The sequence below is a fragment of the Amblyraja radiata genome, chromosome 9 (assembly GCF_010909765.2).
Source record: "Amblyraja radiata isolate CabotCenter1 chromosome 9, sAmbRad1.1.pri, whole genome shotgun sequence".
In the NCBI taxonomy this organism is placed as follows: Eukaryota; Metazoa; Chordata; class Chondrichthyes; order Rajiformes; family Rajidae; genus Amblyraja; species Amblyraja radiata.
Window position 1 is genome coordinate 41,171,757 of NC_045964.1, and position 144,179 is coordinate 41,315,935.

Below are 144,179 nucleotides of genomic sequence, written 5' to 3' on the forward strand. Positions count from 1 at the left end.
TTTCCATTGTATCTTTGGTATGTGTGGCAATAATAAACCAATACCAATGACAATATAATGGGAAGGCAGACTCAATGGAATCTTGGTTTTGTGCCTCTTTCTTTTAGCAATCAAAGATTCACCTGAGCTTATTATCCATTAAAATGACTGTCAGTGGCCCTCCATCCTTGACATCCATGAGTCATGTCAAGAGACGTTTCTGGAAGGCCATGAGCAAAATATAGACAGCCTGGTTAATGATAACTATGCCTGGTCAGTGATAATTCCACCCAGTGACCAGTGTTAACTCCACCTTGTCAGTGACAACCCCACCCAGACAGTAATAACTCCACCCAGTGACAAGTGATAATTCCAGTGATAACTCTGCTAGGTTGTTCGTCATGCAGACTCTCAACAACCGCCAGTGAAAACAGTCAAGATCACAGCTAGCAACATGCTACTTAGAATCCTTCAACCATGGGACTGAAAACTTTGCTGACACCATATGAGCCAGGAGACAAACCTTTGTGAAGAACAGAAAACCCTGGACTCTGGGAGCTCAGCGAAGAAGCCTGGGAACAGCCCAATATCGACCGGGTCGTGTTTGGGACTCAGACAGATAGTTAGCACCAAAGTAAAGTGTTGTGTGGTTAAGTGTGTTTGTGAGAGTGTAAATAAATGTACATTAGCACTATAACCCGACTGTGTCCTTCCATTTGCTTTCAACACCTGGGTAAAATATACTTGAAGGGTCAGTATCTTGTGTAATTCCTTGTGTCGACACTTGAAAATCTAAGTCAAATTTTAATCGCAGTCAAAATGTTCAGAAAGCGCAGAATCAACAGACACAAAACAAGCAAAACATCTTCAATTATCCAGAATCTTCATCTGCCTATTTGGTCAAATCAATGATGCATGAACTCTAAATTTTTAACAGTCTTTACTCCATTGGCCAGAGCCCTCGCTAATTGAACAGTTGCTCAGTTTAGTTGTTTTGTCCCTGCTTCCTGCATGTCTGTCAATGAATGATTCCTTTGAACGTACCCATGGCTGCACATCATTGATTCAGAATTTAATGTGTGGTCTTTAGTCCTTTAGTAGCAGGTGTCCTTACCTGACAGACCATGCCTGTTATTATGCATTGTTTTTGCAATTTAATATGGTTTCCACATAAATACCAACCACCGTGCAAATGTCCCATTTTCTAGGTATTTACTGTAATAAAATGTTGTATGTTGTTTGGCATGTTTAAAAATTTGCTTTCATTGAACTGGGACGGAATAGTTTAATTTAAATCTACAACAATGGTGCCTTCATGATAATGACAGTTGTAGCCGGCAGCCTGAAGCCGCGGTCTGCAGAGTTCCAGCTGGTGCGGCGTCTACAGCCCGGGATCCCTCGTGGGGGACCAGGGGGGGGAAGAAGAAGCCACCACTGCCGGCCCGCGGCCAACTTCTACCGCGGGCCCGGCGTGGACTTAACATCACCCCTGGAGGGGAGCTTCGACCGCCGGCCCTGCAGTCTACGGTGCTTCTGGCTGCGGCAGAGACTTTACATCTCGACCGCCGGCCTGCGGCCTACACCAACTTAAAGCCGCGGTCTCCGGTGAGGAAGAGCCGATCCTGGACTGACTCTGGACTTTGGTCCTGTCCACGGGGGGGAAATGGAGGAGGACTGGCCAAATGTTGTGCCTTCCACCACAGTGATGAATGCTGTGGTGGATGTTTGTGTTACATTTTTATTGTGGTTGTGTGTTCTTTATTATTGTATCGCTGCTGACAACCCAAATTCCACCGACCCTGGTTGTGTGGCAAATAAATTCTATTCTATTCTATTCTATGCTAGGTTTAGGCTTAGGTATATCATTACCATGTTTGCTGAGGTACTGAGGTGAAGTGAACAACTTTGTTCTGCATGCTCTCCAATCATTTCAGGTATACTAAACATAAATACAAACAAATAAAACTCAAATACAACAGGTAGAGCCAAGGAGAAGATATAGAGTGCAGCATATAATTCTCGACATTGTAAAACAACATTTCCGTGATTCAATTCCAACATCTACAATAGGGTAGTGGTGAATAAGACAGTATCCTAGATTATGAAAAAATCGTTCATAAGCCTGGTAACAGATGGAAGAAACTGTTCCTGAGTCTGGTGGCGCAGACTATCAAGCTTCTATATCTTCTGTCGAATGGGGGCAAGGAGAAGAAGCAATGATCAGATGGGACAAATCTTTGAATTTACTTCGGTGTCACGTGAGTGACTACGTGAAGAGCCCGCTCAGCACGCATGCGCGGCATTGCGTTCAGCAGTGCAACAGCGGCCGCATCGGGAGTCAGGCGCTCCTGCTACAGATTGAAAGACGGACCGTCAGGTAAGTACCCTGAGGTCAGGTTTCTTTCACAGGAGAGCCTTCTGCTTTGTTTTACAGGCAGAGAACAAAGGCTCTTGAACAAACCTGTCCCCCGCTCGACTCCAACGGAGGAGCGTTCCATCTGGGGGGGGCAGCAACAGGCGGTAGGACCAATTACCGGGCGCTCCGCCATCCCCGACACCGTGCTGAGACCAGTCCCGCTAGCGCCTTAGCAGCGGACTGGTTGTATAGCCACCAGGAAGAGCATCCGGCTGGTGGTTTCCGACTTGTCGGACAGGGACGTCTCTCCACCCGCACGGGGGAGAGACAGCCGCCTGAGCCGCATAGAGCGGCTCCTGGAGCAGGTGCTCCAGCGAGACGTGCTCCGTGAGGGGCGCTCTCGCAGGGGGAGTTCAGGCACTCCCTCCACAGTGCCTTGCGCACTGGCCATCGCTTCCTCCTCACCCGAGGGCAGCTTTGGCGACCAGGACTGGGCTGGTCAGGAAGAGGGGATGCTGGCTGAAGAAGTCGGGAGTATGCAAGGGGTGCAGGACCAGGAAGAGCTGCTGGTGTGGTGGACCGCTACGTGGCAGCCCCTTGTGCAGGAAGGCCATTAGAGCCTAACCTAGCGGCCAGCATTAACCACCTCTCCAACAGGCCCATACAGGAGCAGGTGGTTAATGAGGCCTTAGAATTGTACACAGCTCCAAAAAATTGTGAGTCCCTCAAAGTGCCGGCTGTCAACAGCCAAATCTGGGGGCACGTCGGGACAAATATTCGGAACCAGGAGCTGAAACTGCAGCAGATCCTCAGGCTCCTGACGTCAGCCATCACATCATTTACTCGTTCTGTGGACAATACGGAGATGACCACAAACCAACTCTCGCGCTGTTGTGCAACATGCAGTTCGAGATAAATTAACCTCCGTAAAGAAATTATAAGACCTGCCCTAAATCCAAAATTCGCGGGGTTGTGCAAAACCCCAGCCACTGAGCCAGACACACTGCTCTTTGGCAAAGACCTCACGAAAAAAGTAAAGGATATGGAAGAGGCCTCTAAAAAACTTTCGGTCTCATGAGGGCAGGCCCCAGGACGAGCAAACCCAAAATAACAATACCCAAGCGGCAGCACCCCATCACGTCCACCAGTCGACGTCTACCCTATGGGACTGGTGAAAGCTCGGGGTCCGCATTTCACCACCTGAAGTCTTTTTTAGACCAAGGCCCAGAGCGAACCCCATGGAAAATGCGCCACCCCCAAACATCACCGCCACGTCAGAAAACACGCAAGACTCGCTGGTCTGGGAAGAGACAGAAGAAACACCCATAACCATGGAGGTAGGTGGGTCTGGTTCCTACCAGCATTTAGAAAGTAGGGGCGCAATACTAACAGGGGGAGATTACACCTGTTTAAGGAAATGATACTTCATGATAAGCATTGACCTCAAAGATGCTTACTATTCAGTACCCATTCACAAGGATCATTGCAGATACCTGAAATTTACCTGGATGGGGCAGCAATAGCAGTTTAAAGCATTACCCGGTGTGTTAACATCAGCCCCAAGATTATTCACCAAGATACTAAAACCAGCCCTGGCAATATTAATAAGACAAAAACATATGGTCATGGCATATCTTGATGATATCTTAATAGTAGGCAAGACCATGGAATTGGCATATCAGCTGTGTCAGCTACCAAACAGTTGTTCGAAACCTTGGGATTTGTCTTACATGCAGATAAATCTAAGTTGAAGCCATCCACAACCATGGACTACTTGGGCTTCACAATTAACTCAGCCCACATGTCTGTGACTTTGCCAAAAGACAAAACAACTGAATTGGCACAATCATGCAACAATTTAATGGTCAACGAGCGACCAACTATTCGACAAGTAGCAAGAGGAATTGGGGAAATGGTAGCAGCATTTCCGGCTACACAATTTGGACCTTTGCACTATCAAAACTTACAAAAAGCAAAGGTACAAGCACTAAAACGACATGCAGGTCATTATGACCGGATCATGAAATTACCCACTGAAGCAATATCGGAACTACAGTGGTGGGCAGAAAATGTTTGGCATAGTTTCAGCCCTATCATCATCATTAACCCTACTTTAGTTATCCAAACAGATACCAGTGCTAAAGGCTGGGGAGCGACTAACTCCATATCCAGCACAGGTGGTAGACAGACTAACCTAGAGTCATCATTACTACTTACACTGGGCATTAACTATCTAGAGATGTTGGGTGCCTTTTATGGTTTAAAAGCATATATATCCAATATGCATCACTTGCATGTACGGTTACAAATAGACAATACTACGGTGGTGGCCTACATTAACCATATGGGCGGCATAAAATCGATATCATGCAACAAATTGGTCAACACAATTGGCAATGGTGTGTCGAAAGACATATTTGGCTATCAGCAACTTACCTGCCAGGTAAGCTAAATACAGTGGCAGACACCAGGTCTCGCAAATTTAATGACAACACCGAATGGATGTTAAACCCCAAAGTGTTTGCAAAGATCATTAAACAAAATGGCACGCCAGATATCGACTTATTTGCATTAAGGCTAAATCACCAGGTACCTATGTATGTCGCTTGGGAACCAGACCCTGAGGCAGCAGCGGTAGATGCGTTCGCGCTGGATTGGGGAAATTTCTTCTTCTATGCATTTCCTCCCTTCTGCCTCATCAGCCGTGTACTACGCACAATACAAATGGACTCTGCTTCAGGTATTTTGATAGTACCCGACTGGCCTACACAGCCATGGTTCCCATTACTCCACGACATCCCTCCGAACATCCACAAGAAAACAGTACTTGTCCAGCATCAAAAAGTGGGAGAAGTACTGCTTGGATACAGGGACCACCTACTCAACCGCTACAGTTACCAACGTACTGGAATTCCTGGCGAACCTTCACCACGATGAAGGACTCAGCTACAGTGCCATCAACACAGCTAGAAGTGCCCTGTCTGTCTATTTAAAACAAGCTCCAGGACAACATGCCATGGGGTCCCACTCGCTGGTGGTCAAACTAATGAAGGGTATTTACAACTCTAACCCCCCTAGACCAAGGTACACCCATATATGGGATGTCAGTGTGGTCCTGACTTACCTCAGGGGATGGCGATCAGCCAGATCCCTCAACCTGGAACAATCTACGCTCAAAACACTCATGATGATGGCACTTGTATCTGCACAGAGGGTCCAGTCACTACACCTATTGCGACTGGACAACATGATCACAGCTCCAGACCAGATCTCTTTCATTATCCAGGGACTGATCAAACAGAGCAGACCAGGAACACCTAATCCAGTCGTGGAATTCCGGGCTTACCCGCCAGAACCACGGTTATGTGCCATGACCCACCTACTGTCCTACATAGACACAACCAAAAATATTCGAGGGAGTGAAAAAGCCTTATGGGTCAGTCATAAAAAACCTTATGGTCGGGTGACGAGCCAAACCATTTTGAGATGGCTCAAGCAGGTGCTAAAAGCTGCTGGGATAAACATTAACATGTACAAATCTCACTCCACCAGGGCAGCATCCACGTCGACGGCCAAAAGAATGGACGTGCCTATAGACCACATCCTGGCTACAGCAGGATGGTCGGGGGAAAGAACGTTCAGAACTTTTTATAATAAGCCGTTGGCAAAACCTGCTTTATTTGCAGAAACATTTTTACAGACTGCAAATATTTAATTTAAGCCCAGGGGAGCAATTTAATTTCTTTGTTCAAAAGGGAACTGCAGATGCTGGAATATCGAAGGTACACAAAATTGCTGGAGGAACTCAGCGGGTGCAGCAGCATCTATGGAGCGAAGGAAATAGGCGACGTTTCGGGCCGAAACCCTTCTTCAGTATTGTTAAAAAATACCATTGTGTTTTTCTACAAACAGATTCATTGGTTGATTACGATAACACACTTCCTCCCTCAAGGATTTCGGCAGTGAGTGAAGTAATAAGTGTTACACGGTTTGAAATCACAGAGCTTTAAAATCTTCACGTAGTCACTCACGTGACTCTGAAGTAAAATAGTAAGATTAAACGAGAACTTACCAGTTTGAAGTTTGATCTGTATTTTATGAGGAGTTACGATGAGGGATTACGTGCCCTCCGCTCCCACCCTCAATAATATGGGTCAAACTGATACCTGATGTCTCCTTTTCTTTACTATGTTTATTTCAATAACTGTGTCTATCTGTGATTCCACACCGCTGCTTTGAAGTATGCCGCGCATGCGTGCTGAGCGGGCTCTTCACGTAATCCCTCATCGTAACTCCTCATAAAATACCGATCAAACTTCAAACTGGTAAGTTCTTGTTTAATCTTACTATTATTTTGGCTGCTTTTCCATGACAGAGTGATGAGTAGATGAACTCAATGGCTAGAAGTCTGGTTTGTGTGCCAGACCTAGCTGCATTTACAACTCTTAACAATTTCCTGTGGGTGTAGGCAAATTGAAAATGAATGTTCTAACTTGCAACATTATTAAATCATACGATATTCATTTTTAAAAGTCTGAAGTATGATTTAGTGAATATCTAAATACCATATGGTGATCAAAATCCAAGGTAAAAATCTTGCATTTTATCTTCATAACTTCTATTGAGGTTATGCAGATAGCACTGGAGTGATACTGCAGTGGCACTGATGTGATAAGGCTTTGCCCACAAGCAAAGTGAAACATTTTATAGCCTATATCTCTTCTTCCTCAATGTTATCAAGACGGAAGAGCTAGTTATTGACTTCCTGAAGCATGGTGGATTACAGGCCCCAATTAGCATCAATGGTGCTGAAGTGGAAATGGCTGAGAGCTCCAAGTTCCTTTGCATTATTATTACCACATTGGAACAACCACATTGATGTGACGGCTAAGACAGCACATCAATGCATCTACTTCCCGAGGAGACAGGAAATTCGGCATGTCTCCTGTAAAGGGCCTGTCCCACTTGCATGCGACTGCATGCATTTGGCGCGTCCAAACGGAAGCGGAGTTCATGCGAAGTTTGCGCTAAGTACGCGCTAAGTATGCGCGTGAAGTCATTTGCGACAAGCTGACCAATCAGCTGGGCAGGAGATGGGCCAACTGAATTTGGGCATCACACGGCGTCGGGCGGTGATGTCATCACGCAACGCCACGCCGGGCGGTGACGTCATTGCGCAACGCCACGCGCTAGGCATACGCTGTCTAGATGCTGTGTAGGACCGCAATGCTCCTGCGTGCCGACAGGCCGTTGGCGCGCAAAGATTTCGGACACTGTCAGTTTTTCGGAACCCCGCGCGATGTCGGGACCAGCCCCACACAACTCCACGCATCTAAGTGGGACCAGCCCCGCGGGGCCATAAGGTGCCCGTACGCCTCAAGCGACCACGTTTGATCGCGCCAAACACATGCAATCGCATGCAAGTGGGACAGGCCCTTTACTCTTACAAACTTCTACAGATACACCAGAGAAAGCTTCCTGTCAGGTTACATCACAGCTTGGCTTGGGAACAGCTCCACCCAAGACCGCAAGAAACTGCAGAGAGTTGTAGATGTAGCCCAGCCCATCATGCAGACCAGACTCCCCATCATCAAATCTATCTACACTTCATGCTGCCTCGGAAAAGCAGCCAACAAAATCAAAGACTCGTCCCACCCCGGTCATTCCTTTCTCTGTTCCTGTCTGGCAGAAGCTTAAAAGTGTGTACCATCAGACTCAGGGACAGCTACTTAACCTCTGTCAGCAGGCTTCTGAATGGCCTGATTCACTTCTACCCCATTGCGGACATTAGCATTTGCCAATGGGACTGATGCGCCACGATGCTGAAAACTATATCCTGCATAGGAAATTCGGGCATGTTGCCCTCTGTACATTCCCCTTTGCTATTGTAATTGAGTTTGACTTGATTTAATTTATTATAGTATATCTGACCTGTTTGGATTGCATGCAAAACAAAGCTTTTCACTGTAGCTCGGTACAAATAACAATAATAAACCTAAACCTAAACACAGGTTTGTCCATACACAGCTGAAAGTACTGTGATTGCACAAGCAGTTGAAAGTGCTTTTAGCGATTATCAAAAGAAAAAGTTATAATTTTATGCATATTCATTCAAAGTATGCCCATTTCTTTTTGTCTAACTAAAGCATCAGGATATTATTCAAATTACTGTTATTTGTTATTTACTGTAAAAGCAAGTCATTTGATTCAAGGTCTTCCAGTTATAAACAACCTCATAAAGTTTTAGGTTCCCAAATACAAAATTAATTTAAATCTAATTATCTATTGTGCACTATGCAAGTCATTTGTCTTTCTGCTTTCAATTTAATTGGGAAATAAGGTACTAAAATGTCCTCAATCTTTTCACTGGGAAGAATGATATATTAATTCAATATGCTCGTTCAGATTCTCTGTAATAACATCAGTTTAATTCTAGATTTGGCAGGCTTCTCTACAGTTTAAATTCTCCTCCTGATGATTTATCAAATCCCCCAGGGTATGTTGCGTTCTTTGACTTCCTGGTTGATTACCATTGTATTATCCATCTTACCTTACATAGAAACATAGCAAATAGGTGCAGCAGTAGGCCATTTGGCCCTTCGAGACAGCACCATCATTCAATATGATCATGGCTGATCATCCAAAATCAGTACACCATTCCTGCTTTCTCCCCATATCCCTTGATTCCTGCTGTAAAACACCCCTCCCAGAAGACTAAGGACATCTTTTAACGAGTTGTGAACAGTGTACATTGATGATTTCACCAAGCATGATGCTGATTTGGAGAGGACAAAAGTCCAAATTAACAGTGGTAATGACAGTTGAAGAATGAAAGGTCTCCATTTTGTACATCAGCTCATTATTCACAATAGAGAGTTTTAGAAATATCACCCATGTTGTGAAAATCAACTGTTCTTCAAAACAATTGGACAGAGATTATATTTGTTATATTTACAAATCCATTGAGGTGAAAAATACGGTTTAAATGTCTTAGTGAGATATAGCTTTAGGGGTGATAGGCACATCCCAATAATATCCACAGAGCCATTTTACCTTTCCTTCCATACAGATGCACCATAGAAAGTATATCTCCAGAGATGCTGCATGTCCCGCTGAGGTATTCCAGTATTTTGTGTCTACCTTTGATTTAAACCAGCATCTGCAGTTCCTTCCTACGTAGAAAGTATACTGTTGGGTTGCCTCATTGTTTGTTTTGGGAGCAGCTCTGCACAAGACCACAGGAATTCGCAAAGTTGCAGATGTAGCCCTGTCCATCATATAATCCAGACTCCCCACTATTAACTCCATCTGTACTCACGTTGCCTCGGAAAAGCAACCAACATAATCAAAGACTTGTTCCACCCCAGTCAATCCTTCTTCTCACCATTCCCTTCAGACAGACAATACAGAAGCTTGAAAGTGTGCACCACCAGACTAATGAAAAGCTTCTTCTCCTCCATTATCAGGCTTCTGAATGGTCCTTCCAGAGGCTAGGCTAGGGTACAGTCTGATTCATTTCTACCCCATTGTGGACATTGGTCTATATCTATGGAGCAGATGCGCCACAATGTTGAGAACTGTATTCTGCATTTTGTATCTTCCCCTTTGGTCTATCTATTATATTTAAGTTTGACGATTGATTTCATGTATAACATTTGATCTGTTTGGATAGCATGCAAAAAAGGCTTTTCGCTATGCTTCGGTATTTTACATAACAAACCTAAACCTAAACCTAAACATGATCAGGCCTAAGGTGCAGCTGCTTCCTGGGGCAAAAGTTATGCTTCATAAGTGCAAGGTTTTTCATCATATTCAGATTTCAAGATGACATATCATTGCTATTATCACAGCTCAGTCATTTGTGTTTAAGGTAACATAATGAGGCTATAAATTCGGATTATGGACTTGCGTTTCCAATTTATACCTCTCCAATTTATACCTTGTAACTTTAGTCAAAATCTTTCCTAGACCACCTCTAATGGCTTTACGTCTTCCTATAGTGAGGCAACCAGAACTGAATGCAAGATGGAACTATGGTGACCTTATGCTGTGTTCTTCAGCCTGTGCCTCTTCAATTGTATCCATTGAAAAAGCTAATTGCAGTCCAGGCAGACAGAGGCATGAATGGACTCTGCTAATCGTAACAATAATCAGTCATTACCTTTGAATTTTCAGATAATTGTTTACAAACAAATATGTGAGATGTTATTTATGGTAATAAGCACCAATGTAACCTGATTATCTCAAATATCTTTTTTTTGTTATTTTTACAAATCCATTGATTCATTAAACAAAAGCATTTTTAATGAAAGGATTATTAACCAAATAGAAAGCACTCCGATCATTTTCAATTGCTTGCAAAACAGATGGTACAAATGAAATAATTAATCATCATCATTATATTACATTATATTATTTAAATCTAAAGGGGATTTAAGAAAAAACATTGTGTTGCCCTTTTCACTAAATTAAATATCTTCATCCAGAATTCATGCTCATGTCCTTAAATGATTAATTCTTTTTTTTTAATAATATTTTTATTAGAAGTAGACATATTATAAAGTATAGTTGCATATTATAGTAAAAAAACTTTTCATATACATCAGTCATACATTATTAAAATTTTCAATTGTTGATTACTTCTACTTCTAGTGTTTTTTTTATATAGAAAAAGAGAGAAAGAGAGAGAAAGGTTACAAATATCAAAAAAAACAAAAAAGGTGGAATGGATTACTTATAATACGTCATTGGAGATAGGTTCGTAGATTATAAAGTATGACTTTTCATCTAATCCTGAGTTCAAGTTTCATTTGGGTTTTCGTGCTGGGTCAATCTATCCCGTCAGATAATTAATGAATGGAGCCCATATTTTATCAAAAAGTTCTTGTTTGTCCATTAAGACGTCTAATTCTTTCTAGATATAGGGTCACCGACATTTCCACAAGCCACATTTTAATTGTGGGGGTCGTAGGGCCTTTCCAAAATTTTAATATTAATTTTTTTCCGGTTATTATACTGTAGTCGAGGAAATTTCTTTGGCTTGTTGTGAGTGTTAAACTTTGCTCTGATATTCCAAGTATTATTAATTTTGAGTTTGGATCCAGTTTTGTATTAATAACTTCTGAAATTATTTCAAAAATATCAGTCCAGAAATGTTTAATTTTTATACAATTTGCAAACGTATGTGTTAAATTAGCATCTAGATATAGACATTTATCACAAATAGGAGAGATTTGTGGGAAGATTCTATTTAGTTTTATCTTAGAGTAGTGTAATCTATATAATGGGGCTTTCTCACGGGGCAACTTGACGCATGATGTAACCAGAGTGAAGTGGTCGTGGTCTAGCACGATATCACACGATATAACGGGGGGTAGATAAAGAGTTCCCACGGGTACTCGGCATTTCTGTTATTTGTGCGAGTGACTTGTCCGTCTCCCGAGCTTTCCCGTTAAATCTTGAATGAACATTGTGAATCCCCATTCATAAAAGAGAAGGTAATTGCGCGGGAGGGTTAATAATTGACAATCTGCTGCTGCCTGCCCGCTGAGTTAAAAAGTTCCCACGGTCACGATATACAGTGCATCGTGAGTCTTGCGTGGGAACTTTTTAACTCAGCGGGCAGGCAGCAGCAGATTGTTGCTCCCTTCAGTTTCACCCCACCTACACCCCTCTGCTTCCCGGCCATGTGTGTGACCCCTTCCCTCCCCTCTTCAGCTCCCCGCCCATTGCACCGACGCGGGGGCTTTGCACTGTCTTCACGTTGGCGATGCCAGCAGATCAGTGCCAGTCACCGGAGACGTCAGGACCAACGGGACACCGACCCCCAGGCCCACTGCAAGCACTGAGATCCCAGAGACCCACAGCCAGCAGCAGCGCAGCCCCGTTCCAACTCCAGAGGAACACACTCCCCGTAGGGACAGAAGCTGATGGTGTGCAAGGTACGTCTTGTTCTTGGGGATGCGGATGAGGGGGCGCAGCTCGGGCTGTGACGTCTCCGGCCACCCCCCTGTACAGGAGCTGAGACTGGGAACTGTGGGGTTGTTTGCAGTTGCAGAGGGAGGGGGCAAGGGCGGTACAGTTCACAGTCTCAGCTCCAGTCCAGGGGGGTGGCCGGAGACGTTAGGACCAATGGGACACCAACTGCAAACACGGAGATCCCAGAGACTCACAGCCAGCAGCAACTCTAGCCCAGCCCCGCTCCAACTCCAGAGGAACCCGGGTTGCGGATGAGGGGGCGCGGATTCCTCTGGAGTTGGAGGGACAGGGAGACACAGCGGCTTTTGAGAATGGTGGGCAATCACTTCCAAAGTTCTGCCCACACAGTCAGTACACCTCTCCTACACTTGTCTCCCGCACTAAGATCATCTCGCAGAAAATGATCCCAGCCTAATAGCATGTTCATTCCAGATTACTCACCTTCTGTCCCCTCTGTCCAGCTTCCGGGTTCACCGTTCGCAGGAGTTCCTACGGTAAACGCAAGAGTTAATACGGATATCGCACTGGCCATTACGTGCATATAATGTTGCAATCTTCAACCACAAGTGTACAAGTCACTCTTGGAGAAATTCAAACTTGCTTGAATTTTCTCCCGAGTCACCAAGTTACACGAGTACTTGCCGTTAGCGCCACGGTGGTCCACGGTGGTCCACGAATGCCGTACGGTTATCGCACGGGGTTCCCACGATGTTCAACTCTGGTTAACTCTTGCATCAAGTCGCCCCGTGAGAAAGCTGCTTAAGACTTTAAATTGTATTAAAGCATGTCTGGCATTTAACGAACATTGATGTATAAGTTGTAAACTTTCGTCCCACAAATCTTTCGTTATAGGATGACCTAATTCATTTTACCATGTGTGTCTATATGGTTCCGTCGGTGGTACCTCGTTGTTTAGGAGGGTGTTATAAATATAAGCTATTAATTTTTCAGTGTTAGGATGCTTGTTCAAACATTCATCAAGGATTTCTGGTTCCCTAGTCCTGTAGACTTGTGTGTTTGATTTAACATAATCTCTAATTTGTAGATATCTGAAGAAATTATTTGAGTGCAGTCCATGATTCTGTTGTAACTCCTGAAATGAAAGAAAAGTGCCTTTCCCATAAAGATGTCCAATCTTTTTAATTCCATAATTTTTCCATTGTGTGAAACCCTTATCCAAAAAGGATGGTTTGAATAAGGGATTATTTACAATGGGAAGGCATAGTGGTATATTATTCAATTTTAAAACTTTTTTTAATTGTTTCCAAATTCGTATTCCACTATGTGTTATGGGGTTCTCCTTATAGGTTTTTTTGTGCAGCTTTGTGGTAGCAAATATGATCGGTCCAATTTCAAAAGGTAAACAGTCTTCCTTTTCCATCCTTAACCAATCTGGTTGTTGATCCAGTTCTTCCAGACAGAAATTCATGTTTTTAATATGGACTGCCCAAAAATAAAACAAGAAATTTGGCAAAGCCAAACCTCCATTTATCTTTGACTTACATAAATGTTTTTTACTTATTCTATGATTCTTATAATCCCAGATAAAACTTGTAACAATGGAGTCGACTTTTTGGAAAAAAGTTTTTGGGATATATATCGGGATTAATTGAAATAGGTACAGTAGTTGCGGTAAGAAGATCATTATTATAGCATTAATTCTACCAAGCATTGAAATGGGAGGTGTTTTCCAGTATTGAATATTCTTGTGTAGTTTATTCAGTAAGGGTGGAAAATTTAGTTTAAATAAATAATAATAATAATGGATGGGATTTATATAGCGCCTTTCTAATACTCAAGGCGCTTAGAGGTAAAGAGCTATATGTCTTAGTTACATAGATTAATTCTATGGAATAGTTTTAATTTGTTGTGTTAAATGCACCAAAACGCACAGTAAGTGAATATTTATATCGATTTTAAAATAAAAATCCTCATTCCATCCTTCCTTATTTCGATGTGGATACAAATGATGGACATTTTAGTTCAATCCCTAAAATGCCTTTAATTGTTCTTGATGCGTGATCAATAAATAATCTCTTGGCATTGCATTTTCCAGGTCCACTATTTTCCTATTTTCAAGACACCATAAGGAGATATAATATCCCGTTCATAAGTTCTTTCTTGACAGAATGTCTTTCACCTATGCTCAGGAGCTGATTAAATATCATTATTCACAATGACCTCTGTCAGAAAGACAGACCATATATAACACAAGGAATCTCATATATTATAGCAATCTAAGTCCTTTTGGGGCTTCATTTTAAATGATAAAATTTCTTCAATGTTCAAAGTTATGCCGAATTAAATTTCCCTCGACAATAAATCCTGCAAAGTTCTATTAATTGAAATAATGAATGGTACCATCACTCCAACAATAGGGAAAGTGCACCAGTAATTCATTGGATGTGAGCTGACTCAAAATATCCAAATTCCAGTTTACTCAGACTATTGATCAAATCTGCTCTCTGGGAATTTCAGAAACATCAGTTGCTTTAATTCACAACGTAGCCAATCAAAAAATCAGCATCTTGTTATATTTTTTGAACGACTTCTAAACTTACAAGACAGAAGTCCTACTATTCCATATGGAACAGCTGGAGGACATCATACCGGTGACATTTTTAAACAAACTAAGCACTTTCTACTTTAATCATTGTTCATTTTAGTCATTTGGCGCATGTTTTATCAGAGATCATATGTCTGTATCATAAATGAAGCTAATACCAATGGTTAGGCTGGGACGATGTAACTTTGTCTTGAATTATTCTCTCTGTAATATCTTATAATCTATGGGGCGTCATTTGAAGTTGCTCAAAACATTGACCACATTTCCAAGTTCAGTTTTCAGCTACATAGGAGACTTTAAAATGAATGAATGGATGATGCAATGATGGGAGACAATTTTTGCATTTCACTTTTTGCATTCTTCATATTCCATAGGTTGATCACAGGCAAGGCCATCAGCATGATCAAGGACCAGCTTCACCCCCACCACTCCCTCTTCTCCCCTCTCCAACCAGACAAGAGGTATAGAAGTGTTAAAACACACACGTCCAGATTCAGGGACAGTTTCTTCCCAGCTGTTATCAGGAACTGAACCTTCCCTCCAACAAATAGAGAGCAGTCCTGAGCTACTATCTACCTCGTTGGAGACCCACGGACTATCTTTGATCGGACTTTACCTTGCACTAAACATTATTCCCTTTATCATGTATTTGTTCACTGTTGATGGTTTGATTGTAATCATATATTGTCTTTCTGCTGACTGGTTAGCACACAAAGCTTTTCACTGTACCTCAGTAAATGTGACAAGAAATCAAACTCATCTAAACTCAATGCAATGGAACCTAGACAGCAGTGCAAGAACAGTGCCTTTAGAAGACATGCCTATGTCTATTCCAACAAGTCCAGGGAAATTCTGTTGGCAAATGTAGGTGACGTGGATGGATGAAATCCATTTATCATTCCATGAAGGGAAACTGATGTAGGATCGAATCCAGCAAGAAAATGCAGTAGATTCAATGCAGACTGCTAGCATTTGTCCAAGTAAATGCTGCCAAACTCATGAATCTTGTCCAACCAGGATGTCCTAAATTTGCTGGTTGTCCTCATTGATGACTCCTGACTGTGCTATGACAATCTATTGCTCATGGAGTCCAATGGTGGAACACGGGCTCCTGACCATTCTTTAAACTTCAACAGGGGACTGAATCTACCTGCTGAACCTGCATCAGGTCAGGTCTGGTGCAGGAACTGCAACTCCATTCACTTCACTTGGAGAGGACTCCTACGCCAGTCAAACATTAAGGCTGGACATTTGAGCAGATATATAGATGGGAAGGGTTTATATGCCTATTGGCCAAATGCAGACATATGGGACCAGTCCAGCATGGACAAGGTGGGTTGAAGCATCTGTTTCCATGCTGTATAGCTCTAAGAATCTATAACCATCTACTATTAAATAAAATCAGCTTAGTTAAAGGTTCATAATTGTTGGATGGTATTCGCAAATATCCCAAAGATTTAATCTGTTTATTTCATATTTTAGTGAGAATATATAAATATTGATCATTGATATTGAATAGTTTCTGTGTGTTTTTGTAAAATTTCTCTGAATGTATAGTACATTCAGAAATATTTAGAACATTTAGAAACATTCTGATGAGTCCTCGCCCAAACATAGTCTGTCTGTTCCCTCCACAGATGCTGCATGACCCATTGAGTTTGTTTTTTGCTCAATATTCCAGCATCTGTAGTCTCTGTGTCTCCATTCAGAAATCTTTCATGTTGTTGACAGCTTTGACAGCCAGCTAAGTTACCATTTAATTTTGCTATCCTTGAGAGCCTTTCCAGCTGAGCTGTTCTACTGCACCCTATGTGCTGGTATTATGTCGCTTAGGGTACTTCCACCGTGCAGAACCATTAATTTAAAAATTGGGACAGTTTTAGAGAGCATGTTCATGACAGCAGATTTACACAAGGGAGCTTTAGATGTACCTGACAGAGTGGTGGCAGGCACAGTTGGCTCTCCCTGGTCAGAGGAATGTACAGCACAGAAAGCGGCAAATCTTTTCACCGTACTTCACTGTACATGACAATATTAAACCTATACTTAAACCTATTTTGTGGCAATACATTCTCATTTAGAGTGATACGGTGTGGAAACAGGCCTTTCAGCCCAACTTGGCCACACCGGAAATGTACTTGAATGTTTGGTAGACTTTTGTTTGCTCACTGAGAACCGTGATGTTTTGGTTTAGATTTAGGTTTAGGTTTATTAGTGTCACATGTAACGAAGTGCAGTGAGAAATGCAATCCAATGCTATCCAATCAGATTAGATAATATTGTACACAAATACAATCATGTCAAACTCAAGCACAATAAATAGAGCAAAGGGGAAGATACAGAATGCAGAATATAGTTCTCGGCATTGCAGTGGGGAAGAGAGAAAGAAGCTGCTCCTGAATCTGGTGGTGGATGCTTTCAAGCTTCTGTACCTTCTGCCAGACAGGAACAGGGACAAGAAAGAATGATCGAGGTGGGCCAAATGGCGTAATTCTACTCCTATTCCTCATGACCTTGTTATGTTGGCTGCTTTTCAGAGGCATCATGAAGTGTGGATTGAGTAAATGAAGGGAAAGTCTGTTCAATGTGATGAACTAGGCTACATCTACAACTTCTTAGTCTTGGGCAGAATTGTTCCCAAACCAAGCTATATCAGAGATTCTTTATCTATGAATTGTCAGCTACAGGCTTTCTGAATGTAATTAATAACATTCTGTGTTGGTTATTCTTGATTATTTTATTATTTTGCTAAAATGCACATAATTACCTCCAGCAGCTGTTTTTCTATTTAGGCACCAAGGAGACAGGAAATTGCAATTGTCTTTATTTATATAGTAACTATGAAATGTCTCACCCTGCCAACCGATTTAAACGTTTAAAAGCTTTTCTGCATTGCTATGTTTATGCGGTGTGGGTATATTGCTAATTATAATCATGCTTTTAGGTCAATAAACTGCTTCATAATGCAGTCTCTTAAGGTGCCTTTGTGATGTTATTTTCATAAGTAAAGAGTACAGCTATAAATAGAACATCCTTTATTGCAGTCAGAAACTCTCAACTAAAACTACATTGTGTTGGCACAGCTATACATCAAGTTGTACCACATGATATCAACTGATTCTTAAAGTTATCCTGCAGTTCTATACATTACTGCGCTTCTTCCATAAAAAGGTAATAGATTCAAGCAATTGATTATCTGTTTACAAGTATGAGATTGTACAATCAGCTATCTCTTTACATGAATGTATGAGCAATGCAGATTTATAGGACATTTACAGGACAAAGAAGGGTCTCAACCCGAAACGTCAATAATTATTTCTCTCCAGAGATGCTGCCTGTCCCGCTGAGTTACTCCAGCACTTTGTGTCTATCTACAGTATAGGGCTGGTTAGGCAGCATTTGCATTATAGTTCTGGTCGCTCCATTTCAGGAAGGATGTGGAATCTTTGGAGAGGGTCATTTACCAGAATGCTGCTGGATTAGAGGGTTGGACAAACTTGCATTGTTTTCTCTGGAATGTCCTTAGGTGATGGGAGTTCTGATTGACATTTATGAAATTATGAAAGGCATAGTTGGATAGACAGAACAATTTTCCCAGGGAAATGTCAAGGACTAGATGACATAGCTTCAAGGTGACAGGGGCAATGTTTTAACGAGATGGGCACCAACTTATAGGAAAGTTGTTGTCAAGCTGGAAAGGGTACAGAGAAGATTTTATGAAAATGTTGCCAGGACTAGAGGGTCGGAGCTATAGGGAGAGGTTGAGTTGGCTGGGACCTCTATTCACTGGAACGCAGGAGGTTGAGAGGTGATCTTATAGAGATGTATAAAATCATGAGATGAATAATCGGGTAGATGCACAGAGTCTCTTGCCCAGAGTAGGGGAATCAAGGGCTAGAGGACATAGGTTTAAGGTGAAGGGGAAAGGATTTAAAAGGAATCTGATGGATAACATTTCCACATATAGGGTGGTGGGTGTATGGAACAAGCTGCCAGAGGCAGGGACTATCCCAATGTTTAAGAAACAATTAGACAGGTACATGGATAGGACAGGTTTGAAGGGATATGTGCAAAACGCAGGAAGGTGGATCTAGTGTAGCTGGGACATGTTGGCCGGTGTGGGCAAGTTGTGCCGAAGGGCCTGTTTTCACACTGTATCACCCTATGACCCCATGGCTCTATGTTTGGGGTGAGTATTTTTACACAGTGCGGTTGGTGTTTGGATCCCCCTGCTAGGGATGGTGGTTTAAGCAGGCACGATAAAGGCTATTAGGAGGCTTATAAATAGGCACATAAGAATGCAGGGAATGGGGGGATATAGATCATGTGTGGGCTGATGAGATTAGTTTATCTTTCCATGATGTTTGGCACAGATATTGTGGGTCATAGGGCCCATTCCTGTGTGCTATGTTCTATTTTCTTATAACTTTGAAGGAAGCAATTCACTGAGTCTATGGCAGCTCACAAGGCAATCCCATTCACCCACTTACCCAGCTAATCACTATGATAGGCTTTTATCTCAGTTCAATCCTAACTCCTGGATATGTCTCTATGGAGTTTGCACGATACTGTGGATTTCCCCAAGTCAACTTGTGTCCTATCACAACCCCAAAAATTACTGATTAGCAAAGTTAGTTTATCCTGGTGTGGGTGGGCAATGAGAGGATTCCACCCACACACACACACAAAGAGGATGGCTATTTGAAGAAGAATAGATTACATGGAAATATGGGAAGGAATGGGATTAATTCTCTGGGAAATAGCCTGGGTTGATTATGCTGAAATGTATATGCCCAAATTCGTTCTTGCCCTCTCCAACAATCTGCTGCACTTGGACCTTTCCTCAGTGAACAGATAGATTTTACAAAAATCTAATGGAATTTTAATTTAGTTTTGAGTTTGGCGATGCAGCAAGTAAACTGGCTGTTTAACTCACCAAGCCCACGCCGACCATTCACACCTGTTCGCACTAGTTCTATGTGATCCTACTTCCTCATCCATTCCCTTCACACTAGGAGCAATTTACAGAGGCCAATTAACCTCTGTAGTCACGCAGTCATGGTGGCGCAGCGGTAGAGTTGCTGCCTTACAGTGAATGCAGCGCCGGAGACCCGGGTTCGATCGCGATTACGGGTGCTGCCTGTACGGAGTTTGTACGTTCTCCCTGTGATCTGTGTGGGTTTTCTCCGAGATCTCCGGTTTCCTCCCACATTCCAAAGACGTGCATGTTTGTAGGTTAATTGGCTTGGTAAATGTTAAAAAAAAATTGTCCCTAGTAGGTGTAGGATAGTGTTAATGTGCAGAGATCGCTGGTCGGTGCGGACCCGGTGGGTCGAAGGGTCTGTTTCCATGCTGTGTCTCTAAACTAAACTAAACTAAACTTACAAACCCGCACATTTTTGGGATCCAGGAAGAAACTAAAACACCCAGAGGTCACAGGGAGAACACACAAACGCTATGCAGGCAGCACCCAAGGTCAGGATCGATGCAGGTCTCTGGTACTGTGAAGAAGCAGCTCTACCAGATGCACAACATGCCTTCACTACCAACAATACAAGAAACATTTCAAAATAATCCCAGATGTATTCAATTCCTTTAATTCAAGTTATGCCGCTTTGAAATCACATCTCTGTATCGTTGGTTCAAAACTCTAGCCACTATTCTCATAGATTAACCACAACACTAAAGAACCCCTAGTCAGGAAATAAAAGCAGCATTAATGGCATATCAGCAATATCACCTCTCTTTTCCAGTTTTCTTCCCCCTACTGCAATCAGTCTGAAGTAAGGTCCTGACCCGAAACATCACCCTCCCATTCCCTGCACCGATGTTGCCTGACCTGTAGAGTTCCTCCAGCACTGTGTGTTTGGAATTGGTGTAGAGGTGGAATATTGCGTTGGTGGACCAGGCCTCCTGTGTGAGAATGGGACCTAACGCATCCCACTTAGTCTAGTATTCTATAAAGCTGCAACATGACTTCCTGACTCTTACAGTATACACAATGCCTGACCAATGAAGGCAAGCAAACCTACGCCTTCTAGGAAAGAGCCAGAGTTTTCTCGTTAATATTGTTACCGAAGATTAATGGGTATATTGAAGTTTGCTTTTTGTCGGAACGCACCTGGAAAATTCTCCCTTGCTCCTCAGAAATCATTAACAAATGACGTTACAAAAACATTATCTGCCCACAGTGGCCTTGAAGTTCTATTATAAGGCATTTTCTTTAAAGGCAATACATAACTGAATGCCTCTTCATTTGCGCAAAATAATTGATGTTACAAACGAAATGATGCTGGAACTTGTGTGTGCATGTCAAGTGGACCCAGAGACTGCTGAGCATACACAATGACAGTCAAACAGCATGTAATGCTACCCGACCCACTGAATTCATTCGACATTCTATGTGAGCCCGTACTGCTCATCTGATATTACTTTCTCAAGCTTGAATCAAACATTGGGAAACCACGGATATAACAGACCTCACACACTGAAGGAGTGTTTAATTTCCTTTTTAAAGGGGACACACCTTATGTGGGCCACTGCCAGGTAGACCTTCCTCCAGGTGGGTTCTTCTTTAAATTTACTTTGTCCTAATTGTACCTTCCATCCATTACCCACTGATCATCGTGTCTGGCAACATCCCTGGAGAACATGGATAGGTGATGTATTGGTCGGGAACCTTCTTCAGACTCTTCAAGTGGACACAGAGCACCCAGAAGAAACCGTAGTGGTCACAGGGAGAACATGTCATCCTGACCCGAAACGTCTCATATTCATGTCCTCCAGAGATGCTGTCTGACCCACTAAGCTCCTCCAGCTCTATGTGCTTTGCTTTTCCGATAGATTATGTGGATGTAGCACGGGAACCGTGATCTAAGCCTCCACTTTAGTTTCAGTGAGAACAGGAATTAGTTAAAAATTTAAAAAAAAAACACAGGCAACTATTCAGTATATCCAACATTCATCAGCTGCCAATTCTTTTTCCTGTGTGATTTCCATTGAACATTATATGTAAGCGTCACCATGTTGAAGGTGAGAGGGACAAAGTTTAAAGGAGATGTGTGGGCACATTTTTTACACAGTGGGTGCCTGCAACACACTGTCTGGGGTGGAGGCGGATACGATAGCAGCATTTACAGGGCTTTTAGATAAGCACATGATATGCAGGGAATGGAGGGACATGGATCAGCAGAGATTAGTTTACCTTGGCATCTTATAGAAACATAGAAACATAGAAGATAGGTGCAGGAGTAGGCCATTCGGCCCTTTGAGCCTGCACCGCCAGTCAATATGATCATGGCTGATCATCCAACTCAGTATCCTGTATCTGCCTTCTCTCCATACCCCTTGATCCCTTTAGCCACAAGGGCCACATCTAACTCCCTCTTAAATATAGCCAATGAATTGGCCTCAACTATCTTCTGTGACAGAGAGTTCCTGAGATTCACCACTCTCTGTGTGAAAAGTGTTTTCTCATCTTGATCCTAAAGGATTTCCCCTTTATCCTTAAACTGTGACCCCTTGTCCTGGACTTCCCCAACATCGGGAACAATCTTCCTGCATCTAGCCTTTCCAACACCTTAAGAATTTTGTAAGTTTCTATAAGATCCCCTCTCAATCTTCTAAATTCTAGCGAGGACAAGCCGAGTCTATCCAGTCTTTCTTCATATGACATCCAGGGAATCAGTCTGGTGAACCTTCTCTGTACTCCCTCTATGGCAAGAATGTCTTTCCTCAGATTTGGAGACCAAAACTGTACACAATACTCCAGATGTGGTCTCACCAAGACCCTGTACAACTGCAGTAGAACCTCCCTGCTCCTATACTCAAATCCTTTTGCTATGAATGCTAACATACCATTCGCTTTCTGCACTGCCTGCTGCACCTGCATGCCTACTTTCAATGACTGGTGTACCATGACACCCAGGTCTCGTTGCATCTCCCCTTTTTCTAATCGGCTACCATTTAGATAATAGTCTACTTTCCTGTTTTTCCACCAAAGTGGATAACCTCACATTTATCCACATTATACTGCATCTGCCATGCATTTGCCCACTCACCCAGCCTATCCAAGTCACCTTGCAGCCTCCTAGCATCCTCCTCACAGCTAACACTGCCCCCCGGCTTCGTGTCATCCACAAACTTGGAGATGTTGCATTTAATTCCCTCGTCCAAATCATTAACATATATTGTAAATAGCTGGGAACCCAGTACTGAGCCTTGCGGTACCCCACTAGTCACTGCCTGCCATTCAGAAAAGGACCCGTTTACTCCTACTTTTTGCTTCCTGTTTGCTAGCCAGTTCTCTATCCACATCAATACTGAACCCTCAATACCGTGTGCTTTAAGTTTGTATACTAATCTCATATGTGGGACCTTGTCGAAAGCCTTCCGAAAGTCCAGATATAACACATCCACTGGTTCTCCCTTATCCACTCTACTAGTTACATCCTCGAAAAATCCGTCAGACATGATTTGCCCTTCGTAAATCCATGCTGACTTTGTCCAATGATTTCACCACTTTCCAAATGTGTTGCTATCCCATCTTTAATAACTGACTCTAGCAGTTTCCCCACTACCGATGTTAGAATAACTGGTCTGTAATTCCCTGTTTTCTCTCTCCTGCCCTTTTTAAAAAGTGGGGTTACATTAGCTACCCTCCAATCCTCAGGAACTACTACAGAATCTAAAGAGTTTTGAAAAATTATCACTAATGCATCCACTATTTCTGGGGCTACTTCCGTAAGTACTCTGGGATGCAGCCTATCCGGCCCTGGGGATTTATCGGCCTTTAATCCATTCAATTTACCTAACACCACGTCCAGGCTAACCTGGATTTCACTCAGTTCCTCCATCTCATTTGACCCCCGGTCCCCTGCTATTTCTGGCAGATTATTTATGTCTTCCTTAGTGAAGACGGAACGAAAGTAGTTATTCAATTGGTCTGCCATGTCCTTGTTCCCCATGATCAATTTGCCTGTTTCTGACTGCAAGGGACCTACATTTGTTTTAGCTAATCTCTTTCTCTTCACATATCTATAAAAACTTTTGCAGTCATTTTTTATGTTCCCTGCCAGTTTTCTTTCATAATCTATTTTCCCTTTCCTAATTAAGCCCTTTGTCCTCGTCTGCTGGACTCTGAATTTCTCCCAGTCCTCTGGTAGGCTGCTTTTTCTGGCTAATTTGCATGCTTCATCTTTTGTTTTGATACTATCCCTGATTTCCCTTGTTATCCACGTATGCACTACCTTCCCTGATTCATTCTTTTGCCAAACTGGGATGAACAATTGTTGTAGTTCATCCATGCAGTCTTTAAATGCCTTCCATTGCATATCCACCGTCAACCCTTTAAGAATCAATTGCCAGTCAATCTTGGCCAATTCACGTCTCATACCCTCAAAGTTACCTTTCTTTAAGTTCAGAACCCTTGTTTCTGAATTAACAATGTCACTCTCCATCCTAATGAAGAACTCAACCATATTATGGTCACTCTTGCCCAAAGGGACACGCACAACAAAACTGCTAACTGACCCTTCCTCATTACTCAATACCCAGTCTAGAATAGACTGCTCTCTCGTTGGTTCCTCGACATGTTGGTTTAGGAAACTATCCCGCATACATTCCAAGAAATCCTCTTCCTCAGAACCCCTGCCAATTTGATTCACCCAATCTATATGCAGATTGAAGTCACTCATTATAACGGATTTACCTTTGTTGCACGCATTTCTAATTTCCTGTTTGATGCCATCCCCAACTCCACTACTACTGTTAGGTAGCTTGTACACAACACCCACTAGCGTTTTCTGCCCCTTAGTGTTTCGCAGCTCTACCCATATCGATTCCACATCCTCCAAGCTAATGTCCTTCCTTTCCATTGCGTTAATCTCCTCTCTAACCAGCAACGCTACCCCACCTCCTTTTCCTTTCTGTCTATCCCTCCTGAATATTGAATATCCCTGGATGTTCAGCTCCCAGCCTTGGTCATAGAAACATAGAAACATAGAAATTAGGTGCAGGAGTAGGCCATTCGGCCCTTCGAGCCTGCACCGCCATTCAATATGATCATGGCTGATCATCCAACTCAGTATCCCATACCTGCCTTCTCTCCATACCCTCTGATCCCTTTAGCCACAAGGGCAACATCTAACTCCCTCTTAAATATAGCCAATGAACTGACCTCAACTACCCTCTGTGGCAGAGAGTTCCAGAGATTCACCACTCTCTGTGTGAAAAAATCTCATCTCGTTTTTAAAGGATTTCCCCCTTATCCTTAAGCTGTGACCCCTTGTCCTGGACTTCCCCAACATCGGGAACAATCTTCCTGCATCTAGCCTGTCCAACCCCTTAAGAATTTTGTGAGTTTATATAAGATCCCCTCTCAATCTCCTAAATTCTAGAGAGTATAAACCAAGTCTATCCAGTCTTTCTTCATAAGACAGTCCTGACATCCCAGGAATCAGTCTGGTGAACCTTCTCTGCACTCCCTCTATGGCAATAATGTCCTTCCTCAGATTTGGGGACCAAAACTGTACGCAATACTCCAGGTGTGGTCTCACCAAGACCCTGTACAACTGCAGTAGAACCTCCCTGCTCCTATACTCAAATCCTTTTGCTATGGAAGCTAACATACCATTCGCTTTCTTCACTGCCTGCTGCACCTGCATGCCTACGTTCAATGACTGGTGTACCATGACACCCAGGTCTCGCTGCATCTCCCCTTTTCCTAATCGGCCGCCATTTAGATAATAGTCTGCTTTCCTGTTTTTGCCACCAAAATGGATAACCTCACATTTATCCACATTATACTGCATCTGCCAAACATTTGCCCACTCACCCAGCCTATCCAAGTCACCTTGCAGTCTCCTAGCATCCTCCTCACAGCTAACACTGCCCCCCAGCTTAGTGTCATCCGCAAACTTGGAGATATTGCCTTCAATTCCCTCATCCAGATCATTAATATATATTGTAAATAGCTGGGGTCCCAGCACTGAGCCTTGCGGTACCCCACTAGTCACTGCCCCCCATTGTGAAAAGGACCCGTTTACTCCTACTCTTTGCTTCCTGTTTGCCAGCCAATTCTCTATCCACATCAATACTGAACACCCAATGCAGTGTGCTTTAAGTTTGTATACTAATCTCTTATGTGGGACCTTGTCGAAAGCCTTCTGGAAGTCCAGATACACCACATCCACTGGTTCTCCCCTATCCACGCTACTAGTTACATCCTCGAAAAATTCTATAAGATTCGTCAGACATGATTTACCTTTCGTAAATCCATGCTGATTTTGTCCAATGATTTCACCACTTTCCAAATGTGCTGCTATCCCATCTTTAATAACTGACTCTAGCAGTTTCCCCACTACCGATGTTCCCCACCCTTGAGCCATGTCTCCGTGATCACAATTATATCATAATCATTAATAGCTATCTGCACATTCAACTCATCCACCTTATTACGAATGCTCCTTGCATTGAGACACAAAGCCTTCAGGCGTGTTTTTACAACGCTCTTACCCCTTATACAATTATGTTGAAAAGTTGCCATTTTTGAGTTGTGCCCTATATTTGTCTGCCTGCCACTTTTACTTTTCACCTTGCTACCTATTGCTTCTACCCTCATTTTACACCCCTCTGTCTTTCTGCTCACACATTTAAGAACCCCACCACCTCTTATTCTCTGTTTATTATTTTTTTCTTCTTTCCCCCCCTACATGTTGGGTCTGAGTGCTTCCCTTCTCTGCCTCCTGCCTCACACACTGTCTACTAGCTTTCTCTATTTGAGTCCCTATTTGTAGTTTAAAGTCTCCGCAGTAGACTTTGCAAATCTCCCCGCCAGGATATTGGTCCCCCTCGGGTTCAAGTGCAACCCATCCTTTTTGTACAGGTCCCACCTTCCACAAAAGAGATCCCAATGATCCAGAAACTTGAATCCTTGCCCTCTGCACCAGTCCTTCAGCCACGCATTTATCCTCCACCTTGCTCCATTCCTACTCTCACTATCACGTGGCACAGGCAGTAATCCCGAGATCGTTACCTTTGCGGTCCTTCTCCTTAACTCTCCCCCTAACTCCATAAATTCTCCTCTCAGGATCTCTTCTCTTTTTTTACCTATGTCATTGGTACCTATATGTACCACGACCCCTGGCTCCTCTCCCTCCCATTTCAGGATATCTTGGACACGTTCAGACACATCCCAGACCCTGGCACCAGGGAGGCAGACTATGATCCGGGTCTCCAGACTGCATCCACAGAATCGCCTATCTGACCCCCTAACTATAGAGTCCCCTATTACTACTGCCCTCCTCTTCTTTTCCTTACCCTTCTGAGCAACAGGGCCAGTCTCTGTACCAGAGGCCCTGCCGCTGTTGCTACCCCCAGGTAGGTTGTCCCCCCCAACGGTACTCAAACAGGAGTACTTATTGTCAAGGTGTACAGCCACCGGGGTACTCTCTAGTCCCTGCCTCTGCCCCTTGCCCCTCCTAACCGTGACCTACGTGCTTGCCTCCTGTGGTCTTGGAGTGACCACCTCTCTGTAAATCCTCTCAATGACTTCCTCGCTCTCCCTGACCAGACGGAGGTCATCGAGCTGCTGCTCCAGGTTCCTAATACGGTCCCTTAGGAGCCCCATCTCGACGAACCTGCCGCAGATGTGGACGTCTGGAAGGCTAACAGATTCCTTGACCCCCCACATCTGACATCCAGAACAGTAAACTGCCCTGGCACTCATACTCCCCTCTTACCTAGGATACTATACAAAGTACAATACAATACAATACAAAGTACAATACAATACAATACAATACAAACTGCTACAATACAATCAGCTGGGATCTGACTCCCAATCAGCTGCTCCCTCTTGCCTGCTTCCACCAATCAGCGGCTTCCTCAAGCCCACTTGTTTTGAAATGCGAATGGAACGTTGGAACGTTACAGCGTTGGTTCCTCCTCCCTCTGCGGCCGCTCCAATTGCTCCTGGGCCTCTGTAGAAAACAAGCCCCGCGCTCGAGTTTTAACCCTACCGCTCAGGCGTAGCTCCTTCCTCTGCGACCGCTCCAACGGCTCCTGGGCCTCTGTAAAAAACAAGCTCCGTGCTCGGGTTTTAAGCCTACCGCTCGGTGTAGCTCCTCCCTCTGCGACCGCTCCAACAGCTCCTGGGCCTCTGTAAAAAACAAGCCCCGCGCTCGGGTTTTTATCGTACCGCTCGGGCGTAGCTCCTCCCTCTGCGACCGCTCCAACGGCTCTTGGGCCTCTGTAAAAAACAAGCCCCGCGCTCGGGTTTTAAGCCTACCGCTCGGGCGTAGCTCCTCCCTCTGCGACCGCTCCAATGGCTCTTGGGCCTTGTTGAGCACAGACATTGTGGGCTGAATGACCTTTTCCTGTGCTGTATTTGTTCTATGTTCTATGGATCTTTTGACTCTAGTTGCCTCACTGCTTCGTAATGATATTGGTGCAATATTGCTGTCTGAGATCAGCAGATAGTGGCACAGAAGGAAAACCTTTCTGGTTTTATTGAAATAAAAAACAAAAAAATGCTGAAGATACTCAGGAGATCAGAAGCTATTCTTGAACCTGGAGGTCACGGTTTTCAGGCTCCTGTATATTCTTCTAAATCATAGCAACAAGAAGAGAGCATGGCCAGGGTGTACTTGTGGACAGAGAAACAATTAATGTTTCATGTTGTTGACTGTTCAACAGAACCTACCCTGAACTGCCGTCTTCAGAAGTTTATTTTCATTATTTTAGATTGCCACAATTCCAGCTTTTTAGTTGTTATTCAAGATATCAAGAAAGTTTCGTCATCAAATTTACTGGATAGAGAACATTGAATTCTTACTTGCTGCAGCCTCTTAACTATCTATCCATCTATATACTATTAAAACCGTGTGTGTGTGTGTGTGTGTGTGTGTGTATGTGTGTGTGTGTGTGTGTGTGTGTGTGTGTGTGTGTGTGTGTGTGTGTGTGTGTGTGTGTGTGTGTGTGTGTGTGTCTATGTCAGATTCGGCCTTTGATTCCTTGGTCCTCCAAAACCACACTCTGAAACTCCGTGATGTTTTCCATTTTGCTAGCTAATTCACATTTACATTCACTCATGCACTCCCCCCCCCCCCCCCCCCCCACCTCCTCCACTCACTCATTCTGCACTTGGTCTAGTTATAATATAAAACTCTGATCTTTTTTGATTCACATCTCCTCGAAAACTCGACGTGGTAACGGTGAATTTTTTACATATTCCAGTAGAGATTTACCTCATTATCTCAAAAATCCCCTCATCTGAAAATTTGGATTATTATTGCCCGAGTTTTTTTACTAAAATTGTTCACCAATCTGACATCTTTTTAAAATCTAACGAGCTGGATGAAGTCACAATGGCTCCTCTTGCACACAGTCGAACTGCCTGCCATCCGCATCGCTCCGCCCCGCACAAGGCCCAGCCCCTTCCCCACCGCCCCTCCCCCCCAGGCTCTGGATTAAAGCTGATGACGAGTTACGTTAACCACACCCCCCCCCGACTCGCAATCATTTTGTCGCCTCCCGACTCACAGTCCACGCGCACTAGGCCGGCCGTCCACAGCGCAGCACCCAGCCCAGAGCTCTGGAATGAAGCCGCTCAAAACGGAGTACGCTCGCACCTCGGCTCGGGTTTTCTGAGAGAACCCGAGTGATGCCGATGAGCACCTGAGTGATGATGTCACAAAGAGCAACACGCAGCATGATCGTGCCTCGACCCGGTTTTCCCGAGAGAAGCCCAGAGCTTTGTACTAGAGTTGGGCCCTGTACAACAGCTCTCTCTCTCTCTCCCCGGACTCTCTCCGCTTTTTGCAGCCCGCTCGCTCTCCCCTCCACCTCTCCCCCCTCTCCCCCTCCTCTCTACCTCCCTCCTCTCAACCCCCTCTCCCTACTCTCTCTCCCCCCTCCCTCCCTCCCCCTCTCCCCTCTCCCATCCCCTCACTCCCTCCTCTCTCTCCCTCCCCCTCCCCCCCTCTGCCCCCCAACTCCCCACTATCTCCCCTCCCTCCCTCCCCCCTTTCCCCCCTGGGAAGTAATGTAAAGAGACTAACAAACATAATCCACCTCCTCAGACTCTACTTCCCTCTTATCTCACATTCCACTTTGACGTACATGATCCAGATGGTAAATTAATGCATTGTAGCGGCACCCAGTGGTTAGGCGACTCTTGTTATGCGAACCCTCAGCAGTCGGAGGTAGGGTCACGGGGTATAGGGGTGTGCCCTAGTATATAAGAACCGACATTCCCTCTCTCTTCCTCTCTCTTCATGAGAGTGTCCTGCCACCTCAGCAGGAGGTCAGCTCGAGCCCACTAGGCAACAGCCTCTCAGCGGCAACAATGACTACTATGTTAGAGTGCTAAACGTGCATGTATATCTTACCTACAATGACATTTCATTTTCAATATTTCATGTTTTCTGGTGTGTTTGGCTGAAGGGTTTGTTCCCGCGGCAATAAATTTGACACTAGCTACAGTGATCTTTATTAATTACCAGTGCAATGAACAAATATTTAATCATCTAGATTGTTTTAATCCTTACGTTCGCAGAGCAACATGTGGGTGTTTTAATCCAAACCCATCAGTACAATTCCATGAACAATATAATTATTTTTCTTGTGTTGTTCATGGCAGAACAGTTACTGTTTAATTAATGCACACTTCGGAACACAAACAAAAACAACTTCACTTTTGGAATACTTGAATTTTAGTCATCAGTTCACATTTCTATATCAAATAAGAGGTTTATTTAATCAAAAATAATCAAAATCAGGTGATTGATTGTCAGTGTGGACTCATGGGCCAAAGAGCCTGCTTCCATGCTGTATCTCTAAAACACTAATTGATCTCGAGGGCAAACTATCTTTGTTTTTTTTCAAAAGTCAGGAATTGCAATGGTGCAAAATGATTCATAATCCGAATGAATAAATCATTTAAAAACAAGGGGACTAGTGCAGAATGTAAACCAGATTAAAGAAACAGTGGTCTTTATTTCGAGGAAGCTTGAACACAACGAGGAGAAAGCACAAACTGCTGGAGTTACTCAGCAGGACAGTCAGCGTCAGTGGAAGGAATGGAGAGGCAATTTTACAGGTTGGGACACTTCTTCAGATTGATTGTAGTAGGGTGGAGAAAATTGGAAAAGAGAGGTAGGGGTGGGACAAAGTCTGAGATGTGAAAGGTGAGTACAGATGAGGGGAGGGGGTTTTATATTGACAGATGGGTGGAGTAAGTGACAAAGGTGAGAGGTGAAAAGGAATAAAAAGAGTGATAGATTAAAAGAAAAGAGGAGGAGTGAAATGTAAAGCAAGAGGGAAGGATGTAGGTGGAAGGGGATAATGGGGGGAGGTGGGTGTAACGCGAGTAGTGATAATGGAAGAAATGGCACAAGAATGGGAGAGGTGGCATAAAATTGGAGTATTCAATGCTCATACCATTGGTTTGTAAGCTACCTAAATTCCTTCTATCCAGAGATGTTGCCTGTCCCGCTGAGTTACTCCACCATTTTGTGTCTATCTTCAGTTTAAACCAGCGTCTTCAGTTCCTTCCTACACAGGATATGAGGTGCTGATATTCCAGTTTGTATGTCACCTCACTCTGGCAATGGAGGAGGCCCAGAACATAAAGATCAGTATGGGAATGGGAAGGGGATTAGCATTGGTAGCAACCAGGCGATCCAATGGTTAGCAACCGGGAGATTCAACATGCCTAGGTGGACCAAGTGCAAGTGTTCGGTGAAACAATATCTTAGTCTATGTTTGATGTCGCCGATATAAAGGAAGCCATTTTATGAGCACCGAATGCAGTAGACATAATTGAAGAAGTTAGCTTCTAATGTGTGTAGCCTTGCCGAAATACCATCACTAGTTCTATTGATTTTTGGAGCCGATACCTGAGGAAGGATAAGTTAGCTGTTGTTATTATACAGCAGTGATTCATCAAGCCAGGAAAGTTACCTTGCATGGCTTTTTGTGACGAAAGTGATCAGATATCTGATTGAAGCATTTATTAGAGAGTTATGATTCTGTTTCTTGTTGGACCATCATGAAAAATTTGACCTTTTTCCAAAAATAAACTTTGTTCATAATATAAAAAGATACATAAAACAAAAACCTTACAGAAACTCTTAATACATTTTAATGCCTATAATTTCAATATTGCACCTATCTTTACACACCTGTCCTTCCAATGGGATGATATAATTGCCTTGTTTGAGGGTTATCCCCAGTGGCCTCTGCACCTCAATGTCCAGCAGTGGAAGGACCCTAGACTGTGGTTCTTCCCCACTGAGCCTTTGTGATGGCTCCACTGAGCTTCAGTGCATCCTCAGCTCATACTCCTGTGGTGTAGAGTGAACTGGTCGGCAACATTCCCATATGGACAACTTGCTGTGCTGGGAGACCAACAAGATTTGGGCAGACCAAAGTGCATCTTTCACTGAATTGATGGTCTTCCAGCAGAATTTCATGTTAAAACTAAAACCAAGAGTAAAATTAGAATGCACCTTTTTACTGAAGATTTTTAAGGACCTGTCCCACTTAGGCGATTTTTCAGCGGGCCGCGGGAGAACAAAGGGAAGAGACTTGAACTTTATTTCCCCTTCCATCACAGTGAGGAATGTGTAAGAGTCACCGTGGTGGATGTTCATGTTAAAATGTGTTTTGGGTGATCTGTTGCTTTTTATTTGTATGCCTGAATTAGCAAATGAAATTCCTTGTATGTTGCAAAACATAATTGGCAAATAAAGTACTATTCTGATTCTATTCTGATTCTGATTCTGACTGTCAAGTTGCAGGCAGTCGCCTGAAAAACCGGGAACGGGAATAGCGACTGTGACCACATAGACATCATTTCCTTCACCAGCCCATGTGAATTTTTTATACTGCACTCCCCCCGCTTGCCCTGTGTAAAAAATTCACACGATGCAAAGCCAAGGTGATACAGACACACACCGCGATGAACAGGAAGGTTGGTGCTGTAGAAAGACAGCTAAAGCACAGCGTATGGTAAGTCCTTTAAAATAGGGGGTGAGAGGGGGGGGGGGGGGGAGGAGTGGAGCCAACTTTTAAGAAGCCTGAGATACATGACAGTGAAGCTCGGCGGACATTTAACATTACCGGTCGGTTATCCTTAATTCTGAAAACCACTGCTTACCTTTTTTTCTCCAATGAGCCAATGAAATTCACCGGTCAGCACCGGCTACAACCTATGAGAACCTCCGAGGACCTTCGACCTCCTGGCAAACCACTAGGACCTCCTGGCGACCCCCCTACGGCTCGAGAATTCTCGCTAATCTCCATGGTGGCTTCATTCTAGTCGCCGCTAATTTTTCGACATGTTGAAAAATTCACGGCGACCATAATGAGGCTGCCACTAGTTCCCAGAATGCAGGTACTCCTCACCACCATGAAGGCGACTCCCCGGCAACTACCTGTGAACATGTGGCGACCATGTGGCGACTCTCCCACGTAGACTCTCCCACAGGCCCATAAGTATTTTGGAAATCCTTTCTCCTTTTGGTTACAATGGATCACTTTGCAGGTCGAACAAAGGAGATGGAGCAAGGTAAGTAAATGGTGTGCATCGAATATAATCCAACACAAATTGAGAGTCTGAATTGGTGGCCCCAGTTCATACCTTGTTTCTCATTCCACAGATTCCCGATTCCCAACCTCTTTTTTGTGGAGACCGTTTAATTCATCAATATCAGCCTGGATTTAATTGGATTATGTACAGTGGCTTGCAAAAGTATTCATACCCCTTGAACTTTTCCACATGTTGTCACGTTACAACCACAAACGTAAATGTATTTTATTGGGATTTTATGTGATAGACCAACACAAAGTGGCACATAATTGTGAAGTGGAAGGAAAATGATACATGGTTTTCAAATTAAAAAAATAAATAAAAAACTGAAAAGTGTGGCGTGCAAACGTATTCAGCCCCCTTTACTCTGATACCCCTAAATAAAATCCAGTGCAACCAATTGCCTTCAGAAGTCACCTAATTAGTAAATAGAGTCCACTTGTGTGTAATCTAATCTCAGTATAAATACAGCTGATCTGTGAAGGCCTCAGAGGTTTGTTAGAGAACATTAGTGAACAAACAGCATCATGAAGCCCAAGGAACACACCAGACAGGTCAGGGATAAGGTTGTGGAGAAGTTTAAAGCAGGGTTAGGTTATAAAAAAATATCCCAAGCTTTGAACATCTCACGGAGCACTGTTCAATCCATCATCCGAAAATGGAAAGAGTATGGCACAACTTCAAACCTACGAAGACATGGCCGTCCACCTAAACTGACAGGCAGGGCAAGGAGAGCATTGATCAGAGAAGCAGCCAAGAGGCCCATGGTAACTCTGGAGGAGCTGCAGAGATCCACAGCTCAGGTGGGAGAATCTGTCCACAGGACAACTATTAGTCGTGCACTCCACAAATCGGGCCTTTATGGAAGAGTGGCAAGAAGAAAGCCATTGTTGAAAAAAAGCCATAAGAAGTCCTGTTTGCAGTTTGCCACAAGCCATGTGGGATACACAGCAAACATGTGGAGGAATGTGCTCTGGTCAGATGAGACCAAAATTGAAGTTTTTGGCCTAAATGCAAAACGCTATGTGTGGCGGAAAACTAACACTGCACATCACCCTGAACACACCATCCCCACTGTGAAACATGGTGGTGGCAGCATCATGCTGTGGGGATGCTTTTCTTCAGCAGGGACAGGGAAGCTGGTCAGAGTTGATGGGAAGACGGATGGAGCCAAATACAGGGCAATTTTGGAAGAAAACCTGTTAGAGTCTGCAAAAGACTTGAGACTGGAGTGGAGGTTCACCTTCCAGCAGGACAACAACCCTAAACATACAGCCAGAGCTACAATGGAATGGTTTAGATCAAAGCATATTCATGTGTTAGAACGGCCCAGTCAAATTCCAGACCTAAATCCAATTGAGAATCTCTGGCAAGACTTGAAAATTGCTGTTCACAGACGCTCTCCATCCAATCTGACTGAGCTTGAGCAATTTTGCAAAGAAGAATGGGCAAAATTTTCAGTCTCTAGATGTGCAAAGCTGGTAGAGGCATACCCCAAAAGACTTGCAGCTGTAATTGCAGCGAAAGGTGGTTCTACAAAGTATTGACTCAGCTGAATACTTTTGCACACCACACTTTTCAGTTTTTTATTTGTAAAAAAATTTGAAAACCATGTATAATTTTCCTTCCACTTCACAATTATGCACCACTTTGTGTTGGTCTATCACATAAAATCCCAATAAAATACATTTACGTTTGTGGTTGTAACGTGACAAAATGTGGAAAAGTTCAAGGGGTATGAAAACTTTTGCAAACTACTGTATATGGAGTTTAGATAGACAGATTGATTTCCCTGGCGGCTAAGGGGAGATCTGATAGATGTGTATAAAATTACACGAGGCACAGATAGGGTAGACAGTCAGAACCTTTATCTCAAGGTGAAAATGTCAAAGACACAACTTTTATCTTGTCTATTTTTACAGTTTCTAATCTTTATACTTGCTTTTAAGATCTATACACACTGTGTGTGCTCGTAGAAATCTGTGTTGTATGACTGCTTATCAGTACATTGTCCTGGTTGTATGTTGATCCACGTCAAAGAAGATTTTCTGTTACGACAGACAATAAAGTTTTCTGAATCTGAATCTGAATCTGAAGACAAGGCGGCATAGTTTTAAGGTGAGAGGGATAAAGTTTGTAGGAAATGTGCGGTGCAAGTTTTTTACACAAAGTGGTGGGAGCCTTAGAATGGACTTCCAAAGGTGATGGCAGATACAAGAGAGGCATTTAAGAGGCATTTAGCTAGGCTTACCGATATACAGGAATGGAGGGATATGAATAATGTGCAGGCAGAGTGGATTAATTTAACTTGACATCATGTTCGGCACAGTCATTGCGGGCCGAAGGGCCTGTTCCTGTGCTGTACTCTTCTAGTTCTATGTTCTATGAGGTATGAGCTATGTTGATTCAGAGTTCTAATCTTCACTAACAAGGGTAGTGCTCCCAAAAACAAAACCATGATAATGTTAGATCTGTAAGAATTAGATTGTTATAATTGAATGCATTTTTTCATTTCTTCTATATTCTAGCTTTTTTTTTAAATAGATATTCACCTTCAGCTCTGGAGAGATTGGTTGAGTGATTCATTGACTTCCCTCATAGGACTCAATGAGTCCCATTACTGTCTACTTTTAAAACTGATGATTAATCTTAATGCACGCACTCGCTAGCTTGCCAGTACCATTGACCTTCATTCAAGTCCAAAGTGATGTGGCTATGAAATGAGAAATTGAAAAATTATAACACTGAATTATTACGTGATAGATTTACACAGAGTCTGGTTATTATCATTACTGATATTTCCCCCACAGCTATCCCCAAATATTTGTTTGAAACCACATTCATTTTTACTTTATACTTTAAAATACAGGAATGTCATTCCTTCTTCTTCCTGCTGCCATCGGGCAGAAGATATAGAATCTTGAAAGCATGTACCACCAGACTCTTCAGAAGAACTACTTCTTCCTCTGTTATCAGTCTTCTGAACAGTCCTTCCATAAGCTTGGGGACTGGCTGATTCACCTCTACCCTACTGCATACAATGGATGTTGTCTTTGGACCTGGTATACGACAATGCTCTGAACTATATTCTGCACTCTGTATCTTCCCCTTTGCTCTACCTATCGTACCTGGGTTTATTCGATTTTAATTATGTATTGTGTTCTGATCTGATGTATAGCAATCAAAACAAAGCGTTTTACAGTACCTCAGTACACTTGACAATAATAAACTTAAACCTAAACCTTAACTATTAAGTGCTACTGTATCCGTTTACCAGAAGGAAGAAGGGTCTTCTATCTAATGTCACCTATTCCTTTTCTCCAGAAATGTTGTCTGACACGCTGAGTTACTCCAGTTTTTTGTGTCTATCTCCTGTTTATCAGTTTCTGAGACCTTCACTATGAATAGTGAGTGTTCTTTTTTGGAATTAACTGCCAAACGATACTGTAGGATGTTCTAATCTCAGTACCTTTCTTTTAGCTACAGGAACGTAGTTGGTAATTCAAATTAACAACACTATTTAATAAAAGATTTACAGTGTCAAGACTAATGAGAAAATAACTACACTGTACATTCAGCTCCATCCCAACACGATGATGCCTCAAATAGTTTTCATCCATTATTCTCCTCTTATTTTACTGTGAATGGTCTCCAAGCAAGTGTCTTTTAAAGAATGTAGAACATAGAATAGTACAGCACAGGACCAGTTTCACCTCGGTCATTCCTTCTTCTCCCCTCTCCCATCAGGCAAGAGGTACAGAAGTGTGAAAATGCATATCTCCAGATTCAGGGACTGTTTCTTCCCAGTTGCTATCAGGCAACTGAACCATCCTCTCACCAACTGGAGAGAGGCCCTGGCCTCCCATCTACCTCATCGGAAAGCGTAGACTATCTTTAATTGGACTTTACTGTACTTAATCTTGCCTAAACGTTATTCCCTTTATGGACACAAAGTGCTTCACTAACTAGGGTTATTTTAAAACCCAATTACTGAATTACCTCATTTTGCCATCATCACCCTGTTTGACTTCCAGATCCCAAGCCATCTGTACCTGCCCACAGTTCCCAGCAACTGCATGGAGAATGAAGCGGATTTTGTTACAAGATTATTTCAGCTTGAGGATGATTTCTAAGAGAACATTATATCCAGGCATGATTGTTGGTGGTTCGTACAGACATTAAAGAGATACTAAGGCAGCGAAGAAAGTATCTGAAGCTGAAAGAATGGTTTAGGCTTAGGTTTAGGTTTAGGTTGAGGTTTGCGTTTATTATTATTATCGAGGTACAGTGAAAAGCTTTGCTCTGCATGCTAACCAATCAGAGCAGATATATCATACATAAATGCAATCAAGTCAAACTCAGGTACAATAGATAGAGCAAAGGGGAAGATACAAAATACAGAATATAGTTCTCAGCATTGTCGCACTGTTGTAGCACTCACTGGTTCCATACAAAAAGTTCAAAATACACAATGGAGTAGAGGTGAATTGGACAGTATCCCAGTTTATGGAAGGACCATTCAGAAGCCCGATAACAGAGGGCAAGAAGCTGTTCTTGAGTCTCGTGGTGCGCACTTTTATACTTTCTTTTCTTTTTTAAATATTTTTATTTATTAGAAGTACTGTAAATTACAATAGTACAAGCCAGAAATATCTTATTACATTTATTGTACGCTTCATGTTTTAAGCTTAAGGAAAGATATAGATAAAGAAAGTAGAGAAAGTGAGAGAAAGAAAGTTGTGTTCGTGTAAAAGAGTGATCAATGAAAAAAAAAGACCCATTGGTTAGAGGAAATAATTAAGAAACTTCTTTACTTTCTGACAGACAGATGATGAGAGAAGAAGGAATGACCAGGGTGGGCCAAGTGATTATGTTGACTGCTTTTCCGAGGGAGCATGAAGTGTAGATGGAGTCAATGGTGGGGGACATGGTCTGTGTGATGGATAGGGCATCATCTACAACTTTCTGCAATTTCTTGATGTCTTGCTTACAGCTGTTCCCAAACCAATAATGATGTTTTCATTGGTATATCTGCAGAAGTTTGTAAGTCATTGGAGACATGCCAAATTTCCTTAGTCTCCGAAGGAAGTAGAGGCGTTGGTGTGCCTTCTTGTCTGTCGCAGCTAATAGCACGTTCATTCATTTGCATAAATGAGTTATAATTTAAACTGTTAGTCATAGAATCGTAGAGCACAGAAAGCATTCAGCCCATCTTGTCAATGCCAACCAGGTGGGCTAGTTCCAATTACCTGCATTTGGCCCACATCCTTCTAAACCCTTCATATCTGGGTCAGGCAGCAACTGTGGAGCGAATGGACAGGTGATGTTTCAGGACAGGACTTTTCTTCAGGCCGATGAAGTCCCATGAAGGAGATTGTGTGATACTGAGCAGTTAATGCTTAACCCAATATCCTCTTGTAACACCAGTCACTGATTGGGAACAAACGTGTGGTTGTTGGTGATTTAAAGTCAAAGACAGATAATCAGCAGCTGGTTTGGGAATTTTACAGAGGCATTCAAATTAGGCTTCACTGAAACACTATACACGCTTATTCTAAGGATTTCATTTGAAGAATGCTCTTTAGTTTTTTACATTCTTTTTTCTTTTAAATTTTCTTTTTATCGAGCAACCTTTGTCTCCTTTTTACCTCTAGCCTTTGTCATTTACTCCACCCATCTGCTAATCAAACCCCAGCCCCTCCCCTAACTTATAGCCACTTATCATTTTCCAGGTTTTCCCCTGACCCCTCTCTCTTTCCCAGCTTTCTCGTCACTGCTCCATCAGTCTAAAGAGGTGTCCAGACCCAAAACGTTGTCTGTCCATTTCCTCCACAGATCCTGCCTGACCCGTAGAGTTTCTCCAGCCCTTCAGTTTATATTTTTGCTCAAGGTTCCAGCATCTGCAGTGTCTTGTGTCTCCAATACTCTTTAACCCCCTCATCATGTACAAGGGGAATGCCTGGCCATGGGCTAGAAACCCCTGTGATCTATAGACTGCCAACGGATAACCAGTGGTTGTGGGGGAGGTTGTAGAAATAAGGAACTGCAGATGTTGGTTTACACAAAAGGCCACAAAGTGCTGGAGCAACTCAGTGGGTCAGGCAGCATCTCTGGAGAACATGGACAGGTGACATTTCGGGTCAAGACCCTCGACCCAAAACGTCACCTATCCATGTTCTCCAGAAATACTGCCTGACCCGCTGAGTTACTCCAGCACTCTGTGTCCTCCAGGAGTGTTCTTCCTCTGTGCGAATACAGGTCATCTCTTCTCCTTCAGAGTCATTAGTACACAATCTATAGTTAGCAACTTGTTTGGGGATGTCTAACAGCTCAGGTGGTTCCCAGTGAGACTGCTGACCCTCTCTGGCATCCAACATGTCTCAGGCTTCCACCGGTTCATGCTAGAATGTGGAAGAATGAGATGCTGGAGATCAGAGCCACAAGTCCTAAAACATTGAAGCAGGGGATGCCTTTCAGACTTGTGCCTTTAAGAAGATTGTGGCAGTTCTTTGGGCACAGTGCCACTATAGCTGTTCCACACCCAGCTCCCTCCATTCCCTGCAGCTATGTTGCGGCACTCATCACTGGGCCCAGCAGTGGAGTAGTGAATTACCGAGCTTGCAGTTTGCACTCTGCATTAGAGAGGTCTGGGACATGAACACCAGCCCTCTCCAAAAGGGGTTCTTCATGGCAGCGAACCAGGCCTGCTACAACACGTAGCCATGGTGATCCGCTGGGTGCATCTTCGTTCTCGGCGGCCCACCAGTTTCTTCCTGACACCCGTCAGGTCTGTGTTAGCAAGGCAAAGGAATGAGCATCACATTATGAATCACAAGTGAATCAGTCGAAGTAAAACCCTGGAATAATTGAGAAAAGTAAATTATATTTGGATCAATTAATTTTTCAATGCCAGATAAAGCATCATTACCTCTCTCAAATATAAAGCACTGCCCTCATATTATTAATGGTTGGTTGGAAACATTCACTGAGAAAATCACATAGCAACTCATTTTCAGCATTTAAACCTTACAGCTGGAGCTCAAGGCACATTGCCATATATGTTATTTTTAGTTTAATTTGGAGATACAACCTAAAAACAAATCCTTCGGCCCAAGTCTATGGCAACCATTGATCACCTATTCACACTAGTTCTATGTTATCACACTTCTGCATCCACACCATACAGAGTAACTCAGCGGGACAGGCAATGGGTGACGTGTCGGGTCGAGACCCTTCTTCAGACAGGTTAGGGATAAGGAAACGAGGGATATAGACGATGATGTGTAGAGATAAAGAACAATGAATTAAAGAAATGCAAAAAAGTAATGATGATAAAGGAAACAGGCACTGTAAGCAAAGGGGTGAAAATGAGAAGCTAGAACAACTTGGGTGGGGGAGGGATAGAGAGAGAGGGAATGCCTGGGATAACTAAAGTGAGAGAAATCAATATTCATACCACTGGGCTGCAAGCTGCCCAAGTGAAATATAAGATGCTGTTCCTCCAATTTGCGTTTAGCCTCACTCTGATAATGAAGGAGACCGAGGACAGAAAGGTCTGTGTAGGAATGGGAAGGAGAATTAAAGTGTCCAGCAACCGGGAGATCAGGTTTTGTTCAGGCGGGCTGAACTAAGGAGTTCCGCAGAACGATCGCCCAGTCTGCGTTTGGTCTCATCGATGTATAAGAGTCCACACCTTGAACAGCGGATACAGTAGATGAAGTTTGAGAAGGTGCAAGTAAACCCTTGCCTAACCTGAAAGGATTGTCAGGGTCCCTGGACAGAGTCGAGGGAGGAGGTATAGCGACAGGTGGTGCATCTTCTGCGGTTACAAGGGAAGGTACCTGAGGAGGGGGTGGTTTGGGTGGGAAGGGATGAGTTAACCAGAGAGTTGCGGAGGGAATGATCTCTGCGGAAGGCAGAAATGGGTGGAGATGGGAAAATGTGGCGAGTGGTGGGATCCAGTTGGAGGTGTCAGAAATTTTGGAGGATTAATTGTTGTATGTGACAGCTGATGGGGTAGAAGGTAATGGCTTGGGGGTCTCTGTCTCTGTTGCGACTAAGAGTGGAGAAGGGCACGGCTGCAGGGTACCGAGGAGACTCAAGTGAGGACCTCATCTATGACGGGAGAGAGGAACCCCCGTTCTCTAAAGAATTAGGTCATCTCGGATCTTCTAGTATGGAGCACCTATTCTTGGGCGCAGATGCGGCGTAGATGGAGGAATTGGGAGTAGGGGTAAAGTCTTTGTAGGAAGCAGGGTGGGAAGAAATGTAGTCAAGATAGTTGTGGGAGTCAGTGGGTTTGTAATAGAATTCAGTCAATAGTCTATGTCCTGTGATGGAGACAGTGAGATCAAGTTCTCTCCACATCATCATCTATATCTCTCATTTCCCTTATCCCTAACCGGTCTGAAGAAGGGTCTCGATCCAAAACGCCACCCATTCTTTCTCCCTAGTGTTGCTGCCTGTCCTGCTGAGTTACTCCAGTTTTTATGTCTATCTTTGGTTTAAATCAGCATCTGCAGTTTCTTCATACACATTAGGGGGATTTATAAAGGCTAATTTACCTGCAAACCCCATATCTTTGGGATGCAGGAGAAAACCAGAGCACCCAGAGGAAACCCATGTGGTCTCAGGAAGAATGTGCCAACTCCACACAGACAGTACCTGAGGTCAGGTTCGATCCTGGGTCTCGTTGCAGAGTGGCAGCAGCTCTACCAGCTATACTATTGTACCACCTTTTTATTTATGGATGCATGGAAAAAATAAGAAGAAAGTTAAATGGTATTACTGTGGCATAACAACAATGGTAACCTCACTTATTTTCAATTATTTTCATTGCATTATTTTCCTCTGTTACTAATTTCTATTTTTACTTGCAGTTCACTAATGTTAAGCACTATTCTTCATGCTTATACACACACATACATTCTGAATGAATTATTCATCAGCATACTTTATCTGCTCCTGTTTAGAGTAGTACTGTATCTTTCTCAAAGGTTATCCAACAATTTTCATCTTTAACTTATCTTATTCTTCTTTTATACTTCTATATTATAGTGCTCAGCCCACCTGACATTTTAATTTAAACTTGCCCCAATGGACTTTGTCAGAAGAATGTTACATTTTCAATCATTAGTATTTTGATCAAGAAGTGATTATTCCTGAGAAGTTATTGTTGCAACCTGTGAAGCTCAATACTGAATAGGTCATCTGAAGAATCCGGAGAATCAAGAGTAAACGGCAGACACAGGGAACTGCAGATGCTGGTTTACAAAAAAAGACACAAAATGCTGGGTTAACTTAACAGTTCAGGCAGCATCTTTGGAGAACACGGAAAAGTGACATTTTGGGTCTACATCCTTCTTCAGACTGTCTGTAGGAGGGGGAGGAAAGCTGGATGAGTGTTGGTGGGACAAAGCCAGCAAAGTGATGAAAGGATACGTCAAGGGTCAACAGTGTTTAGTTGTCATGTCATGTGTACCGGCAATGGAACAATGAATTCTTATTGCTACGGTTTAACAGGCCCATTAATGCAATAACACAATAAATAATCAAAAATACGATAAACTAATAATCATTAATACCAGTTAACCAGACTATAATAGTGCAAAACCAACGTACATAGAGCAACCAAAACAAAGTCTATGGTCAGACACAAATTGCTGAGTAACTCAGCAAGTCAGGCAGTATCTCTGCATATCCAGAAATCCATCCAAATACTTTTTAAACACTACTGTCATATCTGCCTCTAACACCACCCCTAGCAGCATGTTCCAGGCACCCACCACTGTCAATGTCTATGGGAGTTGCTCCTTGACTTGCTGAGTTACTGCAGTTCTTTGTTTTTACAATGCCCATGGTAGGCCATTTCTGAAGTAATGGTTAGTATTGTGCATTGTTCAAGAGCTGTTGGGAAGAAACTGTTCTTGTGCCTGGTGGTCATGGTTTTCAGGCTCCTGCACCTGCTTCCTAATGGTAGTAATGAAGTGAGAGCGTGGCCAGAGTGGTGTTGTCTATGATTATATTGGCTGCATTTTTTAAGCAACAACTCATGTAGATCCCTTCAATGGTGGGGAGGTCAATGCTTTCTCACAGGCATCTCTTCCACTTAATCCAGCTTCAGACAATTACAACCAACTGTGTTGCTGACAATAGTGGGCATAACAAGTGTACCATCAAATTAGCTTGGTTGGTATCAAGAGGATGTCACTGTCCCTTGAATGTATACAACATGAGTGTTAAGCAAAAAACAAAGTACTGGAGGAACTCAGTGGGTCAGGCAGCATCTATGAATCATGGTGGCGTGAAAGAGCTAATAGTCAAATCTAATAATCAAATCTAAAATGGAGTCGTTCTTCTACAAAAGCATGGTCTAGCAGAACAAAAGATTGGCTCGGTGCCAAGTCTGAATGGCTTTGTAAATTATATGGAACACAATATGGAGGACAGGTTGTCTTTTCAATAAAGACATTAAGATAGCAGCCTGCGTAATAACATGTGCTTCTTCAAGGCCATAAAGAAGCCAAGATTGAAAAAAATAACTGACACTCCAGGGATAAGTAATAACTTGTCATTGGATGAGCTTGATTTGGACCCAGCTTTCCTATATTGTGAAAGGCTACAGAATCTTTCAGTCATGCCATATTCAGAATTGGTAGGAGTGTTTTACTGATAAGAAAAATATATAATTGTCCTAACTGTCCTTTGTTCTGTGAGTGGGAGCCCGAGAAGCACTGAGCAATGTTTGTGCTCATTGTCGATCTTTTGCTACTCCCATCTGACAAATCAATTCAAGATTGCCATGGTCTACCTTCAACGTTTGTTGCTATCTGCTTTTTAAGAAACAAACTTTCACAGCATAGTGGTAGAGTTGCTGCCTTACAGCCTTTACAGCGCCGGAGACCCGGGTTTGATCCCGACTATGGGTGCTCTCTGTACGGAGTTTGTACGTTCTCCCCGTGAACATGTGGGTTTTTTCCGAGATCTTCGGTTTCCTTCCACACTCCAAAGACGTGCCTATGTAGGTTAATTGGCTTGGTGTATGTGTAAATTGTCCCTATTGTGTGTAGGATAGTGTTAATGTGTGGGGATCACTGGTCGGTGTGGACTCAGTGGGCCGAAGGGCCTGTTTTCACGCTGTATCTCTAAACTAAACTAAACTAGATGTATAGGCAATGTTTTGGGAATGGACCCTTCTTCAGACTCAAGAAGTAGGGGTGAGAAAATGGGAAAAGAGTGGTGAAGGTGGGACAAAGCATGGCAAGTGATAGGTGATGCAGGTGAGAGGGGCTTGATAGTCAGATGGGTGGACATAGTAACAAAGGCAATCTACCCAAACATGGTGTTTTTCCAGTTTGTTTGTCCTCACTCTGGCAATGGAGAAGACCAAGGACATTGATAGTGTTCCCTGATGTACCTTTTCAAACAAAGTGTTACAACAACAAAAAATCAAAAGAACATTATTAAGTTCATAACAAACTTTGAGATGGAAGAGCAGCATAATTAAACATTTAAAAAAATTAGAAGTCGCGTAAATTTAAATAAACTTTTATTTTGAAAACATATTTTTGTAAATTTGAAAAGATCTTTCTGATATTTCTTGATTCTCAGCCAAGCAATGTGTCTACATCAGATATGTGACAGCAGCATCCATTTAAATAATTACTATCCTCCCACATTTCATGCAATTTGTAATGAAAGTTTACATCCTGAATAAAATATATAAATTTTTAATTTCCGCATACTAATTAACTTATGCCCATTTTATGGGATGTGTTAGTGAGTTTCAACGGGTGAAAATCTTTCCCATCGTTAATTTTTCCCCAAATAAAATATTGATATTATTTGTCAAAATAATCTGACTGTGGGGATAATCATACAAACACCTTTACTTCCTCAGAAACATAGAAAGTTCAGGATGCCTCCAATGATTCTTTACGACTTCTATGAATGCAACATAGAAAGCATGCTATCGGGAAGCATCACAACTTGGTTTGGGAATAGCCCTGCCCAAGAGCACTGGGGTTGTCATCATAGAGGATTTTAAACTTCCCAACATAGACTGGGACTGTCATGGTGGCAAGGGCTTATTCGGGGTGGAATTTGTCAAATGATTCACAAAGGTTTCCTCAGACAATACTTGATCTACTCTTAGGAAATTCGGAAGAGCAAATGGCTGAAGTACACGTGGGCAAACCTTTTGGATCCAACTACCACAGTTCTATTAGCTTTAAAACTGTTGTGGATAAGGACTATGTGGGGCCACAAGTTAAAATTCTGAATTGGGATAAGGCCAACTTTGATGGTATTAGACTTGCTAAATTTGATTGGTGTAGGTTATTTGTAGTCAAAGGAATGTCTGGCGAGTGGAATGCTTTTAAAAGTATGATGACAAGAGTTTAAGGCATGGAAGTTCCTATTGGAATGATGGGAAGGCAGGTGGAGGGCAAGGAAGCTTGAATAATAAGAGAAAATTAGACTGGTGAGGAAAAAGGAAGTATGGGAAAGGTACAGCAGCATCATATTAATCCCTGGTTCTGAGGAGCATACTTATGGCACCTTTACACGGGGCGACTTGACGCAAGAGTTAACCAGAGTTCAACATCGTGGGAACCTCGTGCGATAACAGTGCGGCATTCGTGGACCACCGTGGACCACCGTAGCGCTAACGGCAGGTCATCGTGTAACTTGGTCACTCGGGAGAAAATTAAAGAGAATTTGAATTTCTCCAAGAGTGACTTGTACACTTGTGGTTGAGTATTGCAACATTATATGAACGTAGTGGCCAGTGCGATATCCGTGCGATATCCGTAATAACTCTTGCGGGTACCGTGGGAACTCCTGCGAACGGTGAACCCGGAAGCTGGACAGAGGGGACAGAAGGTGATTACAAATTATCTTCAGTGGGATTGAATTTAAAAAATAAATAAAAATAAAGATTTACATCCGCATATGGACATCAACTTATTCATGAGTTATGTTAATGAGATTCAAGAAAATAACTATAATCTTTAAAAGGGACTTTAAAAGGGACTTTACTGAAAGGTTACGCATTTTTATGGTCCGTGAGATATTTTTCATATGTACTTCTTTGAGAGATACAGGTCGGAGTCCTCGGGTCCAGGGGTCCGGAACGCTACCAATCAATGTTGTGCAGAGACCCGTGTAAGGAGTGAACTGCACATGCTGGTTTAAACCGAAGACAGACACAAAAAGCTGGAGTAACTCAGCGAGTCAAGCAGCATCTCTGGAGAAAAAAAACTGATGTTTCGGGACGAGACACATCTTCAGACTCAATTCCGATTAGGATGTCTGAAGAAGGGCTCCGATTCGAATCGTCACCTATTCTTTTTCTCCAGAGATGATGCCTGACCCGCTGACTTACTCCAGCTTTTTATGCTTTTCTTCCCAGATCTGACTTACCTGCTGAGTTACACCAACATTTTGTGTCCTTCTGTGCATATTAACCAGCATTAACCAGCGTCTGCAGTTCCTTTAGACATTACATAACTTCAGATTTTAGAGATATAGCGCGTGGGAACTCCTGCGAACGGTAAACCCGGAAGCTGGACAGAGGGGACAGAGGGTGACTAAAAAAGGTGGTCTCAAAAGGACACATGGGAACATGTGTCCTTCGAGGACGTCCCACCTAATTGTCATTGTTGGATAATCTTTTTAACAGGAACACTTGCAGAGATGGCTCCCAGAAAATCTCAAAGGAAGGGGGTAAAGCGGGTCAGAGATGTTTTTGCCATGCAGGAGAATGAGGAGGAGACGCAGCAAGAGAGACAGGTGGAGAGGCAACAGGAGATGCCACAGATAACACTGCCTGTGGGCTCCTTGGAGCAGGGAGAGGGTGAGCAAGGTGCAATTCAGATTGCCTCCCCAGTAGCCGTTGTAGGAATAGCCTCTACAGACGTAAAGGGAAGATGGCAGAAGGTAAAGTCATATAACTTCACCAGGGAACAAGAGGGGGAACTTGTAGAATGGTTCCAATTTAACGAGATTCTGTACGATAAATCCAGAGAGGATTATAGAAACAGGGAGAGAAAAAGGAACCTGCTGGAGACGAAGGCTGCCGAGTTTCCCGAGTGCTCATGTGAGTTTATATAACGATATATAAGTTCATCAAGAGGAGAGCCATTTAATGTTATCCAAGATTTAAAAACATACATTGCTATTGATGTAAAAGTGCTGTGTTTGCAGTTAACTTAAATTTCTCTTATAAGTCTGTCTGTCTGCCCTGCAGCTGCAAAGTAAAAAAGTCGCAGTATAAGAATCGCCTGAGGCCAAGTAGCGGAGGGTGATTGCTATGCGCAACCCTGGTTCCAGTGCTTTTCTCATTACAGTGTCAGTCTTCTTCAGCAGAGGTCCCAAATTATTCATTTGTGTCACGTGTAGTTCACGATGTTCATTCAAGATTTAACGCGACAGCTCGGGAAACGGCGAAGTCACTCGCACGAATAACATAAATGCCGAGTACCGTGGGAACTCTTTATCTACTGCCGTTATATCGTGCGAGACTCGTGCTGGACCACGACCTCTTCACTCTGGTGACATCTTGCGTCAACTCGCCCCGTGAAAAGGCCCTTTTAGGAAGGACATCAGGAGGGCAAAAAGAGGGCAGGACATACCAGGTCGGTAATATTACGGAAAATCCAAAGTGATTTTGGATGACTATTTCTCTTCTGTTCTTACTGTAAAGAAAGACATGAAGGTTAATAGGACAGTTAAAGGAGATCCTTAATGCCAGCCCGTATACTGGTCATGGCGGTACTGGATGCCCCAGACCATATGAAGGTAAATAAATCTGAGGAAGTAACAAGCAGATTAGATAAAGGAGAGTCAATGGATGTTACTTACCTGGATTTTCAGAAGACATTTGATAAGGTCAAATGAGGTTACTAAACAATATAGGACCCCATAATATTGAAGGTGAGGTACTAACATGGATAGAATATTGGCTGAATGGCAGAGGCAATGAGTCGGAATAAAGGGGGCTTTTTCTGTTTTGTTGCTGGTGACTAGTGGTGTTCCACTGGGGTCAGTGTTGGGTCTGTCACTTTTATAAATTACTAGACCAAGTGGGACCCGTTGGGTTCCATCCCCTCAACGCACGGTTGCGGGGTGGGTGGGGGGGGGCACAGCCTATGGCGTCACACACACACACACTAACCACTCCCCATACACACGCACACGAACCCCCCCTTGATATTATATTAATATTATTAATTTGCTCCTTTTACCCCATCCCCCGCCCTATCCACTCACGCATAACCCCCAACTGCGCAGGCACGGCTAGAGGGGGGGGGGGGGGGAGAGGGAGGAGAGTGGGGATGGAGAGGGGTAGAGATTGAGGGTTGGGGGGGGGGGCACGGCGTCACAGAGGAGGGCTGGTTCCTAAATGCAATACTCCACCACACACCCATAGGTCCCAATATTCATCACTCCCTAGAAATGGAGGGGGGGACAGAGAGGGAGGGTGGGCAGAGAGTGAGACGGTGCAGAGAGGTGGGGCAGAGATGGAGGGACAGAGAGGGAGGGGTGAAGAGAGGGAGGGGGGGCAGAAAGGGAGGGAACATAGAGCGAGGGGGTAGAGGCAGCACCTTCCCAGGTCATAGAGCAGCAGCCTCCCCATCAGGCGCTGGGCCCGAGCGAGGCTGCGGATGGGCGTGGACCCGAGCAAGGACCCTCTCCCCCCTCTCCATCTCACCTCTCCCCCTCCATCATCTCCCCCCTCTTCTCTCCCCCTCCCCCCCTCTCCTTCACCCCTCTCCCCCCCTCTCTCCAACCTCTCTTCCCCCTCTCCTCCCCTCCCCCCTCTCCTCTTCCCCCTTCCCCCCTCTCCCCCTCTCCCTTCCTCCCTCTCATCCCCCTCTCCATCCCCACTCCTCCCTCCCCCTCCCCCCTCTCTCCACCCACCCTCTTTCACCCCGCTCTCTTCCCCCCTCTCCCTCCCCACCTCCCGCTCTCTCTTTCTCTGCCCCGGGGAGGGGGTAGAGAGGGAGGGGGAGGTGGGTAGAGGCAGCACCTACCCAGGTCAACAGTAGAGCAGCAACCTCCCCACCAGGCGCCAGGCCCGAGCGAGGCTGCGGCCGGGCGAGGCCCGGAGCGATCTGAGGACGGTCAAAAGCAGCGGAGGGCCGGCCAATCGAGGCTTCCGCGAGGGGAACCCCACCCACCCGCATGACAGACGATCGAGCGGAGGAGACGGAGAGGAGGTTGTCCCCCGTGACGGCCAGAGATCGCCAGGTGGGATCGGGATCACCAGCGAGGAAAAGGTGTCACGATTCCCCGAGTCCCTGCGATCGACGGAGGAATCGCAGGTCTCCATAGACGGCCTCTCCCATAGGGAATAATGGCTGCCACGGCCACCTTCCCACCACGCTGCACCATGCCCGCCATGTTCTAGAAGTTCAAGGAGCCCAGAGGAGTGTACAGCACGACCTGAGCAGCAATTTAAAAACGCTAAGTGACAAATTTAAAGATGTGAAAGTTAGGAAGTCAAGAAGTACAGAAGACAGAACAGGGGTGACATCACTCGCAGCGCTAGCAGCGACAGGCAGTCAGATCCATTGTGACGTCATCAGCGAGACCATCTCGTTTATTTTCTAATTTATTTGAGATTTGTGAACATTTTCATTAATAACTCGAGAAATAATGCATGAAATTTTCAGATAAGGTGGTTTTGACCGTGGCGTAAATCTCTATTGGAATATGTAAACATTTCACCGTTAGTGCATCGTGTTTTAGAGGAGATGTGAAATGCACACGAACATTGCACAATACACACACATCCAAGCTCAGAGTTTTATAAGTATAGAGATTGATGGAATTGATGGCTTTGTGGGCCACACTTTTTGGATGATGCAAAGATAGGTGGAAGTGCTAAGTAGTGTTGAGGAAGCAGGGAGTCTGCAGAAGGGCTTGGACAGGTTGGGAGAGAGGGCAAAGAAGTGGCAGATGGAATACACCGTAGCAAAGTGTATGGTCATGAACTTTGGTAGTAGGAATAAAGGCATAGGCTATCTTTTAAATGGGGAGAGCATTCAGAAATCAGAGGTGCAAAGGGATTGGGGAGTGCTGGGGCAGAATTCCCGAAATGTTAATTTGCAAATTGAATCAGTAGTAAGGAAGGCAAATGCAATTCTAGCATTTATTTTGAGAGAACTAGAATATAAAAACAGGGATGTAATGCTGAGGCTTTATAAGGCACTGATCAGACTGCTTTTGGACTATTGTGAGTAGTTTTGGGCCCCATAGCTGAGGAGGGATGTGATGGCGTTTGAGAGGGTCCACAGGAGGTTTACAAGAATGATCCTGGGGATGAATGAGGTAATGTTTGAGGAGTGTTTGATGTCTCTGAGCCTGTATTTGCTGGACTTTAGAATGAGGGAGGGACCTCATTGAATAATGAAAGGCCTTGACAGTGGATGTCCATTGGATAGTAGATGTGCCTTTATCTGTCAGGTATTGACTATTTGAAGTTGGGGTGTTATGTTACAGTTATACAAGACATAAATGAAGCAGCATTTGAAGTATTTATTCAGTTCTGGTCACACTACTACAGGACGGGTGTTGTTAAGCTGGAAAGGAATGCATAGGAGATCCACAAGGGTTTTGCCAGGACTTGAGGGCCTGAGCTACAGGAATAGATTGAGCAGGATGGACTTTATTGCTTGGAGCACAGGAGAATGAGGAGGTGATCAAATTGAGATGTATAAAATCATGAGGGGAGTAGATAGGGTGAACGGACTCAGTCTTTTATTCAGAGTAGGGAATTAAAAATAACAGAGGTTTAATGTGAGAAGAGAAAGAGCGAATAGGAAACTGTTTTTTTTCCCCAGACAGGATGGTGGGTACATGGAACAAACTGCGAGGAGGTAGTAGAACCAGATACTATAAAAACATTTAAAAGACACGTGAAAGTAACAGCATATGGACAGGATTAGAGGGATGTGGCTCAAGGGCGTGAAGGTGGGACTAGCAGAAATGGGGCATCTTTGTTGGCATGGGCAAGTTGGGTCGAATGGCCTGTTCCCGTGCGGTATGACTTTGTGACTCCAATAAACTGCAGGAGGTTGCAAATGTAGCCCAGTCCATCACATGACAAAACTGCACCATTGCCTCCATCTACGCTTTACACTGCCTAGGGAAAAAAGCCAACATAATCAAGGACCATTTTCACCCCTATCATTCCCTTTGCTCCCTGGCTCAGGCAAAAGATAAAAACATTTTAAAGCATGCGCCACCGGACGCAGGAACAGTTTCTTCACTGCTGGTTTCAGACTTCTGAACCGTTCTCATATAAACTGGGTTGTGGTCCCAATTTTTTAACCTACCTCATTGCGGCACTGGACATTTTCTCTGGAACTGTATTTCTACAATGCTACAAAACTGTATTCTGCACTATGGCGTTTCATCTTTGCACTGTCTGCTGCGGCTTGATTGCATTCATCTATAGTACGATTTGATTTGACTGGAGACCATACAAACAAAAGTTTTTCACTGTATCTTGGAATATTTGACAATAACAATCCAATACCAATACCAACCCATGCATCTTGAGGCCAGGGCCACATATAAACATGGAGTTTTTATGAGCCTATTCTTTTTGAGTAAATATTTATAATTAACGTGTTAAACGGTTTCTCAGCCAATTGGTTAAAATAAAATATTAAGACAAAGGTAATACAAAGCTGGATTGAGTCACTCATGGCAAAGTTACATTAATTTCTTTGCAAGAAGTGGATGAGCTTATAATAAGGTAGTCGGCATGCAAAATCATCAATGTCAAAGTGCCCTTTAACAGAAGGTGAGTCGGTTTACAGCTGAAGTCTAATCTAATAAGAATCACCCGAGGTAGCTTGATGATCCAAGCAACACAAACGATAAAATAAAAGCTGAGAAGATTGATGAGGATGTTGTCGGTACTCGAGCTGAGCTATAGGGAGAGGAAAGGCAGGATAAAACTTCATTTCTTGGAGCGCAGAAGAGTGAGGGGTGATCCTATAGAGGTTGTCACGATGCCTCTTCCCAAAATGCCGCACTGCTTCCTGTTAATTGCAGCCCGGCCAGTAGGAGCTGAAGACCATAGACATTGCCTGCCTGTGGGAAAACACACAACTGCATAGACAGGGCCCTGGACAGAGCAGAGGGCACAGCCATAAGTTCATAGGAGAGGAATGAGGCCATTCGGCCCATCAAGTCTACTCCGCCATTCAATCATGGCTGAGTAAGGGCCAACCTTGGCTGACAAGAGACGTCAAGGAGAAGTATAAAAATAAAAAAGAAGTATAACATAGCAAAGATGAGTGGGTAGCCAGAGGTTTGGGAACCTTTTAAAGAGCAACAGGAGATAACTAAAAAGGCAATACAGGGAGAAAAGATGAGGTACGAAGGTAAGATAGCCAAGAATATAAAGGAGGACAGTAAAAGCTTCTTCAGGTATGTGAAGAGAAAACATTAAGACCAAAGTTGGTCCCTTGAAGACTGAGGTGAATTTATTATGGTGAACAAGGAAATGACAGACGAGTTGAACAGGTACTTTGGATCTGTCTTCATAAAGGAAGACACAAGCAATCTCCCTGATGTTCTAGTGGCCAGAGGATCTAGTGCGATGGAGGAACTGAAGGAAATTCACATTAGGCAGGAAATGGTGTTGGGTAGACTGATAGGACTGAAGGCTGATAGATCCCCAGGGCCCGATGGTCTGCATCCCAGGGTACTTAAGGAAGTGGCTCTAGAAATCGTGGATGCATTGGTAATCATTTTCCAATGTTCTATAGATTCAGGATCAGTTCCTGTGGATGGGAGGGTAGCTAATGTTATCCCACTTTTTAAGAAAGGCGAGAGAGAGAAAACAGGGAATTATAGACCAGTTAGCCTGACATCAGTGGTGGGAAAGATGCTGGTCAATTATAAAAGATGTAATAGCGGCAAATTTGGATAGCAGTAACAGGATCAGTCCGAGTCAGCATGGATTTACTATGGGGAAATCATGCTTGACTAATCTTCTGTAATTTTTTGAGGATGTAACTAGAGAAATGGACAAGGGAGATCCAGTGGATGTAGTGTACCTGCACTATCAGAAATCATTTTATAAGGTCGCACATAGGAGATTAGTGAGCAAACTTAAAACACAAGCTATTGGGGGTAGGGTACTGACATGAATAGAAAATTGGTTGGCAGACAGGAAAAAAAGAGTACAGATTAAAGGGTCCCTTTCAGAATGGCAGATAATGACGAGTGGGGTACCATAAGGCTCGGTGCTGGGACTGCAGCTATTTACAATATACATCAATAATTTTGATGAAGGAATTCAAGGTAACATCAGTAAATTTGCAGTTGACACAAAGCTGGGTGGCAATGTGAACTGTGAGGAGGATGCTATGAGAATGCAGGGTGACTTGGACAGATTGGGTGAGTGGGCAGATGCATGGCAGATGCAGTTTAATGTGGATAAATGAGAGGTTATACTCTTTGGTGAAAAAACAGGAAGGCGGATTATTATCTGAATGGTGTCAAATTGGAAAAGGGGACGTACAAAAAGATCTGGGTAGTCCGTGTTCATTAGTCACTGAAAATAAGCATGCAGGTACAGCAGGCAGTGAAGAAAGCGAATGGCATGTTGGCCTTCATAACAAGAGGAGTTGAGTACAGGAGGAAAGAGGTCCTTCTGTAGTTGTACAGGGCCATAGTGAGACCACACCTGGAGTATTGTGTGCAGTTTTGGTTTCCAAATTTGAGGAAGGACATTCTTGCTATTGAGGGAGTGCAGCATAGGTTCACAATGTTAATTCCCGGGATGGTGGGACAGCCATATGTTGAAAGAATGGAGTAGTTGGGCTGGTATACTCTGGAATTTAGAAGGATGAGAGGTGATCTTATTGAAACATATAAGATTATTAAGGGATTGGACACGCTAGAGGCAGGAAGCATGTTCCCGATGTTGAGAGGTGTCCAGAACCAGCGACCATAGGTTAAGAATAAGGGGTAGGGCATTTAGAACAGAGATGAGGAAAAGCTTTTCACCCAGAGAGTTGTGAATCTGTGGAATTCTCTGCCTCAGCCCCAGTCCGGACCCGTGAGCCGAGCCTTCAACGCCGACTTAAGGTGGTCGTAAAAATGTTCAACGAGCCAGTTGGCCTGCGGATGGTAGGTGCTGGTATGATGTAATCGCGCCCCGTAGAGCTGAGCCAGGGAAGACTATAAAGCAGAGGTGAATTAGGCCCCCCGGTTAGTGGAGATATCTGGCGGGACCCCGAACCGGGCAATACCGTTGGACGCCAGGGCCCGATCGCAGGCCACGGCGGAGGTGTCCAAGAGTGGGATAGCCTCCGGCCACCTAGTAAAATGGTCCACGATCGTGAGTAGATGCATGGCGCCACGGGATGTCGGCAACGGGCCCATCAGGTCGACGTGGACACGCAGAAAACGGCCCGTGGGGACGTCAAAATCATGCACCGGAGGCCGCACGTGATGCTGGACCTTGAAGGTCTGACAGGGAATGCAAACAAACTTGGCCACCACCATTGCAGAGGTTGCCCGTATGGATGGGTGGGCCAGCCCGTGGATGGAATCAAAGACCCGGCGACGCTAACTGGTGGGGATGATGGGGCGAGGCCGGCCCGTGGAGACATCGCAAGGGACCACGGTGCCCGAAGCTCCACACGGGACATCAGCCAATTGGAGGCTAGAAACAGCGGTGCGGTAGTCCGTCATCCCAGCCTCCACACACTGTGCCGCAGCCAGCTCGTCATAGTCCACACCATGGTCTACAGCCGAAATGGAGGGGAGGGCAGGGCGGGACAAGGCGTCAGCAATGGAGTTGAGCTTGCCCGCGAAATGCAGGACGTCCGTGGTGAACTCCGATATGTAAGCGAGGTGCCGCTGCTGGCGGGTGGACCACGGGTGGAATCCTTCCCCAAGGCAAACGTAAGGGGTTTGTGGTCCATAAAGGAAGTGAATATGTGACCTTCGAGGAAATAACGGAAGTGCATGATGGCCCGGTACAAGGCCAGGAGCTCTCGGTCGAAGGCGCTGTAGTTGCGCTCGTGGGCTCACAGTTGACGGCTAAAAAAGGCCAGCGACTGCCAACGGCCATCGGCGAGCTGCTCCAGGATGCCGCGCACAGACGTAACATGGTTCCATTGGCCAGGGCCGCCTTGGCACCCTCGAACGCCGCGTCTGCCTCCGAGGACCATTCGAGCTCCCGCGGCTTGCCCGCAAGGCACAGGAACAGGGGGCGCATGATGTTGGCAGCTGCCGGCAGGAAACGGTGATAAAAATTCATCATGCCGACAATCTCCTGCAACCCCTTTACCGTGCACGGCCGGGGTAACTGCCGAATCGCCTCGACCTTTGAGGGTAGCGGGGCGGCGCCTTCAGGTGTGATGCTGTGCCCCAGAAAGGGGATGGAACGGAGGCCGAACTGGCACTTGGCAGGGTTGATTACGAGGCCGTGCTCGAGGAGGCTCTGGAAAAGGGTCCGCAGGTGCACGATGTGCTCATCCTGGGTGGGGCTTGCGACCAGGATGCCATTGAGGTAGGTGAACACAAATGGCAGACCCCTCCTGACCCTGTCCATAAACCCTTGGAACGCTTGCGCGTTCTTTAATCCTAAAGGCATACGTAGACACTCGACAAAGCCGAACGGGATGATCGTTCCGGTTTTGGGGACGTCGTCCGGGTGAACGGGAATCTGATAATAGCCCCGAACAAGGTCAACTTTCGAGAATAAAGCAGCACCCTCGAGGTGGGCAGAAAAGTCTTGGATGTGGGGCACCGGGTAGCGGTCTGCAGTTGTCATGGCGTTCAGACGCCGATAATCCCCACGGTCTCTACCCCCCAGATGCTTTGCGGACCATATGTGGTGGGGATGCCCAAGGGCTGTCCGAGTGCCGGACGATCCCCATGTCCTCCATTAGCTAGAGCTCGTCCCGGGCGATGCGCAGCTTGTCCGGTGGAAGGCGGCGCACCCGGGCGAGTTTCGGAGGGCCCACGGTGGGGATGTGATGTACGAACCCATGCCTGGGGGCTGCCGCATTGTGCTCAGGGAAATCGGTGAGGAGGAAGGCGCTGAGCTGTGCACTGGGTGGGGGCGGGGGCCGCGGGACCACAGGGTCGAGGGCCGATTGCAGAATCATGCGCCCGTCCCCCTGCACATCAACTACAAGGGAGAACGCCCGCAAGAAGTCGGCACCCAGGAGCGGCTGTGCGATGAACGTCCACTCGTACGGGCGGGAGTCAAAAGCGAGTGACAGGGTCCGCGTGCCGTACGTACGGATGGTGCTCCTATTAATGGCCATGAGCAATGGGCCCCGCTTACCAGCACGGGTGTCTCGTCCTGTCGGCGGGAGGATACTGACTATAGCCCCGGAGTCGACGAGGAAGCGTCTGCCGGAGAGATGGTCGCGGACGTAGAGGCGGTTTTTTGGGCCGATCGTGATCACCTCTACAGTCGATCAGCCGAGGCATTTCCCTGAAATGAGCAGGGTTGACGGCAGCGTCGAGCCTCAGCGCCCAAGCGGAGGTGGTAGAAGCACCATTTGTGCTTACCCCGGTCCCTGGCCGGCTGCTGTGGCTCTGCAATGGTAGCTGTGGGCGGGGCGTCGCCGCGGTCTCGCTGTGGTGAATGGCGTGCTGGTACGGAAACCCGGTTGATGGCGCCGCCATCTTGTTGTTTCGCCAGCCAGAGTTCGTCGGTTCTTTCGGCGAGCTGTATGTGGTCGGGGCGAGCATGAGGCGGATGTCGTCCGGCGTCTGCTCCAAGAAGGCCTGTTCAAAGAGCAGACACGGAAGATGGGCGTCCATCACGGCAAGCATTTCCGCATTTCCGCCATCAGCACGGATGGCTTGCGATCGCCCAACCCATCCATGTGTAGGAGACGGGCGGCGCGGTCTCGGCGACTGAGCCCAAACCTGCGAAGAAGGAGGTCTTTGAGGCCTTTGTATTTAGTGAGTGCTGGCGGGTCTTGCAGGAAAGGTAATAACCGTGAATAACCGCGAAGCCGTCTCCTGCGTGAGCGCTCCAATGACATGGAAGTACTTTGTGTCATCCACCACGATGTTACGGAGGTGGAATTGTGCCTCCACGTGGGCGATCCAAACCTGTGGCTGTTCGGCCCAGAACACCTGCAGCTTGAGGCCGACGACTTTCTGTTGAGCGTCGGGAATGGCGGAAGCTGCCATTGTCGGCGTCCAATAACGATCGGACGCGTCGGGGTCACCAGTTTAGCGGAGTCGAGACCGTGAGTTAATTCAATGAACTTTATTATGAACGGTAAAACAATGAATAACGCGAGTCTATAAGACAGCTAACTAAATGATGTTGCATCCACAAGTGTGGCGCTAGAATGATTGAACTCAACTCAAAAACGCGCAAAACCTACTCCCCGCGCCCACGTGTGGAGTAGCCAATCTGAGGGTTTGACTACCCCAAGGCACCAGCAGGTGCAGCTACATATTTTTAAGGTGAGAGGGGCAAGATTTAATGTGAACCTGTGGGGCAACCTTTTCAGAGGGTGATATGTAAATAGAATGAGCTGCCAGAAGAGGTAGTTGAGGGAAGTACTATAACAGCATTTAAAAGACATTTGGACAGGTACGTGGATCGGAAAATTTTAGATCGATATGGGCCAAATGCAAGCAAATGGGACTAGTTTAGATGGGACATCTTGGTCGGCATAGAAATGAATGCATCTGGGAGAGATCAGTCAGTGTTAGAAGCTCCAAGAACAAAAAGATAGACAGCACTAACTTCAATAAAAATCAAGTGGATGCACAAGTATAAATAAAAAAGAATTAAACAGGCATAATGTATGACCACAGATAACAAGGAGATTACATCAGCAAGGATTTCATCAAAGCTCGAAATGAAATTTAGCGGCTAATTATCTGGAAGGAGAAAAAAACAACTGATATACTGTATTTTTGAGTTGATCTAGCATCCAATCCATTCTCTGGCAAAAAATCAATTTATCTGCAAAAATGACTTGTCAAGTAGATTCTTGATGAACTTTATGGAAATATGAATAGCTACCTGCAAATCAAATCCTTACTGCCTGCTTCAAACTTAGTTTAGTTTATTATTGTCACATGTGCAGAGAGGTACAGCGAAATGTTTGTTCTGCATGCTATTCAGTCAAATCATTTTACCCTTGAGTCCAAAGATCTTCTGGAACAACATGCAGAGAGAGTCACCATGTTCCTGTGCCACCTTGCAACTTCCAGTTTTTGAAAAGTCCAATCTTGGCCCAGGAAATACTCTTACTTTCTCACTGTAAATTCATAAGTTCGTAAGTGATTGGAGCAGAAATAGGCCATTCGGCACATCAAGTCCACTTCGCCAGATAGCTGATCTAAGCCTCCCTCCTAACCCCTGCCTTCTCTCCATAACCCCTGACGCCCGTACTAATCAAGAATCTATCTACTGTATCTCTGCCTTAGAAATATCCATTGACTTGGGCTCCACAGCCTTCTGTGGCAATGAATTCCACAGATTCACCACGCTCTGACTATAGGAACCGATGTCCTGATGGCACTGGATCAATGAAGTGCGGGTCAGCCTGGACAAGTGTGATGCCGTCGGTTTTGTCCACTGCCGCTCCATGCACCTGCTGCGGGCTGTGCTTGATCCACTCGCTCACCCGGCTGCTGTAGGACCTCCCATGGCCTTTGCCAACAGCAGCACAAGTAGAGCCTGGTTAGTGCATACTTCTGTACTTGGGAGAGTTTCAGTTCTTTACATTTACAGGACCAAAATGATTGGCATTGAAAATGTTTAAGTCTGAGATGTGAAGTGAATGTAAGTTTAAAATATTCTCGCACCACCGATATAAAGTGGCTCCATTGTGAAGGGAAGCTTCATTCACCCTCAATAACCATTTAGATTTTGAAAGCACACACTTTATGAAAATCCCATCATATTGAAGATACTGGATTGAAAAATGTGAAAGTGATGACCTATAAAGAAGTAGAAAATTAAAGTATAAGTACAAATCAAGAAACTAAATGAGATTAAAATGTCATTTAAAAACTTGTTCAATCAGGCATGCATGCCTAATCTGGAAACTACAAAAACTTCATGGATTTACATTTACATTCTATTGTGCTACATCTACATACACTGTAACTATGCCCTCCATGTTACTGAATGAGTGGTCAAACTGAATGATTGATTGAAAGATACAGCATAGAAATAAGCACGTTGGCCCACCAAGTCCATGCCAATCACCCATTCACATTAGTTCCATGTTATCCCACTTTTGCATCCACTAGGGCAGCATCCAACAGTAGAGTTGCTGCCTTACAGCGCCAGAGACCTGGGTTGGATCCTGACCTACGGGTGATTGTCTGTATGGAGATTGTACCATCTCCCCGTGACCTGCATGGGTTTTCTTGGAGATCTTCGGTTTCCTCCCTCACTCCAAAGACGTACAGGTTTGTAGGTTAATTGGCTGGGTATAAATGTAAAATTTTCCCTAATGTGTGTAGGATAGTGTTAATGTGCGGGGATCGCCGGTCGGTGCGGACTCGGTGGGCCGAAGGGCCTGTTTCTGCGCTGTTTCGCTAAAGTAAACCAAGCCAAACTAAACTCTGGGCAATTTACAGAGGCCAATTAATCTGCAAACCCACATGTATTTGGGATGTGGGAGGAAACTGGCATATCCAGAGGAAATCCATGCAGTCATAGGGAGAATGTGTAAACTGCACCCAGACAGCATCTGAGGTAAGAATTGAACCAAGGTCTATGGCACCGTGAGGCAACAGCTCTACCAACTGTAAATGCAGAGCCATTACTGATCTGTGCAAAGTAAAATTAATATCAGTAGATGCATTTCACATTAACCAGAAGATGGCACATCAATAAACAGGGGTATTATTTTACGTTCTGAAGTACAGCTCAGAGGCAATTACAGAAGAGCAGGTACACAGAAAAATAACTGAATGCGACATATATTAACTAAAATCAAAAGATTTTATCAAATGTAATGCAAACCTATTTCCCTCTTTATTGATTGCTGTCTTCATTGCTTTAGTAAACTGTGCTGCTATCTGCTGGGCTTTCTCTCTGCACTATATCAACCTAATTTTCATAATTAAATGGACAGTTCTTACTTGTTGCACTCTAACTATTTTTTGCCACACTGCCTCATTCATACTGGGGTAGGATATTCATTTGGGTGTGTGCAAAGTATTCCGTCTTTTCCCTTTCCGTTTAATGGCAGGCTGCTTCACTGCCTTGGCTCAGTGACGAGGAATAACAATATATTCTTTAGTGACACAAGGAACCGCAGATGCTGGAATCATGAGCATAAATCAAAGAGCTGGAGGAACTCAGCAGATCAGCAAGCATCTGTGGAGGGAATGGGCATAAGATGTTTTTTGGTCAGGACTCTTGTTCAGGCTGATGGTGGAGGAGGGAGAAAGCTGGAAAAGAGAGGTCCCCCACACCATCCCAGTCACTCCGACCCTTTCCCCTTCTATGTTCATTTATCTCCCATCCCAAAATCCCCCATTTTGCTCTAATCCCCCCTCATTCCTCATCCCCTATCCACTTCCGCCCGTTCCATTTCACTCCTTTTCTTCTTCTCTGACAGCCTTTCATCTCCTTTTAATCTCTAACCTTTGTCAACCCCTCTGCCAATCAAAATCCTCTTACCTTCATCCACCTATCACTTGCTAGGCTTTGTCCAGCCCACACCCATCTTTTTCAGTTTTCTCTTCCCTGCTCCAAACAGTCTGAAGAGGTTCTCGTCGTGAAACGTCACGTCCATTCCCTCCACTGATGCTGCCTGACCTGCTGTTTTCCTTCAGCACTTTGTTTTTTTGCTTAATATATCCTTCAGCTTGATTGTGTCTCTCTACATGTAGAGTCCATGAGCTGTTAGGTCTGTATTGATCCCAAGGAAAGACAAGGCAACAAATGAAACAACAAAAACAATAAAAGTAATGTACAGTCAAATGAATATCTAGATTTATAGTATGCAGTGCAACTAAACGTTCAGTCAAGGTTATAATGCACAATAAATTAATTTGATTTGATTGAGAAGGCATTTCTGTGTCTTCTGGAATGAAAAACACTTCAGAAGCTGTAATAAAAAGTCCCTCTATCCTTAGAAAAGATATCATAATTTAATAATGTTGTATTAAAAGGAAGGGTGTCAGGGGTTATGGGCAGAAGGCAGAAGAATGGGGTTGGGGGGGGGGAGATAGATCAGCCTTGATTGAATGGTGGAATAGACTTGATGGGCCGAATGGCCTAATTCTGCTCCTATAACATGAACATGAACTTATGAAAGATAATCCAGCAGGGAAATAGTAGCACCCAAGTGACTTTGGCTACAAGATTCTCACAGCGCACGTGAGCATTTGCTCATCAGAAGGTTGTTGTAACAAAGTCAGCTTTCAGGTGGATGAGAACCAGTTTCATTGTCTCCTCACTCACAGCAGAACTTTTCTGGTGTTTGACAACAAAAAAAATTGGAAGATTAATTTCTCTAGTATTCAAAAAAATAATCTTCTATTAAATCAAGCAAAAGGCAATTAGAACTCACTCCATTCCTGGCAATAGAGGTAATTGGCAAAATCCCTTGGTTGTGTTTATCAGAATCCCACGATCCCACTAGAGAATACATTGTTAGTATTTGTGTAAGAAGGAACTGCAGATGCTGATTAACATTAAAGATAGACATTAGATGCTGGAGTAACTCAGCGGGTCAGGCAGCATCTCTGGAGAAAAGGAATAGGTGAAGTTTCAGGTCAAGACGTCTGAAGAAGGGTCTCGATGCGAAACGTCACCTATTTCTCCTATTCATTTCTCCAGAGATGTTGCCTGACCCACTGTTACTTCAGCATTTAGTGTCTATCTACAATATAAGTATTCCCTGATGCACCCTTTAAAAAACATTTACTGAAAAAGTGCAAAAGGAAATTATTACAAGTTCAACAAGAATGTGGCACAGTGGTGCTGCTGGTAGATCTGCTGCCTCACAGTGCACGAGACTCAGGTTCAGTCCTGACCTCAGGTTCTGTCTGTGTGGAATTTGCACATTCTACTTGTGGGTAGACTATGTGGGTTTCCTTCGGATGCTACGGTTTCCTCCCACAACCCAAAGATGTGCAGCTTTGCAGGTTAATTGACCTCTGTAAGATTGCCCCTAGTGTGTAGGGAGTAGATGCAATAACGGGATAATACAGAACTGGTGTGAACGGATGATTGATGGTCAGCGTGAACTCATTGGGCCGAAGTTCCTGTTTCCATGTTGTATCTCTAAAACTAAAACACAATATCAGAATAGGCTGGAATACAAGCATTTGCCCACATTTGGTCCATATCATCATCAAAGACCCACACCACCCTAGCCATGCTCCAACCATCAGGAAAAGGGTACAGGGGTCTGATATCTGAGAACCACCGCATCCAATAGCAGTTTCTTCAAAGATTTAGCCCAACAACCACCAAGCTCGTGAACACTGCACAACACTACCCTCAACTGGATAAATACAGAGCGGTCCCACAATTAACATTAGGGTAATGCCAACCTTGAAAGTATTAGACAGGAACTTGCTCAAGTTGATTAGGGTGAGTTGTTTGCTGGCAAAGGAAGTCTGGTAAGTTGGATGTTTATAAAAGTGACAAGTCCTGCACTTTCTTGTTACAGTGGTGGGGGCAAAGCAGGTGGGAGTAAGGAAGCTTGGATAATGAGTGAAATCGAGGCTCTGGTAAAAAAAAGGAGCCGTGGGAAAGGTGTGGGAAGCTGAGATCAAGTGGACACCTGGAGGAGTTTTGGGAGCATGCTTAAGAAGGAAATCAGAAGAGCTAAAAGAGGGTAGGAAATAGTTCTGGAAATACAAAGAGATTTTATAAGCACATTAAGAGTGCCATCCAGTTGGGTATGGCTGCCCTGCCTGCAGCTGTCCGTCCTTTCTCTTCTTTTTTTAATTTTTAGTACGTTATAAAGTGTTGTTTGGAGGTCTATTCTTTTTACGTGTGGGGGGTGGGGTGGGGGGAATGGGGAAAATGTATTTCTCAGTCCCTACCTGGTCGGAGAGGCAGGCTTTTCTCTGAGCCGCTTTTCGAACCGTCCTCGCGGCCTACCATCGGGGTCTGGAGCGGCGTTTCCTGACGGGACCGGCCAGCACCTCGGCTTCAGCGGCGGCGCAGCGCTGGAGCGCACTCGCGGAGCGGGCGATGCCTTACCCGGGTTGCCGCGCCGGTGCTCCGGAATGCTGAGTCCGCCGATGAAACATCGCGGAGCTGCGGGACTGTGGAGCAGCCAGCTGCGGGCGGTGGCGCTGACTTTAACATCGGGAGCCTGTGATCTCTAGCCGAGATCACCAGTGGTGGAGCTCCGTCCAGCGCGGCCTGTCGGCTTCGGAAGCCGTGGTCACCGGTAAGGATGCAGCCGTTCCAGGCATCCCAAGCCGCTGAGAGAGTTTTCCTGATGCCGGAGCACCATCACCCAGCGAGAAAGGCCTGAAACATCGAGCCCCATAGCGGTGACTGCGGAGGCCACAATAGGCCCGACTATGGGTGGACAAGGGGATGGGGACTGGACTTTGTGCCTTCCCTCACAGTGGGAACTATTGTGGGGGGATTTTTGTATGTTTTATGTTAAATTCTTCTTTAACGTTGTGTTGTATTATTAGTGTGCTGCAATGGCAACTTGAGTTTCATACACCAATTGGTGTACGTGACAATAAATGAACCTTTGAACCTTTGAGAAAGGGGATGGCAAGAGAGCGAATAAGACCCCTAAGAAACCAATGTAGTCATCTCTCTATGGAGTCAAATGAAATGGGCAAGGTCCTTAACCAGCATTTCTCCTCCATGTTTAGTGTGGAGAAAGATGTGAAGACTGGGGAACTTGGGCTAGTTAATAGAAGTGTCGTGAGGATAGGTCATTTAGGTTCATTTATTGTCACATACACCAATTGGTGTAGTGAAATTTCACTGGCCAGGTCAGTCATACAATTTAAAAGCCACAGACTAAAAAAAAAACACATTTTAACATAAACATCCATCACAGTGATTCCTACACATTCCTCACCGTGATGGAAGGCTAAATAAAGTTCAAATCCTTCCCTTTTTGTTCTTCCTTGGTCGTTGACGGGGCGGTCATGGGTCTCTTGGCCGGCGACGTTCAGGCCCTCCACGTCGAGGCGTTCAGCTCACACATCGGGGGGGATGTTAGCTCCCCCGCGCCGGGCGATCGAAACTCGTGTCGGGGCTGGACGAACTTTCTGCGACGTTGGTGCTCCCAACTAGTCTCTCCCGAGTGTGAGCCCTTGATGGTAAGTCCGCAGGCCGCGGTGGGAGGGACCCCAGGCAAGGGATCCGCTCCGATGTTAAGTCCGCACCCCGCGGTGGGGCTCACGACATTCCGAGGCGGCTTTTCAACTCCATCGATGGTAGGCCGCAGAGCCCGGAGAATGTGATCCGAAACTTGATCACCTCTCCGGGATGGTAAGAACCTGAAAAAAAAAAGTTTCCCCCGACCCCCCCCTCCCCCCACATAAAACAAACAGAAGAACATTAAAACAAACTTTAAACTAACGCTAAAAATAACAAAAAGGATGAAAACACGAACAGACTACCGGCAGGGCTGCCATCTCCCTCCTCCGGCGCCCCCTGGTGTGTGTATTAGTGTATATTTCAGTCAAGAAGATGATGAATATCCTACGGCATATGAAGGTAGAGTAATCTCCTGGGCCTGTTCAGATATATCCAAGCTAGAGAACAAATTCCAGGTGCCCTGGCTGAGATATACATCATTAGATATGGGTGAGGTGCTGGAAGAGCGGACAGTGGCTATTTTTGTGCCTCTATTTAAGAAAGGTTGCAAGGGAAAGCCTGGAAACCATAGACCAGTGAGCCTAATGTCTGTGGTAGGCAAGTTATTGCAGAATATTCTGAGGGATAAGATCGACATGTATTTGCATAGATTTGCATAGGTTTAGAATGATATGGGCCAAATTCGGGCAGGTGGGGGAAATGTAGATGGGGCACATTGGTTGGTGTGGGAATTTGGGTCTGTTTCCAATCTGTATGACTAAATGACTCAATAACTATGAACTTTGGACAATCTTTGGTTGCACTAAGGACTTTGCAATTTATTTTACACTGGTATTGTGGCTAAAAATGACATGGAATTTATTATCTGTCTATTATCTATTTGCATTGCATATCTGGACCTGTTCTGCTTCTGCAAATAAGAATTTCATTGTTCCATTGTCAGCATAGATGAGAATTAAACACTCTTGGCTCTATATTTTATCACAAATGGCATTACAGGCTGTATAGCAGAGACTGAAACATAAGCCATGGTGGGTTGTCATCACTAAATCATGCCTTACAGCTGGACTTTCCACATTCTGACATTAAAGAGGTAATAAAACCTGTTGCTCTAATGTGCTCAGAGAAAGCAAAAGCTGCAATCTTAATCATGTATATGAACAAACATTGTGACATCCCTTTGGATTTTGTTAAGAACTGTCATAATATTAATGCAAATAAAGCAAAGGAAACCCATGAATAAACAATTATTTTGATCACCTATATTGGCCGTTAATATCTTCTCATGATGTCTTCTCTGGTGTTGACTTTTCACGTTAAAAATATTTCAATCTTCTAGACGTGGGTAATTATTCCTGAATTAAACCATTATGTTCTAATGGGATTAATGTACTTAAACTTCTCAATGGGGCATTTTACATTATATGGAGATAATTTCTTTCAAAATTTAAAATCATGCAATGTTAAGCTTATTATAGGCACAGCAGCAAACTGGCTGCCCTTTGATATTGTCTACCTGAGACACAAATAAAATTTTCAATTTGCACATTCTAAAATCTGTACTGTCTTTTCTTATCTTGTTGTTTGATTGCTGGTTTGTTTGCCCGGTTTGTATTTGCACATAAACTGTACACGATAGCGCTACAATTGTTGGCCCACCTAACTCACCATTGTCCTCTGATGTAAATTAAACATGTTTCATTCAGATTGACGGTATATTTTACAAGTTATTGACGTGTAAAACGTTTTTTTTTTTAAAACAGCGCCCCACTTGCATTTCCCGAGGGACCTGAAAAAAGCTGTGCATCAACGCTCCCCATCCAACCTAACAGAACTTGAAAGGATCTTCAGAGAAGAATGGGAAAAATTACCCCAATACAGGTGTACCAAGCTTGTAGCATCATACCCAAGAATACTTGAGGCTGTAATCACTGCCAAAGGTGCCTTAACAAAGTACTGAGTAAAGGGTCCGAATTCTTATGTAAATGTGATATTTCAGTTATTTCTTTGTAATTACTTTACAAAAATATCTATACACCTGTTTTTGCTATTTTATTATAGGGTCTTGTGTGTAGATGATGATTAAAAAAAAGAAATTAATTCATTTTCGAATAAGGCTGTAACGTAACAAAATATGAAAAAAGTGAAGGGGTCTGAATACTTTCTGAATGCACTATAAATCATCATTTGCTCTGCCTCAAAGACAGGTTTATGATAAAATATTAGATTAGTACCATGTAATATAATTGGTATTTTCAATGTATAGAGTTATCTGACAGTAGTCTTTTGTTATAACCCTTCTGCATCCCTACCCTTTCTTCCCCATGTCTTCCACCCCTGCCATTGTGTGAGGACATTTCTTCCTCAGTCACCCACTCCCACTCTCTCAGTCACACTGCTTCTTTTCCCTCCTTCATACACTCATCTTCCATCCCTGAGTACTCCATTTCCCTCCTCTCCCCTCTACTTGCACTGGCCCCTTCCACCTACATTCCTCTCTCTGACGCTACATTTCACTTCTCTACTCTCTTTATCTGATACCATTTTGTCTTCTTTCACCTCCAGCCAATGTCATTTACTCCACCCATCTACCAATCAAACCTTCCCCCTCACCTGTATCTTCCTATCAACTGCTGGGCTTTGCCTCACTCTAGCCTCTCTTTTTGCGGCTTTTTAATCCCCTACTTATCTGCTGAACAAGGGTCCCAATCCAAGATGTTGCCCATCTATTCCCTTCACAGATATTGCCTGACCTGCTGAGTTCTTCCAGCACTTTATGTTTAGCTCAAGATTCCAGCATCTCTTGTGTTACCACCTGTTAAATATTGATCAGTCTTGCAGCTTTGCGATGAATCAAAGTGAATTTAATGTCAGCATCAACAACTAAACTAGCTCAATTAATTTTAAATAATGTACAAATTTCTGTTAGCCAGAAGAGACAGAAAGAGACATTGCCCATATCTAGGTGTCGAATTAAGCAAAGATTTAAGTTGGGCGACGCATATTAATCAAGTGTCTAACGAGGCAAATAGAACTCTCTGCCTTCTCAAGAGAAATTTTCACGCATGTAGTACATCCATCAAAGAGAATGCCTACAAGTCCTTGGTCAGGCCCAAATTGGAGTATTGTGGAGCCGTATATGATCCTTTCAAAAACAACAATAAGATCACCCTGGAGAAAGTACAACGCCGAGCAGCCCGCTTTGTATGTAATGACTACAAGCGCAATCAAGCATGAATAAATTGGATGAGATACCCTAGAGCTCTGCAGAATTAGGCTTAGACTTATTGCAATTTACAGAGTGATTCACAAAATCACACCATCAAATCTCCCGTCATCCCAGAGCACCAAATGCCATGAAACAAGACAAGATAACGGTCCCTACATCATCAACTCGCTAAATTTCAATAAACTTTGCTACCAATATTCCCTTTACCCAAGGATGATAAGGGAATGGAATATGTTACCACCCAACGCACGTGCTGCTCCCGATGTCAAGTCATTTAAAAAGGGGATTGAGCAACTAGATCGCCTCAACTTGGTCAAAAAGGCCCACTTCAAAATGTAATTGCTACTCTACTCACTCTGACCTGTGCGAGATAACCACAGATGAGGTGTTTGCACAGTAATAAACCAGAACCAGAAGCCATAGGCCAAATGAAAATTGAAGAAGAAAGCGCCCTGTGGATAGATGTTATCAAATGATAGGAAAACATATCAACTAAAAAAAAGTGTCAGTGTTGTTGAACTTTGATATTGGGTAGGAAGTTTGAACTTCTCAAAAATAATAGTAAGATTAAACGAGAACTTACCAGTTTGAAGTTTGATCTTTATTTTATGAGGAGTTACGATGAGGGAATACGTGAAGAAGGCCCGTTCAGTCGCACGTGCGTCCATCTTCAAAGCAGCGGTGTGAAATCACAGATAATAATAACAGTGACTGAAGTATGATAGTAAGATGAAAGAAGACTAGAACTACCAGATGAGCTTAACGAGGGCTGGGAGCGGAGGGCACGTATTCCCTCATCGTTTCTCTTCATAAAATAAAGATCAAACTTCAAACTGGTAAGTTCTCGTTTAATCTTACTATTTTACTTCGGAGTCACGTGAGTGACTACGTGAAGATTTCAAAGCTCTGCGATTTCATGCCGTGAGAAAACAAGTCTACACAACCACAACTGCCTCATTGACAAAATGAGGGAAAACATTCATAATGCATACAGTCATGACATAGATTTAAACATGCTGATGCTGTTAAATAACCAATAACAATAGTCACATCTCTCATCCGGATGGAACCTATAACAGAACATAAAATAAATTGAGAATACCTCTGGTCTGGCAACGGGTTATTATAACATGTTTGAAATATTGTTAGTTTGACCACACTACAGCCGTTATGATGTGGTCCAGCGGAACGTAATTAACCCTTGCTGCTGCTGTTATAGCAGCCCTGATGGAGCGAGATCCAGATCAGTATCTACTCCTGCATACCTCAACTCCGTTTTAACACCTGACAAGATCTGAGCAGATAGGTTCTTATAACGTCTTTTGTAACTAACAATCATAGTTAGCTCAGAGTCTCAAAGGCTCTTGGTGACCTTGACGTATTGTTGTATATGTGTGTCCCCACATAACGAGAAATCCCTGGGTATGTCTTGAGTTATTTTAAGACCTGACACCCCTACTGCTCTGGTTAAATTAATTATAGCATAAAATACTATACATATATTTGCAGATGTAATCATCCTCTCCAGTCACAATAATGTAGCGAGTGACCTGTTGCGCTAACCAGCGCCAGGAGGATAACTACCTAATGAAGTCCAATCAAAGCTAAGAATGTAGCTGGAACCCCGGTTCAAACAGTGTTACACAATGTCAATCTCCCATACTGCATTGTACTTGTCCTGGGAAACCTGTGTAACAGATATCATTTACTAACTCGATATCCGAGGTGAACCCAACAACTTAGACCTCGTTAGCTGCAGTAAGTCTGATGGAAAGCCCCTTGGCACAGTTAATGATCCTATAATTCAATATTGTCAAAGACCATTTAAATGAACTGCAAAACTCAGATTCTGTACCATTTAAAATCTAACATGAGCATTAAACAAACGCTTCCCATCTCCTGAAGCAGCAAAGTACCGCTTTTTGGTACCATTTCAGCACTGTGAATAGGCATGACAAATCCAAGCCGTAAGCAGTCTATTGAGAATCTGTAGAACATATATTGATTTTATCATGCAACGGCTGATCTTTCAAGCTGCAGGCTGGATCAGCAAATTACGTTTAAATAACCATATAATGTTGCATTATTATTATTCCCGACAAATCGGGAATCAAACTGCATAGGCCAATTCCACAGCTGGAACCTAAAGCGACTCTTGATGACTCTATTCCAAGACCCGACTCATAAAGCAAATTTGGAGGAAGACATAAAAGATCATTCCTCATGCTTGTAGCGAGAATGTATCTTTCGCCACTGTTATGCCACACATTTTGCAACCTTTAATTAGCATGAAAACAATATTTCTATATCCGGTGTTGCATTAAATCAGAATTTCATAAATACTGCATGGTCCAACACCCATTCTGTGTTGTCATTGATCTGTACTTAATGATACTCCAGTGGCAAATTAGATTATGTACCTTTTACAGGATCTTTTCCCTTATTGCACCATTGTGCTTATCATATGCCACATCTTAGTGTATCAACATGAAGTTGAGCATGCCCCTATGCATATTCACTCAATCCCTCTTTAACCCATAATGCACTTAGGGTCTATAGATAGTTGATACCAATACTGAAGAGTTAATAACTCATTGCAAATCTCCTGCACCTCAACTAGAGATGACATTCGCATGTTCCCACCTTAAGCCATAGCATCGTTTTTGCAATATAATGACATATTTATTGATCAACTACTGGAGCCATGCTGAATACTGTTTGTCCATCATAGTGGCTTTCTTAGCTTCAGCTGGCAATAGCAAGTTGTATTATCAATGATCTTCATGACCCTTATTGTTTGTTATTAAGCATGCTGTCAGTTCTCCCAAATGCACAGCTGCATCACATCTATTACATTGCCAGTTAGTCTAATGAATAGGAACTCCTTTATAACCACAAGGCTGTTCCAGGTTTCTATTGATTCCAATCTATTGCCCAGGGCGGAATCACATGGCAACTATCCATTTGATAACAACCTAATTTACTGGATAGGAGAAACAAATTCATCAATTAGCTTGAAACTGAGTGGATTTTAGTCAAATACAGCATCAAAATATAATCCAGACAATACATCACAATTGTTTTTGAACTCTGAGTTGTCCTTTGAATGATTTATTGTTATCATACTGTTTAACTTGCCTCATCATAAAAATGCCTTCAAACATCTCTGATGATCATGGTACATGGAAAAACCCCTAGGAAATCAGTTTGATCACCCTTCTTTCTTAATGAACAGGCCACACCTGCCATCATTTCGAGTCTGCCCTGACAACAACTCTGGCCCGGTTCTGATAATTCTCACATGTCCCAAGACAACTCTTGCCATAATTCTGACCTTGCCTTGAAAGACAATTCCCCATATCTCCGAGCCTGTCTCGAAGGCAACCTGGCTAAAATACTGGACCTGGCTCAACACTCTTCTGGCCAAATTCCAACCTTCTTGGAATACTAGTATTGTCCAGTTACCTGGTTATAATGCCTCTGAGTAGATGACAATGTCTCAGTTATTTGTGTGTTGCCCAACCAATTGCAAATCTTACCAACTTGTTCGTGGTCACTTAGTTGTAGAGTAACTCTGGTCAGCTTAATGCTGCTACCAGCTTCAGTGAACTGCATCCTGCCGATGAAGCCGTTGGGTGCGTTTTCCCCCTAAACTATGTGCTTCGCCCTTCAGGTTTTGCCTGTGGACTACGTCTCACCTGAACAGAATATTCGGTGGGTGCTCTAACACCCCTGATAGTGGTGTTCACTGCATTGTGTTGTAATGGCAACCTTGCTGCCAGAAATCGTACCTCTGACATGTGCCCTTCATTCCTTGAGGTATGCTCCACGCTATACCCTCAGCCTCGGCATCAGATTACACTGACCCGGCATGTTCTCCTCTTCCATAAGGGAGACATTAAGCAGCCCTACTACAAGGCGCTGCTGGCATGACCTCTCCAACAGGTCCACCCTTCAGGGTCAGAAAATGCCCCGGTAAGCTCACCTCCTCCATGAGGGAGACATCATTGCAGCCCTTCTCCGGGTGCTGCTCCCATACATTTAAACAGCCCTATACAAGGCGCTGCTGACACGGCTTAGAGCAATAGGTCGGCACTGCCATATATTCGGCATCCCCATTATGCAGCCCTGTTACAAGGCACTGCTGGCAAGGGCTCCCCATCTGCCCAACACTGTCATATCTCCTGATGTTAGGGTGTATCTGTCTTGAGCCTCCTCTCAATAAGGCTCCATCTTGGCCAACTTCCATATTATTTATTTTTACCGGAAAGGAACCCTCCCGACACCAGGACTGACCACTTGGGTCGATTTACCCCATACCTCTGCGGTCTGGGCACCGCATAGCTGGTGGATTTCCCCTCCCCCGGGAATCCCAGCACCCTTGTATATTACCGGAGGGAAAACCCCTACCGGCCCCAGGGCTGACCGTTCCAGTCTGTTTAACCCCTTTCAGGACCCCTGCGGTCTGAAACCCGCATAATTACTGGATTCCCCTACCCGGGAACCCCAGCCTCTATATGTATATCGGGGAAAAAACCTCCCGACACCTGGCATATGGATTTATATCCCATCCTACTGGAGGTCCCCTCCACGGGAACCCCAGGATTAACTTTCATATCGGAGGGAAAAGCCCTCTATATTGTCGGAGGGGAACCCCCTCCCGACTCCAGATCTACTGGTGGTCCCCTCCCTGGGAAACCCCAGTATTCATATTCATATCGGGTGGGGAAGCCCTCCCGGCCTACTGGAAGTCCCCTTCCTCGGGACACCCCCGCATAAATTTTATTGTCGGAGGGGAAACCCCTTCCCGGCACCCGGCCTGCTGGAGGTCTCCTCCCTTGGAACCCCAGCGTCTATGTGCCTATCGGAGTGAATCCTCCCGGCACCCGGAGCGCCTGGACGCCACTGACCCCCATCAGCAACGTCTTCCACGACACCCGACAACCCAGCTACCCGCTCTTGGCGGCAAGAACCGGGGTTTCCCCACAGCCCATAGCTGGTTCCCTCGTTGGGCCTCGCGAATCCACCAACAGAAAACCTCTGGAACAAGAGGTTCCTGCAGGGAATAAAACAGGTAAGAAACAAGCTTACTTTGAGTTTAAACTTACCCGCGTTGGAGACGCTCCTGCTCCCCAAGCGGCTGCCTGCACCAATGCGTCTGACGTAATGACGCACGTGCGGCTGAATGGGCCTTCTTCACGTAGTCACTCACGTGACTCCGAAGTAAAATCAGTAGGTTGTCTTAGTCATTGTTTTAGGAATATTAGTTGATGAGCACTTACCTCCTGTGAAAATCACCTGGAAAATTATACAATAGCTGATGTATCATCAGGTGGCAATTTTAAAGATGCAAAATGTGAAAGAAAAATCCAGTATATCTAAATATGAAAGCATGCAATTAATTTAGGAGTTGCATTGAACCTATGGTACAGCGGGGGATCCGGATGCCATCTAGTGAGTTTCCCAAAACTTACAAAAAAGACATTGAGTGCTGGAGTGTTGGAAGAGTACAGGGGAAGGGGAGAAATAGGTATGCAATTAGGTGGGGCACAGGAGAGGGGAAGAAAGGTTGGGGATAGGGCCGTTTGTAAGTTAGTTATGTATAATTGGAAAATTCAATGTTCATACTGTTGGGTTGCAAGCCACCCAATTAACAAGTTGGTCAGCAGGCACTGAATGCTGACAAGAACATTTCCTACTTTGTGTGAGTTCCAGAAATGATTAAATCAGCTATAACATGAGTAGATAATTAACATTTGTTCATTGTTAAAATTGTTCAAATTAACTACAATATAAAATTGTTATATAATCAGGATTAAAAATATCGAAATTGCCCTTAGACCTCTGATGAAAGCATGTCCCCTGCCTTCAATATTTGTATTTCCACTTTGAGGCATTCATTTTTATTCTTCTGCTTTCAATGCATCTCAGTTTTATCTACATCCTGCAACGCCAGTGTATCCACTTGTCACACGTGATAGGTTAATAATCAACTTCATGCTTGAGCGGTTTCTTTCAGGATATTAGCTTCGGCTTGTATTTCAGCTTGACATGTGTGAGACAAGTAGGTGGGAGGTCCTGTTCAAGTTAATTTAATCCACTTGTCTTGTATTTCGACCTCCTATCTACGAAAACCAGACCATTGCCAAGACCAACAATCAATGTTTCACACTCCAGGGAAGATATCCATTGATCAGACTTAGAAAACATTTGAAAGGAAAAACATCAAATTTTACACAGAAGCTTGAAAGCGGACAATGTGAGACTCAGGAAACTTCAGAATGGCCCTACCATAAGCCAGGGTGTAGTCCTGATTCCCCAACCTACCTCATTGTGAACATTGGGCTTTTTCTCTGGAGCTGTTATGCTACAATGCTGAGGAACAATATTCTGCACTCTGTATCGTTCTCTTTATACTACCTATTGTACTTGAGTTTGGTGTGATTGTACTCGTATACAGTATTATCTGATTTGATTCGATAACTCGCGAACAAAAGCTTTTCACTGTACCTCGATAGACGCAACAATAATAAACCTAACCACAGTGTGTGGTGGGTATATGGAATCATCTCCCAGAGGAAATAGTCGAGGCAGGTAAAACAACAACATTTAAAATAACATTTAAAAGTAGAGTGCATGGACAGTGAATGTTTTTTTGGAGGGATATGTGCCAAATGCAGATACATGGTATTAGCTTAGTTGGGGCATCTAGGTTGACATAAATACATTGGGGCAAAGGGCTTCTTTCCATGCTGTATGCTTCTATGACTCTGCTTTATTCACTCAATGCTTTGACCCCAGATTTGAGAATCATTGAAGACAAATGCAAATGCCCCCTTCCTTCAGGACTCAGGCAATGACCCTACACAAGAATCCCAGCTGCCTAGATTCATTTATGAATCATCTGTTGGCTTAACCTTAAGGAATTTTGCACATGCAATCAAAGAGTGATAATTTTTACCTGACCGTGTCTATGCCCTATTTCATGAGTTATAACATGTTTACCATCCAAGCGTCACATTGTCCTTATGCCATAATGGAACACAGGTGAACCTCACCACTGAATATGGTTCCACTCTAGAAAGAGAACATAGAACAATGTAGTCAAGAAGGAACTGCAGATGCTGGAAAATCGAAGGTACACAAAAATGCTGGAGAAACTCAGCGGGTGCAGCAGCATCTATGGAGCGAAGGAATATTTCATTCGCTCCATAGATGCTGCTGCACCCGCTGAGCTTCTCCAGCATTTTTGTGTACTATAGAACAATGTAGCTCAGGAACAGGCCCTTTGGACCACAATGTCAGTGCTAAATAAACTAATCTCCATTGCCTGCATGTGATCCATATCCCTCAATGCCCTGCAAATCCATGTGCCTATCTCAAAGCCTCTTAAATAAAATAAAACAATTCCTCCAGTTTGATGACCTGGAAAAGATCATCCACACATTCATCTCCTCCCGCCTAGATTACTGCAACTCCCTTTACACTGGCATCAGCCAATCTTCCCTGTCCCGCCTGCAACTGGTCCAAAACGCCGCAGCGAGACTCCTGACGGGCACCCGAAAAAGGGACCACATCACCCTGATCCTGGCCTCTCTCCACTGGCTCCCTGTGCGGTTCCGTATAAACTTCAAAATACTCCTCCATGTCTACAAAGCCCTCAATGGGCTTGCCCCCACCTACATAAAAAGTCTTCTCACCCACCACTCCACCTCCAGGCCCCTCAGATCGGCCGACTTGGGGTTGCTGAATATCCCACGGTCTAGGCATAAGCTCAGGGGCGACCGCGCCTTTGCGGTTGCAGCCCCTAGACTGTGGAACACCATCCCCCTTCCCATCAGAACTGCCCCCTCCATCAACTCTTTTAATTCAAGACTAAAGACTTATCTATACTCCCAAGCCTTTCCTGACGTCCTCTGAGTGAGGGCTACATGTATATATGTATGTAGTTTGTTTTGTTGTGCTATTCTTATAACAAATGTAAAGCACTTTGGCCAAGAGAGTTGTTTTTTAAATGTGCTATATAAATAAATGTGACTTGACTTAAATGCCACCATCATGTCTGCCTCCACAACTACCCCTGGCCGTATGTTCCAGGCACCCACCACACTCCGTGTATAAAACGTGCCCTGCACATCTCCCTTAAACTTTGCATCTATCAACTTAAACCTATGCCCTCTAGTCTTTAAAATTTCTACCCTGGGAGAAAAGGTTCTGGCAATCTACTCTATCTATGCCTATCATAATTTGATCGTGTGAGCATTTTATATTTATAAGCAACGTTACTGGTTGTTTTAATAATACTCTTTGGTGGTCAAAATAGATTTCATTGTGTGATGCATTGTAAACAAGTCAACAATTTAATTTAGGATTCACAAGGACAATAACAGCTCTAGTTGATGGCGACTGAAATTCATTACTAGCTGATCTCCTAATATTGCTTATGCCAATACTTTGATCTTACCTGACATATCCAGAGTGAATTTGTATTAACATATTAGAATAATTCTGAAAATTAATTATCATGGCTGAATATATTTGCATAAACATTTGGAGATAAACCGAGCCTGTCTTTATGTGGAAAATATTGAAGTGTTCTTCAGCGGCAGTTTTAGAATGGTTCCCTTCACAAAACATTGGAGGAATGATTAATGTTCTGTCATTATAGATGCATTAGAATAGAAATAGGATGAGAAAGTAAAATAAATCAGCGGTCGGCGGTAGCTTTTGATGCTTTTTCACTGAAGCCTGCATATTTTATAAAGCATGAATTCCTCTACCTAATAGTTGATTTGATTGCCAGATGCATGAGCAAATACCGAATCACCACTCTATCCTGCTTCTTTCTCCACAGTCAAAGTATATGTTTCATCTGCTGAAGTGGCTGCACAACATATACCCCATCATTTGATTGCTTTAACGCTGCCAGGGGTGGTAGTCGAGGCAGAGAGGTAGTGGAATGGCATTTATGGTCATAAGGTATGTGATAGGAGTAAAATTAGGCCATTCGGCCCATCAGGTCTACTCCACTATTCAATCATGGCTGATCTATCTCTCCCTCATAACCCCATTCACCTGCCCTCCCTATAACGTCTGACACCTGTACTAATCAAGAATCTATCTTTCTCTCTGCCTTAAAAATATCCACTGACTTGGCCTCCACAGCGATCTGTGGCAAAGAATTCCACAGATTCCCCATCCTCTGACTAAAGACATTTCTCCTCATCTCCTTCCTAAAAGAACATCCTTTAATTCTGAGGCCATTACCTCAAGTTCTAGACTCTCCCACTAGTGGAAACATCTTCTCCACATCCACCCTATCCAAGCCTTTCACTATTCTGTTCAAGAAGGAACTGCAGATGCTGGAAGTTCGAAGGTACACAAAATTGCTGGAGAAACTCAGCGGGTGCAGCAGCATCTATGGAGCGAAGGAAATAAGCGACGTTTCGGGCCGAAACCCTTCTTCAGACTGATGGGGGGTGGGGGGGAGAAGGAAGGAAAAAGGGGAGGAGGAGGAGCCCGAGGGCGGGCGGATGGGAGGGTGGGAGGAGACAGCTAGAGGGTTAAGGAAGGGGAGGAGACAGCAAGGATTAGCAAAATTGGGAGAATTCAATGTTAATGCCATCCGGACGCAAGGTCCCCAGGCCGAATATGAGGTGCTGTTCCTCCAATACAGCACCTCATATTCCGCCTGGGGACCTTGCGTCCGGATGGCATTAACATTGAATTCTCCCAATTTTGCTAGCCCTTGCTGTCTCCTCCCCTTCCTTAACCATCTAGCTGTCTCCTCCCACCCTCCCATCCGCCCGCCCTCGGGCTCCTCCTCCTCCCCTTTTTCCTTCCTTCTCCCCCCCACCCCCCATCAGTCTGAAGAAGGGTTTCGGCCCGAAACGTCGACTATTTCCTTCGCTCCATAGATGCTGCTGCACCCGCTGAGTTTCTCCAGCAATTTTGTGTACCTTTCACTATTCTGATTGTTTCAATGAGGTGCCCCCTCATTTAAAAGGCTTTTGGATAGGTAATGGAGGGATATGAATCATGTACAGGCAGTGCAGACTGGTTTAATTTGGCATTATGTTCGTCAGGGACATTGTGGGCCGAAGGGCCTGTTACTGTACTGTCCTGTTCTAATTACATGCCATAAATCTTAAGTATTATTATAATCTTCCACAAATCTGCAGAAAAGAATGCAGCAGGTTGACAGGGTACACAAATAGCTCTGACAGCGGGTTGTTTTTCTAGACAAAAAGATGCCACTATGTGTGTATATTAGAATTTAAGGTACATTTATCAAAATATTTTTTCTATCAATAAATCCTCCATTCTGTTTTGATTGTGTGACCAATTAATTTCTAATTTAATTAACCAATGCCTAAAAAATATAAAACTCTTAAAAATTCTGAAAATGCTATAGTTTAGGGTTTAACTTTTTAGAGATGCATCAAAGAACATAGAACTGTACGACACAGGAGCAGGCCCTTCAGCCCACAATGTTACTGTACTGTACGGCACAGGAGCAGGCCCTTCAGCCCACAATGTCGGAGTCCAACATGATGCCAAGTTAAACTCATCACCTCTGACTGCACATGATCCATATCCCTCCATTCCGTGCATATCCATGTGCCCCAACAAAAGTCCCTTAAATGCCGCCATCGTATCTGCCCCTATCACCGCCCCTGGCAGCACGATCCAGGTACCCACCACTCTGTGAACAAACATTTGTCTTGCACATCTATATAATTAAAAGTCTCATCTTGACCACTTCCTGTCTGCGCTGTATATTGATTTTAGAAAAAATGCTACCATATATCACTATGATTTGATAGCCATCTTACTCACAGTCCCCCTCCGCTGAGCAGGCCCCGAGGATTTTTCCCATCGATGAAAAAAAACTTTGAGATCCTCTCGCCTGTCAATCACCGCAATGAAGGTAATGCCCCTTCCGGGAGGGTGGGGGGTGGGGCAGGACTATAAAACCCTGGATGCCTGGACGTGACTCAGTCACCCTGCAAGATCGCAAGGGAGAGGCCACGACTCTCATTCTGAGTATCAACTGAACTTTGAGTCTGCAATGTACTTGCAATAAATTATTTGTTAGCCCTTAATGACAATGCCATGAATTGATTGGCCTGCTGCCCTGCCTGTGCTTGAAACTGCAATGCTTTATTAGGTCCGACTGTGTTTGGAAGGAATAAATGCTTTAGTAGGTCTGAGTGTGTTTGAATCAACGTTCCGTTTAGTGGACAGGTCGCGCTGATTGCGTAATTTCCGGTGAGTGCAGAGATCACGCTGATTGTGCAATTTCCGGTAAGCAGAGGTCATGCTGATTGTGGAAGTGCCGCTGACTGTGGAAGCCCGAAATTGGAGATGCCGCGCTCAGCCGCGTGAGTATTCAAGAAAGTTTACTGCCATATATAAATGGTGTGTGAGTCAGTGAGTGTGTGTGTTTGTGCTTGTGAGTGTGTGTGTGTGAGTGTGTGTGTGTGAGTGTGAGTGTGAGTGTGTGTCTGTGTGCGTGTGCGTGTGCTTGTGAGTGTATGTGTGTGTATGTATGTGTTTGTGAGTGTATGTGTGTGTGTGTGTGTGTGCGCGCGCGTGTGTGTGTGAGTGAGTGTGTGTGAGTGCGAGTGTGAGTGCGAGTGTGTGAGTGCGTGTGTGTGAGTGCGTGTGTGTGCATGTGAGTGAGTGAGTGTGTGTGAGTGGTCTCCGTGACTGAGCTGCCAGCACAAGAATCCATTCGGCACACACTGTCCATACTAGCCCTCTGGAAACCAGTCCCCTCAGCCCACACACCGTGCTAGCGCTTGGGATCGTCCCTGCCTCAACTACCTCCTCTGGCAGCTTGTTCCATACATCCACCAACCTTTTGTGTGAAAAAGTTACCTCACAGATTCCTATTACCTTTCACCTTAAACCTATGTCCTCAGCTCCTCGATTCACTGGGCAAGCGACTCTGTGCATTAAGGTCTCCCCTTAAACCCTGCAGCTTCAGAGAAAACAATCAGCAAGCCAGGGTCCTCACACTGGCTCTGTATCTAATGTCACATGAGTGGGAGAGATTGCACCCTGGGCATTAATTTGGATCCTATGATGGAGGCAGTGCCTTTCAAAGAGCACAGTGCCGATGAGTGAGGAAATAGTTATGGATCTCCAGGCCATCCCAGTTCCTCATCCACTCTCTACACATTCGGTACAATTTTTCAGAGACTAATTAAACTGCACACCCATGCATCTTTGGGATGTGGGAGATCCAAGCTGTCACAGGTAGAATGGCGCAGTGACGCAGTGGTAGAGTTGCTGCCTTACAGCGCCAGAGACCCAGGTTTGATTCAGACCTGTGGTGCTCTCTGTACGGCATTTACACCTTCTCCCTGTGGCCACGTGTGTTTTCTCCAAATGCTCCAGCTTCCTCCCACATTCAAAGGATGTGCTGGGTTGTAGCTTCTGTAAATTGCCCTGGTGTGTAGGGTGCAAAATTGGGATAAAATAGAACTGGTGTATGGGTGTTATTGATCAGCGTGGACTTGGTGGGCCAAAGGACCTGCTTCCACATTGTATCTTTAAACTAAACTAAAATAAACCTGAAAACTCCACACAGACAACACCCGAGGTCAGGATTGAACCCGGATCTATGGCAATGTGAAGCTGCAGCTCTGCCAGCTGTGCCACTGTGCCGCTTATTTTTAGGATTGTAAGAAAATCTCTGCAAGGATTCATAAATCCTTGCATTCATAATGCAAGAATATTTTGGAAGAAGACTGATTATTTTCTTTCATGCCCTTCAACTGCAAGGAAATATCTGGGGCACTTCTGTTGATCTATTTGTGCCAGCAAATCATTTTACATTAGTTCATGCCAACAGGAAGAACAGTTTCACTATCATGTAGAGAGAGATAGTGAGTATGCTGGAGAAAACTGCTTTGAGGGTAAGGCCATTGAAACAGCTGCCATAGAGAATGGGGAAGGACTGCACAATTCTTTCCACAAAGTTATGTTTCTAGTTTTTGGACGCAAGTGTCCTGAAAGTAGTGGCACTCGGAGACAGATAGAAATGTCCATCCCCACTCTCTGACTTCAGCACTGTGACAACATTGGCAGTAACAGGGAATGACTTTACAAAGAAAAGATCTGACAGTTTATCCATTCTAAAACCAGCCGTTTGCTTTTGTCAGCACAGTTATATTTCCTGACTTGCGTTTTCATTTGGTGTTTGCAATTTTATACATGCCCACAAGAGAATGGTGTGTAACTTCTCAATAAAAAGGAGGCATAGTGGGGCAGTTGCTAGAGCTGCTGTCTCACGGTGCCAGAGACCCTGGTTCAATCCTGACCTTGTGTGGAGTTTACATGACCTACCTGCGACTGCATGGTTTTCCTCCGGGCGCTTTGGTTTCCTTCCTCATCCCAAAGCCATGTGGGTTTGTAACTTAATTGGCTTTTGTAAATTGCCAATAATGTTTAGGGAGTGGTTGCGAAAGTGGGATAACATGGAACTAGTTTGAACGAGGAAAGACTCTGTGGGCTGATAGGCCTGTTTGCATGCTGAGTCTTTCAATCAATCAATCAAAAATGGACCTGAATGAATGAGGCACAACTGTCTGTTTCCTCGACCAGACAAAAGTAACTGTCGACAATGACTAGAAACTCCACATAAGTCAGCACAAAGATTGAATAGATGAAAAAGCACTGCCCTTTATACAGAATGAACAGAGGGAAACTGAATATGCAAAAAGTGCTGAGATATTGCAGTCAAGAGGATAAGCATGACATTTCTCAAAGAGAAAGAAACATTAAACAGCAGACAGAGCAAAATTACTTCAGAAAAAATGAAGTAGTTCAGAAAGCAGGGAAGTACTTGAAGTGATCATTTAAGTGGTTCAGAAATTTCAATCTAATTCTGTCCCCTATTTCTACAGTGCCAGTGAACTCTATTATTTTGTATGATGTTTGCTAAAAACTACTGGATCCCATGCTAGTCGCTACTCATCGTGTTCCATGTAAGGTGTAACCGTAGATGTGCAGTAGATGACACATCCAACTTTCACAGTATATTAGTTAATTCGCAGCAGCCAGAAATAACTAGAAACATTATCCAAAATAATGCAAGTAATGCTGACTTTAGTTCAAAGTGTCAGACCTGACCAAAACACAAAGTGTTGGAAGAACTCAGCAGATCAGGCAGCATCCGTGGACGGAATGCATAGGTGATATTTTGGGTCAGGACCCTTCTTCAAACTGTAGTGGAGAGAAAGCTGCAAAATAGATATGGGGAGTGGGGCAACAATGCTCACAAGTGATGCCTCACAACCCTCATTGGATATTTTTTAAGCAGAAATAGATAGATTCTTGATTAGTGCGGGTGTCAGGGATTATGGTGAGAAGGCAGGAGAATGGGGTTAGGAGGGATAGATCAGCTTTGTTGAATGGTGGAGTAGACTTGATGGGCTGAATGGCCTAATTCTGCTCATATCACTTATGACACTATGACAAGTGATAGGTGGATACAGGTGGAGGTGGCTTGATTGGCAGATGTATGGAGTAAGTGACAATGGCTGAAGGAGAAACGGAGACAATAAAGCATCAGATAAGAGAAGAGGAGGAGTGAAATGTAAAGCTGGAGAGGGGGATGTGAGTGGATGGGAATTGGGGGGAGGGAAGAGGGAAGGAGACGGGCTCAGGGATAGGTGATGAGTGTCGAAGGAAAGGAGCTGGATGATGGGAAGGGGGTGGGGAAGGGGTGGGGTGGGAGGTGGGTAGAAATGGAATTGCACAGGATAGAAAGAGAGGGTAAGCGGGGTGCAAGAGAAGATGATTGTCAGGTGACTATTTTAAAGGTATCTCCACAGTGGAAAATGTAAGGCTATATGGTTTTAATCTAATATTTAATTACAAACCTACTTTCAAATCAGCTAGCAAATAATGATATATACACCCACATATCTCCAGAGGTTTTCAAATTTAATTTGAATAAAATATATAGATTTTAGAATAGGCAAACTATGAATGGGTGGAGTAAAGGCTAGAGGTGAAATGGAGACAAAATAATGTAGGATAAGGAAAGGAGAGAAGGGGTGAAATGTAAAGCCAGATGGGGGAAATGTGGATGGAAGGGACAGGGGAAGAAAGGAAGGGAAAGGAAATCTTTTTATTTCCATCTATACCAATCACCCCAGTACTGCCCCAATTAAATGGGAGGTGGCACTCTCTCAACAGGCTTATCAACATGTTTATGAGGAGTATTGTTTGAGAACTCAGAACAGCTGTTCTTAAATCTGGATGTCCTAACTTTCAATCTCCCAGAAGGTAGAAGAGATATAAAAGACCATGGTGGCAAGTATCCTTGATGATACCTCCAGAGGCAATGCATTGTGAGGTTGGACTAGATGGAAGGAAGTGATGAGCTTGCAAAGCACTGGGCTCTGTTCATGGTTTAACTGTCAGGGTCTGTCAAGCAAACAGACGCTTCTCCACTGGAGAACCTAATGGGTCAGGCAGCATCGGGGGGGGGGGGAGGAATGGAGAGGCGACAATTATCAGGAATAATGTGGGAGAAACTTAACTGCTAGCAATCTCCTACAGATCCCTCCGATGGTGGGGAGGTCAGTAACCATGATGAACATGGCAACTCTGATCTTAATCGTGCATTTTTTTCATTATCTTTTCCCCATATCGTTATACTTTATGACACAGGCCTGGATGTTTGCCACATCCACTTTTGCAAGTTTTACTGAAGCACTGTGAACATGCAACATAACACCTCGCGTGTGTGTAGTGTTGATATAGTAATCAGCACCAAGTTCCGGTTCTGGGAACCAACATTAAGTCAGTCTCAGTCTTTTATTTCACACTCACAGAAATTGTTGTCTGCGCCAGTCAGCGGATTCCAATTCATTTTGTGCCAGTACTAAAAATGGAACTGTCTCCTGAAATTGTGAAAGCAATCAAAAGCAATCTTTGTACAATAATCTCCAGACGATTATGAACCCTTTTCTATGACATCTTTATGACTAATCACATCTTGCCATATATTTTAACATGCCCTTACCTCAAACAGCTCCTCCTAATCTACTTGGGTAGTTTACAACAACACTTTATGAACAATGAGTCACAAAGAACTGCAGGTGCTGGAATCTTGCAAAGAGCACAAAGTGCTGGAATAACTCAGTTGATCAGGCAGCATCATTGGAGGACATGGATAGGCAACGTTTTGGATTTGAAGAAGGGTCCCAACCTGAAACTTCACCTATCTAGATGGTCCTTCAGAGATGTGGCCTAACCCGCCGAGTTACTCCAGCACTTTGTGTTTTAGGTAGAAATATTAAATTATCCCCTACTCCCTCTCTCTTTCCTCACCGAGCGTGAATCCATTTCACCCGCTATCCTACCTCATTTATCCACACTGCTCCCCTGTCCCTTTACACCTATATCCCTCTCTCTGGAGTTAAATTTTACTCCTTATCTGACACCCCTTTGCCTTCTTTTCATCTCACATTTGCCCACCCATCTGCTAATCAATACCCCCTCACCTGTACCCACCTATCACTTGCCAGGCGTTGACCCGCCCCACGTTCTTTTCCACGATTCTCCCCCCCCCCCTCCCCCACCACAATCAGTCTGAAGAAAGGTCCTGACTCAAAATGTTACCTTTCCACTCTCTCCAATAATACTGCCTGACCCATTAAGATCCTCCAGCACTGTGTGTTTTGTATAAAACCTTTACCTTACTTTTGGAATGATGTTTGTTTCCTCTTTCCAAATTCTCTCCACAATGAGGAGGAAGAAGGAAATCACTGGAGTGGGAGGTGCTAACAGATCATTAAACCATCTATTCAAATGTCGTGGCATCTCTGTTCTCTCTAGCTTCACACTACAGCTTGTTTATCTCCTTAATAATAATAATAATAATAATAATAATAATAATGGATGGGATTTATATAGCGCCTTTCTAATACTCAAGGCGCTTTACATCGCATTATTCATTCACTCCTCAGTCACACTCGGTGGTGGTAAGCTACTTCTGTAGCCACAGCTGCCCTGGGGCAGACTGATGGAAGCGTGGCTGCCAATCTGCGCCTACGGCCCCTCCGACCACCACCAATCACTCACACACATTCACACACATTCACACACAGGTAAAGGTGGGTGAAGTGTCTTGCCCAAGGACACAACGACAGTCGACGAATGGCCTCTACTCCTGCACCTGTTGTCTATTGACAGCACTGCTGTCTCCACTTTTTCCAGATCCCATTCCCTTCTCTCTCTCTCTCTCTCTCTCTCTCTCTCTCTCCCTCTCTAGGGCAACTGATCCTCCTGGGGTAGGAGCTGTGGAGGTCGACTCAAAATGCTGGAGTAACTCAGCGGGTGAGAGGCAGCATCTTTGGAGAGAAGGGGCCTCGACCTGAAACGTCGCCCATTCCTTCTCTCCAGAGACGCTGCCCGACCCGCTGAGTTACTTCAGCACTCTGTGAAACGTCACCTATCCACGTTCTCCACAGATGCTGCCTGACCCGCTGAGTTACTTCAGCACTCTGTGAAACGTCACCTATCCACGTTCTCCACAGATGCTGCCTGACCCGCTGAGTTACTTCAGCACTCCGTGAAACGTCACCTATCCACGTTCTCCACAGATGCTGCCTGACCCGCTGAGTTACTTCAGCACTCTGTGAAACGTCACCTATCCATGTTCTCCACAGATGCTGCCTGATCCGCTGAGTTACTCCAGCATTTTGTGATTTAAACCAGCATCTGCAGTTCTTCCCCACACGTCGGGGCTGCGGGTATGTACAAAGGGGGGGGGGGGCGGGTCGGGGAGAAGTGGGGTACAGTCTTTCGTTGATAGCAGCTGCTGTGATTATGACCCCCCCCTCCCCTGGCGGTAAAGCCGAAGGGCGGTAAAGAATACTATCCCACGATTTATGTTTTGTTTTTTCGCGACCTCACCGACAGTAGTGTTAGAGAGTTTAAAAAATAAAAACTTTAAAATTCCATTGCAAAGTTCGCCCGGCATGTTTTTAAAAATGGGAGAGGGAAAAATAAAAATAATTATAGTAATAAAAACTGATTTGAAATACTGGAAGATTTCGGAGCAACGGGAACACCTCGGGACAAGCAGGAGGAGTGTGGGGGGCAGGTGTGGGGAGCGGCTTGGCCCCGGATCGATCTTTATGCTCACATACACCCCCCCTCTCCCCAGATCCGGAGAAGGGGGCCAGCTCTCTCCACCTGCGAATGGTAGTCAAGAGACTCGCGGACAAGCTTGGGGGGGAAGGTTGAAGCATGTCGGAAGGGGGGAGGGGGGATGTAGAGACGGGTACACAGGTGGGCAGAGGGAGGGAGAGATACAGAGGCTTAGGAGGAAGAGAGAGATGGAGAAAGAGGGCAATAGAGGGAAGAGAGAGGGGGGAGAGAGCGAGGGGAGAGAGAGGAGGGGGAGACAGTGTGAGGACACCATGTACAGGACAAACAGCGAGTGATGAGCAGAGAGCAGCCGAGTTCCAGCGAGGGGGCCCAGTCACCAAGGCCGAGACAGGGGCCCACACGCCCGCCCGCATTGTCGGCCACCCGTGGGGGGCACAGGCTGCCGGGGGGGGGGGGGGGGGGGGGGGGGGGGGGGGGAAGGCGGCCTGGTGTTAGAGCAGCATACTTTACCCCACAAGCTTGCCAGAACACCAGAAGTAACTGCACAAAAAAAGATCAGATACTTTCTAATTGACAATAAAGCAAAATATAGTGAAACTAAAATAGGGCTCAAAGTAAATAAAATAAAATACCAATATATCAGTAAACAAAAATGGAAGTGGAGCTAGAAAATATGCCTAATACAGGATGTAATCAGAAAAAAAACACATCCTGAAAAATTATGAATAAATTTAGAATTTCATCTGAAATCTAGGGGAATTGAGGCAGCTACACTACATGATATGTTCCAAGTTACGTGGCCTATTTCAAGAAAACACTCACTCACCTTTCAATTTCATCTCTATCCTTCCCTCTGGTTTTACATTTCTCCCCTCCTCTTCACTCCTTATCTGACACTCTTTTGTCTCCTTTTCACCTTTAGCCTCTGTGACTTAATCAACCCCACTGCCAAATCAAACCCCCTTCATCCGTGTCCACCTATCACTTGCCAGGTTATGTCCTGCCCCACCTCTCATTTCTGTCTCCCTCCCCCCCACTACAATTAGCCTGAAGAAGGGTCCTGACCCAAAACATCACCTGTCCCTTCCCTCCATAGATGCTGCCTGACCCACTGAGCAAGAGGATTGGGTAAAGAGCAACAGAAGATAACTAAAAAGGCAATACGGGGAGAAAATATGAGGTACGAAAGTAAGCTAGCCAAGAATATAAAGGAGGATAGTAAAAACTTCTTTAGGTATGTGAAGAGGAAAAAATTAGGTAAGATCAAAATTGGACCCTTGAAGACAGTAAAAGGTGAATTTATTATGGGGAACAAGGAAATGGCAGGTGAGTTGAACAGGTACTTTGGATCCGTCTTCACTAAGGAGGACACAAACAATCTTCCAGATGTACTAGTGGCCAGAGGATCTGGGGTGACGGAGGAACTGAAGGAAATCCACATTAGGCAGGAAATGGGGTAGGGTAGACTGATGGGGCTGAAGGCTGATAAATCCCCATAGCCTGATGGTCTGCATTGCAGGCTACTTAAGGAAGTGGCTCTAGAAATCATGGACACATTGGTGATAATTTTCCAATGTTCTATAGATTCAGGATCAGTTCCTGGGGATTGGAGGGTAGCTAATGATATCCCACTTTTCAAGAAAGGCAGGAGAGAGAAAAATGGGAATTATAAACCACTTAACCTGACGTCGGAAGATGCTGGAGTCAATCATAAAAGATGAAATAACGGCACATTTGGATAGCAGTAACAGGATCGGTCCGAGTCAGCATGGAGTTACAAAGGAGAAATCATGCTTGACTAATCTTCTGGAAATTTTAGAGGATGTAACCAGGAAAATGGACAAGGGAGAGCCAGTGGATGTAGTGTACCTGGACTTTCAGAAAGCATTTGACAAGGTCCCACATAGGAAATTAGTGGGCAAAGTTAGGGCACATGGTATTGGGGGTAGTGCACTGACTTAGATAGAAAATTGGTTGGCAGACAGAAAACAAAGAGTAGGGATTAACGGGTCCCTTTCAGAATGGTAGGCAGTGACTAGTGGGGTACCGCAAGGCTCGGTGCTGGGACTGCAGCTATTTACAATATACATCAATGATTTAGATGAAGGGATTCAAAGTAACATTATCAAATTTGCAGATGACACAAAGCTGGGTGGCAATGTGAACTGTGATGAGGATGCTATGAGAATGCAGGGTGACTTGGACAGGTTGGGTGAGTGGGCAGATGCATGGCAGACGCAGTTTAATGTGGATAAATGTGAGGTTATCCACTTTGGTAGCAAAAACAGGAAGACAGATTATTATCTAAATGGTGTCAAGTTGGGAAAAGGGGAAGTACAACGGGATCTGGGGGTCCTTGTTCATCAGTCAATGAAAGTAAGCATGCAGGTACAGCAGGCAGTGAAGAAAGTGAATGGCATGTTGGCCTTCATAACAAGATGAGTTGAGATAGGAGCAGAGGTCCTTCTGCAGTTGTATAGGATCCTAGTGAGACCACAACTGCAGTATTGTGTGCAGTTTTGGTCTCCAAATTTTCTATTAGGGAGTGCAGCGTAGGTTCACAAGGTTAATTCCCACGATGGCGGGACTGTCGTATGCTGAGACAATGGAGCGGCTGGGTTTGTATCTCTGGAATTTAGAAGAATGAGAGGGGATCTTATTGAAACATATAAGATTATTAAGGGTTTGGACACACTAAAGGCAGGAAACATGTTCCCGATGTTGGGGGAGTCCAGAACCAGGGGCCACTGTTTAAGTATAAGGGGTAAGCCATTTAGAACGGAGATGTGGAAACATTTTTTCAGAGAGTTGTGAGTCTGTGGAATTCTCTGCCGGTGGAGGCCAGGCTCTGGATATTTTCAAGGGAGAACTTGATAGGGCTCTTAAAGATAGCGGAGTCAAGGGATATGGGGAGAAGGCAGGAACGGGATACTGATTGGGAATGATCTGCCATGATCAAATTGAATGGCGGTGCTGGCTCGAAGTGCTGAATGGCCTACTCCTGCACCTATTGTCTTTTGTCTATTGTTACTCCAGCTCTTTGTTTTTTCCTTATAACTCTCACTCACCATCATCCCAATGGAACCCTTTTGTTGCCAGGATAAGTTACCCAGCTAAATCAGGGTTTATGAATATTTAAGTAAGTTTAGGAATTGGAAGAAATTGTTCATCTGACATTGGTATCTACTGTGGAGATTGCTGCCCAATTAATATTTTTAGCATGTGCTTATTAGTTGTAAATTAACATAAAATATGAATATTTATTGCTGACTCAAGGAATGTTGCAGATGCTAGAAACTTGAGAAAAATACAAAGTGTTGGATGAACAATGGGTCAGGTAGCATCTGTGGAGGGAATGGATTGGCAGTATCTTGGGTCTGAATCCTTCTGCAGACTTTAAATATTAACTTAAGGCCTCCATTAATAACATTCACTGTAAATTGGAGGATACTAGAAGAATCCTAAAGAAGTCTGATAAAGCGTCCCAACCCAAGCCTATCCACGTCCTCCATAGATTTAGTTTTCATTTACTTTAGATACACAGCATGGAAATAGGCCCTTCAACCCACTAAGTCCATGCCAACCAACAATCACCTATACACTAGTTAACCCATTTTTGCATCCTACACACTAGCAGCAATTTACAGAAGCCAAATAACCCGCGTATTTTTGGATTGTGGGAGGAAACCGGAGCCCTGGAAAAAACCCCATAAGGTCACAGGGAGAGCATACAAACTCCATACAGACAGCATTCATGGTCAAGATTGAACCCAGATCTCCTGCACTGTAAAGCAGCAACTCTACCACTGCGTCACTGTGCTGCCTGACCCACTAATATAGACCAACACTTTGTGTTCTTCTACCTCACTCATGCTTCTGTCTTTTCATAAGCATTTCCAGCCTTTGGTTTTGAGTGTTAGATTTAAAGAAATTTGGAAGAATCAGAATGTTGGTATATGTGGCAACCTGATATTAACTTTATCCAGAGAAAAAAGCCAGAGCCGAGAGATAAAACCAAATTGTTTGCTATTTTGATGAAAGGTCATCAGACTGTAACAGTAAATCTGTTTATTTTTCTGCAGATGCTTCCTGACTTGCTGAGAATTTCCAGCCTTTTTCTGTGACTATTTCATATTTCTAGCAACTGCAGTTTCAGAAATTGGCTGAGCGAAGGTTAAAAATGACAATGAAGAGATGGGCTTATTCAGGGGGCATGCATAATGCAGAAAAATAAAAAAAACAAAGAAAACATGGAAAATGGTAAAAACAAAAAGAGGATTCAATGAGGAGATATGAAATGAAAGTATTGGAGAATATAATGGGGAAAATGGAAGCATTCCTTAGGGAAGGTTGGATCTGACTTAGAACATAGAATGCAGAACATAGGAATGGCATTGGAACAGGCCCTTCAGCCCACAATGTCTGTGTCAAATATAATGCCAAGACCAACTCTTAACTACCTGCACATGACCCATATTGTGATGCAATTGTTTGTGGAGATGACAAGGAGGGTCAATAAGGGACCCTTATCACATCCATCTATATTTCAGTAAGGCTTTCAATAAGGTTTGACATGGCAAGCTGGTTAGTAAACTAAAAGGCCATGAGTTCCAAGGGAGAATATCAAAATTGATCCAAATTTACCTTGGTGATCAGAAACAAAGGATAATGTTTGATGGATATATTTCTACCCTATGGGATTTGACAGGGCTCAGTAGTTGTTGCCTTATAATTTCTTCATCTATTTTAATGAATGCACTGAAATGGTAGCGGAATGGTAAGAAAGTTTGTAGATGAGAGAAATATGGACAGTGAGGAGGACAGTGGTGGATTATTGTGTTTAGTTTAATGAAGAGATACAGCATGGAAACAGTCCCTACAGCACACAGAGTCAGCACTGTCCATTGATCACCTGTTCACACTCACCTGTTCACACACCATGTGAAGCTGGAGCACCAAAGGAAACCCATGGAGTCACAGGAAGAAAGTGCAAATTCCACACAGGCAACACCTGAGGTCAGGATCAAACTCGGGTCTCTGCATCACCCTTGACTGTCGTTATGGGTAAAAAACATTAATCCATTAATTTCCAATATTAAATTGCCTGCGTGAAGCTGCACGTTCTGGAGATGCAAGAAGTCAAGGAAGCACGCAATAAAGGAGAAATTATTGAGTGAAATGTAAGAAGTTGGAAAGAGCTTGGATTATACGCATCTAAATTCTAAAAACAACATTTAGCGATAATCAGAAACTGTGGAAGCAGGTTCAATATGTGATTACACTCAAATGATAAAAGAGGTCCCATTTTGAGATAAAGTAAATAATTAATATCATCAGTATTCTAAAGAACATGCAAGTATTAAAAAAAATTTGGAAGAGCTGTCCTGGTTATTGTTATTGGTAATTAAAAGTCCATCCAATCTCGTTTGAAATTGCGTGCCTTGGTTGCAGTTGGCCAATGAATTTTAATTTAATGAAATTTCTAACCTTTAAAATTCAGATATAAAGTGAGCTGGCTCAAAAAGAATTGAATAATATCTGGTTTGGTTCCTTTAAAATCCCATGATAATGAATGACTTGTGATTTTTAACAATGGTATCATTAATGCTATTTGTTCCTTTGGATCACATCTCAGAGCAGACACAGACAGAACTGGGGAAATCAGTGGTACTTAGATCAAATGCAAATGGGGGAGATTGAGTTAAAAATGTTTTCTTTTTAATTAAATTGTCGAAAGAAAGGTAATTATCTCAACAAAGTATAAATCTGATCCTGAGATCTAAGCGCCTTGCATATGATAATGAAGTGCATTCTACAATGAGTATTTCATTACACAAGATCATTTGAATAAGTTTGAAGTCATGATCCTACAGCCTTTCAACAGGGAGCATTACATGGAAAATAACATGTCATGTGTCATTAGTTTAGTTTGGGTTAGAAATACAGCATAGAGACGGGCCCTTTGTTCCACCGAGTATACGCGCTGACCGTCAATCGTCCATTCACACAATTTTATGTTATCAAACTTGTTCATCCATTCCCTACATGCTAGCTGCAATTTACAGAGGCCAAATAACCCACGAACCTGCACGTCTTTTGGATATGGGAGGAATCCGGAACACCCAGAGAAAACCCACACACACAGGGAGAACGTGTAAACTCCACACAGACAGCACCCAAATTCAGGAATGAACCCACATCTCTGGCACCACGAGGCAGCAGCTCGACCAGTGTGCTGCCTGTACAAAAGGTCACCGTGATACAAAGCTTCAACAAGAAGTTGTGCATTCCATCTACTGTATCTAATCCAACTCCCTGGAAACTGAAATTACAAATGCCCTACAAGGTCAGATTGCATTTGAGAGCAGATTTCTATTACACATGTAATCTCATGAGGACAAAATTAAACTGAAACTGTCAACTCGTATCACCTGTGACCTATCTAGAGAGAAACTTACTGCAATACTATTAGCAGCAGGTGAGGTAGCAATGTTTTAATGGCTCACATGGGAGGAATGGATATAATTTTTAACAGTATCTGATCATAGTCTTCCATCTGATGCATTTGGCTTGCTTTTTAACTTAATTTGCTTTCTCAATGATTAGCTATTAACTGCAAACAGAAGTTAATTTCTAAATTTAAAAATATGCTGATGTATTGATATCAAAATTTGTTATTTTTCACATGTCATTTCATGGAAAAGGAATACATCTGTAAAATGCTGAAGAGATAGTCAATAGTTTTGAAAGGGGCAAATACGATAATAATGATATGTCTATCCTGCATCAGAGACATCCTACACATTACAAAGACAGCAGGTTTGTAGATTAATTGGCTTCTGTAAATTGTTTGTAGTGTGAAGGATGCAAAAGTGGGATAACATAGAGCTAGTGTACGGGTGATCAATGGTCAGCATGGACTCGGTGGTTCTGATGTCCAGGTGCTGCGGAGATCTCCAAGAATGGGAATGCCAGGGCGATTGGGTCAGAAAATCACCACCAGTTTAGTGAGGGCAAGGAGGGCAAGTAGGGAATATAGATAGTGGGCTGACTGAGCACATTGATTGCAGCATTGATTCTGTTATTGTTAAGATACTGATTGTGTCTTCATCTTGTCGTGATGGAGAAGCTTGCGCGTGCCTAGGATCCTGAGATCTAAACCGTCTGGAGCTATGCTCCTGCCAGGGTCACTCACGGCAGGGAGGTCGCGAGGGGAGGTTCCTGACAAAATGCAGCTCAAGAAGACAAACTCAATGGTGAAACAAGCGGAGGGTGGTGGCTGGCTAGAGCATAGAGCACCACAGGAGAATGGGGTTGGGAGGGAGAGATAGATCAGCCTTGATTGAATGACGGAGTAGACTTGATGGGCCGAATGGCCTAATTCTTCTCCTATCACTTATAACCTTATGAACTTATTAAATGCACATCATGATTATATCCAGGATGTTTGGCCTTCGAGATCATTTCTAAGGGTAATATGGACAATTGCTAATATAATTATTCCCTTATCACAATTTAATTTACTTTAATTAAATATTTATAACTCAATCTTCTGCATTTGCGTTTGGTCTGATGACACTCATGGCTAACCTGTGATGTTTGCCTCCATTCTGCGATCTAATCTGATGGAGTATATTCCACTAACGACTACATTGTTAAATATTACAAGCCAGTCATTATGAAGGATATTTCAAAGTGCCAAGCCATTTATCATTCAATTTTTTTTAAGCGGCTTCAATTCACATCATATTAAAGGTTTTAAAGCACATGAATTTCATTAATCTCTGGCACCTTGTCCAACTGCATTCAAGGCATGCAAATTTAAACTGGATAATAATGGCTCTATAATTATCATTAGCAATATCATGACATCTGAGCCAAGACTGCTTTTTGTGAATTTTTTTAATACCTGCTGACCCGATTATCAGCATGCTGAATATTTTATATTAGTGCATTATGCAAAGATGTATGTTTTATAATTTTAACCTAACCTTATCTCTCTGACTTTGCCTCTGTGATTTTTGAATATTACCAATATATGAGGGAAATGTGGGAGTGATTATTTCAGAAATAATTACATTATCCTCCCAGGATCGGACAATCATCACTGTATGCCAACTACCTCCTCATTACCCTCCTGCAATTTTTTGAGAAGTATTCTCATTATTACATATCCCTTTTGACTGATGTCTCACAAATTCCTTCCTGAGGTTCAGCGACCTTTCTTGCATAATATCAATCCGATTGATTGAAATCCACTTGTTTAATCTTCTTATTAAACTTAATGCTTTTTTTAAAATAAAGTTTGTCACAGTGATGTTTATTTGGTGTTAACCTCTTTGAAAACTGTTGCAAAGTATCATTTGAGCAATCCAGTTAATTGGGTATCTATATATATTGTTTGGGCCACACTGCTCGTATTTTGTTGTGATATGATATTATTGGGTGCTGCATTATTACTATTCTCTTTTTAGGACACTGATTTCAACCATTTTTGGTGAGTTTCATGCCGGCTGTATTTTAGATATAGATAGTACAGCACAGGAATGGGCCCTTCAGCCCACAAGTCTGTTTTGAACATGATGCCAAGCTAAACTAATCTCTTCTACCTGCATGTGATCCAGATTACTTCATTCCCAGCATATCAATAGTCTGTTAAATGCCACTCTCTGCCACCACCACCATCCATGGCACTGGGACCCAAGCGCTCACCACATTCTGTCTATAAAACCTGCCCTTTACAAAACATCTCCTTTAAACTTTGTCTCTCTCACCTCAAAGCTATGTCTTTGACATCTCCATCCTGATAAAAAGATTCTGTCTGTTACTCTATCAATGCCTCCCATAGTTTTATACATGCCTTTCAGGTCTCCCTTCAGCCTCCGATACTCCAGTGCAAACAGTCCAAAGTGGTCCAGCTTCTTCTAATGATATCTTCTAATTCAGGTGGGGAGAAATTAATTCACAATTATACAACCCTTTATTGTTCCATGCTACCATTGACCCAATTTTGCTCCAGCCCCGCAATTTTCTCCCTGCATCTTCTTTCCACCCCACCAACCCCCCCACCCCCAATCCATCCCTTTCTCCCTCTTGATATCAGGCCTTCTTGGCCCTGCTTCTCCATCTCGTCATTGCAGAGATCTCTAACAGTGCAAACTGCCTTCTCAGCTGCTGTAAATGAACACAGAATCTGGTGTCCAATGCTTTGAAATTAAAGCAAAATAAACACGATTTCTCGAAGAAAGGATATCTAAATGTAATGAATGTTTTAGCAACCCAATTTGGTCAATGTGGCTAAAGGTTGCTGCCTGGATTTGAAAGTATCCACTACAAGAGCCAGGCAGTCATGATGCAGCAATATAACACTATGGTTTGACTGCATTTGCACAGTTTTGTGGACAGTTCTGGTTGCCCCATCACAGGAAGAATGTCGAGGCATGTGGAGGCATGTGCCTGGATTAGAAGGTACTAGCTACAACACAAAGTGGTGGAGAAGCTAAGCAGGCCATGCAGCATTTGTGGTGGAAATGGATGAACAACATTATTGGTCGGGACCTCAAGAAGGTCCGAAACACCCTGCTTGAATCAAAATCTATGTTGGCACCAAGATGTTTGTGGTTCCGTAAAGCCAATTGCAGTGAGTTGTGGATGTAACCCAATCCAACACACAGACCAGGCTTCGAGCATCAGTCTGGAGGGTCCAGACCTGAAATGTCACCCATTCTTTTTCTTCATAGATAATGTCTGACCTGCTGAGCTGCCAGCACTTTGTGTCATGCCCAAGATTCCAGCAGCTGCAGTTCCTTGTGTCTCTCCAGTTAAATTCCCTAACGGATTATTATTTTTTACAAAATAGGAGCAAACACTTCAATATATGCTGATGTTCTTTATGTGTGATTTATGTATTAAAAACAGCCATACACTTTCTAGCCAAAGGCAATTTCTTGTATGTCCTTTAAGATGTGTAAAGACCTGATCATGCCCAGTATTCAGGATTTTGTTTAATATTTCCACAGTGTTCGGCAGCGATCTGTTCAATGAATCATGAGGGCTGAAACCATCGCAGTTTACATAGTCTTTATGTCTTTTCCCAAATCATCTCTGCACAGAGCTAGAATCTACCAACTTTGACAGAGAAAGGGTGCTAGGTGAAGCATCAGATAGTGGTTGGATCCACTGATATCCTGGTGTTGAAGTACTGTGACATCGCCTTACTGCAGTGCTGATTTGTTTATCTTTGGTATTGGTTTATTATTATCATGAACGGAGAAACAGTGAACAGCTTTTAGTTTGCATGCTCTCCAGCTAGGTCATGCTATACATGAATACAGACAAGCATGCACAAGTACAACAGGTTCAATGGTTCTTTATTGTCACATATGTACTGCACAATGAAATTCTTTTTGCATAGCTTACATATGCACAAGTCATCATACGGCGCCATTAACACAGAAAAAGTCCAAAGTCCAAAGCATGTGTTGGAGCCACCCCACCCCATGCCTCCCCCCCCCCCCCCCCCCATGCTCCACCCCCCCCCTCCCTTCCGCCCCCCTCCCAATCCAGCTAAACCCATGTAAGCCCCAGGCTGCTGCAGGCTAATGCAAAGGGAAATATATCACAAGGTACAATATCGCCTTACAGCATTGAGATGGGTCGGAAGTTCAGGATAGTATTCTAGCTTATGGGAGGACTGTTCAATAGTCTGATAACAAAGGGGAATTAGCCGTTTCTGAATCTGGTAGTAGGTGCTTTCAAGCTTATGTATCTTCCGCCCAACAGTAGTGAAGAGAAGAGGGAACAACCAGGTTGAAAATGACCGTTGACTATGTTGGCTGTATTCTGGAAGTATTGACGGACTCGGTGGTGGGGATAGACAAAGTGCTGGAGGAACTCAACAGGTCATGCAGCATCTCTGGAGAAAATGAATGGGTGACGTTTCGGGTCCGGATCCTCCTCCAGACTGATGCTGGGAGTCTGGTCTGTGTGTTGGATTGGACTACATCCACAACTCTCTGCAATTAGCTTTACGGAACCACACACATCTTGGTGATAACATAGATTTAGATTTAAACAATCCAGTTTATGACCATTATGCTGTTGTTCTATGACTGCTAAATGTGGCACACTCTCAGTCAGATATTAGACAACAGACTGACAAAGCCTTTAATCATATTTATATATTGGACAACTGATTTTGACAGCTACAGGTGTCATTTGATATATTTGCCCAGCATTATAATCAGTACCTGACAATATTGTTACTTGAGGTAGTTATTTGATTGTTTGAAAATAATTTGTCTTGCGATGACATGTAGTGGAAAAATATTGCTTGTAATGATCCCTGCTGTGATTCGAAAGCTAGCACTGAACAAATGGATAATGACAGAGGGTTCAAAAACAAGTTTGCGGTGGCAGAAACTAAAATAATGAAATATTGAAGCAATTCAACAAGTTGGAAAATTCAGTGTCGGAGTTAGTAGGACTGATGCCTGTTTTAATTAATGAACAAATGTGAACACATCATTGGCGGACATGAATTTGAGCTAATGCTTTAAGTTTAGGTTTAGGTTAATATTTATTATTGTCACGTGTACCGAGTTACAATGAAAAGCTTTGTTTTGTATGCTATCCATTCAGATCAGATAGCTATACATCATGTCTAACTCAAGTACATTAAGTAGAGAAAGGGGAACATACAAAGTGCAGGTAAAGAAATAAAGATATGCAGATGCTGGGTAATACCCAGAAAATAAGAATACTCTTTAAGCTGTAAAGAGTGCAGAGAAGAGATAAGGATGATGCCAGGACTCAAGGGTCTGAACTGTAGGGAGTGATTGGGCGCCCTATTAAGACCTCAGCCTCCTGCGTTCCTAGAAGCGCAGGAGGCAGAGGGGTGATCTCATGGAGGTGCATAAAATCATAAGGGGAATACATAGGGTGAATGCACTGAGTATTTTCCCATGGTAGGGGAATCAAGAACTAGAGGATATAGGTTGAAGTGAGAGGGACAAGATTTAATAGGAAACTGAGAGGCAGGGTTTTCACACAGAGTGTGGTGGGTATATGGAACGAGTTGCCGGACAAAGTAGTTGAAGTAGGTAAATTGCAACATTTATATGATATTTGGACGTACAAGGATAGAAGGGGTTTAGAGTGATCTGGGCCAAACACAGGCAAATGGGACTAACTCAGATAGTCAGCCTGGATGAGTTGAGCTGATGGGACTGTTTCCATGTTATATGATTCTATGACTCAATGACACGGTCTAATAATTAAAGCTAAGCCTTCCGTGATAAGTTTAGAAAACACATAATAAACAGATCATGAGAGAATTTGGGGAATCTCTTCAGCAAAGAAGAGATTTGATAAGTAATATCTGGAAAATGGTAATTACATAAACAAGAATAATTGGTTTTTAATAACTAACATTTTAAAGTAAAATTAATGCTTGGTGCAAGCTGTTTCTTGGATCAGACAGGGTCTCTGAATGACATAGAAACATAGAAAATAGTAGGCCATTCGGCCCTTCGAGCCAGCACCATCATTCAATAGCAGTGGCAGCAGCCTGTCAGCAGCGCGTTAGTTTTTTTTCAACTTTTTTTATTTTTTTAGTATGTTTTAAAGTATGTTTTTGATGTTTCTCGGTGTGTTTTGTGTGGGGGGTGGTGTGGGGGGGTAAGGGGGAAACCGCTTTGGTCGCCTCCTCCATGGAGAGGTGACTTTTTCCAGGTCGCCTCCCCCGTGGCCTAACAGCAAGGATCGGCGCGGCCTTTCCCGGAGACGGGCTCGGGGCTTCAGCGGCGGGCGCAGCGTGGACTCTCGGCGTGGAGCGGGTGAGCCCTCGCTGGGGCTCGCTGGAGGGAAGCGCTCCATTTCGCTGGAGCGCGGTCTCCGGTGGGGAAGAGCCGATCCTGGACTTACCTTGCCTTTGACTTTGTCCCTTACCATCTGGACGCCCGCAGCAATGGCTGCGGAGGGTGGAGGTCCCGACCACGGGGGGAAATGGAGGAGGTCTGGCCAAGTTCTGTGCCTTCCACCACAGTGATGAATGCTGTGGTGGATGTTTGTGTTATATTTTTATTGTGGTTGTGTGTTCTTTATTATTGTACCGCTGCTGACAACCCAAAATTCCACCGACCCTGGTTGTGTGGCAATAAATTCTATCAATCAATTCTATCAATCAATCAATCAATCAGGATCATGGCTGATAAATCAAAATCAGTACCCCGTTCCTGCTTTCTCCCCCTATCCCTTAATTCCGTTAGCCCCGAAAGCAATATCTAACTCTCTCTTTTTTCGCATTATAGGGTGTAATCTGGTCCCTATGGGTCTTCCACAATACACACCAATCAATTGCTAATTACTTCCAAAACAAATGGAGATTTGTTATTCCGATAACCGGTTTTGGAGAAGATTTATGCAATGAGGTAGAAGGGCCCATAAAGAGAGAAAATTTGCAGCCTTACAAATGTGACACAAGCTGTGATGTGGGAGGAAAGAAATCACTGAAGATTTACGATCAGTCAGGGAATCAGCAGTAACGAAAGTTCCAAGTCTGACTAGAGTGGGAGCAAATGAATTTCCTTTGATTATCTGTTGAATGCTGTTCTGCAGAGTCTGAATGAACTACCTCTGTACTCAATGTCATTCATTCTGCTTTTAACAATAGTCTGCATTTTCTGTGAGAGATTAATACTTTCCTGTAGACATCCTCACAAAAATTAAAAATGGCATTGTGGCACAGCTGATAGAGCTGTTGCATCATAGTGCCAGAGACCCTGGTTCAATCCTGACCTCGGGTGCTGTCTGTGTGGAGTTTGTACCTTTTCCCTGTGTATGCGTAGGTTTCCTCCAAGTGCTTCGGTTTCATAGAAAGATAGAAACATAGAAAATAGATGCAGGAGTAGGCTATTCGGCCCTTCGAGCCTGCACCACCATTCAATATGATCATGGCTGATCATGGTTTCCTCTCACATCCCAAGGACATGCAGGATTGTAGGTTAAATGCCCTCTTTAAATTGGCTTAAGTGTGTAGGGAGTGGATGTGAAAATGGGATATCGTAGAATGAGTGTGAACAGATGGTTGGCATGGGTTCAGTGGGCCAAATGGCCTGTTTCCATGCTGTATATCTAAAACCAAACTAAAAATCCTGAATGTTAACAGTGGCAATAACATCATAAACAATAAAGTCTGGGTGGGGAAACTCAGCAGGTCAGGCAGTATCTGTAGAGGGAAATAGACAGATGAATTTCCAGGTCAGGATTCTTCTTCAGATTTCTTCATTGTAGACATCCTCAAACAGACTATAAATAAACCCTCGTCATTGAACTCCAATACTACCTTTGAATTTAAATGGCTTGAGGATCCAAGAAAATGGTTTCCACATTGGTTGTTCCTGCCAATCCTACTTCGAAAGTTTATTTTTAGTCTATTTGTTTATTATTGTGTGTTGAGGTACAGTGGAAAGCTTTTGTTGCAGACACAAAATCTAACTCAGCGGCTCAGGCAGCATCTCTGTAGGGAATGGATAGGCGACATTTTGAGCCGGACCGTCCTCCTTGGTGGTGGGGGGAGATGGGACAAAGCCTGACAAGGGATAGGTGGACTCAGGTGAGGGGTGAGATCGGCAGAAGAGTGGACAAAGTCCCCAGATGAAAGGAAGGCAGCGGCTCTACCTGCTGTGCTCCTATGCCACCCTAAGTGAGAGGCATAGATCCGTTAGAATCTTGTTCCCAGGGTGGAAGACTAGAGTGCATAGTTTAGTTTAGTTTAGAGATACAGCATGGAAACAGGCCCTACGCCCACCGAGTCCACATGAACTAGCGATCCCCGCACATTAGTACTATCCTACACACATTAGGGACAATTTGCACTTATGCCAAGCTTGTACGTCTTTCGAGTGTGGGACGAAACCTATGATCTCGGAGAAAACCTTCGCGGTCACGGGGAGAACGTACAAGCTCCGTATAGACAGCACCTGTAGTCAGTATCGAACCTGGGTCTCTGGGGTTGCAAACACTGTAAGGCAGCAACTCTACCACTGCGCTACTGTGCCACCTATTTTAATGGAGAGTGGCAAAGTTTAAAGGAGATGAGCGGTGCAAGTCTTTTTTTACACAGAATATGGCGAGTGCCTGAAATGTGCTGCTGCGGGTGATGGTGGAGGTAATCACAATAGTGGCATTTAAGAGGTTTTAAGATAGGCATGATATGGATATGCAGGGAATGGAGGAATATGGATTATGTGCAAACAGATTAGTTTATTTTGGCATCATGTTTGGCACAGATAACGTGGGCTGAAGGGCCTGTTCCTGTGCTGTACTGTTCTATGTTCTGTATTACAGCCTTGAGAGGAATTTTTAGAATGGAGGCATAACACCAAAATATTTATTAATCCTAAAACAACATCTAATTATCATTATGTCTTAAAATAGATGCAGCACATGAGTTTCGGTCTTCGCATTCAATTCAAGAAAGAATCCAACCCGAAATTTTGCCTATGCATGTACTCCAGAGATGCTGTTTGAACTGCTGAATTACTCCAGTGCTTAGTGTCTTTTTTCAATTTTACAAATGTGTTTAAGAGGAGGTTTAAGTGAAATGACAATATCACTTCACTGGATTGGTTGGAGGAGGACCAGGAAAGAAGACTTTGATTTATTAAAGTAATCCTTCAGAAAGCGAGTTAATTCTATTTTATAAATCGTTGCTACAATCCACAATTAGTGTGGCTACCAGCCACTTATTCTCATTGATCACTTCAGTACAATGTAACAGACATGCCCATCACCTGGGGCCAAAACTCATATGTGTAAGAAGGAACTGCAGATGTTGGTTTAAACTGAAGATAGACACAAAAAGCTGGAGTAACTCAGCGGGACAGGCAGCAACTCTGGAGAGAAGGAATGGGTGACGTTTGGGGTCAAAACGTCACCCATTCCTTCTTTCCAGATATGCTGCCTGTCCCGCTGAGTTACTCCAGATTTTTGGGTCTCTCTTCGGCCAACACTCATATTCTGTTTTGCATTAATAGTCTTTCTGTGTGTTCAGTCTTCCTTGAAATTGTGGACTGATAAACCATTTGTAAACTTTGATCGACTTAATACAGAAGAAGTGAGTCCAGCTTGTTACATTCCACTGGATTAATAAGCAAGACTGTATTCAGTCCAGTCTGAAGAATTGGCCTAACCCAAAATGCCACCTAGGGTTAGAAGAAAGATCCTGACCTGAAATGTCATCTATCCATGTTCTTCGGACATGCTGCCTGACCCACTGAGTTACTCCAACATTTTGTTTTTTTTATAAACTAGCATCTGCAGTTCCTTGTGTCTACATGACTTTACGATGGCACCTCTACCAATGACTCTACTGTAGCGGCAGATTTTTATATCGTTCAAGAGATTAGTCCCTCTAGCCACTAAATGGATAACATTATTAAGGGGAATGTCTCCGTATGCATGCGAGCTCACCATCAGAGGCCTTCAGAGATTCTTCACAGATAAGTCTTCCAAAACACAGTCTTTTGATTAATAAATTATTTATTGTTGATGAAAAACAATAAGGTACATCCAAACATCTTCCAACTCGTTACTATAATCTTAATCGAACTCCAGCTTATCGCTTTAAAGATTAGAAAACTCCTCGTGTCTCCGTTACACTTCACCTGGTCGAAGAGTAAACCTTCTCCGTGCTTGCTCCAAACTAAACTAAAAAACTAAGCTTCTGTGCAAGGTCCATAGCTCTAAACACCCCCAAAAATACATCATAAATCCCACCCATAATATAACGGGCAGCCTAAGATTTAAAGGCACATGCCATCATCAATGACATGCAAAATAAGCCAATTGGCCACTACATCTACAGCTTAATTTGAAAAGAAATGGCAAATTACATTACTAGAATTTTGACAGCTTTTAAATTTTGGATGCAGATTCTATGGCATATCTTCAAGATAGATAAATCTACAAAAAGCATCTTCTGTAGACACGAGGAAATGCAGATGCTGGAATCTTGAGCAGAACACACAGTGCTGGAGGAACTCAGCAGGACAGACAGCATTTGTTGAGGTGATGTTTCAGGATAGGATCTTTCTTTAAAGGACCTTTCTTCATGCATAATCTATAATGGGTACTAATGTCTGAATATGGGCTGAATGTGACCCAGAGTTTGCAGTCAGCAACTAGTACTCCATGGCCAGTTATTAACTCCATTTGCTCCCACCATCAATTCTTTGGGGTTTATACAGGTGCTGATCATAAACACGCTTTGGCTCAGTTCTGCAGGGCATCTTGAACCTGTGGTGACAAGCTGCTTTTGTTCTGTTGTAACACCCTAAAAGCATCTCCTCCCAAATGCATCAAGTTCCATGCACCTTCTTTCTGTCTCACTGACAAAACCATCTGCAGAAGAGCAGAGACAGGGAGATCAGAGTGGGAGTGTGTTGGAGTAAAGTAAAGCCATAGGTTTACGGGACTTCAAAGCCACCCTTACAGACTGGCCAGATGTGTTTCACAAAATAAGTTTCAGTTTTAAGTGTGTACTGAGGTACAGTGAAAAGCTCTGGAAAAACTCAACGGGTCAGGCACCATCTGTCTGGGTAGTCTACAACTAACAATATGAACATAGAATTCCTCAGTTTGAACTATCCCACACTCCCTATGTTCATTTCTCTTTCCTCCTACCTTCCTTGATCTCACAACCCATTCTTCCACTTTAGCGTCCAGCCACCTTTCACCCTCTTTCCTTACCCTAACCTCATCTGCCCCATCTACCATTACCCATACTCTCCCTCCTTTGGATGCATTCCCTCCCTCCACCTAGCTCCTCCTCTCCCTCTGCTGTTCCCAGCTGCCCCCATCCACCCCTCTTTATTCATTTCCATACTTCACCTTTCTTTCTTATCAAATTCCAGAACCTGCAGCCTTTTGTTCTCCACCTTCCAGTCTCTGTTGCTCACTCCATTCATCCCTCCCCTCACCTGACTGTTATTTGCCAATCAACTCTGCCTCACCTCTACCTGACCATTACTTGCTAACCCTTGCTCCTCTCTCCCCCACTTCTATACACTGGCTACTTTGATCTCTACATTTTCAGCCCAGACAACCGGTCTCAACACAAACCGTTGACTGTCCATTCCCTCCACAGATGCTGCCTGACCCGCTGAGTTCCTCCAGAACGTTATTTCTTTGCCCAAAATTCCAGCATCTGCAGTTTTTTTGAGCCTCCAAATTGTAAAGGCCCTTCAACAGCATCTACAAGAGCCAATAGTTTATCATTCAAAAGGAAAGAGAAGCAGAGATATGGGAACATCACTTTTGGAAAGTTCCCTAAAAGAAGAATGCCATTAAGCTGGGAAGAATACAGAGAAGATATACAAGGATGTTGCGAGGACTCGAGGGCGTGAGCTATAGCGAATGTTTGGGCAGGCTAGGATTCTATTCATTGGAGCGCAGGAGGCTGAGGGTGACCTTACAGCAGTATACAATCATGAGGGGAATAGATAGGGTGAATGTTCACAGTCTTTTATCCAGTGTATGGGAATTGGGATTCAGAGGATGTAGGTTTAAAGTGAGAAAGGCAAGGTTTAATAGGAACCCGGGGGGCAACTTTTATACCCAGAGGGTGGTGGACACATGGAACGAGCTACTGGAGGAGGTAGTGGAGGCAGGTACTGTAACAACATTTAAAAGACACTTGGACGGGTACATGGATAAAAAAGGGTTAGTTGGGTATGAGCTAATGCGGGCAAATGAGACTAGCTTAGATGGGGAAGCTTAGTTGGCATGGATACGTCTGGCTGAATGACTTAATACTGTGCTGTAATAATTCTGTGACAATGACTCTAAATCACAATTTCTTCTTTCTTTCTTGTTGACTGAAAATTATGGAACTCTGTAAATAGGCACACAGGTCCTGCAGATAGAGCTGTTCCCTCACAACACCAGAGGCCCAGGTTCAATCCTGACCTCTGGTGCTGCCTGTGTGGAGTTTACACTTTCTCTGTGTGACCATGTGGGTTTCCTCCAGGTGCCCTGGTTTCCTCCCACATCTCAAAACGTATGTGCTTGTATGTTAATTGGCCTCTATAAATGTATATAGTGTGTAGAAAGTCGATTCAAAAGTGGCATAACATACAACTAGTAAGAACAGGTGACTTGTGTTAAGCGTGAACTTGAAGAGCCGAAGGGGCTGTTTCTATGCTGTATCTCTAAATTAAAATAAACTAACACCAGAATCATTTCAACACAGGCAATAATAATTCGGGAAAAGTCTGACACCTTCTTCTCAAGATTGCTTAAGATTAGGCAATAAATGCTGATCTTGTCAGCTACACCCACGTATCAACATTATTAAAATGCAACTCATAAAGACAGCAGAGATAAGAGACATTTTGTCCCATGAATTTGACATGGATTCAAAATCAGGAGAGAAAAGGAAAATTACAATGAATCGTCAGAATATGCCTTTGATATTTTATAAGCTGCTCTATCATCCCAATGTGGCTTAAGTATAATTTGTGGTACAAATCACCTTATTCCTCATTTATCATTGATTCATGCCCCTTTCTCTACGCACATTTCAAAGCACTAAAGGTTCACCAGATCTTGTGCTTTTTCAATAATTATGACTGTTCCCCTTTGACAAATTATAAAATCATTACTATTTTTCTTGTCAACATTCACTATCACAATTAAAGCCTACATGGAGCAAATTTGTCCTAGTAGTGTAGACTAAAAAGGGTGTTGTGTTTCTTTAATGTACTGTCATTCAACAAGGCATTTAGAAAAGATCAATAAAAAGAATAACCTAGAAGTATGAAAATAAAAAAATAATTGGTTCCATTCTCAGTTATTTGCAATTTGAATGTGTATTAATATATTATTGATTTGGATGAAGATGTACGTAGATGAGCTGACGTAAGTTTTCAGATGACACAAAAATTGGCGGCATTGTGTATATTGAGAAAGTTTGTCAAAGGATACAGCAGGATGTAGATCGGATAGGGAAATGGCAGGTGGGGTTAAATATGGAGGTGACGTGATACATTTTGGGAGGTCAAATGCGAGGGAAAATTGTAGAATAAATAGCAGAACAGTTAGGAGCATTGTTGTACATTGGATGCAAGTTCATAGTTGCCAGAAAATGACAACACGCAAAGACAGGGTGGTAAAGGAGGCATACAACATGCTTGTCCTCATCAGTCAAGTATAAAATGTATAAGTCATGTTGCAGCTGTATAAGGATTTGGTAATCAACATTTTTAAAATATTTTGTGCAGTTCTGGTTGCCATTTTATAGGTAGGATGTGCAGGCTTTGGAGAGGGTGCAAAAGAGGATTACCAGAAGGGGGCAAGTTTAAAAGCGAAGTGGGTGGTGGGGGGCAGGTTTCCTTAAATAGAGAGTTGTAGGTGCCTAGATGGCACTGTTGGGGATGATGGTGGAGGCAGATTCGATAGCGACATTTAAGAGGATTTTGGTAGGCACATGGATATGCATGTGCCTACCAAATACAAGGGTTCCCAATGTGGGGTAAATCCTAACCCAGGGAGTAAATTTCTCCTACCCAGGGGGTAAATTTGTTGATTCTGGATTTGTGCTTTTTTTAAAATTATAATTCAAAAAAATATATTATTTAGTTGAGAGGTAGAAATGTTGTTTCCACATTGAGCTAACCTTCATTGTTACATTTCTCCGTGACAATGTATTTCACCTCCGTGCCCAGCGCCTGAGCAGTTAACATAGTTATGGCATCTCTTCAAGAACGGACATCCCCTTTGAGTGAACACTTTTGCGTTAAGAAATTTATTGGAGCATCAGCTTACTTGACACATATTTTTTCTCATTTAAATCAGCTCAATGTTCAAGCACAAGGAAGGAGTGTTACCGTTATTGATGCACGGGATAAAGTGCGGGGCTTTCAGGCGAAATTGGAGCTGTGAAGCCGGAGGGTTCAGATCGGCAATCACGCAACTTTCCCCAAATTTGATGATCGGAAGGTGAACGAATGCAGTGACAATATTCCTGAACTCGACGTTGAAATTTGTCAGCACCTGGTTGCGTTAAAAATCAACTTTGATGATTATTTTGATGGTACGATGTTTAATAATGTTACCTCTTGGATAACCCATCCCTTCGAGTCCAAATGATTCTGAAACATTGTGATAGTATCGGCCACAACTCCCTCCTCTGGTAGCTCATTCCATACACCTACCAACGTTTGTGTAAACAAACTCCCCCTTGGGTTCCTATCAAATCACCCCCCCCCCCCCCCCCCCCATCTTAAAAGTGATATTGGATGCCTTTTTGAGGCATTGCCACCAATATAGATCCCTTCGATGGCGGGGACCTGCAATGTGCACACTTTCAGTAATCTTCTTTGTTCTTGGGCATCTGTGTACCAAACTAGGCCAATTAGTTTTGTTTAGAGCATGTTTAGTTTTGTTTCGTTTCAGCCCACCAAGTCCACGCCAACCATCGATCACCCATTCATACTAGTTCTATGTTATCCCACTTGGTCATCCACTCACTACACATTTAGGGCAATTATTTTACAGAGGCTAATTAACCTATAAACCAGGCGCAACCAGTCAGTGCACTCTCTACCCGTAATTACATTATACTTGTGGTGTAGACTTTGTCATTCAAGAACAAAGCTCTTGCTTCACAGATATCCTTTTGACTGAGTCTCCCAACTATTCTGTACTGAATTGCACAGAACTTGCTTGTGGTCTTGAGGCAAGTTTGCTGACCTTAAATGAAAGTGTCTTCTTTTATAATTTCGGTGAAGTTCTAATTACCGATACAATTAATCTCACTGAAAAGTTTTATTTTCACAGGGAAATAATAAGCATTCTCACTTTTGTGAAGCAGACTATTTTGGAACATGCACCAAAAAAAAACCTCTTCATATTTAGTTTCATGAATATTTAGTAACTTCTACAACAGGAGCCTTTGAAGAATGGCACAGGGGGGGTGCAGAGGTAGCATTTGTGTCCTTTTTATGATCTGCCAGTTAGCTTCCTTTCATGTTTCTTGATTTATGAAATTAGTTGAGATGCATTTCACAAAAATATATCCCGTACAATTCCACTGGGAATGGGAGGGAAAATATGCAGAAATGTTGTGAAACTTAGACTTGGCCAGTCATTTCAAAATCAAGCAGTCAGGATTTTGTCTTTGGCTTAAATAGCTTTCATTATTTCACTTCACAAAGCAGAAGGGAATGTGGAACGCATGACAATTGAACCCAAATGAGAGGCAGCAAATTCTACTGATGACTAATAAATAGAATAAGTAAATTAACTGTATTGTGTTGTGGTTATGTTGGTTCGTGGCCTTCTGTGTTTGTGCTTTTTTTTATTTTAACATGTTTTATTTATTTATTATTTATTTTTATGATACTTGACTGTAAGGAAAATTCATTTCGTTGTCTCTAATGTGAGATAATGACAATAAATTGAATACAATACAATACAACAATAAAGGAAGATTTATTTTAATTCTTTCACAGGAGTGTCACGGGCAGGGCCAATGTTTACTGCCCATCACTAACTCTCTTGCAAAGGTGATTGTGAGTTGCGTCCTTCAATCTTTGGATTCTTTTTTGGTCAAAGTGCTCTTAAAGTGCAGAACGACAGACCATTCCTGGATTTAGTTTAGCATTTTAGTTTTAGAAAGAGAGTATGGAAACAGTCCGTCATCCGACTGAGTCCGCACCAACCATTGATCACACTAGTCCTATGCTATCCCACTTTCTCGTCCACCTTCTGCACACTAGGGGCAATTTACAGAGGCCAATTAACCCACAAACGTCTTTGGGATGTAGGAGGAAACCGGAGCACCTGGAGGAAACCAACACGATTACAGAGAGAATGTGCAAGCTCCACACATGCAGCACCTTCGGTTAAGTTCGAAGCTGAGTCTCTGGCGATGTGAGGCAGCAGCTCTATAAGTTGTACCACTGCTTTGCCCAACCAAACTGCCTTGAATAATACCATTCTAACACAACACCATCACATTGTTGGGTGATTATTTTCAAATATATATTTTATTTTCAAAGTGCCATCTTATTGCAAAATGATGTATGTATTGAATAAATTCTATCTTTAATTTTGTCTCCATTCAAATGATGTGTATGCAAAGCCATTTATACAATGGATGTGCTGCTCTTTTTACTGCGTGAAGAAAATGTCAGTCTTGCAGTGAGAATAATCTCAGTGACAGGAAATATCAGTGCTTAGATTTCATGGCAAGTTATGAATTTTAATGAATGTCCCAAACGACAGCACTATATATGTACCTGTCTCGTTCCCTCTGCATCAGCTGCTTCTCCTCTCACTCCTGCAAATGCACTCTCCTCAGTATGTTTAGATCGGACAAATACAAACAGCTTAAGTGGCCTGCAATAAAATAATAAGGCATCGCACATCATTAAAATTTTCCTCTTCAGACGCAAGTCAAAATGTTATTTTTCTACATCGGATTTCTGCCGCATTCTCCCTCCCAGCTGGAATTCAGAAGCTCCACATTATAATATTGATGTTACTAAAAGTGTTGGTAGCAGCTGGATAACGATCCAATTAGCTCCACCTCTGTTGAAGTCAGGCGTTGGAAAAAGTCATGAGATGATTCTGTTGTACCTCCAACAGCAGAGTGAAGTCCTTGAAATTCATGGGCAAATGACCGCGTGGCTGGTTCAATGGTTTAATGGCACTTTATTTGTTATTTAGCTGGCAGAAATGTTTGCCTCTCCACTGTAAGCCATCAGACAAGGGGGTCACCAAAGAGGCAATTAATCTAAGCATCTATACAGGGTTAGGTTTAGGTTTAGGCATATTATTGTTATGTGTACAAAGATTTAGTTTAGAGATACAGGGTGGAAACAGGCCCTTTGGCTCACCGAGTCTACGCCGACCAGCAATTCCCATACATTTACACTATCCTACACACACTAGGGACAATTTCTAATTATACCAAGCTAATTAACCAACAAACCTGTACGTCTTAACAGTGTGGGAGGAAACGGGAAATCCCAGCGAAAACCCACGCAGGTCACAGGGAGAACTTACAAACTCCATACAGCCTGCACAAGTGGTCAGGATTGAACCCGAGTTTCTGGCGCTGTAAGGCAGCAACTCTACCGCTACAACACCTTACCGCCCCTGAAGATAAAGTAAAATAATTTGTCTTGCATGCTATCCAATCCAATACATTCAAGCCAAACTCAAGTACAATAGGTAGAACAAAGGGGGGGTTACAGAGTGCAGAACATAATTCTCAGCATTGTAGTGCACCAGTTCCACAGAGAAAGTCCAATGTCTACAATGGGATAGAATGGAATCACACAGTATTCTAGCACATGGAAGGACCATTCAGAAGCCTGATAATGGTCCTGATAAAAGGGGAAGAAGCTATATGTTGGCACCCTGAATAGCAAAAAGTATTTAGGTGTGATGCTCTCTGCAGTTACTTTGCATCTTGTAAGAGACAGGAAACGTACGGGTAAGATCATCTCTGACCCCTCTCACCCTGGCCGCAAACTCTTTGAATCACTTCCCTCTGGAAGGCGACTCCGGACTGTCAAAGCCGCCACAGCCAGCCATAAAAACAGTTTTTTTCCACGAGTAGTAGCTTTACTCAATAACGGAAAGTCTGTAGCTTCCTTTTGCTCTGGTATTCAATTTCATTCACATGATTAAATTATAATGTTTTATTATTAATGTTTTGTGTCATTCTTAATTGTTACTGTATGTTGTGTTGTTACTTGCGAGTGGAGCACCAAGGCAAAGTTCTTGTATGGGTACCAACTTGGCCAATAAGCTTATTCATTCATTCATTCATTCTTCCTTCATTCATCTTTAAAAAATCCACGACATTGGAAACATCAGTATTAATGCTGCCATAGTGGAAATGGTTGAGAGCTTCAAGTTCTTTGACATTATTATTACCAACGGTCTGTCGTATAACAACCACATTGAAGTGACGGCCAAGATCGTACACCAATGCCTCTACTTTCTCAGGAGACTGATGAAATTTGGCATGTCCCAATGACTTTTACAAACTTCTACAGATGCATGATAGAAAGCATCCAGCTAGATTTGAGAACAGCTCTGCCCAAGACCATAGGACATTGCAGAGTTGTGGATGTAGCCCAGTCATTTCAAACAAACCAGACCACCACCAATGACTTAATTTACACTGCCTTGGGAAAGCAGCCAACGTAATCAAAAAAGTCCAGCCCTGGTCAGTCCTTCTTCTCCCCGCTTCCATTGGTCAGAAGATGGAGAAACTTGAAAGCATGCACCACCAGACTCAGAATAGCCTTATTCACAAAAGTGTAGCAGCACCTAGTGGTGGTTTGGGGAAGTTCGAACCCTCGCCATTGGTTGGCTCGATCACGTGACCAGGAGGGTTCGTTCGCGGGCTTTCCAGTCAGTCATCAGCGCTCCTCCCAGCAACAGGAGCTATTTTTGTGTTAGCTAGTCAGGCACACGTGTTACCGAATTTCATTTCCGTTTATATTCGACAATAAAAATTATTCAACTCAACCTGCCTGGTCTTGCTATAAAAGGCCTATTTGATATTTCCCTGACCTCCATTGCAGCCTCCGAAAAGGAACTGTTATAGACCTTAATCTCTGCTGAAACCTGTGATGGCTGCTCTGTCCTTTGTAAAGTCCCCCTGCCCCTTTTAAAGTCACTTGCTTTTTTGGACGATTCCTTTAACAGCAAGCATCCCTCAGGAGGTGCCACCACTGCGATCAGTCACCATTCCCTACTCCCTCCCAAGCCCAGGAAACAAACAAGGGTTGTGGTAGAATTAGAAGAACCTCCATGCTCTATACCAAAGAGGAGTCATTTATTTACCGTTGTGGTGGTGAGTGACATTTCGGACTATTGAATACAGCCGGAGATCTTATTTAAAAGCCTTTCATTTAATCAGTAAATCCTCAAGTCAAAATAGAGAGAAATGTGTGCAAAAGGATCTTCTGTGAATTCACTGAGGAAATAATAGTATGTGAAAAATGGCTAATTTCAGAATGTTTAGTTATTAAAATGCAAACTAACTAACCCTGTGAGCGGCACAGTGGCACAGCTTTACACTGGTAAAGCTACTGCCTCACAACCACATAGACCTGGTTTAGATCCTGACCTCAGATGCTGTCTGTGCAGAATTTACATGTTCATCCTGGGACCACATGGGTTCCCTCTGGGTGCTCCGGTTTCCACCCACATCCCAAAGCCGTGTGGGTTTGTAGGTTAATTGGCCTCTATAAATTGACCCTACTGTGTAGAGAGTGAATGTGAAAGTGGGATAACATAGAACTAATGTGAACAGGTGATTGATGGTCGGCGTGGACCCGATGGGTCAAAGGGCTTGTTTAACATTTAAATGTTAAATGTTGAAAGTACAAGTTAACATTTTAATATTCTCCTTATTTAAATCTGTAAATTGTAATTTGAAATATTAAAATAAATGAACAAGAAATGTTTATACACAGGGTGTCGATGTCCATGTTACTCTTGACTTTGCGAGTTTGTTTCCAAGTTGTGAGAGAGTATAATTGACTTTGCACCATCTAGGAGGCAAGAACAAGGTGGCATCTAGATCAGTCTGAAGAAGGGTTTCGGCCCGAAACGTCGCCTATTTCCTTCGCTCCATAGATGCTGCTGCACCCGCTGAGTTTCTCCAGCATTTTTGTGTACCCTGGCATCTAGATCTGTTGGGTTTGTACTCTGGTGCTTTGTATCTTGGAATTTGGTGCACTATTAAGGACTTGAGTACATGTAATCTGAATACAGGGATATCCATATTAGGAACATCAACAGGACATTCAATGCCCGAACCTGTTCCATCATCTATGGCCAATTGTTTGAAACTTCACTTTCACCGTCTGACCTACCACTAGTAACCTTTCACCACTTTGATCACCAATTGTCAGAATATTTTAAGCTACTGCTTCTAGCATCCTTTAAGGAAGAAAGTACCATAAACTTAAGACCACCTGAAGGAAAATGAAGCCTCATTTCTACTTTCAATGGGCAATCATTATATTTGAACAATTCAGTTTAGTTTTTAGTTTACAGATACAGTATGAAATTGGGCCCTTCGGCTCACCGAGTCCACACTGACAATCAATCACCCATATTAATTCTATGTGATTCCACTTTCTCACCCATCCAATTTTACAGAGGCCAATTGACCTCTAAACCCCATGTCTTTGAGATGTGGCAGGATACCAGAGCACCAGGAGGACACCCATGTAGTCAAAGGGAAAAAGTGCAAACTACACACAGAAAGCACCTGAGGTCAGGATTGAACCCGGTCTCTGGTACTGTGAGGCAGCCAAGCTACCAGCTCTGCCATTGTATACACCCAGATCTCTAACCAGAGGAATCATGCTCTCCACATTCCCTCAGGATCTCAAACAAAAGCAGAAAATGACAGAAATACTCAGTGGGTTAAACAGAATCAGTGAACAGACAGGGAGAGAGTTGGAGAAAACAGAAGGAATATCAAAAACAGAATTGAGATCTTGCTTGGTCAGATAACATGATTACTTTCGGTGCTGACATTTCAAGAAAAGACACAAAACAACACGGTGGAACAGTGAGATGCAGAAAATTGCTGGAAGTCTGAAATAAAAGAGAATGCTGGAAATACAGGTATCCAGTAGTTCAGACTTCTGTGTCGACATCTATGACTGGTTCTGCCCATGTAGGAGAGGCTAATAACATGAAATTGTTGAATTCAGTATTGAATCCTGAGGGCTGGTACATGCCGAGAAGAAATAAGAGATGTTGCTTCCCACATCAGAGGTGTCAGAGTGGGATTGGGATTGTGAAGTAAAGCGACAGGTTTCAGGAAGTTCATGATCTCCCATCAGACTGAACAGCTCTATTTTACAAAACATGAATTTGGTTTCTCCGATGTAGAGGAGACCTCACTGTGAGCATGGTGACTTGGTGGTTTTGATTCAGAACTGGCTTACACAAAGGGAACAGGGAGTAAACAAAAGAGGAAGGGGATTCTTCTGGCTGGATGTTCTGACGAGGGGAGTTCCACAGGGATCAGAGTTGGATCTTCTGTTGTTTGTGATATATGTAAATTACTTGGACATAAATGTAGATGGGTTGGTCAGTAAATTTGAAAACAATACAAAAATTGGCAGATTAGTGGACAAAGAAGCTGCAACAGGTTATCGGTGGGTTACAGATATTGGTGGAGAAATAACAGATTTATCTGTGGAAGTGTAAGATGGTGACCAAGTAGGCAGTGGTAAAGAAGGCATACGCTACGCTTTGCTTGCCTTCATTGATTGGGATGTTGAGTAAACAATTCATGTTGTATCGTTATAAAACTTTGGTTAGGCTGCATTTGGTACCGTATTATGTATAGTTCTGGTTGCTCCATTATCGGATGGATGTGGAGGATTTGGAGTGTGTGTGTGCAAAAGAGGTTAACCAGGATGTTGTTTGGATTTTACTTCAGAGTCACGTGAATGATTCCATGCAGAACCCGCTCAGCACGCATGCCGGCTACACAATTCGGACCTTTGCACTGTCAAAACTTACAAAGAGCAAAGGTACAGGCACCAAAACGACATACAGGTCATTATGATCGTGTCATGAAGTTACCCACTGAAGCAATATCATAACTACAGTGGTGGGCAAAAAACGTTTGACATAATTTCAACCTATTATCATCACTAACAAGTAGTAGATGGACTAACCCAGAGTCATCGTTACCACTTACACTGGGCATTAATTATCTACAGATGTTGGGTGACTTTTATGGTTTGAAAGCATATGCACAAATATGCATCACTTGCATGTACGGTTACAAATAGATAATACTACGGTGGTGGCCTACATTAACCATATGGGCGGCATAAAATCGGTATCATGCGACAAGTTGGTCAACACAATTTGGCAATGGTGTGTCGAAAGACATATTTGGCTATCAGTAACTTACCTGCCAGGTAAGCTAAATACAGTGGCAGACACCAGGTCACGTAAATTTAATGACAACATCGAATGGATGTTAAACCCCAAAAAATTTGCAAAAGTTATCACGCAATATGGCACGCCAGATATCAATTTATTTGCATCAAGGCTAAATCACCAGGTACCTATGTATGTCGCTTGGGAACCAGACCCTGAGGTAGCAGCGGTAGATGCGTTCGCGCTGGATTGGGGAAATTCTTCTTCTATGCATTTCCTCCCTTCTGCCTCATCAGTTGGGGACTACGCACAATACAAATGGACTCTGCTTCATGTATTTTGATAGTACCCGACTGACCTACGCAGCCATGGTTCCCAAAACTCCATGACATGTTTGTTGAAACTCCGATGGTATTCCCCAGTGACCCAGAGTTATTAACACCCAGTGTCGGGCACAAGCCACCCGTGCCATGGAAAAAAATCAAACTCCTGGGTTGCAGATACTGCACAAACCTCTTCTGGGACTGGGATTATCAGAACAAACCGTCGACACCATGTCAGCATCCCTCCGAACATCCACTAAAAAACAGCACTTGTCCAGCATCAAGAAATGGGAGAAGTACTGCTTGGATACAGGGACCACCTACTCAACCGCTACAGTTACCAGTGTACTGGAATTCCTGGCGAACCTTCACCACGATGAAGGACTCAGCTACAGAGCCATCAACACAGCTAGAAGTGCCCTGCCTGTCTATTTAAAACCAGCTCCAGGACAACAGGCCATGGGGTCCCACCCGCTGGTGGTCAAACTAATGAAGGGTATTTATAACTCTAACCCCCTAGACCAAGGTACACCCATACATGGGATGTCAGTGTGGTCCAGACATACCTCAGGGGATGGCCACCAGCCAGATCCCTCAACCTGGAACAATCTATGCTCAAAACACTCATGTTGATGGCACTTGTATCTGCACAGAGGGTCCAGTCACTACACCTATTGCGACTGGACAGCATGCTCACAGCTCCAGACCAGATATTTGTCGTTATCCAGGGACTGATCAAACAGAGCAAACCAGGAACACCTAATCCAGTCGTGGAATTCCGGGCTTACCCGCCAGAACCACGGTTATGTGCCATGATCCACCTACTATCGTACATAGACACAACCAAAATATTCGAGGGAGATGAAAAGCCTTGTGGGTCAGTCATAAAAAACCTTATGGTCGGGTGACAAGCCAAACCATTACGAGATGGCTCAAGCAGGTGCTAAAAACTGCTGGGATAAACACTAACATGCACAAATTATATTCCACCAGGGCAGCATCCACGTCGACGGCTAAAAGAATGGACGTGCCTATAGACCACATCCTGGCTACAGCAGGATGGTCGGGGGAAAGACCGTTCAGAAATTTTATAATAAGCCGTAGGCAAAACCTGTTTTATTTGCAGGAAAGATTTTACGGACTGCAAATATTTAATTTAAGCCCAGGGGAGCAATTTAATTTCTTTGTTGTTATTGTTAAAAAATACCATTGTGTTTTTCTACAAACAGATTCATTGGTTGATTACGATAACACACTTCCTCCCTCAAAGACTTCGGCAGTGCGTGAAGTAATAACTGTTACACGGTTTGAAATCACAGAGCTTTGAAGTCTTCATGGAATCACTCACGTGACTCCGAAGTAAAATAGTAAGATTAAACGAGAACTTACCAGTTTGAAGTTTGATCTGTATTTTATGAGGAGTTACGATGAGGGATTACGTGCCCTCCGCTCCCACCCTCAATAATATGGGTCAAACTGATAAACTGATGTCTCCTTGTCTTTACTATGTTTACTTCAATAACTGTGTCTATCTGTGATTCCACACCGCTGCTTTGAAGTATGCCGCGCATGCGTGCTGAGCGGGTTCTTCACGTAATCCCTCATCGTAACTCCTCATAAAATACAGATAAAACTTCAAACTGGTAAGTTCTCGTTTAATCTTACTATTAAAGGGCATCAGCGAAAGGAGGTTGGAAAAAGTTGGCTTTTTTTTCTGGAGCATCAGAGGGTGAGCAAAGAACTGATAGAAGTTTATAAAGTTATGAGAAGAATGTATAGGGTAGACAATCAGAACTTCATTCCCAGGGTGGAAATGCTGAAGAGGAGAGGACAAGGACATAGCTTTAAGTTGACAGGCAGAACGTTCCAAAGAGATGCACGGGGCAATTTTTTTAATGTCTAGTATGTACTGCTGGGACTGTTGGTGCAAGTAGATATGATAGAGGCATTTAAGAGGTTTTTAGATAGGCACATGGATATCCAGGAATGGAGGGATATTGTTAACATGCAGGCGGAAGGGATTGGTTTATTTTAGTTTAGTTTAGAGATACAACATGGAAACAGGCCCTTCGGCCCACCGAGTCTGCGCCGACCAGCAATCCCCGCACAATCCTACACACACTAGGGACAATTTACACATACACCAAGGCAATTTACCTACATACCTGTATGTCTTTGGAGTGTGGAAGGAAAGTAAAGATCTTGGAGAAAACCCATGCAGTCACGGGGAGGATGTACAAACTCCGTACATACAGAAACCATAGTCAGGATCAAACCTGGGTCTCCGGCGCTGTAAGCACTTTAATGCCCCTGTCCCACTTAGGAAACCTGAACGGAGACCTCTGGAGAACTTGCGCCCCACCCAAGGTTTCCGTGAGGTTCCTGGAGGTTCCGGTCACTCTCCATGAGTCACCAGAGGTTTTGGTCACTTGCCTGGAAAGCCTCGATCGAAGTGCGAGTTGCATCAACTGATCAAAGATCTTTGCTACCGACCGCACACACACACACACACACACACACACAAACACATCGTGAAGGTGGGGGCCAGGGACAGCGGAGGAGCGTTGTGTGCCCGATGAAGAGGAAGGTAAACGGCTGCCACAGAGCACGGTAAGTCCTTTAGAGAGCGCGGGAGGGAGGGAGAGAAGGGGAAAGAAGGAGTGAGAAAGAGAGGAAGGGAGAGAGAAGGGGAAGAGAAGGGGAGAAAAGGGGAGAGAAGGGGGGAGAAGGGGAGAGAAACGGGGGGGGGAGAAGGAGTGGAGACAGTTTTAAGAAGTTTAATAAAGTTAGCGGGCATTTTACCTTCCGGCGGATCTTCTAGGTCCTGAAAACCAAAGATTCGACAGGATCTTTGCTGAAACCTCCAATGAGCCAATCAAAATGGCCGATCAGCGAAGGAGATGGCCTTCGACTGCCTGTAAGTAAATAGCAACCCCACTCCACTGGCTTCGACCAAACAGCAACCTATTTTTAGTCGTGGCCGGTTTTGTCTTTTTTGAAATAATCGCAGGAACATAGAAGAAGCATCGACTACGCGGAAACCACTTTCCAACATTAGGGAGAGTGACCGGAACCTCCGGGAACCTCATGAAAACCTTGGGTGGGGTGCAAGGTCTCCAGAGGTTTCCGTTCAGGTTTCCTAAGTGGGACAGGGGCATAATGCCCCTATCCCACTTAGGAAACCTCTGGAGACTTTGTGCCCCACCCAAGGTTTCCGTGAGGTTCCCGGAGGTTTTTGTCAGTCTCCCTAATGGTCGAAAATGGTTTCCGCTTCTTCTATGTTCCGGCAATTATTTCAAAAAATTAAAAACTGGCCTCGACTAAAAATAGGTTGCCGTTTTAAAAATTGGTAATTTTTTAGTCGAAGCCGGTTGCGATGCTAATTGAAGGTGGTTGCTGGAGGTTGCAGGTAGTGGGTGGTAAGACCTCCCTTGTGGGATAAAACTGGGTGAAAAAAAGGTTAATATTAACATAAGCATGTGACCTCTGTCACTCCTGGGCGTGCTCAATCATAGTTGTAGAGTTTGCAAAAGCCTCCCAGGTTTTTTTTTAAATCATTCAGAACCATGAAAGCAGGGAAGGAACTAGTTAGGTGGATGTTACTAAAAGTACATCTACTGCTGTCAGCAGCAGCCCTTTTGCTTCATCAGCCTTTCAAGAAAGGCAGAAGGGAAGCACAATGATGCTTTCTCTGCTAAAAGAACTCTGCAACTATGATTGAGCACACCCAGGAGTGACAGAGGTCACATGCTTATGTTAATATTAACCTTTTTTTTCTGGACATAGTTCTTGAAAAATTTAACCGAAAGGAAAACCCTTTTCTTTTTTTAAATTTTAAATCTTGATTCTAGAGATGAGAAGGACTCGTCAGCCCACCAGGTCCATGCCAACCATTGATCACCTGTTCACACAAGTTATATGTTATCACATCCATTCCCTACACATTAGAGGCAATTTTACAGAATCCAATTAGTCTGCAAACCCACATGAATTTCTTAGATATTGTTGGGTAATATTGGTTATGCAATATCTGCTAATGTTATTATAAAATAAATTCCGATAATTGAGGACCCATGCAGTTTATTAAAAGCCAAGAAATTATAAATCAAATTCTGAAGTTCTTTCGCAATTCAATAAGAATGCTTTCAAAGTGATAGATTTTACTGAATCTTTATCTGCAATGCAATGTAATATTTCGGTTGATTTTATATGTAGTGTTTAGGAGTATGTCCTGGTTGACTATAAAACGAGTGGAGCAGACAAGCTGACAGGGGTGTTAATTTTTATTACAAAAATCTGAATATTTCCACCGAGAGAGAATTGAAAACTGCGGTCTGGTTTGAATATTTTGATTCTAGACGCAAGGGAAATAATTCATCATGTTGTGTTCTTTTTTTAATTTATTTTTTTAATATTTTTATTAGAAGTAGACATATTATAAAGTATAGTTGCATATTATAGTAAAAAAACTTTTCATATACATCAATCATACATTATTAAAATTTTCAATTGTCGATTACTTCTACTTCTAGTGGGTTTTTTTTATATATAGAAAAAGAGAGAAAGAGAGAGAAAAGTTACAAATATCAAAAAGAACAAAAAAGGTGGAATGGATTACTTATAATACGTCATTGGAGATAGGTTCGTAGATTATAAAGTATGACTTTTCATCTAATCCTGAGTTCAAGTTTCAGTTGGGTTTTCGTGCCGGGCCAATCTATCCCGTCAGATAATTAATGAATGGAGCCCATATTTTATCAAAAGGTTCTTGTTTGTCCATTAAGACTAATCTAATTCTTTCTAGATATAGGGTCTCTGACATTTCCACAATCCACATTTTAATTGTGGGGATCATCATGTTGTGTTCTGCCTGACGAAAATGCTTGGATATTGGGTTCTTAAAAACAGAACAGATTTATTTTTAGCGATACAGCATGGAAACAGACTCTTCGGCCCATCGAGTCCATTCCCACCATCGATCACCATTTTACACTAGTTCTATGCTGTTCTAGTTCCTCAACCACATTAAGGCCGAGGTCAAATAACTCACAAACTTGCATATTGCTGGGATATGGGAGGAAACCAGAGCAACTGGAGGAAACCCACACAGTCACAGGGAGAACGTATAAACACCACACAGGCAGCACCCGAGATCAGGATTGAACATGGATGAGGCAGCAGATCTACCAACTGTGCCACTGTGCTGCCCCCTAGTGTTATTTTATAGTGTAAGTGCAGCAAAATGTCAGCATCAGCCACCTTCCAGCAGAATCTGATTGCAGAACGACCCACTTTTCAACAATCAATCGTGAATCTTTGTCCATGATACTACCCTTTTCCAGCCCCTAATATCAAACTCCCAACCCACTCAACTGAAGCTTCACTACTCCCTAGCCCAACACATGAGGCCCTGCCCAACTGTAGACTAATGCCCCACGGCCCATGATCAAACCGAGTTGCTCCATCAGTTAGGAAAAACTGCTCCGCTGATCTTATGTTTAATGCATACGGCGGCACAGTGGCATAGCTGGTACAACTGTTGACTCACAGCTCCAGAGACCCTAGTACGATCCCGATCTTGGGTGCTGGCTGTGTAGAATTTCCACATTCTTCCTGTGAGTTTTCACCGGGTGCTCTGGTTTCATCCCACATCCCGAAGATGTACAGGTTTATAGGTTAATTGGCCTCAGTAAAGCTCCCTAGTGTGTAGGGAGTGGATGAGAAGGTGGGATGACATAGAAATTGTGTGAACAGGTGATCAATGGGCAGCATGGACTTGGTGGGCCAAAGGGCCGGTTTCCATGCTGTTCCTCTAAACTAAACTAAACTAAACTAAACTAAACTAAACTAAACTAAACTAAACTAAACTAAACTAAACTAAAATAAACTAAACTAAAATACACAGAGATCGGCACACGGCACCTTGCTGATTTCAATTACCTTTTAAAGCTCAGATCAATATCCAGGCCTATTGGCTGCTTTTGAAAGATTTAAGACTTTAATGTATCCAGCAAAATTTAATGATGTAACTTAACCACCTGCCATTTTCCCTCTCACATGGTGGTTACTCCCTAGGATGCGTTTTATGACACAAATGGCTGTAATGTTGCCCTATGCTGTAGCTTTGAGAAACATCACACCAGCTTCTAGTTTTCTGTTGGGAAAATTGCTAGGTTTATGTCTTTTTTTCACAGAGGCCTTGAGTTGTGAATACATCTAAACAAAGAGCAAAACAAAAATAACTATTGCTTTTTATGCCGTCACGCTGAGTCCTTTCAAGTGTTTGGGGAAGCCATCTTTCACAATAGGCCATCACTTTTGCGATGTCCCAAAAGGGGCAGCACAGTGCCGCAGCTGGTAGAGCTGCTGCCTCATAGTGCCAGACACCTGAGTTCAATTCCGACCTCGGGAGTTGTCAGTATGGAGTTTGCACGCTCTCCCTGTGATCATGTGGGTTTCCTCTGGTTACTCCTCCTATATCCCAAAGACGTGCAGGTTTGTGGTTTAATTCCGTCTGTAAATTGCCCCTAGTGTGTAGGGAGTGGATGAGAAAGTAGGATTACATAGAACTAACATGAACGGGTGATCGATGGTCAGCGTGGACTCAGTGGGCCAAAGGGCATCTTTCCATGCTGTACCTTTCAATTAATTCAATTAAAAACATCCATATATTGAGAGCAAACTGATTTCACAGAGTAGTTTCAATCACCTTGAAGCTTTGGTGACATTTTTTCTCATTTAGAAATTATATCTGATTTTTTTTTCCATTGCTCCTGTAAAGATTGCATGTTTTGGGAGAGAATGGAATATATATGAATTGAGATAGACACAATTTCTGTGGAACAGTGTAAAACATATTTTCCTGCCCCTCAATGTTTGTGTGTTCCCCTTGCATAGGAAGGAGATGATGGCCTATAAAAGATTGCCCTGCAGTGATTTATTTTGATTAAAAACTTGTGGCAGACATATATTGGATTCTGTTGCCCCTTATAAACCAAAGCATAAGACTCAAAGCTGAATGGGTGCTATTACATCTGAGATCAGCATCGTGTGGTGATTGCTGTTTATGCCAGGATTGGTACTGATGTTTTGAAACATAATATTTATTGAATTACCCGTTTTAGAATTATTTGGCAGAGTAGTCACAACAATGACTGCCTGTATGTTATATCACTGGCCTGCCATTATATTCTAAAAGAGCAATCAATACAATCTTAATGTTCATATTCCTCAAGACATCCACTGAACAAGGTTGTTCCCCTTGAGATAAGCACAAATTGTGTGCAAGCACAACAGAAACATCCCTAAATGACTTGCAGCTCTCTGAAACTCCAGCTCTCCTGAAATAGAAGAGATGCAACCTGAATACTAAACTAAAAGATAACTTGGATTCTAAATATTGCCTACTGTTACATTTTCAAAAAAAAAATCCAGCATAATATCCAAACTAGGTCCAAAAGTAGACAAGGATTAGAGAGTAAATGCCATACTTAAACAGTCATTTTACAGATCTAATTAGGGTACATTGCATTGATTATTGGCGGTATACCCATTATGCTTAATAGTTAATACAGAGTAGTAATAAGATATCATCCAATTGTCGTAATTATCTAGATGCAGAATGAGGATGAATTTTTTCCTTTGAGGAAAGAAAGCTTAAAGATTTAGATTTACTGTAATTCAATCATAATCCACAGTTAACATTAATTTCCATTTTTAAATCCATATTCTAACACTTTTTTTGCTATGTCCAGGACCACCAGCTTCTGAATCAAAACACAAAGTGCTGGAAGAACTCAACGGGACAGGCGGCATCTGTGGAGGGAAATGAACGGAAAACATTTTGGGTCGGGAAATGTTCGTGACCCAAAATGTTGCCTGTCCATTCCCCCCATTGATGGTTCCTGATCTGATGAGTTCCTCCAGAACTTTGTGTTTTGATCAAGTTTCCAACATCTGCAGTATCTTGTGACAAGAGCTTCTGAAAGTTTAACCCTCCTTCCCATTCCCATACTGACCGTTCTGTCCTAGGCCTCCTTTATTGTAATAGAAACATTAAAAATTGGGTGCAGGAGAAGGCCATTCAGCCATTCAATATGATCAAGGCTGATCATCCAAAATCAGTACCCCGTTCCTGCTATTTCCCCATATCCCTTGATTTCGTTAGCCGTAAGTGCTATTTCTAACTCTCTCTTGAATACACAGAGTGAGGTCACACGAAAACTGGAGGAACGTCACATCATATTCCGCTTGGTCATCTTACAACTCAGCGGCATGGTGGCACAGCAGTAGAATTGCTGCCTTACAGCAAATGCAGCACCGGAGACCCGGGTTCGATCACAACTACGGGTGCTGTCTGTACGGAGTTTATCCATTCTCCACGTGACCTGCGTGGGTTTTCTCCGAGATCTTCAGTTTCCTCCCACACTCCAAAGACGTACAGGTTTGTAAGTTTATTGGTTTGGTAAATGTAAAAATTGTTCCTAGTGTGTTGTGTGTGTAGGATAGTGTTAATGTGAAGCTATCGTTGGTCGGCGCAGACCCGGTACGACGAAGGGCCTGTTTCCTTACTGTATCTCTAAACTAAACTAAACTAAACTAAACTCAACAGTATGAACTTTCAAATCTTCAGTTTTAGATAACTAACCTAGTATGAAAGCCCCTCCCCCCGTTTATCCCACCCTCTCTTCCCTGTGTCCCACATGTATGTGCTTCCATGGCTCCCTTACCCCTTCCCCCAGTCCCTTTCCACCTGTATTCCTTCCTCTGGCTTCACATTTCATGCTTCTCCTCTCCTTATCGCCTCATCTCGCAGGCTAGTCTTTTTTATTTCTGGCCAATGTCGAACCATCTACCAACCATCTAACCCCACCTGTATCTATTTATCACTTACCAGGTTTTATCTTGCCCCCACCTCTCTTCCAGCTTTATCCCCCCTACTACAATCAGTCCTCCAGGGATGCTGCCTGACCTACTGAGTCACTCCAGCACTTTTTTTGGGGAATTTGCTCAGAGACCTTTTCAAATTTTTTCTCCCTTTCAAATGATTTTAATACAATTCCACATTGATGATATTTTTGTAGGTTTAATCTACCAGAGGTTTAGCGTGCATAAGCAAAAGTAACTCTGAAGAAGTGTCAGCAGTTTCTGACTGATTATTCCTACTTCCACTGTGTGTCCATCCTCACCAGCATGACAGTTCATCTTCACGGATATTAAATGCTTAGGAGGTTCCATTAGAAAGCCTTAGAGGAATTGCATGAGCATCATGTTGTGTGATTAACCTGCACACGTTGATTCCGCTGATATGCTGCCAGCTAATTATGATGATTTCTGGAGTGGCTGAATGCAATAGCAACGTCCAGCAGTGTAAATTGCGAGCACTAGTAGCTCCAGCATGCAACTCATGAAGGGAGGTCCTTTGTGTCTGGTGCAGGTGCGGGTAACCAGGCAGAAAATGAATCTGACTGTGGCAACAGTGAAGAATGAAGAATCATAGCTGAGGACAAGCTCCAAGAATTCTCAGAAATGTTACAGAAGGTTGAAGTTTAGGTTTAAGTTTATTATTGTAACGTGTACCGAGATACAGAGAAAACCTTTGTTTAGTTTAGTTCAGTTTAGAAATCCAGAGCAGAAACAGGCCGTTCGACCCACAGAGTCTGCGCCGACCAGTGATCCCCACACCATAACACTATCCTACATACACTAGGGACAATTTATAATTTTACCAAGCCAATTAACCTACAAACATGTACATCTTTGGGGTGTGGGAGGAAACCGGAGCTGCCGGAGAAAACTCATGCAGGTCACAGGGAGAACGTACAAACTCCCTACAGACAGCCCCCATAGTCAGGATCAAACTCGGGTCTCTGGCACTGTAAGGTAGCATCTCTAATGCTGTGCCACCATGCCGCCCTTCATTTACTCCATTTACAAGGAGTAAATTGTTTTGTGTGCTATCCAATCAGATCAAATAATCTCTATTACTAAACATCTGATCTTGACCACTTCCTGTTGTTCTGTATATTGATTTTAGAAAAAACGCTGTCACTTATGACTGTGATTTTTGGCCATCTTACTCAGAGTCCCCCTCTGCTGCGCTGGACAAGAGGATTTTCCCATCGATGAAAAATGAAAGAATTATTAGTGTTTTAAAAGTATCGAGATTCTCTCTCCTGAAGGACACGCCCCTTCCGGAGGGACTATAAAACTCGGAAGTGTTGAGTGCCTCAGTCAGTCTCTGAAAGATGGGGGAGTGAGGGGGTCATGTCTCAGTCTGAGCTGTAAATAACACTGAACACATGTCTACTAAACTGTGAGTATGGTTTTACTGACCTTGAGTGCCCTTAATGTGGTTTGAAAATGAAAATGTGGTTGCTTTGAAATGAGGCACAGTAAATGGTTGGCGGTGGTTGTTTTGAAGTGAGGAACAGCAAATGGTTGGTGGTGGTTGCTTTGACATGGCAAATGATTATAAGTCTAAACTTGACAACTTCCTGTTTGCACCCTATATTGATTTTAGATAAAACGCTACCTTATGGCTGTGATTGTTGGCCATCTTACTCAGTCCCCCTCCGCTTATCAGTTGCAGAGGATTCTTCCCATCAATGAAAAGTAAAAGTGTTATTAGTGTTTTTAAATTGTTGAGAATCTCTCTCCTGTCAATCATGCCATGAAGGCCACGGTGGGAGTGAGGGAGGGATTATAAAACCCGGAAGTGTGGGTGTGGCTCAGTTTCTGCAAGATTAGGGAGGGAGAGGTCACGACTCTGTCTGAGCTGTGAATCAACTGAACACACTGAATGTCTACTGAACTGTGTGTGGTGTTGATGTGGTGTTTATGTGGTGTTTTGTGTGGTTTTATGGTGGTTTCAACCTGCTTGAAATGGTATGAAACTGCATTTGAATGTGGTGGCCTTGCACCCAGCATTAAATGGTATGAATGCATTTGAATTTGGTGGCCTTGCACCCTGCATGAAATGGTATGAAACTGCATTTGAATTTGGTGGCCTTGCACCCTGCTTGAAATGGTATTTCAAGGAATAGCCATGAGTAAACTGCCAGCCCACCAGCCATGAGTGAGCTGCCAGCACATCAGGCTTGAGTGACTGAGCTGCCTCCCCAAGAATCCATTTGGCCCACAATGTCCATACTAGCCCTCTGGAAACCAGTCCCTTCAGCCCTCAACATCCATACTAGCGCTCCAGAAAGCCCCTCCCCCACTAGCCACCAATATTGGAATTGGTGGAGAGGTGGAATATTGCGTTGGGGGACCTGCCCTCCCATGTGAACATGGGTCCCAACGGGTCCCACTTAGTCTAGTATTATATATAAATGCAATCAAGTTACAGTCAGGGTACAATAGGTAGAATGAAGGGGATGATAGTGAGTGCAGAATATAGTTCACAGCATTGGAGTACATCAGTTCCATAGACTGGATGGAACATCAGTTCCATGTCCAATGCCCACAATGGCGTAGAGGTGAATCAAACAATACCATAGTGTATGGAAGGACCATTCAGAAGCCTGATAACAGAGGAGAAGAAGGTTTTCCTGTCTGGTGGTGCGGACTTTCAAGATTTTGTAACTTCTGATCAATGGGAGCAGGGAGAGGAAGCAGTGATCTGGGCGGGACGTCTTTGATTATGTTGGCTGTTTTTGTGATGTGTAGATGGAGCCAATGTCTGGAGTGTGTGATTGAAAACATAGATATAGACATAGAAAATAGGTGCAGGAATAGGCCATTCGGCTCTTCGAGCCTGCACCGCCATTCAATATGATCATGGCTGATCATCCAGCTCAGCTTGAATGATCAGGGTACATCTACAGCACTCAGGACTTGGTAGAGGATGTTTAAATGGAGAATAATCTCCTGTGCCAGTAGAGGCCCCAGGGGCAGTCCAGATACCAGTCCCGGTAGTCAGTGCCTAGACGTTGCCACAGCAACCTCTGTGCGGTACTGTCGCGAAGTTCAGTGATCTCTCGGAAACGATCAAAGTCTGCTCATGCATCACATCCCAACTGCACCGCTAGTCTTAAGCTCTGCTCAATATACATGTCTGAAGATAGGCCCCGACTCGAAATGTTGCCGATCTATGTCCTCCACAGAAGCTACTTGACCTGCTGAATTACTCCAGAACTTTTTGTTTTGCTCAGTATACCACAGTTCCAACATTAGCAAATGGGAAAATTTACTAGTACTACCAGGTAGGATTTAAAATGGATTGGCATAGGTGAAGAACAGGATCTAAAGCAGTAGTGAGGCAGATGAGAGATTGGAAGTTGAGACAGAACATTCAGTAGAAAAGATAGGTAGGAGCATGGCAGAGAACACAGAAGACTATTGGATTAAATATATTTATTTGCAAGAGACCTGACAGGCAGGGCAAATTAACACAGATAAGCACATAGTTCTTGTAGCCATTAAAAAAACATGACTAAGAGAGGGATAGGACTGGCCACTTAATGTTCCATGGAACAGATGCTACAGGCAGGATAGAGATGGAGGAAAGAGAGAATGCGGAGTTAAAATTTTGTTTACAGAGAACATCACAGCAGTAGTGCGAGATGAAATTGCTGAGGATTTCATCTCAGTTAAGTGAGGTTCTATGGGTGGAGCTGATAGAATATGAAGGGATGATCACCTAGGCAACATCCTCATAAATCTTCACTGCACTCTTTCCAGCTTAATGACATCCTTCCTGTAGCAGGATGTCTAAAACTGAACACACTAGTCCAAGTGCAGCCTCACCAACATCTTGTACAACTGTAACATAATGTTTCAACTTCTATACTCAATACCCTGATTGTTGGAGGCCAACGCACCAACACCCTTCTTTATGACCCTATCTCCTTGTGACAGCACTTCCAGGCAACCGTGTACCTGTAGATGAGATGTCATTTATTAAGTACTGTATATTCAATAAAATGTCCTCTGGCAATACAGAGGTTGCTACTAGGGAAAGGGCAAAGCCTGACCTACTCATGGGAAATAGTTTATTTTAGTTTTAGTTTGGAGATATAGCATGGAACCAGGCCTTTTGGCCCATCGAGTCCTCGCCGACCAGTGATCGCTACATACTAACAAACTGGGGACAATTTTACAATTAAACCAAGCTAATTAGTCCACAAACCTGTACGTCTTTAGAATGTGGGAAGAAACTGGAGCTCCAGGAGAAAACCCATGCCAGGACAATAGGGTTGGACTAATGACTGAGGTGTCAATGAGGGGGTGGGGAAGGGGGAGAAGGGCACACTTTGGGACCAGCAAATATAGTTCTGTTAGTTTTAAAGTAGTTGTGGAAAAGGAAAGAACTGATCCTCAAGTTAAAGTTCTAAATTTGGACACTGCAAATTTTGACAATATTAGACGAACTTGCAAAAATTGATTGGAGTAGGTTATTTGCAAGCAAAGGCACATCTGGCAAGTGGGAGTTTTTAAAAGTGAGTCAGCAAGCGTTCAAGGCTTTGCAGGTTCCTGGTAGTGTGAAGGGCAAAGCTGGCAGGAGTGTGAGAGATATTTAGTCTGGATGACGAGAGGTATTTAGCTTCTGGTTAGAAAAAAGGAGGCATGGACCAGGTATAGGCAGCTGGGATCGTGAAGAGTAGAAGGAATGCAGTTGTATAGTTGAGGAGGCAAAAGGGGCATTATGAAGATTTAAAAATTAAGGAGAACCCAAAGAAATGTTAAGTGTATTGAGAAAAAGTTAAGTGGGGAAAGAGCAGGCGCCCTCAATGAATGAAGTGGACATTTAAGTGCAGAGCTGGAGGAGATGGATGAGGTTCTCAATTAATATTTCTCTGTTTGAATCGTGGAGAAGGAGATAAAGGATAGGGAATTCGAGGAAGTTAATGGGGTGTCTTGGGGATAGGTGGCATTTCAGTTAAAGAGATGCTGGATGCCTTAAAATATGTGAAGTTAGATAAATCTCCAGAGCATGATCAAGTGTATCCAGGAGCATACTGGGAAGCTAGAGGAGAAACTGCGGGAGCCCTGGTAGAGATACGTGCATCATTAGCCACGGGTGAGGTGTCGGAAGACTGGAGGGTGTTAATGTTGGGCCTTTATTTAAGAATGGCAGCAAAGAACAACCTGGCAATTGTAGACTAGTAAGCCTGACATCAGCGGCAGGTAAGTTATTAGAGGTGACTGAGCAATATGATAGGCATGCACTTGAAAGTTCAGGAATTATTTAGGGATAATCAGCACGTCTTTATGCCTGGCAGATTATCTTATACATTTGACTAGGTTTTTTGAAAACGTAAGCAAGGTCAACAGGGGCAGGGTATTGGATGTATATGGATTAAATGTCAGAAACATCAAAGTAAATCTTATTTGCCCATACCTAGCCTATTTCCCCCCAAACCTTTACTATCCATGAACCTATCCAAATATCTTTGAAATGTTGTACTTGCCTCAATTATTTTTTTTTGTAGTTTGGTCCATATACCATATTTGGTCCATGTGTATAAAAGTTGCCCCTCAGGGGGACATGGATAGAAAATTGGTTGGCGGACAGCAAACAGAGAGTGGGGATTAACGGGTCCCTTTCAGAATGGCAGGCAGTGACTAGTGGGGTACCGCAAGGCACGATGCTGGGACCGCAGCTATTTACAATATACATCAATGATTTGGATGAAGGGATTCAAAGTAAAATTAGCAAATTTGCAGATGACACAAAGCTGGGTGGCAGTGTGAACTGTGAGGAGGATGCTATGAGAATGCAGGGTGACTTGGACAGGTTGGGGGAGTGGACAGATGCATGGCAGATGAAGTTTAATGCGGATAAATTTGAGGTTATCCACTTTGGTAGCAAAAACAGGAAGGCAGATTACTATCTAACTGGTGTCAAGTTGGGAAAAGGGGAAATACAATGGGATCTGGGAGTCCTTGTACATCAGTCTATGAAAGTAAGCATGCAGGTACAGCAGGCAGTGAAGAAAGCAAATGGCATGTTGGCCTATATAACAAGAGGAATCGAATATCGGAGCAAAGAGGTCCTTCTGCAGTTGGACAGATCCCTAGTGAGACCACACCTGGATAATTGTGTGCAGTTTTGGTCCCCTAATTTGAGGAAGGGCATTCTTGCTATTGAGGGAGTGCAGCGTAGGTTTACAAGGTTAATTCCCGAGATGGCGGGACTGTCACATGCTGAGAGAATGGAGCAGCTGGGCTTGTACACTGTGGAGTTTAGAAGGATGAGAGGGAATTTCATTGAAACATATAAGATTGTTAAGGGCCTGGACACACTAGAGGCAGGAAACATGTTCCCGATGTTGGGGGAGTCCAGAACCAGGGGCCACAGTTTAAGAATAAGGAGTAAACCATTTAGAACGGAGACGAGGAAACACTTCTTCTCACAAAGAGTGGTGAGTCTGTGGAATTTTCTGCATCAGAGGGCGGTGGAGGCAGATTCTCTGGATGCTTTCAAGAGAGAGCTAGATAGGGCTCTTAAAAATAGCAGAGTCAGGGGATATGGGGGAACGCAGGAACTGGGTACTGATTAGGGATGATCAGCCATGATCACATTAAATGGCGGTGCTGGCTCGAAGGGCCAAATGGCCTACTCCTGCACCTGTTGTCTATTGTCTATTGGCTTACCAACAATCAGCATTAATTTTCAGCATTCAATCTCGCCCTCACTCCACACCATTGGAAACATCTCCACATGGAGACACTTCCAGCTACATATTCAATAATCCAATAATTCACTCATTATTCCACTTACTCCTTTTAGCAGCAAAATATAATGCACAACCTCCAGCCCTTGCTCTGTGCAGAATACACTCACTTTATGAGATGCCGACTGAATGAACTGGTACTTACTATTTACAATGTTGGGTTACTCCTAATGCTTGCATGCAATCCAGAAATCATTATAATTAGCAGAAACTGAGACAGTAGGAGCTAAGCCAAGTAGAACAGAGACATCAATACTGCTTTGGCAACAGAGAAAGCAGGATTGAAATCATAGAAGGTGGAACCTTTCCACATCCCATTCATAGAACATAGAACAGTGCAGTAGAGTTACAGGCCCTTCGGCCCACGATGTCCATGCCAAATAGGATGCCTAGTGTTGACTCTATTATCTCTATATGGTACCAACGAACGTGTCAAACCAAAAACTCTAACCGTATGAATGAATTGACCAGATACACTCTGTTGGTAGGGAGAAGTCTTCTCTGAGCTTCGAACTCAGGTCCCTCCTTCTTGCGATGGTTGTTCCCAAGTTGTCGCTGCTGATGTCTTGGACTGTCCTTTATTGATACAATTTATTCCTTCAATTTTCCAATGGAAGCCTTTTTTTAAATCCAAGGTTGTTATAATTCTGAAGTCAATCATTTCAAGTTGTCACTCCTCCATAGTGCATTTGCTTTCCTTATGAGGCTAGAGAGTTGTTAATTGTTGCCTGTTCATGTTCCCCTTCTCATCATCCAGTTCCTTTGCACAATGGCCGTATTCTCACTCCTTATCTTCTCACAACCACTCCATGTAGCCATGAAAATATCTGCAGCTACATTCTCACCTGATGTCAATCAAGGGACTATTTCACAGTGATTCTTTGTTTTCATGGTTCCAGCACATCTCTCTCTCTCACTCTCTCTCTCTCTCTCTCTTTTTTTCTTTCCCAAGGACTTTATTCAGCAAAATGCATAGTACAGTATATCAAAACACATTCAAAGGTTACAGTACATCAAGTAAACATTATAGTACAATGGTACAGTCATTATTTACAATGCTCTCGACCCCACGCAGCGACCAGCGTTCACGGAAGGCCTCCAGATTCCCCGTGGACACCGCATGTTCCCTCTCCAGGGACACGCACGCACGGACGCAAGCAGCCGACTGGCATGACCATCGACCGCCCACAGCCTGGACCCGTGAATGGCCATCTTGGCCAGGCACAGGAGCAAACCGACATGGAGGTCCCACCCCCCCCCCCCCCCCCCCCGATCCGCTCACCCGACTCCCTGCCTTGTGTCCAAACACCAGGATCGTAGGACTAAAATGCAACCAAAACATGAGGAGCAGCCCCTTCAGATATTGGTACAGGGGCAGCAACCTTGCATAATCCATATACGCGTGGAACACGGTCTCTTCCTCACCGCAGAAAATACAGGTGGTCGGCGAGCCCGTGAACCGACTCAAAAGTTTATTACACGCCACCGCTCTGTGCAACACTCTGCAACCCAAGTCCCCAATGTAAAGGGGGACAACTTCCTTGTAGAGTGACCCCCACTGGGGACCGCCCCTGACTTCGGGTGGTAACACGGACCGCCAAGGCATGTCCGGACGGAAGACATGAGGTGCAAAATGTGCAGGAGCATTCTGTACAGTATGCGGCTCTTCGCAACACGAAACGGCACGCTGGGCATCTCGGAAATGTGCCTCAAGTTGTGTGGAGCCGGCGCCCAAGAAACATCCCGGAGCCTAGGCCCGATGAGCAAATCCGACGGAGCTCAGTTAGAACCACTCTAGGCGCACGCCTCTCCTTGACACCCACTATGACAGGGTGAGACCGGCCACCCCTGCAGCCACAACATCCCCCTCCCCCTGTGGAACAACACGCTGGCTGAAAACAACCAAATTCCTCACTCTTAACACATCATGATAGAAACTAGGCGAACCCCGTAAGGTGGGTAGACTGATGCCTGCCACTGGGAGCCGTAAAACCACCCTTAGGCACTTAGTCAGTCGGAGCGGATCGATCATTCGCGGGCTTGGGAAAGGATCTAATCGAGATCATTAGAACAGAGTCTAGCAAGCACAGGGGAGTGGTTAGCACGCCTTTGGGTTGGAGGCCCATAAAACCAGGGTGGGGTTAGGGGCCCTGCTCGGGTTGGGTTAGAGGCCCTTTCCTGAGTTAGAGGCCCAAAACTTTGGTCGTAGTTGGCAGACTGCAGCTGCTTTAACGAGAGCCAAACGCGCTTCATCGGGCGAGGGGTGGCCCAGGGTTAGACTTGATATCCCAATTGGTGGGGTATTAAAATACAGGTCTCGCCTTCGATCGGATCTTTGCCGGGAGTGTGAATTGAAAAGGATCGCTCTGAAAATCGGCATCGATAACTCACAACGCAAAGCAGCTATGCGCTGGATCCTCGGTGCCCAGTAGAGAGGGGTGTCAGTGTGAAGGTATCTGAGTCGCTCCCTGAAGTGACGGATGAAGAACCTTGAAAAGGTACTGAGCTTGGATAGATTGGCCGGAATACTCCAGTCCATTCAAGAATTCAACAGGCAATTTTTGTTTGATTCAAGAGCCCGCATAGTAGAAAAGATACACACTAAAATTAAGAGTTTGAGTTTGAGCCTATATGTGCAAAGCCAAATTTTCAAATACTGAATTTCATATTGAAGTTCTGCCAGTAAGGTGGAATTCGAATTTCTGTAGATAGAACTTCGGAGTTGGTGTATGTCCATGATAGATTCCGAATAGCGGCTGATCAACAGTGAATTGTAACACTCTGGTTGATTGTTGACTAGTACCTGATAGCGAAAAGTACCTGAGAGAGGGGAACCTGATTTACTTGATGAAAAGTAATCCAAATAGTGAAGGGTACCCCTAATTCTGTTGAACTTAAGAGGGATAGAGATCCCCCTATAGAAGTCCAGTCATAGTGGAGAGATAGTAACATTCGGGAAGAAAAGTAGTCATTTAAGGAGTCGTACCCCTCAGCAAAGAGTAAACCAGGAAGGGAAAAATCTTCGGTAGCAGAGGAAGAGGTTCACTGTGTGATAACAGCGTGATTCGGCGTCAAGATTGAATGTTCATGAACTGTGTGCTGGTGCTTTAAATCATTTTGTAAATTGTAAAAATCTAGTTTTTCGTATTGTCATAGGATCCGGATTTTGTAAATATTTTATGTATGTAAATAAACAGAGTATATTAAGAATTAAAAGTTAAGATTTAGATCATGTTAAGTTTGGGCACCTTCTTTTGTGTTGCTGCTTGTGCGAGTGTTTACGGATTAGAAACATGAAGTAAGAGTGTGTTTGAGTTAAATATTTGTATTTGTTTAAGATCATAGTGTAAGAATCTGAATGGGGTGGTTCGATCAGGGGTTGTACTCCTTCGATCGCTGCATCGGGGGAGGAGTCATCCCGCTGATTGATTGCGCCACGAGGAAGATTTCTTAGAGTGCATGATTTATAATAAACAAATGTTTGTGGTTTATTTAGGAGTGTGATTGTGCCTGATAGTGATAGGTAGCATGTTCTCCTGCTTGTGGACGGTGTTACATACGTGTCTGATGATCATTTTAGGATGTTTTGATTGTGGATTAAATGAGTGCGGGAGTGTGTTTGATTGTGTTTGGATGTGCTTGATTGTTCCCTGAAGTACTCTGATTCTTGAGTGAGTGTGGATTGAGAAAGTTGTAAGGTTGAAATGGTGTGGAATTGTGGGAGATAGAAAACGAATTTGAATAAGAAAATAGGATTGGTGGAGCAAAGGAGTAACAAGTTGTAAGGCTGCGATCACTTTGAACCATAAGCCATTGTCTAGGAGCAAGCTTGGTAAATTTAGGGATAAAAAGGAAGGATTCAAAAATTCTGTTTCAGGTGTTCGGAAGCATGGGGATAATGTAGAAAGAGATGTAACAGAAAAGGAAAAGAGCCCATTGCAACTAATATGTAATGAGTTTTCTCACAAGGCAGAGAAATTAAGAAATTTATCAGGAGCATTAAATAAGAAATTAGGAAATAAGCTATGGCCGCGGGGGGGAGGGGGGGGGATTAGAACAGTGAGAGGGTTAAAATACATAGAAGATAATTTGGCAGCATAGTGATAACTAAGGTGCAAAATAATTAATAGGGTTATGGAGAAAATATTTTTGAGGATCGGGAGGCGAATAAGGGGATTAAGAGAATGGCTAGTTGGGAAAAAGCGAGCGCGAAACTTGAATTAGTACTAAAAGACGGTAAAGTAGATCGACCTCCAGGTAGTGGTAAGGCCAGGAGTGGAGATGAAGGGAAACATTCAGAATGAGGGAAAGGTGGATCTCCTGGAAGAAAATTTGTCTCCGTAAAATTAAAGATTAGGAATCCGATGTTTAGTGCTGACTTCGAGGGGGAAGGAGATGAGTATTTAGAAGAGTGGACAAATGTTAACGTCAGTGGAAGTTCGCAGCTCCCACCATGTTCCTCTTGCTCAGCTCCCACCATGTTCCTCAGGATTCACTAGCACCATGTATGACGTGTCCGTAATACAAATTTTAGGTCTGCAGAATCTATAACAACTCCCGCAAATTCTACATCTGAACAGGTTCTACCAACAGCAGATACGAAGTACCAAATCCTTCGATCCTATCCACACCATCATTGATGGATCGTCCAGTGGCTCATGGCACCCGGAGTAGAACAAAAAGGTTAGCTCCGGTGTTTAAAGAAAAGAACGGTATGTTAGATATAGTGCAACCACCAGAGTATTTCTGTGAGCCACAACCTAGACAGATTACTCGAGTAGAAAGGAATGATTTATTTGGGCAGTATCAGGAATCCCCTAGCGAACAGGAAGATTTATCTGAGGGTGAGACAGTAATTTTAGATGCCGAGATAGACTTTGACGTATCCAAAAGCTTACAAATTGAACAGGTATCTCATAGGCAGTTACCAGTAAGGGAAGGAATAGGTACAGCAGATTCAGCCAGCGCAGTGAATATGAATAATCCCTGTGCCACAGACACCCATATGCTGTGGAAGCCCCATGAAATAATAACAGTCCTAAACAGAATCCTCGATAGGAAGAAGTCACCTGCTGCCTTTGTAGAGTACTAGACTAAGAGGGACCTGTTGAGTCCCAGCATCACATGGGAGGGCTGGTCCCCCAGCGTAATATTCCACCTCTCCACCAATTCCAATATTGTTGTCCAGTGGGGGGAGGGGGGGGGGGCTTTCTTTACTGCTAGTATGGGTGTTGTGGGCCGAAGGGACTGGTTTTCAGAGGGCTAGTATGGAGATTGTGTGCCGACTGGATTCTTGGGCTGGCAGCTCAGTCACTCAGGTTTGGCAGCTCAGTAACTCAGGCCAGGCAGGCTGACAGCTCAGTAACTCAGGCCTGGCGGGCTGACAGCTGAGAAGCTGCCAGAAATTCTGTGAAAAAAGGTGATGGACTCTGTGAGAGAGAAGGGGGAGAGGGTGGACAATCAATTTTGGACATTTTCATATTTTTTTACAGATCACAGCAATGAAGGAGGGAAGTCTGTCCTTGCGTGGATCTCTGGAGCGCTAGTATGGGTGTTGTGCGCTGAAGGGATTGGTTTTCAGATGGCTAGTATGGATATTGTGGACTGAATGGATTCTTGGACTTGCAGTTCAGTGACTCATGGCTTGTGGGCTAGCAGTTCACTAAGCCATGGCTGGTGGGCTGGCACTTCAGTCACTTACAGCTGGTGGGCTGGCAGTTCACAAACTCATGGCTGGTGGGCTGGCTGTCCAGTCACTCACAGCTGGTGTTGTGGCAGTTCACTCAGTCACCCCTCCTCCCCCCCCCCCCCCCCCCACTCTGCTCCTTGCCATTCCCCTCCACCCCCGCCCCCCCCCCCCCACGCATTCAGTCCATCTCCCTTCCCCATGCACTCTTAGTGGCTCTTCGACAGTGCAGCCATTCTTGCCTATTGGGTTCCCATTGTGATGAAGAACACACAGGCATGGCAAGTGGAAAAAGGATTTATTAAAGTTTAAAATGTGAATGACTTAAAATATATCAACAATTTAAATGTTAAAGATGAGATTCATTGTTATTTCTTGTTGTGCCTCTTGTTGTGTTCTGCTGCTCACTGCCTCTTGAATACTCTTTGCTGTTGATATAAAAAAAAAGACAAATTTAATATAGAGAGATTTAATATAGAGCGGTCAAATTTTAACAAAGAAAATCTGAGAATTTACCTCAAAAATCATCATTCAGTGCAGGCCTGCAAATCCAATCTCACAGCACTAGAAGCAGAGTGCAGGCTGCAAGTCCAACTTCACAGCACACCAAGCAAAGTGCAGGCCGCAAGTCCAACCTCACAGCACTCCAAGCAGATTGAAGGCAGCAAGTCCAGCCTCACAGCAGAGTGCAAGCCAGCAAATCCAATTTCCCATCATTTCAAGCAGAGTGCACACACATACACTCACACACACAGACACTCACACACACAGACACTCACACACACAGACACTCACACTCACACACACAAACACAGACACGCACACACACAGACACACACACACAGCCAGACACACACACATACACACACACACACAAAGACACTCACACACAAAGACACTCACACATAGACACACATAGACACACATAGATCCACACATAGACACACACACAGACATACACAAACAAACACATACACTCACACACACACACACACGGCACCGGCTCAGCACCGGCTCAGCGGCGGCGGCGGCACCGGCTCAGCAGCGGCGGCGGCACCGGCTCAGCAGCGGCGGCGGCACCGGCTCAGCACCGGCTCAGCGGCGACGGCACCGGCTCAGCAGCAGCGGCGGCACCGGCTTAGCAGCGGCTCAGCGGCGGCGGCACCGGCTCAGCGGCGGCGGCGGCACCGGCTCAGCGGCAGCGGCGGCACCGGCTCAGCGGCGGCGGCACCGGCTCAACACCGGCGACGGCACCGGCTCAGCGGCGGCTGCGGCACCGGCTCAGCGGCGGCGGCGGCACCGGCTCAGCGGCGACGGCACCAGCTCAGCGGCGGCGGCACCGGCTCAACACCGGCGACGGCACCGGCTCAACACCGGCGACGGCACCGGCTCAGCGGCGGCGGCGGCACCAGCTCAGCGGTGGCGGCAGGGGTGCCGGTTCGGCATCGGCGGCGGAGCTGCGCGTTTCGAGTAAGGAGGCCCGACTATGGGTGGACATGGGGATGGGACTGGACTTTGTGCCTTTCCCCACAATGGGAACCATTGTGGGGGGATGTTTTGATGTATCTATCTGAAACTATCTACTACTGTTATGTTGTATTCTTTCTTTATGTGCTGCATGGCAAAAAGAATTTCACTACACCGAAAGGTGTATGTGACAAAATAAATTAGAAATCTTGAAATCTTGAACACACACACACACACACACACACACACACACACACACACACACACAAAGAAACACTCACACACACATACACACAAACACAAAGACACACACACACACTCACACAGACACTCACACACTCAGACACTCACACACACAGACCGCCACACACACAGACCGACACACACACTCACATAAACCCACACTCACGTAAACACACTCACTGACACAGGCAAACATACAGACAGACACACAGACAGACTCACAGACAGACCGACACTCACACACACACAGGCACACAGACACACAGCCAGACACTCACACACACAGACACACAGCCAGACACTCAAAACACACTCACACACACTCACACACTCACACACACTGACACATACACAGACAGTTACACAGCAATTGCCACAGTTGCAAAAGACACAGTTGCAAAAGCCACAGTAGCAAAAGCCACAGTTGCAAAAGCCACAGTTGCAATAGCCACACATTGCAATAGCCACGCAATGTGTGGCTATTGAAATGTGTGGCTATTGAAATGTGTGGCAATTGAAATGTGTGGCTATTTTAATGTGTGGCTGTTGAAATGTGTGGCTATTGAAATGTGTGGCTATTGAAATGTGTAGCTATTGAAATGTGTGGCTATTGAAATGTGTGGCTATTGAATTGTGCGGCTATTGAAATGTGCGGCTATTGAAATGTGCGGCTATTGAAATGTGCGGCTATTGAAATGTGTGGCTATTGAAATGTGCGGCTATTGACACTGTGTGGCTATTGAAGCAAGGAGTATCCAGCGAGAATAGCCACACAGTGTCAATAGCCGCACATTTCAATAGCCACACATTTCAATAGCCGCACATTTCAATAGCCGCACATTTCAATAGCCGCACATTTCAATAGCCGCACATTTCAATAGCCGCACATTCCAATAGCCGCACATTTCAATAGCCGCACATCTGTGGTTCGGGACAAAATACTCACCTTGCGCCAAAATTTTGTTATAAGTAAATTAATTTAAAGAGGGCTTATGGGATACAGTCTTAAAATTGTTAGATAATTGACTGTTAAGCGGCCTTTTCACGGGGCGACTTGACGCAAGAGTTAACCAGAGTTTAACATCGTGGGAACCTCGTGCGATAACAGTACGGCATTCGTGGACCACCGTGGACCACCGTAGCGCTAACGGCAGGTAATCGTGTAACTTGGTCACTCGGGAGAAAATTCAAGAAAGTTTGAATTTCTCCAAGAGTGACTTGTACACTTGTGGTTGAGCATTGCAACATTATATGGACGTAGTGGCCAGTGCGATATCCGTAATAACTCTTGCGGGTACCGTGGGAACTCCTGCGAACGGTGAACCCGGAAGCTGGACAGAGGGGACAGAAGGTGAGTAAAAATTGTCTTCTGTGGGATTGAATTTAAAAAATAAATAAAAATAAAGATTTGCATCCACATATGGACATCAACTTATTCATGAGTTATGTTAATGAGATTCAAGAAAATAACTATAATCTTTAAAAGGGACTTTAAAAGGGACTTTACTGAAAGGTTACGCATTTTTATGGTCCGTGAGAAATTTTTCACATGTACTTCTTTGAGAGATACAGGTCGGAGTCCTCGCCGACTAGCGATCGATGCCTTTCCGAAGCAGGGTCCGGAACGCTACCAATCAATGTTGTACAGAGACCCGTGTAAGGAGTGAACTGCACATACTGGTTTAAACTGAAGACAGACACAAAAAGCTGGAGTAACTCAGCGAGTCAAGCAGCATCTCTGGAGAAAAATAGCTGATGTTTCGGGACGAGACACATCTTCAGACTCAATTCCGATTAGGCTGTCTGAAGAAGGGTTCCGATTCGAATCGCCACCTATTCTTTTTCTCCAGAGATGCTGCCTGACCCGCTGACTTACTCCAGCTTTTTATGTTTTTCTTCCCAGATCTGACTTACCTGCTGAGTTACACCAACATTTTGTGTCCTTCTGTGCGTATTAACCAGCATTAACCAGCGTCTGCAGTTCCTTTAGACATTACCTAACTTCAGATTTTAGAGATATAGCGCGTGGGAACTCCTGCAAACGGTAAACCCGGAAGCTGGACAGAGGGGACAGAAGGTGAGTAAAAAAGGTGGTCTCAATATCGACAAGGGAACATGTGTCCTTTGATGACGTCCCACCTAATTGTCATTGTTGGATAATCTTTTTAACAGGAACACTTGCAGAGATGGCTCCCAGAAAATCTCAAAGAAAGGGGGTAAAGCGTGTCAGAGATGTTTTTGCCATGTTGCTCTATTCAGTTTCTATATTGTTTCAGTTTCTATATCTATATTGTTGCTCTATTCAGTTCCCAGGGGGTCGGGACGGGACTGGAGTTGGGAGGGAAAGGTGGGGGAGTCGAGGGAGAGGAGGGGGAGACAGATGGGGGTGTCTTCATTTACTGGCGGCGGGTGTCTGTCACGGAAACAGGCAGGTGAGATTTCACATCCACCTTGTGTGTGCCTCTCTCTCTCTCTCCCTCCCTCTTACACAGGCTGAGAGACTCTGCCTCTGTGAGTGTACGTCTCTTTCTCCCCCTCTCCCACACACAGTAAGACCGAGGTACTGTGCTCAGTCCATCTGTGTCTCCCACATACACAGTAAAACATGTCTCCAAATGAGCCAATTCAACCAAGGGAGGATATTTATAGTGTGTGAAAAAAAAAGTTACATCATTTGTGTCACGTGTAGTTCACGATGTTCATTCAAGATTTAACGCGAAAGCTCGGGAGACGGACAAGTCACTCGCACAAATAACAGAAATGCCGAGTACCGTGGGAACTCTTTATCTACCCCCCGTTATATCGTGCGAGACTCGTGCTGGACCACGACCACTTCACTCTGGTGACATCTTGCGTCAACTCGCCCCGTGAAAAAGCCCCATTAATATGGCATTCATCTCTTGTCTCACCCATAGGAGGAGTCAAAGATAGGACTGGACTATTTAGTTACAATCAAGGAAGGGACAGACCCTAGCCGGATATCAGGAATTAAGACATACCCTGGAAACGTAAGGTGGTAGTATAAAATGAGGAGGTGGACTAAAAATGTATAAGTTTCCCTCGAAAGATCAATACTAACCATCTAGAAGAGTTACTTAGAGATAAAAAGAACTAGTATCAGCGAGAACCTTTAGAGAGAGAACGAAGCCAATAGAGTAAAAGCGAGAACCTCTAGACAGAGAAAGAAGGCAACATAGTAAAGAGTCAATAGAGTAAAGAACCAACATAGTAGTGAGTCAACATAGTAACGAGTTACCATAGTGAGGAGGCATACATAAATAAGAAGAGGTACTGGAGGAAAGACTCAGTAAATTGTAGGGAGAAACTTGAATAGATATTGAGAATAGCAGAGCCGATGCATATTTTCCCGATGGATTTGAATTTTTTAACCCTTGATGGTAAAGCGGCTTCTATTATCAAAGTGGAAAGAAGTTGTCCCTGGATTTGGCAGTCTTTATTGGATTTAGGACAAAATTAACAGCCAAGGAAATTGATTGTTTAAATTTGAACAGCTGGGAATTCCACAGGAATTGGAATGGAATTGTACTATCGGCTACAATGCTGTGGAATGAGAAGGACACTGAAATTTGAAATAGTAAATTGAACGCTGAGTGAATTTGTTTGAATTGGAACATTTATCATGGTTTGCTTTAAATTAGACTCACGCCTGTAGGGAAATCTGGACTGAAACCAGCTGAAATTTATATGATTACCTGTCATCAGATATACATGTTATAACATCGTGTGAGTATAAAGAAGGCTAATTAGTGTCGATCCTAGAATAAGAAAGAGTATATTAGGGAACAGAATAGAAATAGGGATCTAGTAATAGGGTAATATAATAGGTTCGAATAGGGATAGTATTGCAGAACTATAGTGGATGTATGGGAGAGCATGAGTGCATGATGATAACTTGCTTTGTCCCAAGTTTCTTAGGTTTTAGGTTCGACTGTGGAAGGTGATGGAAGACTGGGCAGCAACACGGACAGAGGGAATTTGCACCCACAAAAACGCGGGAGGTGAAGACTCCTCAGACAGAACTTGTGAAGTTATCCCCATGAAAACACGGGACGCTTGACAAGATTCTGGGAAGAAACATCATCATCTTGCGTTGCTGATAGATGGAAAATGTAAAGCACACTTATGTTTATCTGGTTAGCTGATTATTAAGCCATTTTGGTTATCAAATATGTTAAAAAGGAAGGAAAGTTAATCGTGGCTAAATTGGAGAGGCTAGGACTTCAAAATGTGGTGAAAGCTTGAGGGCTGCTGGGAGATTTGGTCAATTTGGAATTGCTCTCTGCAAAGCTGGGACAAGCTGCGGATTGGTGCCAGTGTGTCTAGAGCCTAGAAACAATTTGCAAGAAAAGCATAAGAACATCTGCAAACCCTGTCAATTAGGTGCAAAATACATATAATGGATTGGATGGCTGCAAACCAGACATACACCTTGTAAATAATTGTAAATAATGTTGCAGAGTTTAACTTTGCCGAGTGTTGATTGGATGAGGTGTCGAGCCTGGTCTGGGTTTCTGGCAGATCAGGGTAAATGTTTCCAAGTTGGCTTCCTTACAAAGTCCAGTTTGAATACAATGTATTGAGCTGCTGTATTATTGGGTTAGGGAAATGTCTGTTATGTATGGGGTTAATCGATATCTGTAATTTGTTTATTAAGAGATCACCCCCATGTGGTTCTGCCCTTTGAGGTCCCGGGACATATAAAAGTCCGCTACCACAAGGTCTAGCGTCGATCTTCTGGGAGAGCACATGGGACTGCATGAACTTCTGGAGTGTCTCTGTCAGAGCGAGACCTAGAGGGCTTGAACAGGCAGATACGAGGATCGAACACACGGTGGGATAGGTAAAGTATTTGAACTGTAATGTGATTTTATTAAAATACCATTTAGTTGCTTCGTGCTTGATTCAGTGTTTTTACTGAAACTAGACTGGGGGAAGCTTAGAAACAAGCAATTTACACCATCATCCGCAAGCAGCTCAATGTGCTGTTTGCGGGCTCCCCGCCCTTTATCCAGAGAAAAAAGGAAAGGCGATGCACGGTCCAGTTCGTGCAGCATCTGGACCCACGACCTCACGTAAACGCGCCTCAGGACCGCGCAAGTAGCAGGTTCCTCAAAGCTTCCTTCCTCTCCTGATACTCTCCCCACTCACAGGAGTCCTCACCAATCTGACCCAGGCGAGACTCTGCGTCGAGTAACTCCCTCTTGAGCCTCTCGACCGCCGAGTCCCGCCTTCCGGTCGACCTGCACGTGTATTCCTGACAAAAAAGACGGATGTAAGCATTTCCCACATCCCACCACTGCCTAAGGGAAGGGAAGCTCCTCTGCCTCTCTCTCCACTTCACCCAAAACCGACTGAATGACTCCCGGAAACACCGATCCTCCAGCAGTCTGTTATTAAAGTGCCAGTATGCTGACCCAGCCCGTGTGCGCATTGGATTAAAGTCCACACGCACCAGACAGTGGTCCGAGCATGGCACCAGCCGCATTGAGGCCACCGAGACACAGGAGACATACGCACCGGAGATGTATATGCGATCGATGAGGGAACCACCCCCCTAAGACCTCCGCCAATCAATCACCAAAGAAATCAATCAAACCTCTCAACTTCTTCGCTACAGCAGGGGCACACTAAGTCCGAATGAGGGTCGCGAGCCGAAACAGCATCCAGAGTACCC